This window comes from Eptesicus fuscus, chromosome 13, assembly GCF_027574615.1.
Source record: "Eptesicus fuscus isolate TK198812 chromosome 13, DD_ASM_mEF_20220401, whole genome shotgun sequence".
Taxonomy (NCBI): Eukaryota; Metazoa; Chordata; class Mammalia; order Chiroptera; family Vespertilionidae; genus Eptesicus; species Eptesicus fuscus.
Genome location: NC_072485.1, coordinates 41384428 through 41525210, shown reverse-complemented (window position 1 = coordinate 41525210; position 140783 = coordinate 41384428). Strand labels below are relative to the sequence as shown.

General features: G+C 54.8%; 3 protein-coding genes, 1 long non-coding RNA gene and 1 pseudogene across 5 annotated transcripts in view; 2 read left to right on the top strand and 3 right to left on the bottom strand.

Annotated features, from left to right (window-relative positions):
* PDE2A (phosphodiesterase 2A) overlaps positions 1 to 8113 on the bottom strand; it is a 61834-nt gene extending 53721 nt beyond the window's left edge. Inside the window, exon 1 of the mRNA XM_008149936.3 lies at positions 7999 to 8113. Within this exon, the coding sequence (XP_008148158.2) occupies positions 7999 to 8017 (19 nt within the window). The 5' untranslated portion in view covers positions 8018 to 8113. The remainder of the gene's footprint in view (positions 1 to 7998) is intronic.
* Positions 8114 to 45887: 37774 nt separating this feature from the next.
* ARAP1 (ArfGAP with RhoGAP domain, ankyrin repeat and PH domain 1) lies at positions 45888 to 108153 on the bottom strand. Its single transcript, XM_054725125.1, has 35 exons — positions 108065 to 108153; positions 90983 to 91062; positions 85169 to 85706; positions 73274 to 73437; positions 72601 to 72668; positions 71871 to 71998; positions 71603 to 71758; positions 71163 to 71232; positions 70750 to 70870; positions 70145 to 70347; positions 69560 to 69666; positions 66605 to 66804; positions 64752 to 64837; positions 63308 to 63490; positions 62013 to 62187; positions 60667 to 60801; positions 58822 to 58957; positions 58453 to 58555; positions 57445 to 57640; positions 57170 to 57221; positions 56917 to 57080; positions 56571 to 56783; positions 56124 to 56229; positions 55595 to 55742; positions 55412 to 55498; positions 55261 to 55329; positions 54843 to 54960; positions 53376 to 53489; positions 52995 to 53140; positions 52463 to 52495; positions 48917 to 48999; positions 48110 to 48160; positions 47848 to 47911; positions 46580 to 46729; positions 45888 to 46339 (listed from the first exon to the last, which is right to left on the bottom strand). Exons 3-35 carry the CDS (start codon positions 85675 to 85677, stop codon positions 46322 to 46324), a joined length of 4356 nt encoding a protein of 1451 aa, XP_054581100.1. The 5' UTR covers positions 85678 to 85706; positions 90983 to 91062; positions 108065 to 108153; the 3' UTR covers positions 45888 to 46321.
* LOC103293646 (40S ribosomal protein S12-like) lies at positions 67421 to 67886 on the top strand (annotated as a pseudogene).
* Positions 108154 to 110146: 1993 nt separating the features above from the next.
* STARD10 (StAR related lipid transfer domain containing 10) lies at positions 110147 to 139154 on the bottom strand. 2 transcript variants are annotated; one of them, XM_008149943.3, is made up of 7 exons: positions 139072 to 139154; positions 135299 to 135609; positions 114051 to 114198; positions 113329 to 113432; positions 112620 to 112737; positions 110809 to 110861; positions 110147 to 110553 (listed from the first exon to the last, which is right to left on the bottom strand). In XM_008149943.3, exons 2-7 carry the CDS (start codon positions 135503 to 135505, stop codon positions 110308 to 110310), a joined length of 876 nt encoding a protein of 291 aa, XP_008148165.1. In that variant the 5' UTR covers positions 135506 to 135609; positions 139072 to 139154; the 3' UTR covers positions 110147 to 110307. The 2 variants fall into 2 exon arrangements, with proteins under 2 accessions (XP_008148165.1, XP_054581017.1); XM_054725042.1 differs by lacking the exon at positions 139072 to 139154 and adding an exon at positions 135979 to 136171.
* On the top strand, positions 135547 to 140493 carry LOC129151142 (uncharacterized). Its single transcript, XR_008557915.1, has 3 exons — positions 135547 to 135634; positions 136466 to 136557; positions 140432 to 140493. It is a non-coding gene; the product is annotated as an uncharacterized LOC129151142 (long non-coding RNA).
* Positions 140494 to 140783: the final 290 nt, after the last annotated feature.

The window sequence follows — 140783 nt, the reverse complement described above, 5'->3', positions numbered from 1 at the left end:
CCTGATGATCTCCTAGGGCCCTCCCAAGTCTGTCTTTTGAGAGAGGCCGACACACAAGGACAGCCGGAGATGGAGACTCCACGGATGGGCCAGAGCCCGAGGGCAGCAGCGATGGGAGTGAGGAATGGGACGGCAGGAAGAGCAGAGGGGCTGAGGGAAGCGAGGACAACCCCAGGGAGGCCCACTGTGGGTTGGGCAGCTGGGGAGGGGCTCCCTGCTGGGGACCCTATCCTCAGGGCCAAGACAGGAGGTGGAAGACAAAGGGGCCTTGTGGATGATAGGGAGCAGCTGTCACCACCCCATCTGCCTTCTGGCCTGTGGGAGGGTGACAGACAAGGACTCGCCCCCCCCCAACCCAAGTCCTGCCTCCACTCCTGCTCTCCACGGGCTCCAAGGGAAAGGGGGAACACCCAGGACTGGGAATCAGGAGCCAGGTTTCAGGCCCTGCTGTGCTGCGTGACTTGGGGCTGCTCCCAGCCTCTGTCACATGATCTGCAAACCAGGCAGTGGTGCTGGGCTCCTGAGGACCCCCCACCCCAACCCCAGGCGGGCTCTCTGGAGGGCTGGAATCCTTCTCTCCAGCCTGACTGTGGTGTGGGGGCTGAGGCACGTGCACAACCCAAGAGGCAGCAAACCACTGGACAAATGGGCCAGCCTTGTGCTCGCCACAGGGGAGTACCCATCAGTCCTCCGCTCTCCAGCATCCTGGCCTGGGACGCCCCCTTCCGCAGGCCCTTCCACAGCCACCCCCAGGGCACGAGCAGGATTCTCCCTCCTCCGCCTGCACTCCAGGGGTGCCCATGCTTACACTGCCCCTCTGGCTGCTCTGGCCTCTACCCTAGTCGGAGGCCCTTGCACTTAGGGCCCTCAGGGGCAGGGGTTTGTGTGTTTCCGTGTCTGTGTCCAGGAAGCGTTCATGTCCTGTTTTCCCCCTCAGGCCAGGCTGCCGGGGGGAGGGAGGCGAGCAGGACTCTCCTTCCTCCTGTTGACATTTCTGCCCAGAGACTTTAGGGGCTGGGAGGCAAGGGCGCTCCTCTCTCCGCCATAATCTGAAATGTTGAGGAATGGAGGCAGGGCTGAAGGAAATGACCTCTTACCCTGCAAGCTTAGGGACTGGCCGGTCTCACACGTGCACACGCACCAGTTCTGTTAGGCCCAGAGAAAGCCTGTGTGACCCAGGTCAGGAGGGTCTCATTCCCCACCTAACCCAAGCTCAGCCCTCCCTGGGGGCGGGGGCACCTGCCACCCCAAGCTACCATCATCTCCATTGCCTCTTGTTCTGCTTTAATAACTGAACATCGGCATTAACAAGGCAGGTGGTTGCAGCTCTTCCCAGCAGCCCCATTTAGAATCATTGAATCATCACATCATCAAATCCTAGAATCTTGGATTCACAGAATGTCTGCATCTTCGGCTCCTGGAGCCTCAGACTCTTAAAGTCACAGAATGTCGGAACCGCACAGCCACGCCTCCACGCGGCCCTGACAGGGAGCTGAGAGTCGTGGACGGCTGGATCCCCAGAGACGGACAATGCTCGAGTCTGTCATCCATCCCTAGAGCTCATAAGCTCCCTGGAGATATTGACCCCCAACTTCCTCCTGTTACAGCTGAGAAAACGCAGCCCAGAAAACGGCCTAGCGCAAGATTATCCGAGTGGGAGCCAAGCAGGGCCCAACTCCGAGATTGCAATATTTTGGTGTTCTGGACACTGCAGAACTTGTCAGAGAGTTACCTTCGACGCCTGAAATTCCTTCGCTCTTCCCCTCTCCCTAACTCTGTGCCTAGGCCCCCCAAGTAAAGGCAACCATAGATGGGGGATGGGCGGGGGGCTCAAGGGGCCAACTCCCTCGGGGCGGGGGACAGGAAAACACCAGCCAGCGGGCAGGCTCCTCTGAGGAGGTGCTCCGAACACAAGACCAGAAGGTCCTGGGCCCCCAGGGTCCAGCCACACGAGAGGCACCAGATCCAAAGTGGAGGGAGCACTTGAGGCTTACGAGTGGTATTAGAGCCATCACGTCTGTTTAGCATTTTCATAAATTTACATTTTAACTCGTTTAGCAATGGATGCATGCACTTTTGGATTTGAATTTTATTAAGTACTGCATTTCACAGGTTGTTTTAGGTTTTGCATTCTGAACACACTTTGCCCAGGGCAGATCCGAGTCCCCACGCTACAGAGGAGGATGCAGCAGCCCGAGCATGGGCTGGGTCTCCTGGTCTCCATTTAGCCCCAACGCTGCTGACATGGGAGGCCCTCCTGAGACCGTCTGGTCCTTAGAGGGCCCTGACGCAGGCGCAGGCATCTGCCCTCAATCCCTGCCCTTCCTCATCCAAACACCAGGGGCGGCATTCTCTCTCTCCCTTCACCTCTACAGCTGACCAACTCCCTCTCCCACCCCTCACCCCCAGCCCCCTCCCCTCCATCCTTGACATTTCCCTGTCTCAGCCTCCTCATCCCTTGTCTGGACCACACTGCACCGTCTCCACACAGGCAGCCCCACCTCCCCCCTCACTCCTTCAATGCGGTCTCTCTCCAGCCAGGGCCCAAGGGGCTCCCCAACACACAGGGCTGAGCCATCCCTGCCCTGCTTTGAACTCTCCCCCCACTGCCCGGATCCTTCTGGGAAAAGTCCAAACTCCCTGACATGCCTTATAAGCCCTGCACAATCTGGTCCCTGCCAGCATCGCCAGCCTCGTCCTCTCTTGATGCTTCACCACCTCCTCGCACCCCCATCCCACCTACGCAGCCTCCCCGGTAGTCCAGGATCCTGCCTCACAGAACTGTGGAGCCACACTTTCCTTTCTCTGTCTGCCACCAGCAAGCCTTCACGTTTGCCATTCTCTCCTGCGCTCTGCCCAGAACTTTCTCCTGGCTCTCCCTTAGCTCCCAGTTTACATATGTTTCCTCCTGGAAAATCCCCAACTGGCCCCTCCCGCTCACTGGGCTGAATTAGGGGCCTGGCTCTGTCCCACCATGGCCCCCTAGTCTCTCTCCAGCAGTGCCCTCACCACACGATCCACCAGCATCAATATTTGTCTGCGCCCCCTCCTGCCTCCCATCAGCTGCCCACCATCAGCCAGGTGCCTGGGACCCAGGTATGGGGCAGATGCATTGTTACTCACACTTGGGGCCCACACTGTGCTCATCTCTACCTATCCTCTCTGTTGGGCACATAGTAGGTACTCACTTAACGTCCACCTATGAAGGCCTGGAAGTGCACAGCATGTCGCATGGACAGGCAGGGCTGGGGTGCTCAGAGGAAGAGCGAGTCCCTGGGCTGGGCTGGGGACTTCCTGGAGGAAACATCTGGGAGGATCCCTCCATGTCAGTTCGGTGACAGAAATTGAGGACAGGCCACAGGAAGTCCCCAGTCCAGCCCTCGGGGGAGCATCAGAGCAAACCACCAGAGAGGCACCAGGAGATCCCGTGGCCAGGACCCAGGATAAGACACTGGAGGGGCTGGCAGTGTATTCAAGGAAGGCTTCCTGGAGGAGGCGCTGCTTCTGGCTGTTTTGTGGCAGGGAAGAAAATGGAGATGCATCGGGTTGGAGAAAGACAGAGATGTGGAAGAGAAAGCTCTGTCCCTGTCTGTCCTTTATCCCTGAGAGAAGAGGGAGGCGGATGATCAGGAGGCGTGAAGGGTAAGGCGAATGGAGATAACATCAATACCAACACCATGGCCAGGGCGGGTATGGATGGCTGGGGCTGGCAGGGAGCAGGTCCCCAGCTGTGGCTGGGAAACATTTCCTGTCTCCTAGCCAGAGGGGTCATTAATAATCATTTACCCACCACAGGCATCACGGAGGCCAGCCAGGGAGCAGCATGGTGCTGGGGCCAGAGCCCAGCCTGACGGCCAGGAGAGCTCTATTCTGGGACTGGCCCTGCCACCTTGCTGTGAACCTGGGCAAGTTACCTGACTCCTCTTGGCCTCTGGTAATGCTGGTAAAAGGAGGGCCTCAAGAGGAGGCTGCCTAAAGCCCCCTGCCCCCCGTTTGGGCCTCAGTTTCCCTAGATGGCAATTGGGCTGCTGACCCTACAGAGGGTTACAACATCTGCTGACTGACATGAGCACCTGGACTATGGCAAGCCCAGCTCAGGATGCCTGGGATGGGCAGTCCGGACCCAGCATCTGAAGAGGGAGCCTCATGGAACCAGGTGCGCATCAGGTTGGGGGAAGCATGGACGGAAGGGCCATCTGCCCAGGGCCTGGGGGCTGACAGTGCGGCTGGGCCAGGAAGACCGGGTTTCTCAGACACAGAAGGTGGGAGCCCCATGAGGCCTACTTGGTCACTGCTATGACCTTAGCACTGAAAACTGTGCCTGCCTGGTGCCTAGCAGGTGCTTGAGAAATGCTTTTAGACAGCTGAACGAGTTAATCTGCTAAATGAGAAGTTGGTGAAAGGAGCCTGGAATTTGGAAAGAGCTACCTGAAACATGACGATGACGATGACTCAGGCAAAAGACAATGGGGTGGGCAAAAAGCTTGGATGTGAAAACTTGAAAAGGATGGAGGCCCAGGGATGGCCGCCCAAAGCCATACAGTATTGCTTGGGAAGGATCAGCGGCCTTTGAGATCCCTCTTTCTAGTTGGGCCAGAATCTTCCTCAGCCTCAACCACATTTCTCTGTTCACCCAACACCGTCTTCAAGGCCCAGCTCAAGCCTACTCACTTCAGAGAAACTTCTGGAATGTGAGGCTGAGGCATTGGCCCCCAGCCCCTTCCCCTGACTGGCAGTCTCTGTGCCTTCCGACCGTAAGTCCTGTCCTTCATGCCCTCCAATACCTGCTGGCAGGATGGCCAGCAATGTTTCCTCACAGTTTTCTCTGGAGGGTCTGACCTGCATCTTCCTACTGACAGGATCTCCCCCATTAGACTAGAGGGTCCCCAAAGGAATGGCCAGGCCTCCTTTTTCAGATAAGGGTCTCTGTGGGGACAGGGACTACTCCCCCCAGCAGAAGTAGGGTCAACAAAGGTGGAGACAGACCAAGGTCTGCCTGGTTGTCTCCCAGCCCAGGGGCCCTCGCTGGGGGCCACACAGAGAAGGGAAGGGAAGAGGATGGGCCAGCAGAAGGGGGCACTTGCTGCTCAGCTCCCTGGAGGTGACAGGAGCCAGAAGGGCACTGGGCCATCCCGGGGACGAAGACCTCATGGTTGGCAAACTCGCCCAACTCCCAGCCTGGCCCGAGGTGCTCTGGCACCAAGGACGTGTCATCCGGTTACCACCCAGGCGTCACGGCCCGGCCCGGTCTGCTCTCCGCGGAGACTGTGAGGTGGTAGTAAACACAGTGACCCTGCGACACGTGCATCCTCTCCCCACCCTCCTCCAAAGCCCGGCCCCAAACACGAGACAGGCTGAGAGGAAGAGAACAAAGGTTCCCGGACCACGACAGCGCCCGCCGCCTGCCTGTCCAGCGCCTGCTCAGCCGGAAACCCAAGACAAAGGCCTTGGTCAAAGCGAGGAGGATGAAGGGCAAAGGGTAGACGCAGCTTGGCCGGAGGGGGCCGTGAGAGAACGTCACTGGGCATCTCTGGGGACCTCATCGGGAGGGAAGCAAGGACAGGATGGCGGCCAAGCCCTCCCTGCGCACACGTCACTCCACAAACGTGACGGGACACCTGCTGGATTCTGCACACCCCGCACATTACATACCTCGTTCCTCGCCCCACATACCTCGTTCCTCACCCCACATATGCACACACTCCCTTACCCCCTGCAGGACATTCCATGGCCCACCACACCCCCACACACCCCTTTCCTTGATACCCCTCACATACGCCTCACCACGCACATAAACAGCTCACAGGGAGAAAAGATCACACAATCCACACGTCACACTGAGAAGTCACAGAGCTCACACACCCACACTTCACACCACACTCACACTCAGCCTCCCACCATGCGCCTCACACCCCCCACACTCACCTCAATAACCACAGACACACATCCAATTAAATTCAACACACACACAACCCAGACCTAGAGACACACCCTGCATAGATAATGTGCACACCTAACGTCACACTAAAATGTCACGTTTGTGGCCACACACAGCCCCTCAGCATAGACAATCCTGCCTGCACACTGTCCCCACCCCATGCACACAGGGGTGCGTGAGCATGTGTGCACATACACACACACACACAGCCTTGAACCCCTCAGCCCTAGATGCTGCATTCTTTCCCAGAGTTGCTCCAACAGCCACCACACAGACCCATGACCCTCAAACACCAACGCACAGGTCCTAATCTATTTCCCGAGCAAGCCTAGGCTGTACATAGTGACTCTCAGCCAGTCACCTCGGCTGCAAACACACTCAGACACACACACAGCTCCCCCACGCCCACCCCCTCTGCATTAATGACACCTTTCCTCAGGTCCCTACGGTGGCCCTTCCTGGCAACACACAGCAACCAACAACATAGACCATCACACATGCAGTGCCCCATGCAAGCTGCCCCTACAACTCCTCCCACATTGACAAACACACAGCCACATACACAGAAGTTCCCTATACACATAACAGTCATATATACAGCTGCCTGCCACTCCATACCCCCAATGCAGCCTCCTTCCTAGCCACACACAGAGTGCAATGCCGGACACTCACAATCCTCACACTCACCACAAGCCCCTGAGAACCCCTCCAAACAATCCCACTCACGATGACACACACAGCACTACATGACACAACACACATGATCAAACACAAGGCACACCCAACATATGCAACTCAGCCTGTCCTACACAAACACACACCCCCACTCACCCAGCCCTGGGTACCCCCCACCACAGGTGACTGACACCAGATGGCAGTCCATCCCACGCCCCCAGCTGTCCCCACTCAAGACCAGGACAGCAGGGATGAGGGGGGGGGGTTATAAGTTATAAACCCGGTGCCCCATCACACCACCCCCACCCACCTTAGATCCCTGGGCACCATCCAAGGACTACATATGCCATGTTTACCCCCTCCCACCAGTGCCCACACCACCTCATGCCTGACAGCATGGGAGAGGTGGAGGTCCTGGGAAACCAGCCCAGCACTCTGAGCCTGCCCCTCCTCACCCCAAAGCAGAGGCCGGTAGAAGGGGTGACCACAGGGAAAGACCCTAGGACAAAGAGAGAGACCTAGGGAAACTGGGGGAGGGTGGGTCGCGGACAGACCAAGAGAGGTGGGCACATGGGCGAAGAGGCCAAACGAGAGAGAAACAGAGAAGCAGAGAGAGAGGATGCCCAGATAGACCCGGAGAAGCCAGAGGAGGAAACAGAGAATAAAGCCGGACCACCACACTCAGAAATAAACAAGAGGAGGGGGGAGACAGCCGGGAAGAGACGCAAAGACCTTATTATATACGGGGGGGGGGGGCGGGGGAGGGGAACAGCAGGAGCAGGGGAGGAGGAGGAAGGAGCGTGCTGGGAGGAGGCCCTGGGACCCTGGGGTAGGGTCGCAGGTGAGGACTGAAGTCCGGATGTTTGATGGGAACCTGGGTGCGGGCACAGGTGAGGCTGTGGAGTAGAGGTCCAGGGCCTTGGAGTGAGGCCCCAGCCCTGAGCTGGGGTCCTGACGGAGGGCTGCGGGCTCAGGTGGGCTGGGTGTGCCCGGAGTCTGATACACACGGCAGCGGTTTAGGGGCTGGGGCAGGGTTCCTCCGCTCCTCCGGGAGGCAGGTGGCTCTAGACTTGAGCAGAGCCTTCGGGGTGGACCGGGGCCCCACCGTGTATGGGGAGTTCAGTGCTCGGATGGAGTCTGGATCCGAAAGGGGCTCGGAGTCTGGGCTGAGGTTTGGACGGTGAGCGGGGGCTTCAGGGGCTCCGGGGCTGGGCTGCAGGCAGCGCCGGAGTGGGATTCAGAACGAGGGGAGGGTCTCCGCCCCGAGGAGGGCTGGGGGCCAGGGTGGACCTCGGAGCCGGCGGCTGAACGCTCCGGGGCGGGGGGACCCGGGCGGGCGCGGACCGTCCCCGCTTCTCCTCGTGCCGGTGCGGAGGGCCCCCTACCTGCAGGCTGTCGGCGCATGGCGGCGGCGGCGGCTCGTCCGGCTTGAGGAAGACCTGCTGGCCCCGCCTGAGGAATTGGACAACAGCGATGAGGATGTGGTGCAGCACCAGGACCATGCTCGCAGCTGCCCGCCCGCCCGCCCGCCCGCCCGCCGGCCCGGCCGCTGCGCTCGGTCGGCGCGTCCGCGACAGCTTCGCCGGGTCCGCGCTCCGTGCTCCCGGCCCCTCCCCGGACCGCCCACTCCCCGCCCCCCGGTCTCCCGGGCCCGCCTACCCCCCCCCCCCCCCGCCACCCTGGACAGCACCTCTCGGCTCGTCCGACCTTCGGACACCAACCCGACCCCCCCACCGGCTCTCACCTCCCTGACCTCTCCGCTCTCAAGTCTTCCGGACTCGAGACCCCGCCAGGCAGCCGGCTCCCAGCCTTCGCTCCCGCCTCCCGCCCCTTTGCCACTCCTTTCTCGACCGCGCCGGGCTCGCCTCCCGGAGCCCCTCTCCTGTCCGGTCACATCCTCCTCCCTGCCGCTTAGGAAGTCCTGCAGCCCGACCAGCGCCACACGGCGGAGCGCAGTGAAGGGTAGTGCGGGGGGTAGGGGGGGAGGGGGTAGAAGAGAGGGGAAGGGGCCCTCGCTGACAAATTACAAGGAGCCCGAGCTTGCTCCTCTTCCAGGAAAAGAGAATGGTGAAGTCAGGGAGAATTTTGGAGGATGCTCAAAGACGCACAGACCCTGGGAGCAGGAGCAAATCTGTGAAGGAGACACGTGCGCACAGACACGAACGCACACACGGGCAGGCGCACCACTCCTGAGCGGGGGTAGGAGCACCGGAACCCCAGCACCGGGCAGGCCGGTCGGCGTCGGCGTCCGCGGCAGCCGGAGAGGCTGCAGGCCCCAGGGACACGCGGTCCGCAGTTCGGCGGTGGGACCCGCGCTCGCGGAGCGCACTTCTCCGCAGAGCCTCTGCACTCGGGCGCCTGCGACAGCCGCGACGCTCCTGCGCCCCCTGCTGTCCTATCGCGGCGGCGCAGCCGGGCCCTACTTGGCGGTCAGCCTGGCTGGGAGGATGGGGTACGGAGGTCACCGGGGCTAGCTCTCGGGCCTGGGCCCGCACCCACCCGGTTCCTATCCTTCGCTTGGCATGAGATCAGCTGCGGCGGTGAGACGTGTCTGGACTAGAGGATGCGTTTGGGTCTCTCCTGGCCTTTGCCAACAACTTGCTGCATGACCTTGGTGAGATTCCCCCCTCCCGGATTTCTGGGCCTCAGTTTTCTCATCTCCTTGACAAGACTGCCAGAAGAATCAACACCGATAATGGTGGGAAGACAGCCAGAGTCCTGACAGCCCTCGCTGTGGTCTGACCTGAATCTTTCCCACTGCACTGTGGGTCCCCCTCTCTGCACTGCTCCCCTCCTCGCTTGGCAGGTGACTCAGTGAGCCCCCAGCCTCCCAGCCTCCCCACCTCACTGGGCTGATTCATCTGGGCCCTTTCTCCCAGGGGAGTGATTTCATTAATGTTGAGTCACTGAGCCCAGTCCTCCAGGACTCGGTCCAGGCACCTGGCACACAGGCTGTGCCACCAGCCCAGGGGAAGGCCCTGCATGCCAGGATTCCCCCACCTCTCTTTCTGAGGCTCAGCTCTGGGCATGCTTCTTCCCCGGCTCAAACCCCTGAGTGACGCCCTTCCACCAGCACAGTAGAGCCCAGCCCCTCCGCCTGACGTGGCAGACCCTCTGTCACTTAGCCCTCGCTTGTTTCCCCAGCTTTGACCCTTTCCCCACCATTCCTTAAATTTATACTTCCTGTTCTTTTCGGATGGATGAATGACTCATTCTCACCTTCAAGCCTTTGCCCATGCCACCCCACCCCCAGTGCCCTCCAGATCCTGTTAATCTGCTTATCATTCAGGGGTGCTGCAGAGCCCCCACCCCCCCGCCCCCTCAGGAGGCTACCTTAGTCCTCCTGGTTCCCCTTTGTGTCTTTGCTGGGTGTCATGTCTGGGGGTGTGGGGAGGGGGAGGGAACATCTCTATCCCTGAGTGATCCAGGCCAAGTCAATGTATTTTACTGCATCTTCAAACTAGGGGCAATTTGTCCTACTTATTAACACTGCAAAAAAACATTACGTGGGCTAAGATGTGTAAAGGTTCTGGCTCAGAAAAGACCCTCCTTTTCCCTTTTTGGCCTCAGTTTCCTGCTCTGTTAAGAGAGTGACTGATGTAAGGCTATTGTAAGAAGTGAGTCTGAGCCCAGTGCACAAACCTGTTGGTAAATCCTGGGCACCTGTCACCAGGTCGGTGCGAGGCTCTGGATGCCCTCGGAGGGACACAGGTACCCAGAAAGTATCTGTTACGGCCACTGGCCAGAGCTTTTGTTCCTCAGGGGAGGCCGGCCATCTCAGATCCCACAGCCAAGAGCCAACCCTGGCCTGGCACAGCTACCCTCTGTTGGGCTCTCCGTCCTAGGCAGGACCTCCACACACTCACCTTTTTAAAAAATATATATTTTTTTTTATTGATTTCAGAGAGGAATGGAGAGGGAGAGAGAGATAGAAACATCAAGGATGAGGAGAACCATTGATCGGCTGCCTCCTGCACTCCCTCCCCCCGCCCAGGGATCGAGCCTGCTACCAGGGCCTGTGCCCCTACTGGGAACCGCACTGTGACCTCCTGGGTCATAGGTCGACGCTCAACCACTGAGCCCCGCCGGCTGAGCAGCACTCACCTTTTGAGAAGTTATTTCTGAAATCTTACTTGGTCTCTTATACCTCAGCTCAGTAGCTGGGGCCCCAGGAACACCTGTGTCTCTCTCAACTCGGAGAGCTTTGCATCGTGTCAATCCTTTAGATACAGGCATTCCTCAGAGGGTTCCAGTCCTAACTCTGCCATAGACTTGCTGTGTGACCCTGGGCAGGCCACTGCACTCCTGCGGGCCTCATTTTCCTCGAATGTGAAATGGTAGCACACTAGATTCAATAAACAAACTGTTTTCTTTTGATGCTTGGCAGGATACAGAGTCCTTTCGCAAAGATCTGCTCCATGTAATCCTTGAAATTCTCCAACCAGCTCCCTCCCAGAAGAGGCAACCGAGTCTCCTCCAGGTGGCAAGCCTTGCCCCGGCTCTCACAGCCAGAAAGCGACCCTTGCTCCAAGGCCAGGACTCCTCCACTCCCCGAGTCTACGTTCTGTGATTCTGGGCTGGGTTCTCACCCTGGCTCATGCCTGGGCCACCTCCCCGCCACCACCACCACCACCACCACCAATACCAGATATTCTCAGTACCATGGAATTCAGGGTCAGGGATGGCCTACCTGGGCTTGGGGCTCTGTGTCCGAGGGGCTTTAACATTTATTAAGCACGTACTGTGTGCCTCACATTTCATCTTCTCAACAACAGTATAAGGTAGGACCTATGATTAGCCATATCTTACAGGTAAGGAAAACTGAGGGGCAGGATGACTAAGGAACATGCCCATAGTCACACCGCTGAGAGTAGGAAGCCAAAATTCAAATCCAGGTGATCTGGCTTAAATGTGTGCCTTAAATCCACGCCCCACCCCATCAGGAAAGGCATGTGAGAAAAACAGATTTCTCCACCTCTCCTTTTGTCCCCAACAGTGCAGTCACTGAACCATGGAAGTAGCTGGCCCAGCCCCTCTAGCCCCCCCCCCTTTTCGTCTCCCCACTTTACGGGCCACTCTAAGGTACCCAGTGACCCAGCTACCTCAGGGTAGGTATTTTCGGAAAAGGTGACTCAGCCAAGAGTCTGGATAATGGGTCACTTGACCTCAGGCCCTGTCCAGAAGCCGACCCGCCCTTGTCCCTAGTCATGGCACCTCTGTGGGCACTTCCTCACCCAGGACTGGTGAGCAGACTTTCCCCCTTTACCATCGCTCCATCTGAGACCATTGAACCAGCAGACCCTCAATAGACCACAAATCTGCTCCCATCCCCATGACCATGTGTCCTGCTTCTACGCGCCTATCTGGTGTCTGACATGCATCTATCTTGTTGCTGCTAACCATGGTCAGACTTCCAGAACCCCCAGTTCAAACCTAGCCCTGCCCTGACATGCTGGGTGACCTCGGGCAAGGCTCTGGCCCTCTCTGGCCTCAGACTTCTCAGCAGCTGTGAAGGTTGGCCTGGTTCTCTTTGAGGGCTCAGGCAGCTCAGGGGGAGTGAGGCAGGATCCAGGTGGGCCTAGGTGGGCAGAAGACAGCTCTCCTGAGCAGGCAGGCACACCAGGCCCAGGGACTGAGGAAGGACCTGATCCCAATACAGGAAGCTCCTTAGGAGAGAGTGTGTGTGACTCAGTCTCTCCATGGCTTAGAGTGGAACCCATGGACTACAGAGGGCTCCACCCTCCGAGGGGGCCTGCAAGGGGGCAATCCAAGAAGCACCCTGAGGCTCTGACATCTCTGTGGGTTTGCGTCCATCCAGAGCCTTCCCTCAGCACTTCAGCTCTGAAGAGGCCATGGGTGCAAACCACCCCCTCTGTGTGGGGAGGGTGTGTGTGTGTGTGTGTGTGTGTGTGTGTGTGTGTGTTTAAGACCCTGCACCCAGGTCTGTGAGCATGATGTGGTGAAGGCTGGAGAGAATGAGTACAGGTTTGTAAAATTATCTGTGAGGATGTGTGAGTCTTCCATGGAATAGCTGAACTTGCGTGTGTGTACACAAATATGTGTGTCTATAGAATATGCAGATGTGTGTGTGCAAACAAGTATGTGTCTGTGTGCAGGTGTGAATGTGTATGCACACATGCAGGTATGTGTGTACAGTTGTGTGTGTTCACAGTGTCCAAGTATGGCACATATGGGCATTCATATATGAATGTGTGTGCAAATGTGTGAGTATGTGTGTACCCAAATGCACACCAAACAGAGGTGCTGCCACTAGCCCAGGTCGGCCCTGTGTGACTGCTGGCTGTGGCCCGGATGTGGGAGTGGCCCTCACAGAGAAAGAACCTGGCTGCAGACCAGGATTTGGTCTGGCTGGGGACAATGTGGATTTGGGCTCTGGGTGGGCAGGGCCTGCTCCCAGATGCCCTACAGCAGCTAGAGTTCAAAAGAGCACAGGCTGAGTGAAAGGGCCCCGTGAGTGGGGGATGGGTCAGCCATAGGTCTCATTCATCTCCATATCATTTCCATGTTATTTGCATATACATTTGTCTTGCCTACAGCAGATGGATGGCTCCATGACCCTAGAAGGGGAAGGGAACCTGTAGGATTCTAGTCAAGGACTAATCCAGGACCTGCTGGCTTACATGGAGGCTGAGGTCCAGGGATTTGGGCCTTGGTATCTACTTCTTACCATCCATGAACCCTGAGATCCTTCCACTACACAAGGCTCCCCCAGGACAGTCAGTCGTATACATGCTCACTGTCTTTCCAGCAATACACACCCGCTCACTCCTACACAGACACACTCCTACACACATCCCTATATGCATGATCACATGCTCCTACACAGAGAGGTAAGGTGGCACGTCTGCCCCAGTGTCTCCTTTGGGGACCCTGTGCCTTCTTCTCCTGATGCCCCTAGATGCTGGAATCATCTTTTCTTCACCCAAGCCTCAGCCTGCCTCACTCACACCCTCATGGCTCCCCATTGCCCACAGGATAAAGTTGGAGCCCTGGTCCTGGCCTTCATGGCCCTTAACCCTCACCTCCTCACCCCACTCCTCCCACCCCTGATACTGACTCCTCCCACACCACCATCCTGACAAACTATGATCGGTTCTGAGCCATAATTCCCATGGAAACCAGGAAGGAAAATGAGAAAAAGGAAAGACAGATCCCAGCTTTCTCAGAAGCTCTACCAACCTCCCCAGCTTTGGGCTCTCATCCTACCCCAGGGACAGGCAGTGGGCTCAGGTGCTCAGGCTCCCCAACCCCAACTGCCATCTTCAGGAGCCTGGGGCAACGCAGAGAGGGTGCAGTGTGAGAAACTCTCCTGCGACATCCACTGAGCCCCGTCCCCTCACTGAACCCACTCCTTCTCTCATGCCCCTGCCCTTACCCACCCCATCGTCTCCCCTCACTGGTGCCTCCTGACTTCCAGTCTGTAGGATTGGGTAGTGCTGCTTTGATTTCAGCCCTAGGATGTTTCCTGCTGAGCTTTGACTAGCAAGCTGGGTGGAGGAAGGCAGGCCTGATCCAGGCCCGGGGTTGCTGCCCAGAGTCCTGCCCAGCCTTGCCTGGACAGCTGCAGCCGACAAGCTGCCCAGCTTCCCTCCACTGAATATTCCTGGGCTGGCCCTGTCCCAAGGGGTGCCTCAGTCTGCAGTCAGCCACTGGCCCCAGCTCCCCCCCCCCACACACACACACATGCACACACATGCACAGATGTGTGCGCACGCGCGCGCGCACACACACACACACACACCAGGGCTGCTTGGAGCTGAGCCCATGAGAAAGGCTACCAAGGCACAAAATTCTAAGCAAAAAGAGAGAGAGAGAGAGAGAGAGAGAGAGAGAGAGAGAGAGAGAGAGAGAATCTAAGCAGCAGGGATCCAGGCCCCATGCTCTAAAACTCCCTGCCAATTCATTTAGGGAGGCCCCAGTGTGTGGCTTCGAGGTTCCAAGAACTCACAGAGTTTTTGTCTTCTAAGAAAATCAGAGCCTCTATTATAACACCCCATGTTTTGTTTTTTTCAGTTCTCACCAGAGGATAAGTAGAAGGGAGGGAGGAGGGGGAGAGAGAGAAAGAAATATCGAGGTAAGAGGGACACGTGGATTGGCTGCCTCCCACATGTGTCCCTACTGGGGCTGGGGAGCCTGCAACTCGGATCCTGTGCCTTCTTCTCTGAGGTGTGTGCCCTTGACCGGGAATCAAATCCTCAACACTTCAGTCTGAGGGCTGACGCTCTAACCACTCAGCAACCGGCCAGGGCTCTAATGCCCCATGATTTGAAGCGTCTGTACCTCTTACATGCTATGAAGGTAAGAGTTAGAGTCTGGAGGATGTAGGCGCCCAAGATCCTAATAGCCTATTATTCTAACTGCCTGGGACGACAGGACTCCCGGACTCCAACACCAGGGTTTCCCTCAGAACCTGGTGGTCTGTGGGCTTGAGCCTCCGTGGATACCAGGTCAGAGTGGGCCCCAGCGAACCCCTGCACACGGAGGTGCCTGCCAGCCTCCACCTTTCTGCACGCACCCGTGCCCATGCCTAGGGCTCCACCACCCGGTTCTCTGCTAATTAAATCCGAACTTGAAAGGGGAGGGAGGGCCAGGCCACTCGGTTGGTTTTCTCCTTTAATCCGACTTTACAATTGATAAGACGGAGGTCCTGGGACAGGCGGTCATTTGTCACTCAGCTGGCAATAGTGAAACAGCAACCCAAACCTGGCCCCCGCAAACCCGTGTCTCCCAGTAGCAGGCTAGCTCCCCAGAAAAGCCTGGGAGCCTCCTTCTCAGTCCCTCCTCCGAGTTGGGGCCACACTGGAGCAGCTCCTCTCACCCCCAGAGACACCACCACCACCCCCCGCCCCGCCCCGCTCCCCCACCAGCTCCAGAAGGCAGAGACCGTGGTCCCCTCTTCTCTCGCTTCCCCAAGCTACAAGCAGTTTAGAGACCCATTTCCTGTCCTGATTGATCCAAAGGCGCTCGATCCACAAAGACTCCTTAATGGGACCGGGAGATGTGGCGTTCAGTTTCTAAGCACCCGTCGCTATGGAAGCCAGGTGCTGCCAGCTCAAAGCCTAGCAACAAGGCTCCGGGTGGGGTGGGGTGGTGCGGGGCGGAGGGCATTGTCAGGGGCTCCTGAGGCAGCCAGCAGGAAGGGAGGGCTGGACCTGCCGCCCTGGCTGGGCTGCAAGGGGAGGAAGAAGGCAGAGGGAGCAGGGCCAGGCAGAGAGAGACTGGCAGAGACCGACAGAGGGAATCCAGAGAGAGCAAACGGCAGAGACACCGTCAGAAAGAGGGAGACGTGTGAGGTGGAAGAAGACAAGAGCTGGTCAGAGTCTGGGAGACCATTGAGACAGACAATTGGCAGGGAGGGACTGACTCCCAGACAGGCTGACTCCCGGGCAGGGAGGGAGTGTGCCCGGGAGCAGGAGGAAGCCACGGGGAATGACAGAGATGGATGGGCCCGCGACAGGAGGAGATAAGCCTGAGGCAGGAGGCAATATAGAGGCAGATAATAAAGAGAGGACTAGGAACAGAGGGGCAGGCGGGGCACGCAGATGGGGAGGCAGAGCAAGCAGCCGCCGGGCAAGACGGCGCGGCGGTCTGAGGACAAGGGCACAAGGTCCCAGGAGCCCTGAGCTGGCCCCAGTCCCGGGCCCCTACTCAGTGGTCTGCCCGTCTGTGGCATGGGCGTCACCAGCCTTGTACAACCACCCCACCACCCGGCTCTCCCCCAGAACACAGAACCATCCTGGCACTCACTCTTGGCCAAGGACCAGCCTTGTACAACCACCCCACCACCTGGCTCTCCCCCAGAACACAGAACCATCCTGGCACTCACTCTTGGCCAAGGGACTGGTCAGAGATCCCAAGTCTCCTTACCCCCTGGGGACAAGTCAGCAGCAGGCCTTGGGAATGCATCCAGAGCTTCCTCCCCACCCTCACCCAGGCTGACCACTCCCTGGCTACCACGGAGGCAGCTTCAGTACAGACAGCACACTCGTCCCCCTGCCAGAGGGAATGAGCCAAAATGCAACCCCTTCTTCCTCAACAACAAGCCCAGACCCAAGGGTGGAGCAGACGGCATCCCTGGAGAGACGGCCCGCAGCTGTCCCTCTCCGGCTGTGTCTAGGGAAGGCAGGCTTTGGGGAACCCAGAGCAGCCCGACCCCTCAGGGGCAGGGAAGTGGCAGGCACTTGACAGGTGACGAATCGAGAGGAATCGTTAATCCTCAGGGCAACCTGTTACGGATGGGAAGACTGAGGCCCCCAAGAGGACAGTGACTTGCCCTAAGGTGCCTGAAGCAGAACTTGAATCCAGGTCTCCAGGGGCCAGTGCAAGTTGGAGGTCCCCCGTGGAGGCCCCCTGCCAGGGTGGAGACAGCCGCTCCAGGAAGGGGGGCAATCCCAGCCTGCTCAGGGGCCCTTCCCAGAGAGAAGTGGGGTTGGGTCCTAGGCTACCATTCCTCCCAACACCAGACATCCCCCACCTCATGCCAGAATGGGTGACAGGGTTTGCCTAGACCAGGCGTCCTCAAACTACAGTCCAAGGGCCACATGCGGGTGTTTTTGCCGTTTTGTTTTTTTACTTCAAAATAAGATATGTGCAGTGTGCATAGGAATTTGTTTATAGGTGTTTTTTTAACTATAGTCCGGCCCTCCAACGGTCTGAGGGACAGTGAACTGGCCCCCTCTTTAAAAAGTTTGAAGGACCCCTGGCCTAGACTCTGTCAGGGGTCAGGTCTCTCTCCCTCTCCCTCTCCCTCTCACTTTTCCACTCCCACTCCTCTCATTTTTCTCCTAATTGTTAATACTGTCAGCAGCACCTGACAGACACTCTGACATGTGCCCTTAGAGGCACCCCATCTGCCCCCAGAGTCTTGCTCTCCCCAAACTCCTGAAGGAGGGACAAGACAAAGACTAAGTAAGCGCCTACTACGTGCCCCTGGTGATGTGAAGCACTTGACATTCATTATCTCATTAAATTGTCCGCAGGGAGCTCTGAGAGTTCACCCACCTTTTGCAGCTCCTGGCCCCTGGCCTCCCTGCCCACCCTCCCCCCACCTCACAGCTGCAGTCGGTGCACACAGGTGCCTGGGAACTGGTAGTTTGATTCTCAGCTGCAGTGCCCGTGGTGGGAGGCCGTGGGAGAAGAAGGGGGAAGGTGTAGGGTCAGCAGGTGGAAGGTGAGAGAAAGAGGGAAGGGAGAGCGGAGGGAGGGACAGGGGACAGCAGGCTGCTGCACACCAGCCTCACTCTATACACACACACACCCTGCACTCTGTGCCTGGGCCACAGCCCAGAAGATCGACCCACGGCGCCATCCTCCCCCGAGCCCCAGTTCCTGGAAGGCTGCGCTGCAGGAACTATCGATCTGCCTCCCAGCCTCCTCTTCCCGCTGCCTGGAGGATGCCTCCTCCGTGCAGCCCCCCAGCTGATTGGTGTCACTGACAATCCAGGAGCAGCCTGGGGACAATGAGCAGTGACCCCTCAGCTCTTCCTCCTCCTCAGGAACCTGGTCCAGGTGGATGGGAAGTGCAAGGGCCGACACCAAGGTTTGTGTTCATGCATGCACGTTTGTATGTGCACGTGTGTGTGCATGTGTGCATGCATAAATAGGTCAGTAGGGCAGATGAGTTGTAAATACAAAATGTGAACCATACAACCTGGGTTCAAATCCCAGCTCCTCCATTTCCTGGATATGGAACCTTGTGCAAATCACAAACCCTCTGAGCCTCAGTTTCCTTATCGGTACAGTGGGGTTACCAATAATTACCAACTAATAGGGAGAATGAGATTATAAACGCAGAGCTCTGGCACTGTGCTTGGCTTACAGTATTTTTTGATACATGAAAGCTTTTATTACTGTTACTGTGAGGGGTGTGTGTGTGTGTGTGTGTGTGTGTGTGTGTGTGTGTAAGTTGGAAGATCCAGGAGTGATTTCTGGCACTCCAGCAAGGGGGTGTAGGCTGCTGCCTAACCCTCAGCTGCCCTAGAATAGGGGCTGCAGCCTCACTCTCAGCTCGGCCTCAGAGAAGGGAGACTCACGGCACCTCCCTAAAAACACCACCGGTGCTGGGCAAGGCTGTGTGAGGGAGATGGATGGCTTGGTGGCCACAGGCAGGCCTGGTGATTAGGAGACTAACAGCCCAGCATCCGGAAAGGAATGGGAGGGGGGCTGAACTGTGGAGCCATCCATCAGAGCTGGCAGGCCCAGCAAAGCTATCCAGCGAGATGGACGAGAGGCGAGGGGGCAGCTGTGAGGCGGGGGAAGTGTGGGCCAGTTAAGGGACAGGCGGCCAGGCTCAGCCCAGCACTGACCCTTTCAGTAGCCCTGAGTGAGTCACTGTAACCTCGGGATCAGGTTCTTCCTCATGTCTCTCTCCACCCAGATAAATTCCAGCCACAGCAGATCCAATATCAGGCCCAGGGACAAGAGGAGCCCCGGGAGGGTGTGAGGGGTTCAGAGATGCTCTTCCCTCCTGTGGGTGCCCAATGCAGCCAAAGATCTCCGAGGGGGAGGAGTAGGGGACATGGCACAGTGTCTGGGCTGGGAGCCCAAAGACCCAAGTTTGAATCAATTTATGACCCCAATCCCTTGCTGACCTTAGCCAAGGCCCTGACTTCCCAGGTCCTTCCCTGAAAAAACCTCCCCCAATACCATTACCACACGCATGCCCAGTGTCAGAAGGAGTGAAGGGCCATTAGCAAATTTCATTCAAACTGAGGGCAAAGCCTGGCAGACGAGGCTCAATGGTTGAGCATTGACCTATGAACCAGGAGGTCACCGGTTTGATCGGTCGGGGCATATGCCTGGGTTGCAGGCTCCATCCCAAGTGTGGGGTGTACAGGAGGCAGCTGATCAATGATTCTCTCTCATCATTGAAGTTTCTATCTCTCTCTCTCTCCCTCTCCCTTCCTCTGTGAAATCAATAAAATATATATCCTATCTAATAATAGAGTAACATGTAAATTACCATCACTCCGCTACACCCACGATTGGGCGGCAGGAGGCTGGGGGGCGGGACTCGGGGTGGCCTATCCGGCCATTGAGAGGCACGGATCCGCTGCCACTGAGGGGGGCTACCCTGCTGTTGAGAGGCGCAGGGGGCGGGACTCCCGCCCCCTGTGCCTCTCAATGGCCAGATCCGCGGCCGCTGAGGGGGCCTGCCATGGACACCCAGCTGCGCCTCTCAACAGCAGGGTAGCCAGGTGTCCGCGGCAGCCCCCCTCAGTGGCTCCCTGCGCCTCTCAACAGCAGGGTAGCCCCCCTCAGCGGCCGCGGACCATCAAAAGTGGGGGAGCTGGGTGCCTGTCTGCTCCGGCACCAGGCCTTTCAGAAGCCTCTGCCGAGCTGGAGGCTTCTGAAAGGCCTGGTGCACCAGCGGACAGGCACCCAGCTCCACCTCGAAAAGCGAAAGCGTGTAGGGGACCCTACACATGCATGATTCAATCATGCACTGGGCCTCTAGTATATATATATTAAACCCACCTACAAACAAAAACTGAGGGCATGGGCCCTCCCCCCTGTTGGAGTAGCCGTTACCTGGAAAAATCCGGGCAGGAGGTCCTGTGTGGGTCTAGTGGGACCCAGGCGGGCCCACAGTCTCTAATGACCTCAGCGAGCTTGATCAAGTCACTTACCTCTCTGGGCCTCCGTTTCCCCATCCCAAAAATCAAACAAGCAACAACAACCATCTTCATTGGCTCCTCTTTCCTTGTGAGACAAACTGCAAACTCACTGCACCCACTCCCTCCCAGGAACCCCGCTTCCATCCTACACTGAGGCTGCTCTGGGTTTTGTCAACCCCCTGTCCCTCTTTATGTCTCGCCTGTGGACCTCTGTCTCTCCGCTGGAGAGTCTCCTCACTCGACAGGGCCAGAAGCACCACACACCTTCCCTGCAGTGTCTGGGTCCCCATCTCACTGAGCTCTCAAGGGTGAGGGCCAGGCTGGCCTGGTTCCCAGGGTGGGGGAAGAGGTGGGCAGTTCAGGGCCTCCAACGGGGATGGCACTTAGAGAAAATGAAAGGAAGGAGAAAGAAGGGAGGGAGAAATGAAAAGAAAGGGTAAGAAAGGAGGGAGGGAGAGAGACAATTGTCCCCCAAGGCCATTTGGATCTAACAATCTGAATGAACTCTAGTTCACTCTAGATGGAGCTCCCATCCCCCATGTCCCCGCTCATCTCACCCCCACTCCCCATTGGGCCCCAGCTCTTGTCACACACATTTATACAAAGGCCCAGAGCCAAAGGGGTCACTGGCCTCTGCCTGCACCCTGAATGGAGGCTAAGAACATGCCTGGTCGTCATAGCGATGCTGCGATGCTGTCATCACTAATTCATCACCCTAGCCCTGGGAGGCCAGCGAGGTGTGAAGAGAGCTGGTCAGAGCTGCTGAGAGCAGCCAGTGGGAGCCGGAGTCTTGGGGCTGTGGCCTGGGGGAGGGTCAGGGATTAAGTTCCATTTCTCCACCCAGCTGTGTCCTCCCTCAGTCTCCTAAAGCCCTAGGAGGAGAGACACAGACCTCTCCCCAGTCTGTCCTGTGCACCTACTGTGTGTCCAGCTCAGTCCAACCACAGAGATGGGGGTCGGTGAATGCCTGGATAGAAAGGCCCCCACCCCAGTGTCTGTGAGCACGTGTCCATGCCCTACTGTCCCCAGTGGGCAGGGGGATGCCCCTCTAATGTCACAGGCGCTGAGAAGGGGTGGAGGGAAGGTGGGGGAAGTAAGCCCATATTGTGCCCCTTCCAGGCAGCATGTGCCAGATATTCCTAAAAAGCAACCCATTCAGTCCTCCCAGAAAACCTCCAGGGTTGGAATTTTCACCCCATTTTACAGATGCCCGTATGTTCTTTCTGCCTAAATCCTCCCAGCCAATCCTGTCTGCTCCTCCTCCTCCAGGAAGACCTCCAGGCTTGCCCCATCCCATTCCCCCTCCTCTAAGCTCCCAGTGCTGGTGGGTGCGGGTCCTGGTCTCCCCAGACAGACTGACTGCTGTCTCTCCCTTCACCACCCGGGGCTGTGAAGGGCACAGTTGTGTGTTTTTCTGTTGGAAGTCACCTGTTCCTCAGGGGGCAGAAAGGCCAGACTCCACCTGCCAGGCACCCCATCCTCCTCTGACCCAGTTCCTTCATTCCCGGAACCTCAAAACAAGGAACCCACTTGGAGCAGGAGAATGGGGATGAAGCTAACAGGCATTCACTCAACACGTATTTACTGAACACTGAATGGTGAGTGGCCTGTGAATGGATCTCAAGACACAACAGTGAACAAAATGAAACATTCCTGCCCTTTTGGAGATTTGTCCTGTAAACTCAGCACCGGGGTTTGCCTCGCACACATCTACTTGATTCTGGTAATATGGATGAAGGTTGGTATTATTATGCCCATTTTACAGTGAAGAAAACTTAAGATTAGAGCGACAGGAACTTGCCCAAGGCCACACGGCTAGTAACCAGTAAAGGCAGGATTCAAACCCACATGTGTCTGACCCCCACCTCTCATTCTTGTTAAGTTCCTGGGTGGGGCATGGGGGTCACAGATCTAGTCCCTGCCCTCAAGCCTTCCGAATCTAGTTTACCCGCCCAGGTCTCCAATAAGCACCACTGGGAAGTCCTCCCGGAGTCTGATCTGAGTCCCTCCTGCTGCTCTAACTCGGGCCTCTCTTTGTTGGGGCCTCAGTGGGGCGGAGGATCAGCTGTCCTCTCCTTGCAGACACCTGGGGTGCTTCCCTGAGCTCCCAGACCTTCCTCCACCCCCACCCTGCACAGAGGCCTCCCCCACAGGAGCGAGTGAGGTGTATTCTAAAAATACCTTAATCCCTCCCTGCTTGTGCTCTCATTAAACTGAGTGAGTCACTACTTTAAGTAATTTATTGCTAGTTACATAATTGGTTTAATATTTGGTTCTAGAACTGGGGAACAAAAGTGCTCCCCTTCTTTTCGGGGACTTGCTAATCCCACAGAGGGGTGTATGGCCCCAAGTGGGGAGATAGGGAGGGAAGTGGAGTCATCTTGGACCGGTCCCTGCTCTAGTCTGGACCAACCCATGGCCATGCCCACCAGGTCCATGGGGTGTACCTGATCCTAGGAGAGGCAGGCTGTGGGAACCCCGACTCTCCACTCTGTCACCCACTCTGTGGGTTCCTGAGGCCACCACTCCCAGCTGCCCGAGCCCTCAGACCAAAAACCTACCCTCGGGAGCCCATGTCCTGAGCACCCCTCCCCTCCGTACCTCACCGCCTCTGCCTGCCCACAGGAACCAGGCCCAGAAAAGGTGAGCAGCTCCTTGGCATCCCCAGCTTGTCAGAGGCACCTCCTCTCTATGGGCCCAGCTCCTCGGCTCCAGGAAAATCCAGCACCTCACACAGCCCTGGGAGAAGTCACGCCCCAAAGGGGACTGACTGCAAAGGGCATCAGGGAAGTTGGGGGGAGGCAGGATGATAAAATATTCCTTTCTTGATGGAAAGGGTGGTTATATGACTGTATATATTTACCAAAACTCATTGAATCACACACTTTACATTGGGGATTTTATTGTATGTAAATTATACCTTAATAAAAATGGATACAAAAAATAAAATGTAAAAAAGAAGTCCCACCCCCACCTTCTGGGCTCCCATTGCTAACAGCTGTGCAGAATCAGCAGCCGTGCAGAAACCCAGGGGAGGTGCAAAGACCCAGCTGTGGAGGGCACGTAGTAGGTGCCACACAGAACATGTGGGTTTCACTCAGTTCCAATTAGCAAGAGCTCGCCACCGGGCACCTCCTGGGGCTACTTACACCTCCTTGATCTCATTAGCTCTCCCCGAGCTCTTTCTCACGCAGCCGAGAGGGGCCGAGCTGTGCACCAGGTGCGCTACAAACTTTGTCTCATTTAGTCCTCACTGCAGCCCTAATAAGGTGAGCTCTACTATCATCCCTCTTACAGGTGGGGGAACAAAGGTCCCGCAGCCAGGAAGTGGGGGAGCTGAGGTTTGAACCAGGAGACATTCCCCAAGGCTTGTGTTCATAATCACTCACCTCTACTACTACTACCTGGCGTGGCTCAGGGAGCCATGCACGGAGGAGGAGCCTCTGACCCCAGGCCTGAATAGTGAGGTTTTCACTAGGTTCCGAAGTAGAGGCAGGGTACCCCCAAGCAAAGAAGGCAAGTGAGCGTGTGTGAGCTCAGAGTGGTGGCAAGAGGCAGGGCAGCTTTGGGAAGGAGGGAATTGGGTCAGGCAGCAAGCCTGGAAGAAACACAAAATAAATGAGGCAGAGGGCACCCAGCTCTGCCAGCCTGTGGGTTAAATGCCTGCTCGGTCCCTGAACAGCCAGGGCTTCTTACTGCTATTCCTGACTCATCCCCCCCAAAATTTGTCTCTTCCCAGTTTCTTGGCCCTCATTGCCTACTCACAACCACAATCACCACTTCACCAAGCACAGGCAAAAGCCTTCACCCCAAAACTGGTCAAAGACCGGGGAGTGCCATGTGGCTGGGGCGTGCTCCAAGGTTGAGGAGTATGGAAGGGAAACCAAGACCTGAAGAACGATAGAAATCAGCCCGGTGAAGGGAGGGGGCATCAAGGAAGGGTGTTCCAGGCAAAGGGAACAGCATATGCAACGGCCCAGAGGTGAGAGAGGCTGCACAGGTGGGGAACAAAGCTAGCGGGCCTGGCTACCTGATGGGCCTCTGCTGAGTGTGAGTGTACTGCAGGTGTGCCCCATGCGTGTGCACACTGGGGCTGTGTGCACAGGTGCTGCAGTTCATTGTTGCTAGGTCAGTTTTTAGATTCATCATCGCCTGTTTCTCAGTGTGTATTGTATGTGTTGTGTGTGTGCTGTTGTCTGCTTCTTGGTGTGTGCATTCCTGTGTCTGTTGAGTTTTTCTGTTTGTGTGTATTTGTTTTCTCGTGCCTGGAGCTGTATGTTTGTGGCCAGGACACTTGATCCCTGAGCTCAGGTGGTGGTGGTGTTGTGGGGGTGGGGTGCAGAGGAGAAGCCTGGGGCAGGGGGTGATGGAGCTGGGATCCAGTTGCACACAATAGCACCTAATGACCGTCAAGCACTAAGTGGGGAGATGCTAATTAACTGATACTGAGTCAGAGGCCTGGGGCCCCGTGGAGGCGGAAAGTGGATTCCCACTGGCACATAACACTCGGATGAGCTGGCTGGGCCAAGGCCTCTAACCACCCAGCACCAGGAGGGGACATCTCACTGACTGTCTCCCAGGGAGGCCAAGGCCTAGGCTCTAAACAGCAAGAAGGATTGAGCTCCAACTCCAGGACGAAGGTCTTAAAAAGGAGGATTTCATTAGACTTGGCAGTGGACAGGTCATAAGGGATGAGGCAACAGGGACACGGCTCTGCTCTTGGGGCCGAGGTCTGAGGGGGTGACTTCTGGTGCCATGGGTGGTGCTCTGGGGTGTGGAAGCCCCAGGCCCAAAGGCAGGAAGGCTGCTCCTGGAGGGGGTCTAAGTGGCCACACCTCCCTGCACTGGTGGGTGGACACTGGGGAGCGAGGGCCACAGCTCAGGTGGGTGAGCTAGCGGGTGGGGCTGCCACTGATTCTCTGTCTACGTATCTCACCTGTCCTCAGCCACCCCCACGCAGCCCTCTTGCCTCTCACCTGAGTCTCCGCACCAGCCTCCCCGCTGGCTCCTCCAATCCTTCACTGAGAGCTTCCTAAACCCAAAGATCCCCACAGCCCGAATGGCCCTCTCCAGCAGCCCCAGTGCTGCCCAGACGGAGCAGGGCTGGCACGGCAGGAAGGAGCTCCAGGGCAACACCACCAGGACTCGGAGAACACGACAAAGTGGGTATTCAGAGGCAGGGCCTGGCTTCTGCTCCGAGACCCACCAGCTGTGTGAACCTTGGGCAGTTGGCACCGTCTCAGTTTCCCATCAACCGTTTGTCCCTCCGGATCTTCCAGATATCCGCCCTTGCGCTGTGCTCTGCCCGGAGGTGGGGGACATGCTTCATGCCCCCCACACCCTTGCCCTCTGGCCTCAGTTGGGTTCTGCCAATGGGGGCGGGAGAGCAGAGAGCATTCACACCTGGGGTACTCACCCCCTCACCCCCCACCTGCTCTGACCTGGAGCACTCTTCTTCCCCTCTGGCCTCTCGGATGCTAGTCCTAAGTACCGCGACATGCTCAGTCGGTTCCCTATCTTGCCCCACCTCCGGAATAGTTGCTTCATTAAACTGCTTTTAATTAAACCATGTGAGGGTGTCATCCATTTCCCCTCTACAAAGTAGGGCTAACTCCTTGGAGGGTAGTTGAGGTGATTAAACAAGGTGGTTTTAAAATATAAAGGGCATTCAGTAAGCCTTAGCGCTCTCTAGCCAGCCCCCAAACGCCACCCCACCTAAAGTTGTAAGCTAACTGAGTTCTCTGGTGTGGGAAGGATGCACTACCAAGCCACCTGCTTCTCTCCTCTCCCACCCAATTCCCGCCCAGCTGCCTGCACCAGGACGCTCCCACCCCTGCTCCATCCAGAGCCAACGTCTGTGCCCCCAGCCACGGGCCTCCCACCTTAGAGCCCCCCACAACTCAGCACAACTCAGACAGGAAGCTGTCCGCCTGCCTGTCTGCTCCTGCTGCACCAGCACTGAGCCACAGCGCTGCGGAGCTGCCCGGTCCTAGCTCTCACCGCCCCCACCATCTCCACCAGAGCGTCCTCACATCCAGCCCCTGCCTCCAGCTCCAAGCTTCCAGGAAGACACATTTCTCTTCAGCTTCCCAGGGAAGGGGCCTCCCTGTTTCCAGCTGGCCAGGCTAACCGTACACATTCCCACTGCCCAAGCTGTGTGTGTGTGTGTGCGGAGGGGGGGCGGGCGGGGGAGGAATGGGGGGGCACTCTGGGCTCAAACCTCCCCATGCTGAGTGGGCTGAGGCATGTCCCTCTCTGGCCCCTCCGTGGCAGCTACAGCTCCAATGGACCTCAGAGAGCTTGCACCCAACTTTCCTCCTAGGGCAGGAGTCTCGTCTGCAAGGCTCCCTAACCAGGCTGCCCAGTGCCCACTCACACCTCCCACCCCAGACAGGAAGTTCATCCCTTCCTCCCAAGGCAGCCCCTTCCCTAGGGGACTGCCTGCCACCCTTGCACTCAGCCACCTGAGCCTCCAGGACTCTCCCCCCCGCCCCAGTGCTGCCTCAGTACTGAGCTCCAGGAGAGGTTACAGGAAAAGCCTTAGGATAATAGAACCCTGAGAAAGCATCTCATGCAAAGATGAGGAAATTGAGGTTTCTAGAGGAGGCCCCTCGCCTGGTCCCACCCCACTACTGGCTCCTCTCCATGGAGTCTCCCTGCTCCACGAAATGACAGACTTCACAAGTTCCCAGGAGGAATCTCACAGCAGGCAGAAGCTCTGGTCCAAACTTCAAAGGCTGCATCTGAGGCCTGGGAGGAGTGGAAATGCCCAGGTATGGGAGGTGGACTCATGCCAAGACTTAGATCTCTACTCTGAGCTCCCCAATTGCTCAAGAGCCTGGAGGGAGAGAGGGAGAGAGAGGCGAGGAGAGAGGCAGGGAGGGATGCCAGACACACCCCTCTCTCTGCTCCAGGCCCTGCCATCTGGCCCTGGACCCGGCTGTGTGACATTGGGTTAATCATTACCCCTCTCTGGGCTTCAATATTTGCATCTATACAACAAAAAGACTGGGCTGGGAGTCCCTGAAACTCTAGTGGGGTGCTGGTAGGACCATGAAGCGTTCTTAGGAGAATGAAACCTAGACACCCCTCAGCCATGTCTAGCATCTCAACCTAACAGCCCCAGATCCCGGCTGACTCCACCTGAGCCTGAACACAAAGACCACCTGATCCTCTCGGGGTCCTCACTGACGGGAGGGTTCCCAGATTCCCCGGAGGAAATGCCAGCCCCACACATGACAACCCTTCAGCCCAAGTCCACACACATCTTATCTCTCCCTTCAGGCAGGTCGGACCCAGGAGAGAAAGTGTTGAGTCACCAGACCTGCGGCCTGGCCTTGCTGGGGCAGCGGAGCAGGTGCATGTGCCTTCACACACATTCACTCTCCCAGGCCCTCACACTCAAACATGGACACCATGTGCCCAGAGATCCACACCCACACACAGTTTTACTGGAACACATGCGCATAACACTACACATAGGTATACACACACAAGCCACATTTGCATGTACATAACCATTTACCAATAAATCAGGCATAAAAATGGACGCTCACATGTTCACACATATGAAGATGTCCACACTTTTATACAAACACTGATCTCACCCTCTCAGACCTATATACATACATGCACAACTGGAAGCTCACATTCAGGCGCACGCACACACACACACACACACACACACACACAAAGAAACACACAGAAACCAACCAATCTCACCCTCATCTCAGTAATTCACAATCTAATAGAAACCAGACCCCAGCTGCAATGTCATTCTAAGTCCATGTCCAAATCTAAGCCTGTTCCAGAACTGTGAGGAGAAACTTTCTTGTCTGCTGGTTTAATCCTTCCAGTGTGTCTGTCCCTGCTGTGTTGAGGCCCAGCCTTTCCTCAGCCTTCCTCCCCCCGCCCCCCCCCCCCAATCAATTTCAGCAAGGCCCTCCCACCCCTGGCCCAGTGGAAGTGAAGAAAAATGGGCTGCTCTCTCTCCTCCCTTCATCTCTGCTCCTTGTCCAGCTTCATCCCTCCCTCTCTCCGGCCTTTCACACAGAGGGAAGATCCAGGCTGGAAGGGATGGTATGTGACAGCAGCCCCTGCTGGAGACATGTGGCATTACAGAACAGCTCTATGGTACGCGCTCATCCCTCCCCAGGCTGGAGTGGAAGGGAGTAGGGTAAAAGGGAGAGGGAGAAGAGGAAGAGGAGGAAGAAGTGTGGAGGAGGAGAAGGAGCAAAATGCTGGGAGCACCAAGGATGGAGTTTAGAAGCTTCAGCCTGTCTTGCGTTTCTCCGCTCCAATCCATTCAGCCCAGGCTGCAAGATCAATCTTCCCAAAGCCCAGCTCTAATCAGGCCCTGCTGCTGCTCAAAACCCTTGGGCACATCCTAGTGGGCCACAGTGACGAGTCCAAACTCTGAGCCTGGAGTACAGTTCTCTGAACTGGCCAGTCCATCTCTTAGCCTCATATCCCAAGGAGCCCAGCCCTTGCCCTTTGTCCCTTGAGCTGGGCCTTAGCTCAGCTGCTCCTCTGCTGAGATATCTACTTGTCCATATCTTGCCTGTCCTTCAAGGCCTGGCCCTTGCCACCTGGAATGATAATTCACGGAAAGAGCGGGGGCTTTGGGGACAGGCAGACTGTGCCCCAGGCCTGGCTCCATCAGTCACTGGCTGACTACCTCTGGGCAAATGATTTCCCCTGTCAGATCCTCTGTTGTTCATCCGGAAAGCAGCAGTCTCTTGTGTTTGTGGTGAGGATTAAATGAGATCATGGATGTGAAAACAGTGCTCTGGAGGCTCTAAACTTATGTGTGAGTTGGTGAAGAGTCATAATTATGGCTTAATCCTTTTATCCCTGCCCCCACCTGCACTCCCAGCACAGAGCAGGCTGAGGGATTCCTGAGGGAAGGGATTGAGGCCGCTTCACCTTTGGGCCCCACATCCCCCAGCACTCCCCAGGGCCTGTCCCCAGCCAGACTCAGCAGTGGAGCTGGATCCAAGAAGGGGTGGGACTAAGTGGTCTTACTGCAAAGTCACACTGACTACCACTCCCAGCAGGACTCACAGAGTGTCATGGGCGTGGCCACAGGTTTAAAATCCTTTCTTTTTTCTTTTTTAAATATATTCTATTGATTTTTACAGAGAGGAAGGGAGAGGGATAGAGAGTCAGAAACATCCATGAGAGAGAAACATCGATCAGCTGCCTCCTACACACCCCCTACAGGGGATGTGCCCGCAACCAAGGTACATGCCCTTGACTGGAATCGAACCTGGGACCCTTCAGTCCGAAGGCCGACGCTCTATTCCCTCACCAAACCAGTTAGGGCTAAAATCCTTTCTAACAAACCCTTTCCTCATTGTATTCTCTGGGGATTAGTCTCAGACCGGACAGGGCAGCCTAGGGAGGTGGTCACATGACTCTAAGGCCCCTAGGCCCCTCCCACAGAGCATCCACACTTCTCACAATTCCCACCACCACGGCTCCATTTCAGACCTCCTGTCTCCCACACAACGACAGCTTCTGGGCTCTCAGCTCTTGCCTCTCCCCCTCTGGGCCCCCCTGAATCTTTCTAAAAGTGTAGGTGCATGTGGGTGGTTCATCGTGGCAGCAGCTAACCTTTATAAGCACCTGCTCCATTCTTGGCACTCTGCTCTCCTCTTCCAGATTCTTCAGGTAAGTCTTATTATTCCCATGCCACTGCTCATATGGGGTTCAGAGAAGTTAAATAAGTTACCCAAGACCATGCAACTACAAGGTAATGGTGCTGAAATTTGAACCTTTGCCTGTCTGCCACCTTCTCTATCCTATTTTCAAAGCCTCCTCTGAACCCAGGGTTGGCATCCAGAGTGAGACTCTAGAAGCTCCAGGGTCCACATATCTCATCAGCTACACTGTTGGGAAGTCCTCCCAAATGTCCGATTTAAATCTCTTCTGCTGCACTGAGCCCCAGTTGCCTCCTGTTTTCCAGGGCGGGCAGTGAGAAGGGTGACTTCAGGGACTTCAAAAACTGGGTCACGTCACTGGGGACCTGGCCTTTCCCAGGGAGTGGGCAGCTGAACAATGGTAGATAAATGTGTTGAAACATCCCTGTTACTAAATATATCAACTCCTGAGAGGATGGGGGTACTGAAATGGAGCCCATGGCCCAAACCCCGGAGGCCACAATCTTGAGGCTCAGGCCAGCCGGGTGCTCAGAGCAGCAAAGGCTGAAGCTGAGGGGGTGTGAGGCCAGGAGTAAAGGGGTGATGTCTCATCTTCCAGGTCAAAGCTGCCAAGCCCAAGCTGGCTGATTTACATATTACTTTGCATTCATTTGCATGGCCCTTTCTGGAAGGGGCCCACATTCTTCAGCCACTGCCCCTCCCCCATTTCCAGGGTCTTTTTCTTCTTTTTTTTTTTTTTTTCACTGAACACCCCATTCTCAAGCAAGGAGGAGCCCCTCAGCAGAACTGCTGGGGGCATTAGGAGAGACCAAGAAGTTGTAGACAGAAAATGCTTCCTATGGTCTACACTCAGTTCCTCACTCTCCTGCTGCCCTTCATGCCTAGGTCACTGAACTCCTACAGTTCTCACACAAGCACAGCTCTCCTCAAGGCCTTGCACGTGGCCTTCCTTCTTCCTGGAGCTAGCCCTCAATTCTGCCTAGAGCAGTGACCCTTCCTACTAAGGCCAGCCCCAAAGCCCCCCTCTTAAATGCCTGTCCCTGACATGGGCAGAGGTGGGAAAGGCCATGGCTTCCCTCTGCGTGGTCGCTGGCTCTGTGGGGCCGCCATGTTTGGTTGAGCAGCAACCCAGTGAATGGCTGCTAAGTGAACCAAGGAATGACTGAATCCCTACCCCACTGCCTCTCTGAATCCCTCTAGGCCCCTCCCGCTGGATGCCATCACTCACCTGCAAAGCCAGGAGATCCGACAGCCCATCCTGCTGGTAGGAAGGGCTTGGTGTTGTCTATGCTCACTCCCTTCTCTGGCCAAGCCGCCTTCGTTATCATTATTCTTAGAGAGGGTTCAGGGACTGTCCAATTTTAGTTTTACCATCTGTTCATCTCCCTCTGCCCAGGATGTATTCATTCTACTCTTCCTTCTACTCCTGGACAATTCTGCCTCCTCCTGGCCCTGGAGGAAGGACAGTGACCAGGACAGAGCAATGACATCAGGCCAGGCAGGTACCCTGGAGCAGCCAGGCCCTGTGGATGAGCCCAGGGCAGATATAACCACTACAAGGGAAGGGCTGCCCCAGAGGGAAGGGATGAGCATCCTGTCCCTAGGGGTATGTAAGCTGGGCTGGGCAGACCTGCGAGGGAGCTGCAGAGAGGAATGAAGCAACTTCTAGATGGTGGCCTGGATGCTCTTCGTGTCCTCTCCCACTCAGAGGCTGTTCTGAGCTTGGGGGCCCAGCCCTGTGCTGTGAGTAGGGGAGCACAGGGAGGTAGCTCCTGCCTTTGAGGAACTCCTTGGCTGGCTGGGTAAGGAGCTCACACATGGGGGCATCACGGGGGAAGTCTCAGTCTAGGCTGTAGTTTTGATCCGGTAGCATCAGAGAAAGAGACTTCAGGGTGGGTCACGGGGTCGGAGGGTGAGAGAACCAAGGAAGGCTTCCTAGGGGAGGCTCCCTATTCAAACGCCTTTCTCCAGCTCCCTAATCCCAGAAGGAAGTCCAAGCCCCTTGACCTGACACTTGCGATCCTACAGAGTCTGGCCCCTTCTGCCCTCTCTTCTTCTCAATGCCCTGCATGCTCCTGCCAACCCAAACTCTTACTGCCCCTTGAACATGCCACACTTCCCCACATCGACCCACCTTTGCATGCTGTTCCCTCTGCTCTTCCCTGCTTGGGCAATTCCTATCCATTCTTCAAGATTCAGCTCAAATGACTCTTCCTCTGAGCCCCATAGTTCTGGGGCTCACCTCTGCAAGCACTGCCCACATGGCAGGCTTCTAAGTTTCCCCTTCTGCCTCCCTCATCAGACTGGGCACTCCCTCAGGGCAGGGTCTGGGTTGGTGTCCTCTCTGTGTCCCTAGTGACCAGCCCAGTCAGCACCAAGCAGGCACTGGGGAGTCCCTGTTGGATAAATGACTGAATAAATGAAGGGATGTATGCAGGAATGGAAGCGCGCTGAGAGGGTAGACTGTATCGGCAAGCAGCAGAAGCCTGAGGCGTGCAGGCCAGGCCCCACGGCAGCACGCTGAGGGTGGGACTCCCAGTCCATTAAAACTGAAGAGGGTACCGCCAGGAGTTCTGCCTCCTCCATTTGGCCAGATCCCAGCCAAGCCATCAGTAGTCCCTGGGGACAGGAGGCTGGAGTGGGAAGCAGGAAGAGTGGCAGGAGTTTCTTGGTGGGCAGGGGGAGCTGGGGGTGTGGGGGGCCTGAAGGCGATTAACCCTCACTGAGCCAACCCAACTCAAGCCAACAAGAGGTCCCATGCGGGGCCTGAAGGAGGAGACTGAGGCTCAGAGTTCCAGCCCCAGCCTTGCAGCCAGAGGAGGATGACAAAGCCACAGCCTCAGTTTCCCTGTTTGGGAAAAGATGGCCCTGTGATCTCTGACCCTCTGCATCCTGGCTAGAAACCCTGCAGGCGTCTCTCCACTCCTTTACGTGTCTGAGGCTTCCAGCTATCCTGCACCTCCAAACCTGAGCTGCCTCATGCTCCTTCCCCATGCTCTTCCAAGCCCTCATCTCTCCCTTCAGGGAGGGAGCCTTGGTTTCATCTGCACCTTGGCCCACTCAGACCCAGACCTCACTGATGCCTGCATTGGCCTGGCCTCCACACTGGCCTCCTGGCCATCTCTCTCCCAATTCAACTCTGACCGCACCATTGAGGCAGCTTTTTAAAACCCAAATTTGATATGCCTCTCCACTGCATAATACCTTCCCGGACTCCCCAGGTCCCTCAGGATAAAACCCAAGAGGTCTGGAGCTCAAAGTGCTGCAGGATGTGGTTGCTGCCTACCCTCCAGTGTTCTGCTGCACATGCCCATCCCAACCCAGGGCCTTTGCTCATGCTGTACCCACTCCACTCTCCACCTGTTAGCTTGATCCTGGTCTTCACAGTGTAACTATTCTCAAGCTATTTGTCTAGGGAGCTTAGAAGGCCACAGAGGGGAGAGCCATTCTTACCTGTGTCTTCCTGCATCTCCCCACAGGGTGTAAAATGAACTGTCCTGGACTCATGGAGGTGGTCACGTGTTCGGCACCCCCACCCTGCCTCAGTGGCCCAGTGTCCCAGCTGTGTTCTCAACCACCCCAGAAAGAAAACAGCCATCCACGCACACTCAGTTAAACACACACATATAGTCACACACATGTACCAGCCACACAAGGACCAACATACATACTCATGCACACTAGCACCCTGATTATACACCCACATCAGGACATTTATGCTAACAGCCACACACACACACACACACACACACACACACACACACACACACAGTAATACTAATATTCACACACTAACAAATAAAGCCACAAACATGAATGCACATTGAATCAAACAACATGCTCAATATTGAGTCGTCTATTTTGTAGACACAGCACACATATTAACATGCATGCCAACATACAAATTCAAACTAACACACATGCACACACCTACACACACACACCAATCTGCACTCAATCTCTCACAATCACATTGGGATGCTCACACCCTGCTGCTCACAACCACCAAAGACCCCAGAACTCACAGGCCTCTTTATATCCCGCTTGTCCCCTTGCACCCCACACATGTCCCCTTGCACCCCACACATGTACAAACACACATATACCCTCAGGTAGCCTGGCATGGACCTGCCGCCTCAGCAACCCTCAGACGGTGGAGGGCACCTCCTCCACTCACCTGCACGTGCATCCCCCGCACGTGGACAAACACGAGGCTGTGCACAGGGGCCTCGTTCCAAAGAGCACTGTGTTCTGACGGAGACAGGTGATTTGGGGTAAATTTGCCTAAACTGGCGGCTTTGAATCCCAATCCCAGTTCCATGGAGGGCAGTTGCTCCAAACTCTCTCCTGCTCCAGAGCCACTCATTCATTTTTGTGTAACCACCCCCCCAAACACACACACACACACACACACACACACACACACACACACACACACACACGGTGTCCGGACAGTCCCTCTCCAAGGTCCTGAATTAATTTATCTGCCACCCGAGCTCCTTGGAACCCCTCACCCCACCCCCCACCCACTGCAGACCTTCCCCAACCCCAGCAACTGAAAGAATGATTCCATCCCCCAACCACCAGTTCTTCTGTGGGACCCCAACCACACCACCCCCTAGATTGACACCAGGCATCCCTGCCCTACACAAAGCACCCCTCCCTGCAATTCCATAGTCCAGCAACCAGGTGCCCAGGAGCCGGATCAATCATCCCACGTGGCTCAGCTCCATACCAAACCCAGCTCCTTGGAGGGACTCTCAGGACCCCGTCCATGGCACCTCTTGCAGCCACTCACACAGACCCCCAACCCCTCAATAGTACTCACGGCTCAGCCGGTCGCGCTGCCGGGTACTGCTGGCTCCTGCAGAGGATGGAGTGGCCGCATGCCTGCCCCATCACTCCTCATCATCTGCCTCCCCAGCCAGACTAAGGTGGCACTTTGCCCTTCCCACCCTGCCCAGGGCTCCAGGCAGGGCGCCTGGTCCAGCAGGCACGGGGACCAAGAGCAGCAGCCTGTCCCCGACTCCGCCTAGACTCAACACCCCAATCCAGCTCTGCTGCCCTGGCTTCTCCCGGCTGCTCTCGCCTCTCCTGCTGCCTCTGCCTCTGCCGCTAGGCTGGCTGGCTGGCTCTGGGAGGAGGTTGGAGTTCTGATAATGCAGAAGGGGGAGGGGAGAGGGAGGAGGCACAGAGAGGCTGAGAGAGAGAGAGAGAGAGAGAGAGAGAGAGAGAGAGAGAGAGAGAGAAAGGGGGGTAGAGAGAGACTCTGGCTGGAAGAGGACAAGAAATACTCACACATAGAGGAAGAGGCTGAGAGAGAAACAGGAAAGGGGACAGAAATATGTGAAGGAGAGGAGAGAGGGATCCGAGCCCAACAGAGATCAAGATGCTTGAGTATGAACTCCTACTAGGTGTTGTGGGCATCCTAGCCACAGCATCCCCACACAGCCTTCATCATCAATAGACTACAGCCAGGGAGGGCCTACCCCATCCCCAGAGAGGACTCCTCAGGAGGATGACCTAACCCAATGGAATGAGGCCATTTAGACAATGAAACAGGCAGGGAGTTGTCTCAGCAAGTCTCCTATTGGACACAGAAGGGAAAGCTCCACACTTTGAGGCAGGAGGTTGGGGTTTGAGTCCTGGCTCCACCACTTACACACTCATTCACTCATTCACTCATTCTCAAACACCTGTGACTGGCCAACGTCATCGGGTATGACTCAAACTGCTTCTTGCCCTGGAGAAGCACCCAGGCAAGGGGAGGGGGGACTTGCAGTGTGACAGAGGGAAGCATTAGGTCTGCTGTGCTCAAAGGGGGGCCCTGGCCCAGTCAGAGGTGGGCAAACACTTCTGGAAGAGAGGATCTTTAAAGGCAAGGAGGGGACCCCAGGAGAAGGGGGTGTATTGCAGGCGAGAGGAGCTACATGTAACCCTCCCCAGTAATCCCTCCTCCCTTTGCTGTGGGGGGAATAACCCCACTGCACACACCAGGCTGCAGACAGAGAAGCCCATGAGACCAGTGGAAACCTGACCCCTGCTCAAGGGCACGGGGGTGCACAGTTGTGGGGGGTGGACAGAAATACCAAGCTTGTTCAGGAGACCCGGCCAGGCTGAGTGCTACAGAAAGCAGCTGGCTTAGGAAGTGTCAAGAAAGAAAATGGGAGGGAGCTTTTGCTTCCCGCTGTGGCCCCAGAAGGTAGAATGTTTCATCTCTGAGAGCTCTGGGCAAACTGTTTTTCCAGCCTGACCCATCATGGGACCTCGCTGCTCCATGCCTGCTGGCGGGGAAGGCATTTTGCGGTCTCAGAAAGCCAAAGCCCTGGACTGCGTCCAGTCTTGGTGCTCACAGCTCCCCTTCACGCCCTGAGGCGCCTGGCGGTAAGAAGCTGAGTCAGAGGAGTTCAAAGGAGGGCTGCTCCTGGGCACGTGTGAGGGGGAGCAGGTGCGCCGAGGCATCACCTGGCTCTCAGCCCCTTCCTGCCCCACCCCCGCTCAGGAAACGATGGATAGTGGAGGCCTCAACTTCGGAAACCATCTGAAAATATACGCAAGCAAGTCAGGTGGGAGGGAGGGTCTCCTCCCCATCCCACTGTCACACCAAACCCCACAGCTGCCCCAGAAGTCAGGTGTCTGCAGGAACGAGGTGCGAGATCCAGGACTACTGGCTACTCCAGAACCTAAAGCCAGCAGGTGGAAGTTCACATCCCAGCTCTGCCATGTGTCCCGGGCAAGTCATTTAACCTCTCTGAGCTTTAACGTAGTTTTCTCATCTGAAAGAGGCCAAAATTTCAAGCTCAGGGGTTTGTGGAATGTCTGAAAGGTTCCTTGGACATAGTCTGTCCCGCTCCTCCCATCCCTCCCCTGAAGAGGTTGAATTGATGGGGCTGAGAGAGTAAAGCCCCAAAAGTTGGGTAGGAGCTCCTGTAGGGTAACGCTGGGAGGAGGAAGGCGCAGGAAGGGGAGAGAGCCTGAGACTATGCAGACCTGCTCCTCCCTCCTACCTCCAACTGCCTGCAAGACCAGCGGGTGCAGGAACCGGAGGCCCGCCCAGCCTCAGGTCCCGCCCAGGACGCTCTCCACGGTGCTGATCCGTACAGGTCCGGTCCACAGGTCCTGCGGCAGGTCGGCAGACACCGGTTTTTGGGTGTGGTGTGTGGTGGGGTGGGGTGGTGTGAGATGGGGTGGGATGGTGTGGTGTAGGGTGGTGTGGTGTGGGGTGGTGTGGGGTGGGGGTGGTGTGGTGTGGGGTAGGGTGGTGTGGTGTGATGTGGTGTGGGATGGGGTGGGATGGGGTGGGGTGGTGTGGTATGAGGTGGTGTGGGATGGGGTGGTGTGGTGTGGGGTGGTTTGGTGGGGTGGGGTGGGTGGTATGTTGTGGTGTGGGGTGGTGTGGGATGAGGTGGTGTGGGATGGGGTGGTGTGGTATGGGGTGGTTTGGTGTGGGGTGGGGTGGGATGGGGTGGGTGGTGTGTTGTGGTGTGATGTGATGTGGGATGGGGTGGGGTGGGGTAGGGTGGTGGGGATGGGGTGTGTGTATGTTTAAAATCTTTATTGTCGAAAATATTACATGTCACCTTTCTTTCCCCCATTGACTCCCTCCAGCACCCCCCCCCCCCCCCCGCTGCCCCAGGCCGTCACCACCCTATTGTCTGTGTCCATGGGTTATGCATATATGCATACAAGGTCTTTGGTTGATTACCTCTCACCCACTCACCCTCCCCCTCCTTCCCTTCAAGATTCTGCACTGGGTGTTTTTTGTTTTTTTCTCCTTTTTTTCCTGCTAGTTGGGGAAGTGGAGGGAGGTGGGAGGAAGCAGGATGCTCTGGGAGGCGGGTGGTTGCCCAGAGCGACTGGAGGATCCAGCCTCCACCCCGATCCACAGGCTTGTGCTACCTCCTCTTGACCAAAGGTGCTTCTCAGCGCCCTCCCCCACTCCCTCCCACCAGGCTGTCCCCCTCCCACCGTCCAGATGGCACTTACCGTCTTGCTCGCTGCCTCATCCTATCTTCACCCCCTCAATATGGATGGTGCTCCCCCCAGGAGCACCAGGCCTGTTCTCATTCTCCCTACCCCACGGGGCATGGAGCTTTCCACCAACATACCAGCAACTGTGGGTGCCCTCTGGCCCAGCCCTCTCTCTGGAGCGCCAGATGTCTGGACATTTCTTCTGGGGACATCCCACAGGCCCCTCGCGCTGAAATATTCAACATCCAACACTGCTTTGTCTCGAAAGACATCAGCAAACTTCTAGTCCCCAGTCTGGAAACGTCAAAGTCACTCTGCCTCTTCCCTTTCCACTTCTTGTATCAAATCTGTCACGAAGGCCTGTCAATTCTCCCTCTGCAATTCTCACAGCTACCCACTCCCTTCATCCCCGGAGCCCCAGCTTCCTTCTCCTCAACTGGTCATTCTCCAGCCCCAGTCCAGTTCAACCCCTCTTCCACCTCCACCCTGCACCTCTTGCCACCTTTCTAAGACATCTAGCTGGTCATGTAACTCCTCAAAACCCTTGCATGGCTCCCTGGGTCCCTGGGATAAAGCCCCAGCACCTCAGCTGGGCATTTGAGGTCTCTCGTGATCAACCCTGACTGACCCTCCCATCCTTGGCTCCACATGGAGCAGCCTCTGGCCCCTAAGCACACACCAGCGCTTTCCTCCTTCACTTGCACAGTCTGTTTCCCCTCCCAAGCTGACTTCCTTCGCCTCTGCCTTCTTTGCTCATCCCACATGCTGGCCCACTCTTCCCGGCCAGTTCAGCACACACCCTGCCCCCACCCACAAGGGACAGGGTAGGCAGCAGGGGTCACTGGATTCTGGACTGGGCAGCCCTGGCTACTCTCCCTTCCCTAGCTTGCCATCTGCCCACCACCCACCCCCCCTTGCTTAGGCCCATCTCTGCTACTGGATCACACTGTCCTCAAGGACAGGCCAAAGTCCTCTTCACCTCAGCCCCGGTCTTCAGCCTTTGAGCAGCCTCACCAGGTACAAGTGAGAAATGCTGATGGAGGAGAGGAGGAAGGAGACACGGCTGAGTGTGGAAATGACATGGCGTACTTCAGAGCTCAATCCAGGATCAGAAGGGAGCAAACCCTAAGAGGCTGCAGGTGGATGTGGGGGGACAGGTGATGTGGAGGGGGCCTCACGGGCCTGCTCTGTGGGGATCCACACACACACCCGGGGCAGACTGAGGTCATAAAGTGCGAAGCAGCCCTCAGCTCTCCAGGGGAGGCTGGTAATTGGCAGAACATGAATTTCACGGAGGGTTGGACTCAAAACCCTTGGGTGACTCCCTCTGGCTGGGGGCCAGAATGGGCCCACATCTGGGTCTTGGCAACGGGGTGTGTGTGTGTGTGGGGGGGCGGTGAGTGGGGCTCGAGGAGCCATCTCACAGTGCTTCTCCATCTCCTCCTTGGCTAGGAAGCGGCCACCTGTAGCTCCAAGGACAACGGCTGGAGGAGAACCATGTCCTTGGCAAGGGACTGGCATAGTTCCCTGCATTCCCACACTAAGCACCCCCATTACATCACGGGTGACAAAGCCTTTGCTAACAAAGAAACAAAAGGCCACCACGCCTCCAGAACAGCTCTAAGGCGGAGCAGCTTCTTCAACACCGCAGGAGGGTGGCTTTGGGGCCCCAGAGCCCAGGGCCCAGGCACGGTGTGCTTGAGGTTCCAGATCAGTCAGAGCCGCCCTGAGAGAAGGGATGCCCCCAGGTGGGGGTGGTGAGCTCCCGTTCCTGCTGGGCAGGCAGATGAAGTGGTAGAACAGATGGCAAATTTAGGGAGGGAAGAGACAGCAGAGGTCAGCTCCTCAGCCCAGAATCCAGGGACCCTTTCTGCCTACACTGCCCTGTGGGTGGGCGGGGGAGGCTGAAAGGGCCCAGCGAGGATGGGCAGAGAAAAGGAAGAGGAGAGGTAAGTCAACCAGACACTTGGAAATGCCTTCTGCGTAAGGGCAAGGTCTTCTCCAGGGATAGGAATCGGGCAGCAGAAGATGCAGCAGACTTCAATCCCTCATGCTCCAGATGGGGAAACTGAGGTGAGAGAGGGCAGAGTAAAGGGCAGGGCTGGGCTTAGGACCAGGGACTTTAGCCATTGCCCCACCAGACTACCTTCTCCTCTTCCTGATCCACCTCTCCCTCCTCCTACCCCCTCCTCCAGCTGGGCAAAGGCCCAGGAGAAAAGGCTGTGAACACAGCTTCTTCTTTTTTTTTTTTAAATATATTTTATTGATTTTTTACAGAGAGGAAGGGAGAGGGATAGAGAGCTAGAAACATTGATGAGAGAGAAACATCGATCAGCTGCCTCCTGCACACCCCCTACTGGGGATGTGCCCGCAACCAAGGTACATGCCCTTGACCGGAATCGAACCTGGGACCTTTGAGTCCACAGGCTGACGCTCTATCCACGAGCCGAACCGATCAGGGCTGAACACAGCTTCTGACCCTGGGAAGAAAGCCCCAGGAATGTGGGATTTCAGAAGGGATAGGTCAGGGCAAAAGTGGCCCCTGTGGCCGCATACTCTGGGGACGGATTTACTCTCCCTCGGCCCCCACCCCAGCCCCACCACCACCTCTCCAATCCAGAACAGCAGCATCCTCCTTGCCAGGAGACCCTGAGCCACCCACTCATCCATAATTACCTCCTCCCCCTTAACTCTCTGCACCTGGGGAGGGGGGGGTGTGACTCAGTGAAATAAAGGCAGCTACTATATTTGAATAATTACATAAGCCAGGAGCGAGGCAGCTGACGTGTGACTCCATCAAGGTCAGGTGGCAAGGAGAGGCTGGGCCCGGGAGGCAGGGTCTCCTTGCTCCATCCCCAGGCTCCAGCCTGGACTGACTCGATCCCAAAAGGTCCTGGAGGTTATGAGCTAGTTTCTGCCTTGCCAGACTGCAAGGGAGGTCTTCCTTATGTCTAACCACACTAGGAAGGCCTGTTCCCCCTCCATCTTCTTAGAAAAATAACCTCCTGGCTTCCAGAAACCCTAAGGCCAGACCTAGGCTGAGCCCCAGACCTCCCCTGTGAACTCCCCCCAGAAGGAATGACAGAGCTGAAAGACGATTTGCCACTAACATAGAAAAAGACTGCCTGCGGGGGCGGGCACTAGGCGTGAAGCCTTGGCTCACCTGTAGCATCTGGGAAGGACCTGTGTTCCTGTCCCAACTGCACCACCTATTAGTCAGCTGACACTGGTAAGTCCGTGCCTCAGTTTCCTTCACCTATAAAATGGAAACAAAGGAGTATCTCCCTCGTAGGGCTGGTTATAAGGATGAAACAATGACACATGCAAAGCCGTAGCCCCATAGTATGTGGTGGTGCTTCCATTGGCTGATCAGCATGATCATTTGCATCATTATTATTACGACACTAAGGACTGGCTAGAGACCTCCCAGGGAGCAGGGTCCCAGGTTGCACTGACCTCTCTGAGCCAGTGACTACTGACCCGGGAGCTAGGCCAGACTTGCTGTGTGCCCCTGACAAGCCTCTGCTCTCTCTGGCCCTTAGTCTATAAATGAGCCCTCAGGTGTTTGGAGAGGATTCGTCCCCTCCCCCCTTAGTGATTTAAGGCATTAGGAGCTGCAGTGCAAGTAGATGTGGTCAGGGTGGGGGTGTCCCGCCCGGGGGGGGGGTGGGGGGTCGATATGAGCTGGAGGCAGGCGTGGCAGCCAGTGCTGGGCAGCAGCACAAGGACCTCCTCAGGACCTCATGCAGCTCCTCCTAGGGGACTATGGGGCTCCTCGCAGGAGAAGGAAGGCTGTGCCCACCCAGGCTGTGTTACCATGACACTGGTCTCCATGGTGCCAGGCACATAGCCTTCCCTTTGCTCAGGAGGAGTAACAGAAAGTGACAGGACCCCTCTGCCTGTCCCTCTGTCTCCATCAGCTCCTGTGATGTCCCTGAGCCCCTGAGGAGGGAGAACAAGGAGGAAGGACAGGTTCCACTTCAGAGGGTCAAGAGAGTGGCAAAGAGAGGACTCAGAGTGACTAAGGTGGAGGAAGAGATATACAGAAAGTGGCACCGAGTGGGGAAGGGCAGAACGCTGGGGAGACAGGCTGGAGGGAAAAGGCAGGCGGGGAGGAAAGAGAACACACTATAGTCAAGGAGGGGGAAGTGCCTCCCAGGCTGACAGGTGGTGGGAGGCGCCGTCCAGCCCATGTATTTGGTCCCAGCGTTTGGAGGTGGGTGGTGGTGGGAGGACAGAGTGGAGGAGGAGCAGCAGGAAGGATGGGGACAATTTTCCTGGAGAGCTTTGTGTATGGGGGAGTTCATACACATGCAGAGTGTGTGTGCGTGTGTGTGTGAGTGCAGCTGAGGTGTGCAGGCACGTGTGTGCAGGGAAAGTGTGTGTGTGGCATGAGTGTGCCTGTGCCACTGTGTCTCCAGGGTGATAAATACAGTACCAGGAGCTGTAACCAGGGCAGAGAAAGTACGTAAATTCCCACAGGCTGAAAGTGGCATGGGGAGGGGACACACTAGGGCTGGAGCAGCTGGGGATGACCAGGAAACTGTCCCTGACAGATCGTTCCGGGGCCAGTTCCCAGCTGGGTGCAAGTGACCTGGGCGGACACACACACCTTAAGTGCACTCCGTATAGTAGGAACAAAGAACAATTCAGAAGGGCTTCCTGAAGGAGATGTCAATCGGAAGAGAGACTGGGAGGTTCATGCAAGATGTACTTACATGTATAAGAGACAGACAGACATTCTCAAGATCAGGGTTTGGGTCACTTAGGTCACAGAGCTGGCTAAAGGAATAGAAACTTCATTTTTCTGGTGGGGGGGAAGACTCCAAGGAGCCCATTTGACGGGGTTCAGGTCATATGTAAGAAACAGATAATACAGGTAAGAATCCCACACCAGAGGCCCGGGGGATAGGGCTGGAGGGCTCCCGGGCCAACTAAGCGCCAACTGCAACAGGCTGCTCACTGCAGTGACATCACTTTGCCTGTGGCTCATGCCATTCCCTCTCCTGGAGATGCCTCCCCCGCCCCCCCAACTCCATCTGCAGTAATACACTTGTTTTCCAGCCTCACCTCATCCATGGAGTCTTTCCTGATCAATACTCCCCAACAGAAGGGCTCCCTCCTTCCCCCACACCACTTACTCATCTGCTCCCACTCAGCGTTCAGTAAAGCTCTACACACAGTAGATGTTCAAGAAGTGCTCATTGAATGACAATATATGGATGATGTCCCCCAGACATATTTGGGAAGGGGATTATCGAGGGATAGTGCTAAGTACTTCCACTTTTTGGCTCATTTATCCTCCCATTAGTAGGTACAGGCATACCTCGGAGATATTGTGAATTTGGTTCCAAACCAATACAATAAAATATAATAAAGTAAATTGTAATCTTTTTGCTGGTGGAGGGTCTGTCTTTACTTTGTAAAAAAAACCAATATCTGTGAAGCACAATAAAGTGAGGCATGTCAGTACTATTAATATCTCCAAAGTACAGATGATGAGAATGTCGAGGACCAGAAACCTTGGGAATTCAGTCAAAGCTCCACAGCTTGTAGATGGGAGTGTCGGCTCCACCCAGACTTTTCCAAAAGAACCAGTTGTGGTCAGGGGGCCTGGGAGCCACCAGAGCATGGGCCCAGGACAGAAGACCTCAGCTCCAGGCCCTCCTTCCAATCCAGCTCAGGGGGAAGAGGGGAGGGGTTAGGGCCCATCTTCCCCTCCCCTACCCCATTGATTTCCTGCAGAGCCCAAGGGTCTCCTGAGGACCAGAGGCTCTTGATAGCTGCTGAATGCTTTGTAGAGTGGGTAGGTTGAGCAAGGAGATGGGAGACAGACATCCCACCCCACCACCCACTCCCAACCCTTCCCCATCTCTCTTCTCAGCCACCTTTCCATCCACAATACTTTTGGACTTGCCACAGCTCTCTCTCCCAGGGGTCCCTGTGGTCCCTTGAAATTAGGCCCAGACTTGGGTTGACTCTTGAAGGCTTGTCCTCCTCCCCCAAAAATTCAACCCATCCCCACTCCAAGTCCCACCTACCCCATGTGCACCAGTCTTCAAGGCCAGTTCAGGGGCACCTTCTTTTACAGGAGGCCCTCCCTCTCCAGAGCTGCTCCCATCCCCTCAGCAGGTCTAGCTCTGAGCTCCTCAGCCACCACCCCTAACCCAACCTCAAATAATATGTGGGCAAATCTCTCAAGACATCCCATTTCTAGGAATCCTTGTGACAAAGACCAACAGTTTCCTAATCCACCCAACACTGCTGTCATTGCCATAATTCATTAAGGTTGAGGCCCTAATGGCTCGTGATTCCAAGCAAAAATACATTAAACTCCTGACAGTTCAGATCCTCTTCCCCAGAGAACAAGTGGGGCCACTTATGAGAGAGTAGAGTTGGAATAAGGGGAGGAGTGCAGGAGGGAAACCACTCCAAAGCAGGGCAGTGGAAATGGACTTCAGCCCAGACCCAGGAGAGCTGTGTGACCTTGGGCCAGTTGCCTCCCCTCTCTGAGCCTTACTTTCTTCCTCTGCCAGGAAATAGTGCATAGAGCACAGGCGCTGAAACACGATAGGTGCTTGGTAAAGGGCTGCTCCCTCCTCCTCCTCCGGGCTTCTAGATCCCAGGAATCGAAGCACATCCCTGCACTGTGCTGCCTCCCAGAATATCACCAGTCTGGGAGTCAAAGTTAGAGACAGGTCCCACCCCCGACTCCAAAAGAGCAAGGCCTGGGCCAGGATGGTCACACTAGAGAACTACCAAGCCCGTTCTGAGACCCAATGTTGAGCTGTGTCTGCTCCCTGGTGGCCCCATGCAGTCACTGCAGCCAGGCCCTTGGCCAGGGCAGTGACATTGGCAACTTAGAAGAGGGCAGACTCCAGTCTCATCCATCCTCTCTCTGAGCCTCAGTCCAAGGTCAGATTCAGGGAAGATTCCAGCCCCTGAGCACCTGGACAAGGGTCTGTCCTGGCTGTAGATGGAATGGTCAGCCTGGCCTGGAGAAGCCCACCTGGGGCAAGATAAGAGTCCAAGACTCAAGGGGCTTAGCCCCAGCCTTGGACCCATTCCAGTCGCCTGGCATCCACCTCCCATTCGCAAGGAACAAGGGACCTGGAGTCCAGGTTCCCAAGGTTCCTACCCAAACCCAGGCCTCCCCATGGAGCTGAATCACTTGAGTCAGAGGTCATGTGACCCACCTTCCACCTCTCTGCCTAGCCCGAATGGTTGAGACTGAGGCTGAGAGGTCAGCCTGTCTGCCCGCTGGGCCCCTGGAGAGAGGCCGGTAATGAGACTAGGCAGAGGCGGGAATGTGGTGTCTGGCATCTTCCCAGGGAGTCCCAAATCCATCTCTGAGCAGCTCATTATCTCCTCCACTTGCCAGGGCCTTGTCTTCTTGGGAGGAAATGACCCAGCAGTGCCTAGTGAGGGCAGCTTCCCTGTGCAAGGCAGGGCCTACCTCTGGAGGGGTATGCACAGGGGCCAAGAGTACCCTGAGGCCCTTCTTCCTAATTTAATAAAACTCCTGTGACCCTGTGACCTTGTGTCTCAGAGGAGCTGGTGGAAGTCTTCCCTGAGTCACACACAGGCTCCTGCTCAGGAATAGGGGCCAGTCTGGATGGGGGTATGTCCTGGCTAGGATCGGGACCAGCACTGCCCACCCTGGCTGCACAGAAGTACAGTCGGATGGCATGGAGTCAGGCTGGGGTTCTGCCCGGGGGAGGGGAGAGTGGCTGCAGGGCCTAGAGAGAGCAGAGCCCAGGCCCCGGCTTCAGGGCTCCAGCACTCACCTCGGGGCTCCTATCTCCTCCTACACCGGAACGCCAGAAACCCCCAACCAATCACAGGCTTCAGCACCACAGAATAAAATACACAGATATATTTATAGTATCAAAAGGTCCCCAAAGTGGGGAAGAGGCACCTCCCAGGCAGCCCAGACCAGAAGAGGGGCTGAAGACCCCCAAGTCCACCTCTTGGCCCTGTAGAAACTTACCCAAGAGCTCCCCGCCCCCGCCCCCGCCCCCAGATGAGTGTTCCTTTAGAGTATCAGCTTTCTGTTGTTTGTGCAAGGCGGCAGGCTCCCTTCCAGCGGGGGCCCCAGAGCCTCGAGCCTCTGGGAGGATGGTGTCCCTCCAGAGTTCCTGATCGATGCCCATCTCTCCAACCTCTCAAACTCAGGGTGGGTGACCCTGGGGGAGAGCAGACCAGGCCAGGAGGGCTGTGCACCTGGACAGAGCAGGTGCGGCGTTCCTCCTCAGACAGGCCCTGCTGCCCCACCCCAGCCAGGGATCCCCATGCTGCAGTCGGGATGTGGAATGTGGGGGTGCAGCTTCCTCATGCGCCCTCTGCTGGCTCACGGCAGGCACGCAGGGCATGAGGGTGTCTGAACAGGAAGGCTTCCAGGCAGCAAGAATCCCAGAGCCAGGGACTGGCTCCTGCACTCACATGTTTCTCAGGAGCTGCGGGAAGACACAGAAGCCCAGATTTCATAAGCACCTTGTGAAGGCTCCCAGGGGCCGAGGTGGAGAGGGGGGTCCCATGAACCCAGTGGACCGAAGGGGCCTATCAGGACTCCTACTGAGGACAGAGGGACAGAGCCCCAGGGCACTCAGAAAGGAGAAGCAAAGAGGTTAAGTCAGGTGGAAGGCAGCATCCAGCCAAGACCCCAGCCCTGCCCACAGGGACGGAGAGCCACTCACAGAGAGGGGGTCCGCGGCAAAGGCAGCCACGCTCCGGCGCATTTCGTTCTCACTGCCACGCAGGGGGATCAGCGATACGCTGCCCAGCCGGACCTCAGGGACCACCCGGGACACGCGTGAGGGCTCTGAGGGCCACACCAGGCCATCGTGCTGGGGAGCAGGGGAGAGGAGGGATGCGGAGACCCAGGCTCAGCTTTGGCCCAGACACTCAGCTCCAGATCCGCCCACCCTTCCCAGAAATGACTCCAGCTATGAACCGAGGTGACACCCTCAGCTTTGATCCCAGCCGATATGAGAAGCAGCTGTTAGGAGAACATGACTGTATTCCTGGCAAAACCCAGCCAATTATGTTACCCAACAACTCTCATCTCCCGGTCCACAAACAAGCTGCTCCGGGAATGCAGCACCAATAAAACAGTTTGCCTCCTCTCACCAGGAACCAAGAAGACTACAGCATCTACCGTTCCCCTTTAGACCTTGACTACTAAAGAACTCAGCCCAGGCCCTGGTACAGCTTTGTCTCTCTTCTTCCTGAACAATTCTGAGCTCTCAGCTAAAACCTGTTTAAGTCCAACCCCTCGGCCCTGCTCCAAGTCCCCAGCCTGCTCCCACCTGGCCCCCTGCAGCAGCCACCTCCCTGGCCTCCTCACCTCCAGGCCGGCCTGGTAGTCCATCCTCCCCTGTATGCCACGTCCAGAATGAGCCCCCTCAAACTCAAACCCACACCACTCTTTCTTGCTTAATACTCTCCCTAAAACTGCCGACTAGGTCAACTTCAGCTTCCGTGGCCTTCAAGGGTCTTTGAGGCTTTGCTCCCGACTCCCTCTCCAGTGCGTGTCTGGCACGCCTAGCTTCTCCCTCTACGCCCAGCTGGACAGTCTGTAGCTCTTTTGCCGTGCCTTTGCGTAAACTGTTCCCTTTGCCTAGAAGCCACCCCCCACCCCCTACCTTTGTTTGAATGTGCCCTCATCCACAAAGACTCAGCTCCCGTGACCCCCTCTCCCTGCTGCCTTCCCCACACACCCACCCAAGGACAGGTGTCTGCACCCTTTGTCTCTAGCATGCCCGGCTCCAGGAGGGACCAGAGCAGGCACTGGGAAGGGTTTAATGAGTAAAGGAACAAACAAAATGAATGAAAAACAACTCGAAATTTCCTTGAACAATGGGTAGCCTGAACAGTGAAGAAGCAAACATCCCATTCACCACAATGAATGCCTCCCCGGACCCCCTTCCCCCCAACACCCAGCCCTGCCCTCTGCACCTGGTACCTGCACAAAGAGAAAGGTGGCGAACCACTCCCGGAGCTCCATCTGCGTCTCACAGCAGAGGTACCTGCGGGGGGCAGGGGGGGCACAGGTCTGGATGCTGCCAAGGGCTGGGCTAAGCAGGGAACACCCTGCCCATCTCCCCAGCCTAGGGTCTCGGGGGAGGGTACAGATCTGGACAGTGAGCAGTGAGGGGGACCCACTCAAGGGGGACAGGCTACCATCTCTCCTCGGCCTGGGGTCTCAAGACAGGGCCCTCGCTCACCACTGCTGCTTCTCGTGTTTCTCTGTCTCGTGCACCACAGTGAAGCCCCAGCTGCAGAGGGGTGAGTGGGGTCAGTTGACAGCCCCCAGCGGCCTCACAGCCCAGGTGCCCAGGATAGAGCCCAGAAGCATGGGCCAGAGCTGGGAGCAGAGTTCAGGGCCTTCTTGCAAGGGTAGCAGGTCCTAGCTACTGCCTCTCCTCTCACAGCCCCTACCTTCCTCACAGCCTCCCAGGCCCTGGCTACCCCATCCTCAGCCCTACCCCACTCTAGTCCTGCCCTAGTGCCTCAGATAAAACCAGGCACAGCCAGCAGAAGAGTCAAGAAAGTCAGAATACCGAGCCTGGTGGCTTCTTAAATTATTAACAACACTAATGGCTATGCATCACTTTTCAATTTTTGAAAACATACAGCCACCCTTTGAAACAACTGTCGTATCATTTTCCCCATTCTACAGATATACAAAGTGAGGCACAGAAAGGTCCCAGAGATAGTCAGTAAAAGGGTTTCAATCCAGGCCTGCAGTTCTCAAATATGAGCAAGGATCAGAGTTCCCTGAACGCTTGTTACAGCACAGACTGCTGGCCCCACCCCCAGGATCCACCCGCCCGCAGGTCTGGGTGGTACCCCAGAAGTGGAGTTACTAATGTGTTTCCAGGTGACGCTGATGCTGCTGGTCTGGGAGACCACACCTTCAGAACCACCGAAGCCACCCGTCAAGTTCAAAGCCCCCAGATGTACCTTCCCCCCATCTGTTCTGAGCCCCCACAGGCCCCAGCTATAGACCCATCTCCCCAGGTCCAGCTCACCAGGTGGGTGGCCGGAGTTTCTTCTTCACTCCCAAGTAGACTTTGAGGCTCTTCACGGGCCACTCCTTCTCAGGCCTGTGACTCTGGGGGTGGGGGAGGGTAGAGGGAGGGGTACTTCAGTCAGTCGGGTGGACACTGGGGCACTTCTCCCCACTTGGTACCTCCCTCCTCCCTCACCCAGCCCCCTCTGCATCCCAGCACCAGGAAGCTTTCCTGACAAAACCCCCCAGGCCTCTCTCCCTGCAGTGGCATCAGACAGTCAACCCTCAGTCCCCTAGGCAGCCGTTCCAGTGGGATCCAGAGCAGTGAGTCCCAGTCCCAGAGAGAGACGTCTGCACATCACCCTCTGGCACCAAACTGAACAAGCGTGGGTGATCTGGTTGGTTGCTCATGTTTGTCTCAGGTTATTTATCCCTCACCCCTCCCTGCCCCATGGAGGCTCCAGGGTTGACGGTGTGAACAGAAGGCCGTGGGGCCAGCAGCTATCGCTCACTGGCTCCACGAGGGGAAGGCTGATGACTCAAGCTGAAGCAGAACAGCCGTTCGGTAGACCAAAGGAAGAACGTCCCAATGGTCTAGGTCAGGAAGCGAGAGACCGATGTACTGGGGAGGGACACCAGGACGTCGACAGGCTCACCTCTGGCCCCCACCTCTGCATATCGGTCAGGACGTGGAAGGAGCAGGCTGGCTCAGAGGCAGGCAGATGGGAGCAATAACCCCCCAAGGAAGAGGTTGGTTGGAGGTCAAGCTAATGAGTCTTCCTCCTGCTCTGGGAGCCACTTGCTCGAAGCCCTGTCCCCACCAGGCACCCCTGGAGCCAGCAGTGGCACCAGGGTGAATGGCAGGGGAGATGGACTCACTTACAACCAAAACTGGGGGTCAGAGATTGAGCCATCCCCACCATGTTTCCCACCATTGCTCCTAGGCACCCCCAGGCATGGTTCCTCTGCAAGAACAAAAAGAGGGAACTAGGGGATGGCCAGGGGAGAGAGACAATTTCAGGAATTGGCGGGTTCCCTGTGCGGTCACTAAAGGATGGATTGCCTAGGGATTAGTGGAGACTTCAGTGCTGTCATAAGTCGTGGCTTAAGAGCGGCTCACTAGGACCCTTTATCCTGCTTTCACCCAATCCCCCGATGACCGAGGTCTTGATGGAGAAGCCCTGTCTCCTACACACAGCACCTGCCCAAGACAGCCTGGGACAAACTGGGCCGTGGGCACAGGATGATCCAAGCTGCAGGCAGGGAGGAACCTGGGCAGTGGAAGGGAAATTAGGCTGTGGATATGGGAGAAACAAGGTGTGGGAAGAATACAAGGAGGAAACCTACATGCATGAGCTGAGAGAATTGAAAAAATCAGACTGCAGGTTGAAAGAAAGCAGGTGGCAGGACTGGAGAGACTGACACAGGCTGTAAAAGAAACTGGGCTGCAGTCGCAGCCTGCGCCGTGGGCTCTGGGCCTCACAGTGGAAAGGATGTGGGGAAACTGGGGCTGCAGGTATGGAAGGCATCAGGTTGAGGGAATGGAAAGCAGGCTTCGGGCTCAGAAGTCAGGCTGTGGGCATGAGAGGAAGTGAAGTGAAAGCAAAGAGGGAAAGGAACAGGGCTGTGGGTATGATGGGAATGGTGGTTCCAGTCAGGGCGTGGAGAGAATTATAGGAATTGAGGAATTCAACCCAGGCTGTGGCTCCATGAGAATCTGAAAAACCACCCCAGGCCTTGGCTGCCTCGAGCTCCGGTGTGCATGGTGCATGGGTGGCATGTGCATGGCTGAGACAGGAAGGTGGAGGAGCGTTGGGGGCAGGCAAGGGGAGTCACAGTCAATGTAATCATTGGTACCCAAGGAGTTCATTTCTAATCAACCAGCTCAAGTTTCCAGCATCTCTGAGTCTGAGGTCACTAGCACAGAAGGAAGTTTACCCCTTGATGCTCAAAGACCTCTTTGGAACCAAGATCTTTCTAGAATGTGCCTTTCCCAGGTGCCTCGGGGTCTTTAACAATGAAAGGTTTCCTAGGACAAGGAGAGGGTTCACATATCCTAAATGCCAGGGATTGTCCCAAATATTCTGTTCTGTTGCTCAATAAACCAGCAAATACCAAAATTACCAGCACCTCGGTAGCCAAAACACACCTCCCTGGGGCTTCTGTCAGGCCGAGGCGCTGGTGGCCACTGGGGAGAGCACCACTCACCCGGCACTCATCCGCCCCGGCACTCATCATAGGAGTCCTTGATTCCTATGATACTTCAAGGAATAAAAAGCTCAAGCTTTGATGCTAACAAATCTGGGTGTGAATCTACCTATCTACCACCTAGAGATGGCCTGAGGCAAGTCACTCGAAACCTGTTTCTCACCTGTGGAATGGGGACAGGACCCTCCTCCCCAGGCAGCATGAGATTACATGTCCCAGTATGTGAAGGGCTTGACAAACATTGCATCTGTTTCCTCTTCCTAGCTCTGTCTTCTCCCCTCCATGCCAACGGATCAGCCATTGCTTTTCCAGGTGCCCCAGCCACACTGTCCACACTGATGGCCTTGGTCTGCTCCACGGGGCTACTGCCCTCAGAGGGAGGGGGCCAGGGAAATAACATCCCAGAACCAAGGGGGACTGACTGAAGGGGTGGACAGGCCCAGAAGTTAAGGATGAGATCATAGAAGGAGGTAAAGGATAGAAGAGGAGGCATTCCCCAAAAGGCTGCATTAATAGAAGGATAATGTGCAAAGAAAGGGAGGTGAGGGTCCTGCTCCATCTACTCTGCTTCCTCATGGCAGCCAGGCCTGTCCAGATGTTCTCAGGAGATGAAGCGGCAGGAAGGGCTGGAGACACTGGTGGGGGTGGTGTGGGAGCTCAGGTTAGTCCCCGCGGCTGGGAACACGTTTCTGCTGCCTGTCTCTGCAGGGCATCTATGTTCTGTGGCCCCCGAGGCACAGCTGGCACCCTCAGAGGTGTCACAAGACATATTCTCGCTGAATCTGGGCAAGAGCCTTCTGCCAGGCAGAAGTACCCCGTTAGGTCTAGGGCAGCCCTGTGGGAGGACTAGATGAGCTCTCCTCTCCCAGGGGTGTGCGAACAAGGGCTGGCAACTGGGCCAGCCTCTACCAGGCCACAAGCCTCTGTAGGCCCTCCCCTCCCTGGTGTTTTAGGATCAGGATGGTAGCAAGGCCATTCTGATAGCCCCGGAACCCTCTCTAGGGTTAAAAAGAGCGTGGCTCCAGCGGAGGCAGGAGATGAGGACCAGTACTCTAATTCAAATCTAGGGGCCTCTGTTATTGGCTCCTCCACCTCCACACGGAGTCCTCTGGAAAATTCTAGAGCATCACATGGATGGGGGACTCCTACTTTAGGAAAAGGACTCTGAGAGAGGTTTGGGGATGAAGGGCAGGAACCTAGGCCACAAGCCCAGTGTAGGGCCGATGCTGACAGGCGGAGGGGCAGGGAACCATGCCTGGAGATGGCCAGGAGCTCTGGCTTGTCCTCATGCTCCCCCCAGGCTCACTTGGCCCCCAGGTGGTGTAAGGCAGCTGGCAGCTGGCCCACAGCTACTCACGGTCTCAGGGGCCCCGCTCCACGGCCTCTGGCTCTGTTTGATAGAGGATCAGGGTTACAGAAGAAGGAGGCCCAGGTCCAGAGCCAGGACGGTGTGCGTTGTGGTGTGTGGTGGGATGTGGCATGTACGTGCAAAAGATGTTGGGGAAAAGGTTGTCAGGATAGGGTCTGGTCTGGGAGACACCCAGCAAGTGGACAGAGTGGGCCCACAGGGGATGTGACCTGTGCAGCAACAAGACATGCCTGGGCCACAAGTTGGGCTGTCACCATGTAGCATGTTCCTGTGTGTGTCATAACAAGGCATGGGCACAGGTGGGAAAGCACAGGCCTGATGTGATGGCATCCAGGTACCAGGGCCTAGTGGGGCTAAAGAACAGAGCAGAGTAGCCACCGAGGGCCACTGCTGTGTTGGCCCAAGACCCCTCAATAGAGACGCTCCCACTGGCAAACCCAAGGGAACACCTGTGCATGCGTGTCTGTGCACACTCAGGTGCAGGGCCCTTCGCAAGGGAGGACCCAGCAGGGCCACCTACCCGGATCTCCTTGTAGAGCCGCAGGCAGCTGCTGTTGAGGATGAAGTAGCGATCGTGGAAGCCACCTGAGGGCAGGCCCAGGCCCAGGAGGCTGCGGTCCTCACGGAACTTCATCATGCCATGCTTGGTGTCACCCACATGGCTGGCTGGGGAAGGACTGGAGTGGGCATAGACTGCACAAAGCTCCTACCCGTGGGTCCAGACACCCAGGGTAGGGTCCCGAGATGAAGGAAAGTGCCCCATCCTACCCCAGCCTCTGAAGAGGCCTGCCCGTCTGGTGCCCACTGCCTGAGCACCACCACACATCACACCGCCAGGTCCTGCCCGGCCCTGTAGCCACCACCCACCGAGGTACACCACCCACCCAGGTACACCACCTACCCAGGTACAGCAGCATGGCCTCCATGGACTGGTACTTCTTCACCACCAGGTAGCTGTCTATGCCCAGCCCGTGCAGGATGGGCAGCACTTTCTCCGAAAAGTGCAGGGGGCGCTCTGGGGAGAGGACACGCCCACCGTCACCAGGGTCACGTGGCGTGACAGCACTGAGGGCTGGCACATGGACACACAACACCTACATGCACTCTCACCGCCACCCAGCACCACCACAATCACCATGACCCCCTCCCACACCCGAGCTTCAGGCATGACACATCCTGCTGGCGCCACAGCTGCTCGACCCAACGTGTCCAAACCCAAGCGGTGAGCTTTCCTATTGTCCTGGTGAGGAAACACAGCCCCACCCGCCAGGCCGCCCAGCCAAAACCACCCCTCCTCCCTCCACCACAGGTCAAGTCTCCCTGCTTTTGTCCAGCTCCATTGCTTCTCCTTGGCCATGTTACCATCTTCTCCTCAGACTCATACTGTGGCCTTCGAAGTGGTCCCTGCATGAGCTCTCACTCCCATCTCCCCCAGTTCTCTCCACCCAGCAGCAAGGAGACAGCTTTTCAAACTCCCAGTCACCAACCCTTCGCTGGCCTCGCGCTGTCGTCAGGCCCTGAGTGGCCACCTCTCCCTCTGCAGCACAGCGCACCCCCGTGCCACAACCCCTCACGGCCCTTATCTCAAGCTCACTGAAAGGGCGCTGTCTCTGGCCATCCCAGGCCTTTGCCCATGCTGTTCCCCCTCTTCACCAAGTTACCCCTTTTCTTCACATCGTAGTTCAGGGACCCCAAAGCCAGTGACCCTGTTGTAAGTTCTGGGGGTGTGGTGGCCCTTTCCTGAACAGCAGCCGACACAGCTGTAGTTGTACATTTACTGTCATGCTCACAGGATTAATATCTCTGTTCCATACCAGACTAACCCCTAGGAGGTAGGGACTGCATGTTGGCCTAGAACTCCACAAATAACAGTAAAAATGCAGAGATACCTCACTATCCACTGCCATCAAGGTCACCCTTCACCCTAAAATGCCTTTATCACCCCCGCTTCACTATCATAGCCTCTTCAAAACACCAACACAACCATCCTTACCTATACCACCACCCACCCGCCCTATGGTCATCACCACCCACTGTCCCCTTCACCACCACCAAGGTCACATGATCCATCCCATGATCAAATTCAGCACCATTACCACTGCAAGCAACACTATTCTCATTGACACCTGAGAAAACATTGTCTTCGCTGACACCATACACCCCTTTACTGTCCTCCCAGCAGCACTAAAACCGTGACCTCAAGCCCCACCAGCACCGTTACCACCATTACTGAGTTCCTAGTGTGACAACAACCTGTCATTCCAAACCCCCTTCACCACCACTGCCCCCATACTTCAGGGTAAAGGAAGACACACGAGCTGCAGCCCAGACAAGGACACGCTGGCACCATATCCTGGTGGTCACCCACCTGTCTCCTCTCTCTCATTGACCTCAAAGCAGGTCCAATAGTCCTTCTCCCTGATGCTCACATTCCTGCGATCCAGGATCTCCAGGGTGAGCTCCTCAGCTGTCATGGATGCTGGGATCTGTGATGACCGAAAGGAGATCAACCTAACCTATCCCCTGCCCCGCCACAACCCTGTTGTGCGATCCAACCCTCCCCTCTCAGGGTCCTCTGGAGGCCTGGGATGCAGGGGGGTGTCTCTGAGTCATCCCGATGAGCTGGGTGGGGAGGCAAGGAAGAGACAGGCCAAGCACCACCCAGATGCAGGTCCCAAACCAGGGTTCCCTTTGGGATAGAAGCCCTGCTCCCACAGCCATCTGAGCCTGTGTCTGGCCCAGCCTGACTCTTCTGGCCACTTGGCTTCTAGGTCCCGGGCCCCCACCTTGATATGCTGCTCAGCCTCTGCCTTCTTCTCCTCCAGGTACACAGTGCAGATGAAGTCACCGGCGTGCTGTAAGGAGACAGGGCTGGATGCCTGGGGTGTGGGTGCAGGTGGATGGCCTGGGCCCCCCACCCCAGGTCCTGTCCTTCACCTGTGTCCCACTGGCAGTGCCAGCCACACGCATCTTTACAATGGCAGTGATCTCTTCCCGCTGCTTCCTCAGCTCCTCCTCGTCCACCTGGGAAGGGGGCAGGGGCAGAGACAGATGGTCACCGCTGTGCAGGTGACAGATGGTCTCAGCCGTGCCCTCCACCCCCACAGACTAGGGACGTACACTAAACACCACCACGTAGTGGTTGATGAGGTCTTCCACCACATGGCCAGCCTTGTAGTCCTGCCCATCTGTCTGGAAGAGCGTGGGCCCAAACACGATAGCCAGGTTGTGTGTGTTCATCTGGTTCGTGTCGGAGAAGCACTGGACGCTGGACAGGGAAGGACATAGGCTTTGAGTGAGGAGTGCGGCCCACCTCACCTTCCCAATTCCTGACCGGTCTATGACTGGAGGAGCCCAGGAAAGATCCTGGTCAGAGCAGGGTTAATTAAGGGGAAGTGGGGACACTTTTTGGCCATGTCTTAGGTCCTTGGGAAGAGTAGGGCTGGGAAGCTGGAGACCTGGCCAAGGTCTCTATTCTCCCAACTGCAGGAAGTTGGGAGACAAAGTGTCCAAGATTAGGGCACCTCATAAGTCAACACTCAGTTCCCAGGCCTACCTGGTTCCCAGAGGAGGGCAGTCAGCAGGGCTGGGATAGAAGAATCTTCTCTACCTCATCCCCCCAGAGCCTCCCAATAGGAGCGCTCCTCACCAGTACAGGTGGCTTATCAGAGCCTTCACCGTGGCCCGGTTGACTGGCGGCAGACGTGCCAGGAGCCCCCGGTACCTGGAGATCTTCTCCTCCTCATCCTCAATCTCTGGGTTGGGGGAGATAGATCAGATCAGGACCCTCCCTGCCCCCTCCACCCGTAACCACACCTCCCCCCCATCCCAACCCTCTGGCTGCTCTGCCTGCCTCTCACCCCAGGGAAGAGTACTCCCTGCCCCCTCCAGGGCAAATCCTACCAGGCACTCAGGAGTTGCCAGCAACGTATAAAATGACAATAGGAATGAGAAACAGGAGCGAGGGGGAGGGAGGCTGCCTGCTGGGGCATGTATAGCCCAAGTGCATACTGGGGAGGGGCTGGAATCCTGAGACAGGAATGGACAAGTCAGCAGCACTGGCCTGGATCTCACTAGGCACGGATGTAGGGCCCACCTGAAGCCTCCAGCCAGAACAGGCGCTGGGCTCGAGTGAAGAGCCCATCAGGCAGGTCTCGCAGGAAGCGTTTGAGCGCCGAGGAGACGTTGTCCACGTGTTGCTCGCCCTCCTTGAGGTGCACAGAGCGAGCATCCTGCCGCAGGCTCTCCAGCAGCTGCTGTGTCTTCGAAGTCTGCCCACACTTGCGGTAGATTCCCTCAGAGGTCAGGCCTGGAGAGGGGTGGAGCTGAGCTGGGGGTGGACAAAACTGAGGGCCTAAGGCATTGGTCATGGGGTGGGGCCTCCCAGCTACTTTCACAGGGACTCTGGGAAGGTGAGGCTTGGCCTCCGGAACAGGGCTCACCACACTGCGTGATGTAGTCCACGCAGCGGTACACTATCACTGGGATGTCCGAGTCTCCCAGCTGCTGCTCCGACAGCGTATCCCCCGAGCTGGCCGCTGCTTTCTGGATGGACCCCAGCCAGCCCACAAAGTCCAGTCGCCGTTCTCCCTGGATATACAGTGTCCTGGGCCCGGGACAGTCAGTCACTTGGGGTCCAACCCTGCCCCACCCCTCCCAGGCTTCTCAGAGCCCCTCAGGGAGACCAGGGCTCACCTCCTTCTCTCCACCAGCACCAACACCTGGTTCTCGCTGTCCCCTTGGACGGCTGTGGAGGAGCCAGTAGAAGTGAGGCCTGGGCCTTGTTTATGGTCCCCAACTTGCTCCCTCCTGAGGCTCTCTGAACACACACACACCCCTGGGACCCACCCGCCAGCATATGGGGTCACAGGGTAGCATTCAGACTTCCAGGGAGGGGCTGGGAGCCTGGGAGCCTGGGAGCCCAGGATCCGGTGCCCTGCAGGTTGGGGCCCCAGGGCTGGATCACGCACAAAGCTCCTGCAGTTTCCGCAGTTGCAAAGGCTCCTCGCAAGGCCCCTCTGGGAAGATGGCATGGAGCTCGGAGCCGGTGAGAGAGAACCAGCCCTCCTGGGCCCGCTGTAGGCTCAGGCCAGCTTTGTAGGGTAGGCGCCCAAGTCGCTCAAAATCCCGGGCCAGCAGATCCTCAGCCAGGGGAGGCACGAACGCCTGTTGGGGAAGACCAGAGACTGCTTCGGCCACCAGCACTACCTGCCCAGACACCTTGGCTTGGGGGTGCATGCCCACTGCCCACCCATCTGCCTCCTCTCTCTTCCCCAGGGCAGAACCCAGCAGAGTGAATGAACTCAGGTGTATGATGCCCCATATCATACCCACTCAGATGTGCCCTTCTCTGGAAAACCTTCTGACACCAGAGAAGGATGTCCTTCTCTGCGCCCCCGGGGTGCCAAAGCTTCCCTGTCCTCTGCTGTGGCACTGATTATACTGTCATTGCTACCTGGACCCCATCGGTCTTCCCCATCAGCATGGAGCACCTCATGAGCCAGGACCAAGACATTCTTCTGGGTCCCCAGGGCTCTGAGAAATGACCACCAGGAGCCCCACAGACGACTGAGCAATGACTAAGGGAATGATAAAAGTCACAGGCCCTCATTGCACGGGGACCCCAGAGGGAGCCGGGCTGGAGTCCCCAGGGCAGAGCTCTCCTCTGCAGGCTCCCTGCCTCCTTTCTCTAGGACAAAGAGACCGCTGGAGGCAGCACTGTCCATCCTAAGACGGCTCTGCCTGCCATTCATTGTTACACATCTATTGAGCACCTACGGAGTACAAGGCCCACATAGTTGAGACAGGTTTCCTGACCACCCCCAGAGTGCTGCAGATTATGGTAGGCCCTGGCCTGAGAGACTGCCCTATGTCGGCTGCCCTCCATCCTGGGGGAGCTGGCATATATGGGATCTGACAGGAGGTCCCACCATACACCCTGTAGGACTCCCTTCCACCCTCCTGCTAACCAGACCCACCTTAGCAATGCACTTGACCCACTCACGAGCCAGGTCCGCACTCTCCAGTCCAAACAGATATAGTCGCTCTCCCTCCGTGTACACCTCGAAGGTGTGCTCAAAGCTGTAGATACACAGGCCAGGATTCAGCCCCACCCACAGCCCTGCCCCCACATCACTGCTATTCTCTGCCCCACCCCATTGACTGCCCTTGTGAGTGCCCTTCACCTGGCCCCCTAAGAGTTGGTGGGAAAGCCCTAGGTGGGGCCTCAGGGGACTGTGTGACTCTGAGGAGGTCCTGCCCCTCTCTGGGCTTCTTCCCAATGGGGTGGTGGTGGGGGTTAGACCTTATAAGATTAACAGTCTGTGATTCTGCCCAGGGGTGCTCACCCATGGGTGTCAGGAGGGGACACTGCCAGGCACACAATCTCGCTGGCCCGAATCTCCCCGTTGGGGGTCACTGCCCGCTCATTCTCATAGTAGCTCAGGACCCCGTCACTAAGGACACACCAGCGTCGGCTGAACTCTGGGGAGAAATTGGTCAGGGGAACCATGAGAGAGCCACCCACCCTCACCAGAAAACCACCTCTGCATCCTCCCTGGGGTCCCACACCTACCTGGTCCATGTCCTCTTCATTCTAACTCACAAGCTTCCCCCAATTTCACCTTCCTTTCTGCAGCCCTGTGACCCAGCCAGCCCAGCCTCTCCCCTGGACCACTGCAGTGACCTCTTCACTGCTCTTCCAGCCTTGCTTCTTCCAAGAGTCAAAAGTGATCTAGCACTGGCCAGTGTTTTCAGTGGTTCGAGTGCCGCCCTGCACACCAAAGGGTCTCGGGTTCAATTCCTGATCAAGGGCATGTACCTGAGTTGCAGGTTCAATCCCCAGCCCTAGTCGAGGCACATGCAGGAGGCAACCAATCGATGTGTCTCTCACATCAATGACTCTCTCTCTCCCTCTCTTTCTCTCTTCCCCACCTCCTTCTTCCACTCTCTAAAAATTAATGGGAAAAAAATCCTTGGGTGAGGATTAATAATAAAAAACAAAAAGTGCTCTAGCAAAACCAGATTCTGTCCTTCCTCAGCTCAAAACTTCCATTACCCACCCCACCGCCCTTGTCCTCAGAACAAAGTCTGTGGCCCTCGGCCTGGTATTCAAGGCCCTGCTGGGTCTGCCTGTTCGCACCTCTCCAGCCCCCTTTCTGGGCACATACCCCACCTCCCTTCTCTTCTCATCCTGTTCCTTCCCTACACCCATCATCCTTCAAAGCCAGTCCAAATGCCATAAGAAGCCTTCCCTGGGCCCCGCCCTCTCCTGTGCCCCACCTTCCTTTGCCAGCAGTACCTATTACTCTCTACTCTGCCTCCTCTTAAAATTGCTCCAAGGAGTCTGACAAGATTCCATAAAGGAAGAGAAATAGGAATCTGGGCCAGGAAAAGTAGGAGAAAGAACAGAATGTCAAGGTCATTCAGACTCATGAAGCATTGAGCTTCACACTGGCTCAGGGCTTCCTGGAACCCAGAACAAAAAAGGATGACTCAGGCAGCTACATAAATGACACCATCAGGCAGAGAGGTAGAATGGACAGTGCCTCAGGGGGAGTGAGGTGATGTACAGCACAGAGCTCCAAAGAAATCTCTCTGGGAGTTGGAGGACCTCAACCGGGGATGTTGAGGGATGCGGTGAGCAATGGTCGTGACAGTGTTCCCACAGTGGACTTTGTCTCTCATCCTATCTACAAGAACATGGCATTGCCTCTGAGGGTGACATGTCCCAGAACCTGCCCCCCAAGGCTGAGCTCCCTCTAAGAGGACCAGCCTTGTCTCAGTCACCCTTCAGCCTGTAAGGACCGTGTATATACTCAGAATTGGTGAGCAAATGGAAGACTGAGATAAGAGAGGGACGGTGCTTTAAGCTTAGTCCTCAAACTTCCTAATATCCACCCACTCCAAATGCCAGATGCCCAGCACAGGGCCCATACCAATAGGTGTTCAATAAAGGCTACTTTAGTCCAAAGGAAACAGGCAGTGCTGTGCTCTACAGTGTTGTGCCCTACTTACATCCTGATCATGCCATTTATTAAGCACCTACTATGTACCAGACACCACATCTGGGAAGCCCTCCAGGTTGACTCTGCCAGGGTGCACATGGTACCCTCATGGGCCCATCAACCTGGCCAGCACTGGCTTTTCTGGCCTTGCCACCATGCCAGAATGGCACCTTCCCAGGCACCCACCTTCCCGGGCACGGCGGTCCTGCAGCGGCTTGACAGCGGAAGCGGTCTTGTAGAGGAAGCCACTGTGGCTCACAGTTGGCAGGACAATTGAGTAGTGCTTTTCCAGGGGCTTCATCAAATCCAGCCGAGGTACCTCTTTGGGGAAGGGGGAGGGGGTGTAGAAAGGCTGGTCATACTTGCCATCCAAGGGGCAGCCCATCACCCATACCTGGGTTGGGCATCCAAGCTTGCCTTTAAGTCACCAGACCCGGATCCCCTGACTAGCACCCTCAGGACCTCACTGCCACATCCAGGATTTTGCCCCAGCCGTTCTCCAATTCTCCCCCTCAGGTGCAAATTCCACCCTGCTCCCAAGGCCCAGCTCCAGGACCAGGAAGTCTCCCTGACTCCCCAGCCCGGCCCACCCCACCCTCCCTGTTGCCTGTCGAGGCAAAGGGCCAGCACACTAGAATGAGGGGGGCCTTAGGCAAACTCGATAACAATCCCCAAAGGGAGGTTTATCCCTGATGATGCAAAGCCTAAGGAAGCAGCCTGGCTGCTTCAGTCCCAAAGCCCAAGCCAGCTGGGTGGTCTCCTGTGTCTCCCTGGACACCTGGGCTCTCTCCAGCCCAGCACACCCCACCCACCCGTGGCCCTGAGCCCAGAGCCTTGGCCGAGGAGCTCCACCCTCAGTCCTAGGATGTGGCCCCAGAGGCCAGTCCTGGGCCATGACCAGCAGCCCTCAACCCCACTGTCTCCTCCTCATCCACCCCAAGAGTGGGAGCCAAATGGGACCCAACACGTCTGTGACAGAGACCCAGACAGAGAAGTGGACAGGGCTGCTATTGTAGGTCACCTGCACATGGAGAAATGCAATACCACATCACCGCACCACCCCCCCACACACACATACACACAGCAAAACCGACATAGCAAAACAGACACAGTCTGCACAAACCCCAAAGCCCTCAACACTCCCAAGTGCACAGAAACAGATCCACAGCAACTCAGAGACGCACAGGCGCGGGCACACAGATGCAGCACTGAAAGCCCACACTATAGGTCAGGGAGAGACCCACAAAGACAAAAAGATGCAGATGCAGAGACAGAGACACAAAGGGACACATGTATAAAGAAGCAGCCAGATGCACAAATAGACACTACATGCAAATCCAAACACACCCCAAATCACACACGCTGTTGTACCAGGACCCTCAAGGAGCTGCAATTACAGCTGGAGTGGTATGTAATCAAACCTCACAAGGAGATACACAGCCCCCAGACCCCCACTGGCATCCCGTCCAAAGGCCCAGAACCCAGCAGCAGGGAGGCCCCATGCCTCAAGGACCCCCCCATCAGTTGCTCACCCGTGGTCCGGTTGTTCCGAAGGAATTCCATCTGCAGTGTCTGCCCCGCCTGCTCGGCAAGAGCCAGGGGTGTGGGAGCCTCTGGGTCCCCCGAGAAGCAATTGACCCCAGCTCCGCAGCCCAGGAGTGCCTGGGTCTCGGCCAGGTCTGTGGTAGTGACTGCGGCACACAGGGCCTGGGAGGGGCGAGGAGGGAAGGGTCAGTTTCAGCAGGAGTGTGGGGCCCGTGGGAAAGAGAGTATGGAGCAGAGGGGGGGTGGGGGGGTTGCGGGGGGGAGAGAGGATGGATGAGGAAGGAGGCACCCAGGTCTAGGGGGACCCAGCCTCAAGGTGGAAGAGAGAAGACGGAGGAAGAAAAACAGAAGAGAGGAGGAGGAAGAGGAAAGCCCAGGGAGAGAGGGTGGACAGGGGCTGCCCAGCAGAGACCAGGATCCCAGCACCCAGGGCTCACCCAGGACCCTGTCAGCTGCCAAGCCTGCTCTCAGGAGGATCCCAAGCTCCCTCTGCCTTGTGGAAGGGCAGAAGGGGTTGCTTTGTAGCTAATTCCTCCCACATTTGAATTCCTCACCGCCTGCCCAGCCCTCTGGACCAATGGGAGTTGCCGCCCCTCCTAGCTGGCAAGTCAGACTGGGCTGGACTGGGGGCTGGACGCCTGGGTTCCTGGGAGGGGGAGGCCTGGCTCCCACTGGGCTTCTAGCTGGACTGAGCCTCCGGGGTGGGGCTTTTGGGGGAGGGGCTGAAGGCCGACAAGAGGTCACAAGTGGCATGCCCCTGCCTTGAAGCAGGCTACCTCCCACTCAGGCAGAGCCAGCAGGACCCAGAGATTGGCTCCCAGCCTGTCAGGGCCTGGGGCCTATACGGGGCCTCATCTGAGTGGGGTGTGGATGGGGGTGGTCAGAGCGACCAGCTGTTTTTCATGAGCCTGACAGGAAATAGCATCCCCATCAAGTTCACTCCTTTTGGCAGGATACAGAAGGAACAGGACAGGGTGCGGGAGACAGAGGAATCAGCAGGGGAGGGAGGCAGACAGATGCTGGGGATGTGGTCTTAGTCCAAGGGTCAGGCCTGGCTCCTCCTTTCTTTGCCTCAACTCTCCCTGTAGCTTAGATACAGCCTATCTGCCCTCTGGGCCTTAGTTTCTCCATAGGCCAGCTCATCACTCAGAGCTGGTGGAAAAGATGGACTATGGGGGTGAGAAATGTGGGGACAAGAAGAAAGGGGGTGGTCTCAAGGGGCCCTGACAGTGTAGGGAAAGGGGGTTGCTCTTAAGGGGCCCCAGAAGCCCAGTGAACTGACCTTGTCCAGCTCCTCCTGGTTGCCAAAGAGTGGATGGTAACGGCGGTACTTGCCCTTGAGGTATTTGGCCTCCAGATGCTGCCGTCGGGCACTGGGGCTGCTGTGGGGATGCAGGGCCTCACTGGGAGGCACGCTGGCTGCCCAGAAGCAGTTCCCGGCGCCATTGCCCAGCTGTAAGAAGAGCTACAGGTGTGGACAAGAGGTTAGAGACAGCCTATGACCAGGGGCCCCGTGACCTGCGAAATCTTGGTTTTGAGGTTGTCAGGCTTATGGCTGGGAGAGCCAGGCCACCCACCCACTTTCCCATCAGGGAAGCTGAGGGGCAGGCTGCTTGTTGGTGGCCTAGGGTGCTCCCTCACCAACCCTGGGCCTGAGCCCAGATCCTCAGCTCAGTGACAGGACAAGAGGCAGACAGTCTGAAGGTAAACATCCCAGGCCTGGCTTCTGGTTGGGGGCCTTGCTACTTCCACACCCAGTCCCACATCTGGAACACTGCATTCCTGAGGCTATCACAGCTGGGGGAGGGCTGGCTAAGATGACAGCCAATGGGGTGAACAGGGATTCTGAAACCATATCCTGTCCAATATTCTTCTAAGACATTCCCTAGGGGCTGGGTCTGCAGCTCCACCCCACATAGCTCCAGAATCCAGACACACCCCTGTTCCTGGGACAGAGCCCTACAATCACCACCTGGGCTCCTATCGGGAAAGAGGGGCAGGGGCAGATTCTGGAGGATTGCAGGGGTCTAGCATTCAGGATACTAGTTTTTCATTCTTTCACTCTGCTGATTATCTGTTCCACTGCCATTTCCTGCCCACCTCCCCTTGCCTCTTTGTCAGGTCTTGTGTGGGGTGCTAGAATGCAGAAACAGTCCCTGCTGCTGCTGACTCACTCAGTGACTTTAGGCAAGTCATTTTCTCCCCTGGGCTTCTATCTCTGCATCTATAAACTGCGGACTCTAACCCTAACTCACAAGGGATGTGACACCCAAATTGCTCTGGAGTCTGCAGCTGAGCTGGGCTGTCGGTCCAGCCTTCTGTTGCAGGTTCTCCCCTGTAACTACCACAATCAGTACCTGGGAACCCCAAGTACACAGGCACAAATGTACATGTGAGTGTGTGCCCCTAAACACATATCTCATATCCACTGGCACATGTGAGTAGAGATGAAATGAAGTATTTTAGATTTTGCAGGACACAGTGTCGGTTGTATAGTCTTTTTTTTTTTTTTAACAACCCTTTAAAACTGTAAAAACATTCTTAGCTCAGTGGCCAGTTTGCTGACTGCCAAGAATCAGCTTTTCCCAAATCCACACCCACTAGATGGTCCCAAAGGTCTCTGCTAGCTCTAGAGTGCGAGGGTCTGGGAGATGGAGGAGGTGGGATTGGGAGACCCAGGCAGCAGCTAGATCCCCAATACAGGTGAAAAGCAGGGGCCTCCCCACCTCGATGAGTGTTTCTGTCCACACCTTCCTGTCCATCTTCAGGCTCCGTACCTTGGAGACGCCAGCACCCATGCCACGGTGCTCCCCTGTAGACAGAGGGCCAGACTTGGGTCCTCTGGGCCGTTTCCTGCATAGAGCACTCACCTCCTTCCCCACCCCAACCCCCAGTGCTCATCCAGGGGCAGACTGGGAGAGGCCACAGGCAGGACCCAGGGGCTAGCCCTGCAGCTCCACGCCACACAGCTCCAGAATCGAGCTACAGAACACTGCTCCATGCACCGCAGGACTGAGTCCAGCAGTCATCACCTGGGCTCCTGCAGCAGCCCCCCAGCTGGCTTCCTATGGCCAGTCTTGGCTCCCTGCAGGCCACTCTGAGCGAGCGCCATCTCTTTAAAATGCAAATTCCCTCACAAATCCCTTCAAACCCCTCCAATGGCTCCCAGAATTAGATCTAAATTCCTTACCTGATTCTCCTCCAACTTCATCTCATGCTTCCCCCTATCCCACTCAGCCACATTTTCTTCCCTCTTCTAATCTTCCAGCTCATTCCTGCCTCAGGGCCTTTGCACTCACTGTTCTGGATTCTCTTCCCCCAAATCCTCAGGGCCTGTTCCTGACATTTAAATCTCAGCTGACATGGGGAGAGGGCTTACCACATATTTTCTGCCTAGCACTTCTGTTGGTTTGTGTATGTATTTTCGGTCTCTCCCCTCTAGAAAGTAAGCTGCCTGAGAGCAAGAACCTCGATTGTCTGCTTTAGGGTCTAACCTAAGAGCCCAGGACAAAGTGGCACATAGTGAGCACTTCATAAATCTCTGTGGAGTGAAAGGGGAGGGGGAGTCGGGATTGAACGGAATACAACCTTGCTCCCTACAGCACCCACAAAGGACCCTTGTAGAAGAGAGGGGGCTGGGGGCACTAGGAGTGCCTGGAACTGCCTGGCTCAGGCTTCAGCCCCCAGGCACCCTCAACCTCCATGACCGATGCCTTCCTAAGCTGGTCTCCAACCCAGTCGTTCCTTTTCTGCACCCAGATCTCCTGGACGTCTGCCCTAGATGTTCCACAGGCTTCAGGGCTTTTCACTGAGCTCGGAAACTTCCCCAAACTGTTCCTCCCCCAGATCCCCACCTGAGCATTGTCAGCTCCTAAGGGGGCCAAATCCCCAGCACCTGACACAGTGCCTGGACATCATAGACCCTCAGTAAATGCTGATTGAGTAGATTAATGAATCTTGAGTTCCAACCTCTTTCTTTCCCATCCTCCTCATCTAATCTGCCACTGGAAATTTTACACCACAGATCCTAAACATCTCTGGAATACTCTCCATCGCTCCCCCAGACCAGGCCTCCTCCTCCTCTCTCTCAGCTCCAGCAGCCGCCTCCTTATTAGCCTCCAGTGTCACTCCCTCTAACTCAGCTTCCAACTTGCCAGAGTCTATTGCAAAAATCTGACCAAGTCCTCCCCACCGCTGCCTGCCATCCCCCTCTGGATAAAACATCAGCTCCTCCCTCCACCTGGCCCCTACCAGCTGCTCCTACATGGCCTCCTTCCACTCTTCTGATGGGGCAGGGGTGCTGGCCCCCAAGAGGCCTGGGCTAAAATGCAGACTCACTTACTTGCCAGATGACCCCAAACGAGCTATTTTCCCTGTCTATGCCTCAGTGCCCCACCTATGATGTGAGAAGTTAAATGCCTGCCTTGCAATCCCAGTGGGAGAGGCTTGGCACACAGGTGCATCTTAAACAATCTCTGACTGCTATCCTCACTCCAGTCCCTCCAGCCAGACAGACCACCTGCCACCAGACACACCAGCTCTGTCATGCCTTGGCCCAGTGCTCCACCCCCAGACACACCTGCACAGCGCTTGCAGATGACGACACAGAGGTTGATGGAGGCCCAGTCAGGCTGTGCAGCCCCGCAGTCAGCACAGAATCTGTTGGGGGCCGCGGCCCAGATGCGCTCGGCCACCTCTGAGGTAGACAGGGCCTCGGCAATGGCTCCCTGCATGGCCTCCAGCCACTGCTCCTTTTCTAGTTCTGTTTCGGCTGAGAAGCTGGAGACACAGGAATGGGAGGAGGGAGGTCGGTGGAAAAGGGCTCAGAAGGATTTGGGGGCAGCATAAAGGGGCACAGCATGAAGTTGGAGAAGCAAGGTGTTGAGAGCTCATCGTCAGAAGAGGGAGTCATCCTGGGTCAGTGAGGAAGACGGGTGTGACAAAGGCAAGGGCACACTGAACCTGAGAGATGTGTGAGGGTTGGGGGAGTCCCGAGGGGCTCTGTCCCACCCAGGGAGTAGAGCAGGCTGCTGGGAAGAAATGATACCTGGGCTAAGACTTGACAGATGACAAGGGCTTAGCCAGGTAAAGCGGTGGAAGGGCACTCTAGACAGAGGGAACACCATGTGCAAAGGGGCAGGATGGCACATGGGAGATTCTAGGACCTGTGGGCAGGATGGGCAGACTGGCAGAGAGGAGGCAGGGAGACAGATAGGGACAGGCCTGTGCCAGGCAGAAGTCAAAATGCACCCAGAGGACAATGGAAAAGCACTGGAGGGTTTCAGTGGGGAGGAGTGTGGGAAAGAGATGTCTTCTCCTCGGGCTCTTTCTTTCCCTTTTGTCCCCAAGTCGAGTGTGCACATTCAAGATTTGGCTCTACCCGTAATCCACCGCCATGGCCCAAGAAGGTGTTGCCGCTGCAGATGTAATGGGTTGCTAATGCTGCTTTATGAGAGGCGCTGAAGACCAGCCACCCTCATCCACGAAGGCCTAGCAGTGGAATCTGCGAAGCTGCCAAGGCCTTAGCCAGGTGCTAAGCCCGACTTCGTGTGCTTGCATCCAACTGTGTGAGCCTACGTATGTCAGGTTGGTGGCCACCCTTGGTGCTGAACACCAGATCAACTGAACTAAGGCTGAGACAAGGAACTCAGTGAATGGGCAGGCCCTGTAACACCGACAGAGAAGGAAAACTCCGGAAAGTGGTTGGTTGCAGTTGTGTGGTAATTAAGGATGATGGTAAAGAATCTCAGGCCAAGGGTGTCATCAAAAATTACCTCAAATGCAAGAAATGGATAAATAAAACCTTAAGAAAAAGGAAAAAAGACCCCTCTGGTAGTCAGAGACAGGTAGCCAAAGGGTGAGGATGTGTGGAGCCAGAGGGCTCATAGGCCCAGAGCAAGATGGTGAGGGGCAGAAGGGAGGGACCAGATGGAGGTGAGAGCAATGGAGGCAAGACAGGGGTGATGATGGGTATACACAGGGGTGAGTAGGAGAGACGGGGGTCCTCGTGGGTAAGAGAGGGGGCCCAGGAAGGACCATGAGTTCAGGAGGATGTTAAAGGCGGAAGATGTCTATAAAACTATTACACATGCAGACCTAGACCTCATGAGAAAAACCCTGCTAGAAACAGAGATTTGAGCTAAGAACAAAGGCAATGACGACAGGGAAGGTGAAGGGGATTGGAGGTGCGGGGGGAGGGTGTTGGTGAGGCTAATGTTGACTGAGCAGTTACTGCACATCATGTCAGATAACAGCTTTACAAAGATCACCAGGATCCTACACACAGAGGAGGCAACTGAGGCAGAGAGAAGCCAAGTGATCTGCCCCGTCATATAGTGGTACAGTGGTGTATATCACCTTAGATGTTACAGACTGAATTGTGTTCTAAAACCCATAGGTTGAAGCCCTAACCCCAATGTGACTGCATCTGGAAAGGGGGCCTTTAGGGAGATAATCAAGGTTAAACAATGTCATAAGCGTGAGGCTCTACATCAAACAGACTGTCCAACCTATGAGGGAAGGCGGGGGGTGAGTGGGTAAGAGAGCAACCAAAGGACTTGTGTGCATGCATAGAGCATAACCAATGGACACAGACAGTAGGGGAGTGAGAGCATGTGCTAGGGGGTGGGGGCGGCTGGGGTGAGGTCAATGGGGGAAAAAGGAGACTTATGTAATACTTTAAACAATATAAAGAATTTTTTAAAAAAATGAAATTTAACAAAAAAAAAAAAAAAAGAGTGGGGCTCTAATCTGATAAGACTGAAAGGAAAACCAGACAGCTTTCTGTCTCCACATGCGCACAGAGGAGAGACTGTGTGAGGACGCAGAGAGGAGGCAGCCATCTGCAAACAAGGAGGAGAGACCAACACTGACAACACCTTGACCTTGGACTGCCAGCCTCCAGAGCTGTGAGGACATAAACTTCTGCTGTGGAAGCCCCCAGTCTGTGGTATTCTGTCATGGCAGCAGAGCTGACTAATACAAGGATTTGAACCAGAAATTACACAGTGCCTCAGAGGTGGCGACTAAAGGCCTGGGAGTGGGCAAGCCTGCTCAGGGAGGGGACAGAGGACAGACATAGACCACAGAGACACAGCTGAGGCCCAGGAAACCAAGATGGTAGAGCCTTGGAGGTTCAGGAAGTTGTCCCCAGGACAGGTCCCAGGAGACAGGAGGGAAGAGCGGCCTTTTATCTCAAGCAAGTGCAGACGTCAGACAAACACTTTCGAGGGTCAGGGCAGACCAGAGGGACAGCAGGGTGGGTGAGTGGGTGGTGCACAAAGCCAGTATGGGCAACTCTGGGAGCAGGTGGCAGGGAAGGGGGACAGTGATAGCCAGAGGTGGGTAGGGCAAAAGTGAGATTTCTTAAAAGGGAGGGGTCAGAGCAGGTTAGCAAGCGAAGGTCAAGGACCAGCAGGGTGGGCAGGGCAGGGCAGGGCAGGGAGGAGAAATCCACCCCACAAGAAGGGGCAGCTTCCCACAAGATGAAAACAGTGAGAGGGAGTGAGGACGCAGGTGAGCAATGGAGGCTCACCTGAAGATGCGGTAGGGGGTAGTGAGATCGAAGCTACGCCGGTCCACTTCCTTCACATTGCCCACGCTCATGTCGATGAAGGTGATGCCGATGCCCAGGTGGTACTCCTGGCAGGCAGGTGGGAAGGAGTGAGGGCAAGGCCTGGAGGGTGGAGCTCAAGGCCCAGGAAGGGGTAGAAAGGAGGGGGAGGTGGTACCTTAGGAATTAGAAAGTGGCTAGAAAGGAGATAAGAGTGAGATCAGGGATCTGGGCCTGGGTAAAAGTACCCAGGCTCGGAGGCCATGTAGCAATAGGATGGGAGGGTAATACTCAGGGACCAGGCAGGGGATGGAATCAGAACTTAAGGTAAAAAGGAAGACAGGGCTGGCTTGGACAACGGAAGAGAAAAAGGGGCAAAAAAAAACAGGACTAAATGGCCAGGTGGGCAAGAAAGAGGCTGAAGTACCAGGTGGACATGGGACATGGCAAACGGACCAAGTAGACAAGGGAGAGGCTGAGGAACCAGGTGGGCATGGGGTGGGGTTAAAGGACCAGAGTGGGCATGGAGCAGGGGAGAGATTTAGCAGCCTGGCCCACCCTTCATACCTCCAGATTCTTGTAAAGCTGCACTTTGTCCCCAACCACAGCCACATACAGTTTATTCTTGATGCCGCGCAGCTCCAGGCTGCCAGCACGGTCCGGCGGCTCTGAGCCTTGAACACCCAACAGAGAAGCACTAGACAGCCGGGCCCGGGCACGCTGCTCGGCCACTGCCTGCTGCAGGGCCTGCATCCACTCCTTCCGCTCCGCTGTGGGCAAAGGGGAAGGAGTAAGCCAGAGCTCAGCTTGGCAGGGGGCCCTTTAAGAACAAGAAAGCCTGCCCAGACTGGCTCACCTATCTCTGACTATACTGAGTTCTCTGACTTGGACCAATCCCGGGGAGCCAACCTCAGGCTCCAATCCCTGCTGACGGCTTAAACTGGGCAAGCCTGCTTTGCCTATTTGAGCCCATTTCCCCCGTAAGTGGAATTTGATTCTGAGGACTTGGTGGGTATCTTAAGCACAGAGCCTCAGAGGGTACCCCCTTTTGTCCCCCTCCTCACAGAGAGTTGACTCCTCTCTGGGTTTTAGGTGGGAGAAGCAGATTTTCCCTGGTCCTCCCCGCCCTTATCAAGCCAAACTGCTAGTCTTCTGCCGGTCCCACTCCCCACCATCACTCTCTGCCCGGAAGGCAAAGGTCCGGTTGTTCGTGATCACTTCAAACTTCTGGTCCCCAATGGCAGCCACCCGGGAGATGCAGGCCACAGAGATAAAGCGCTTAGAGTAGGCATCCTGGGAAGAGAGAGGAGCTGTACTGTGGAGGGTCCCCAGAGGCCCAGCACCCCCTGACTCCCTCAACCTTAGTTGAAAGGAAGGCTACAGCTCTGTTTCCCATAGGAGGTCAGCAACAACCCCTACCTTGGCCCTGACCACAGCCCACAGCTGGCTGATGGGTCAGAAGAACATGGTTTAAGGAGTCAGACTGGAGCTCTGGTGAGGACTCATCTGGGGAGGGACTCTGCCTGGGTCCCATGTCGGGCCAGGCTGGAACAGGGGGTCGCATCAGGACCAACAGGGGCCTTACCTTGTTACTATCAAAGTATTGCAGGTAATCGACATCCAGTCTCACCCATCGCTTCTGATATATATAAGACCTGGAATGGCAGAGGGACAACAGAGCAAAGGATCGGGGATTAGGGGAGGGGCTCTAGGGTTACCCTAGCCCCCTCAGCCAGCCGTGTACAAAGTTAGGAACAGCCAGGTCCAAGAGAGGAAGAATCCCAAATGGTCACTGAGAACATGGACTTTACAGCTAGAGTGACTGAAGTTGGACTCAAAGTAGGACTTCCCAATATTAAGGGTAATAAAACATAGGTCTCGTGGGGATCATCAGTGGTTAGTCTGCATGGAGGGAGTCCTGCTTGAATACCCTTGATCCCTCTGATTTTCAGATCCATGACACCAGTGTAGAACAGTATGCAGTCCATGCAAGGCACCAGCAGGACCCAATAAGGCCTCACTCACCCCTGCGGTGGGTTCTTGTCCAACCAGCCAGACTTGATGACCTGTGAGATGGGGGTGGGACCCCCGGGCAGCCGATCCATGGGTTGGGGTGGGAGCTGGGGGGTCAGGAGGCTGCTGGACAAGGATGAGCTCAGGTGGCTGGTGTGCCATCCACCACTGGAGGAAGAGGAAAGGGAATGAAGGGGCCGAGGTGGGGGCTCCAGTGGGGTAGGGGCTGAAAGATGGGGAAGCTGGATGGGAGAGCCACCCAAAAGAGGTGGACACTCACTTGGGGATGCCCTCGTAGGCCTGGTCATCCTCTTCTTCATCCCCCTGGTCGTCCGACAGTTCCTCTCCCTCGCTCAGCAGACTGGCCACACGTACAGCACGTGGGACTTGGCTCACTGGAAGCTCCTCCTGCCCCCCGCCCCAGATCCACTCAGTGTCATGTTTCCTTCAAGCCCCAGATAACACCTACTCAGGGGCTGCCACACTCCCTTCTGTCCACTCCATTCTGGACCCACACAACTTAGCACACCTCCTCATTTCCTCACACTCCCCTCTTCCCACTGGCAGACTGCACAGGGGCCGAGGGAGACAGGGCCACACCAGGCAGATCAAAGACAAAACAAAACAAAACTAGAAAGACTCAGGGGTGGAGAGTTAAGACACTCAGAGAGGGTGACACTGGAACATAGAAAGTGAAACAAAGACAGAGGGACCGATCTCTATAACAGCCATGCTCAAACACCAAGGAGAGAAGAGGCCATCCACATGCACCTGAAGATTGGAGCTGGAGCCACAAACCAAACCCCCCCAGATTTCTGGCCCAGCAATGGAATTTGGGATCCTGTGCCTGACCCCTGACCGTGCATGGCAAGACAATGAAGGGGGAAGGGAACTCTCCTGGAACGGTTGCCCATTCTCTATCTGGTGGTCCCCAGGGCCTGCAGGCAGCTGAGCAGCCTGGCCTCACACTAACAGCAGACAGCCCAAACCCTAACCACCGCCTGCCCCACCTTCTTGGTCATCACGCCAGCTGGGGCTCCTGGCCCCTCCTCTGGGGTCTCATCGTAGTCAGGGTCATCTGGGGAGAGAAATGCAGGGGGGTAAAAGGGGAAGACTTAGAAGGAGCCTGGTCTCCCCTCCTGTGCCCTTGGGCCTGGCTTCACAAAGGCCATCCCCAGCCAGAGACCCCCCACTCCCAACCTGGCCTGGCTTTCAAAAAAAGGCACAGGAGACAGGAAGTGCTATTTATATTCCTGGGGCCTCACAGGACGTCACTAGAGGGTGCCTGGCCACCACAGGGAGGTCTGAAGAGGTGGCAAGCTTGGGGATCAGGGGTGGGAACTATTCACAAAAGCAACATGAATTGAGAATCAAGAGAAGTGGACAATCATCAGGGGCAAACCAACCATGATCATGGAAAACAAGCCCCCTCCTCCCCGAACCATGGGCAACTCAGGAAGTTTGCCATGTGCCCGCACCTGGTCAGAGAAGTAGGTCAGATAAGTGGGTGCTGCCCCTATTTTGAGAATGAAGGGAATGATGCTTACCTGTCCAGGGCCACACTGGGGGTCAGTGGCAGGGCCCAACCAAACAGGGGATGCAAACCTTGCATCCTTTCAGACTCCTTGAGGGCCAGAGCCCAGGCCACCCCCTCGGAGCCCCAGGCCTGGCTATGGCACTCACCGAACTCTGGGAACAGGTGAAGCGGCTTTTGGGGAATCTCTGGGAGGCTGGGAGATGGGGGCTGGGGAGGCTCCCGGGGGAGGGTGGCCGGGGACTCCTCAGGTTCTGGCTGAGGAGAGGATGACAGTGGTGATGACAGTAACTCCTCTTCTTTGTAGGGAAGGCTAGAAACAGACCAAAACTGGGCAGTAAGAGATTAGCTCAGTGCCACTGAGCACTGAGCCAGCATCACTACGCGACAGAGCCAGGACTCAACCCACTGGGCCCCAGCTCACCTGAGCTCAGCAAAACGCATTCATTCCAAAAACTCAGACAGGAGCCTTCCTCCACACAGACCTCCTTGCCCCACTCCCCTGCCCCACACCCTGAAAGCTCCCCAAAGCCTAAAGGAAGCAGGCACCTCCCTTGGCTGCAACGCTGTGACATGGTCACCTGTCCCAGAGCTCTAGCTTTTAGCCACATGCACCACTCTACGAGAGGAATGAAGACGAGAATGGCGTGCCCTAGCCGGTTTGGCTCAGTGGATAGAGAGTAGGCCTGCGGACCGAAGAGTCCTGGGTTCGATCCCGGTCAAGGGCACATAGTTCTGTTGTAGGCTCCTACCTGGCCTGGGTCTTGGTCAGGCCTCGTGCAGGAGGCAACCAATAGATGTGTTTCTCTCACATCAATATTTCTCTCTGTCTTTCTCTCTCTCTTCCACTCTCTCTAAGTCAACGGAAAAATATCCTTGGGTGAGGATTAAAAACACCAACAAAAACAGAATGGCATGTGGGTGGTTTACTAGTACATCCTAGCCTGGGGAGTCAGAGAAGGCTGGAGGAGGTGAGGCTTAAGCTGAGTTTCTAAGGATAAGAAGTCATATGTTGGCAAATGGTTGAGGGAGAAATGAAATGGACGTTGAGGCCAAGGGAGCAGATCAGAGCTTCAGAAACCAGGTCCGGAGGTCCCGAGTCGTGGGTCTCTGGCTCAAGACCACCTTCTCTCTTGTCCCGGACAGATATTCACCAACCTTAGATGCCCCAGACCGCGCAAACTCACCTGATACCACCACAATCCTCTTAGAGCACCCCAGTTCCCCACCTCTGTTATCGCTCCCCCAGGAACCCTTCCCCGACTCTCCTTCGCAGACCCCTGGGCTCCCAGAGCCACAGTGCTCCTGTCTGTCTCAGCACAGACCAGACTGCTCCCTGCAGGCTGACAGTCCCTCAAAGGGCTCTGGCACCAGAGATGTGGATTAGAACCTTGCCTCAGTCTTAGGTCCTGTGTCCCAGGGTAAGCAAGTAGCCTCTGTGAACCTCAGTTTCCTCTTCTGTAGAGTGGGGACTCTATTTCCAACCTGGCAGGGTGGTTGGAGGATTAACCAAGACAAGGAGTGTCGGATGCCAACATACAGGATGTACAGGGACCACCAGTTGGAACAAGGTGCCTGAGCCTTACAGCCCTGGCCCCACCCACTGTCTCTGCTCGTGTCCAGCAGGGGCTGAGGAGGAGCACCAGAGTGTGTGGGCAACGTTCCCCACGGGTTATTTTCAGCCTGGTCTATTGCCCAACGTTCCTGGCAGTGACTGACAGTGTGTGACTGACTTACAAAAGCAAGGAAGGGCTGGGGTGTGACCATGATGTCAGCCTTTGCTCCTGCTGTTGCCTCCTCCAAGAATATCCTTCTCCCTGGTCTCTGCCTGGGGAACATCTACTTATCCTTTAACTCCAAACTCTGAAAGACTTCCTGACGCCTCCTTCATGCTCCGCGCCTGCCCATGTTTCCTTCCGTATGAGCTTTAGACAACTGTGCTGGCACCTCAGCCGGGAACTGACCCCTGAATCTACAGTCCACGTGCTTCTTAGGACACATGGCTACTGCCGTATCACCGTGTACTCTAACCGTCTCTTCTCCATGTGTGGGCAAAGAATGAATGAAACTCTTCCTTTCTGTGTGAGAACCTGACCTTCAGCTAGCTTCCTTCCTCACTCTGTTCCCCTAGAAACCTGCCAAAGGCGGCATGGCAGCCATGTTCTGAGGTGACACTGCTGTTGGCGAAGGTGGCCTGAGGGAACCGCACTGGATGGGGAGAAACTGTACGTGTTCACCACAGTGAAGAAGCGGGAGCTCTGGGCTCCTCTGAATGTGGTGGTTTGTACTGGGCACATCCCATGCAGAGACCTAAACCCGCACCAGTGGGGTTTTTAGAAGATATACTGGCCCCTTGGGGCAAGACTTCCTAAGCCAGAGTGGCTCCCACACCTGCCCACTGTGAGTCTCTGTGCCCCTTGAGCTGTCTCTTAGAAGGTCCTAGAGAATGGCTCCTAGACAGCTGTGTGAACAGTGGCATTGACTGCCATGAGGACCCCACAGCGAAGGAAAACCTGCCACTGCCCTGGTGGCCAGCTGTTCTCTCCCTATATGCTTCTCAGGGAATCTGATGCCACAGGGGCTTATGTTAGTCTTATGGGCATGAATGTTCAGTTGGACCTGAGAAGATGCCCTGTGGGTATGCACCAGGCTGTCTCCCCAACTTGACCCTGAGTCTCTTTAGGGCAGGGGCAGCATTGGACTTCTTTATCCTCACAGCCCAGTATAGGGCGTGGCTGAGTCAGCAACAAGAGCATGTTGAATGGGTGGGTGGGTGGGCAGAAGACAGAATAAGTGGGTGAATGGATGGATGGGTGAGTAGGTAGGATGGATGGGTGAGGGCTGGGAGGAAAACAAATGAAAGGGTGAATGATGACCAAGAGACTGAGTGAGTCCTTAAAGGCCCAAGGGTGTTGGCACAGCTAGTCAGGTGCAATGCTCTTGACCTCTTGACAGGCAAAGCAATCTATCACACACAGCCTCCCAGATTCTAAGAAGAGGCCCTTGAGGGTCTGGCCTGATCAGCTGAGAGCAGAACTCCAAGTTGTCGGGCCGGGACCAGTCAGACTGGCCCAGAGGAGGTGGGGACAGGTTCCACCCCTTCCAGCCAAGCAGGGCTGAGTGGGCCTGGTTTCCAAGCCTCCCCCAGGACTGCGAGCCAGCACTGAAGGGAAGGTGGTGGCAACACAGCAACCTCGGAGCCCAAGCAGCCTCAGTCCTACCACCTCCGGCCCTCAGTCCTCCCCCATCACCATCCTGACCATCTGCCCAGCCTGAGGCCTCCCCAGCATGTGGGCTCCCTGAGGCAAATGCCATACTACCCTATGCACCATGGTGAGCCCAGCACCCAGCAGGCATTAGGAAATGAGTGAACACCTGGATTAATTAATTCTTATTGTGTGTGTATGTGTATTCCCAACGGTCTTCAAAGTACTTTATATGAGTTAATTCAGCTACTCATCACAAGGGCTCTATAAGGTATGGCTTACTGTTCTCTCCACTTTACAGCTGAGGAAACTGAGGCAAGAGAAACAAAATAATTCGACCTCCATCCCACAGCTGGGATTTACACCCAGGTAGTCTAGCATCACCGCCTGCAAGTTCAATCACCAGTGTGAGGCAAATGAGGCCACAGCCAGGATCTGAGGGCTTCTCTGAGGCTGACCTCCTCACGCCCCACCCCAACTCAGAATCTAGGCAGCTCTGGAGCTGACGTTAGGTCCAAGAGGGAATGTGATCACAGCTCTGATACCTGTTGTGACCATGGCAAGAAGGGAGAGGTAACACGTGCAAAGGGCTCTTCTTCCAGCAGAGCCTTCACAGGAAAAGGACTATGTGCCAAGAAGGCAGGAGCAAGGGGCCCCTCATGGACCTCCAGACTTCATTCTAGCCACCTCCTCCAGGAAGCTTCTGGCTCACCCCTGCCTGCCTACCACAGGAACCAGGCTGTGCTGAGTCAGGGCCAAGCCCAGAAAAGGAGAAGTGGTGTCAGGAAAGCACAGCATGTGGGAAAACCCCCGGGGAAGGGACAGAGTCCGTAGAGTGCTCCAGCCCCAGCTGGAATCCTAGCCACTCAGTGCCTGCATGCCCAAGAACAGCCCCAGCTCCAATCTGCAGCTGAGGCCCAGCTGGGATGTTGCCCACTGACCTCTGACCCATAGACCAGAAGATCAGCCCCAACCCTAAGCATGTGCTTGCTCAGTGTCCTACTGCCACGTCTTTGCTCAAATGGCTCCCTCTTCCTCACTGCCCTCTCCCTACCATCTGTCCATGGAAAGCCCATCTGTACACAAAACACAAACACAGCTCAACAGGCCTGAGATATCGATACAGAGCTGCTTTCCCCGGCCTCCACCCGTGGCTCCCCTGCTCTGCCAGCCCCTTTCTCCTCTATCCAAGTGACATGTGGACCCATCTGCTCTCCCCACTATGCCCATAGCAAGACTGGGCACTCATGGGCAGGGGCTGATCCACCCCAGCCTGGGCCCTCAGTCTATGTTTAAGGTTTGTCTCACTGGATTAGGGCCAATACACACAGCCTACTTTACACGAAGGGGTTGGGACACATGTGAGCGTCCCAAGCCAGAATGGGTAAGAGTAGGGGGACCATATAATTGCATACACCAGAATATTGCTGAGAGGCACTATTCACAACTATGTCATGCCAACAGGTGTAAACAGGGGCTGTGCCAGAAAATGAGGTGTGTGTGGTCGCTCTGGCTAACAAAGCTTTGACGCAAGCAGACCTGGGCTGGACTCCCAGCTTGACCACTCACCAGTTTGTGACCTCGCAAAGCAGGTCACTTCATCTCTGAGCTTCAGTTTCCTCTCTGATCTGCTTCCGGGGTTATTGATCATTCAGTAAGGAGAGCCACCCCCACATGTCATCAGCACAACTTTCTCACCCTGGTTATGGCTGAAGGAGGCTCAGGCCCTACAGGTTGGGCCAGAAACCTACTGCTTCATAGTCTCCTTCTCCTCCAGAGTGGCCCTTGACTCTCCTTTCATATCTTTCTGTCTACATCAATCTCTGGCAAAAGGAACTAAGTCTCACCATAGGGGCAGGTGGGCCGCAAAGTGGGGCAGTCTAAATATCTCAGGCTGGCCTTGAATTCATCCCCCACTCACATTCCAGCCACCCTTGAGTGAGCTGCATTCCATAAATGCATACTTCCAGGTCTCTACATATGCTGTTCCTTCCACCTGGAATACCTTTCCTGTCCAGCCACCTCCTACTCCTCCTTCAAGAAACCCAAATCATACATCCTCCTCCTCCACTTTGTGCCTCCTCTTATGTCCCAGGCTGGGATGAGGCCCCTTGGGGCTCCTCCAGCCTCCACACTTCTAATCATTCAGTGTAGTTGTGTCTGTCAATGTTTGCTTCACTGAACTGACAGAGAACCAAGGACCCAGGCCTACCCCAGCCTGGTTCCTGTGGTAGGCAGGCAGGGGTGAGCCAGAAGCTTCCCGGAGGAGGTGGCTAGAATGAAGTCTGGAGGTTCATGAGGGGCCCCTTGCTCCTGCCTTCTTGGCACATAGTCCTTTTCCTGTGAAGGCTCTGCTGGAAGAAGAGCCCCAGTCTTACAGTCAGGACCTTCCCCTAGTGGTCGGCAAACTCATTAGTCAACAGAGCCAAATATCAACAGTACAACGATTGAAATTTCTTTTGAGAGCCGAAAACCGACTTCTGCGCACGGGCCATGAAGTTTCAATCGCGCTGTACGTGCGCGCCCGCATGTGGTATTTTGTGGAAGAGCCACACTCAAGGGGCCAAAGAGCCGCATGTGGCTCGCGAGCCGTGGTTTGCTGACCACGGGTCTAGAGTGTCACACAGGCCATGGAGGGACCCAGGTCAATCCCAGCTCCTGCACTCTCACCAGCAGGGCCAAGGAGTGGCGTCAGGCCCAGCAATCTGAACACATCTGTCTCCTCTCCTGTCCCCCCTTCCCACAAGGAGGCCTTCCCAGCTGCCCGCTTCCTCATTCGTTGGCTACACAAGGCCAAGGCCTCAGTCTTATGCTTCTTGCTTCCTCCACAGCTGCTCCTGTCCTTCCTTCTCCATTATGAGACCCAAAGGTCACCCCCTCCAGCATGTATTGTTCTGTTTACTTCTGCTCGGGCCATAGCACAGAAAGGCCTTCCTGGCGTTTCACTTGCTTAGATGTAATATCTGTAGCTTTTGCACATGCTGTGAGTCCCCTCAGGCCAATCTCTCTCCATGCCACGGCCTCACCCAACACAGAGGGGGACCTCAGTGAGTGTGCCGGATGACTGAATAACCACCACCTCTCACTTCCAGGTCACTGGAGAAGGTCGGCAGCTCCCTCACTCCTCCACAGAGCAGTGCCCAATTAACCTGGCATCCACCCTCAAAACTAAGGCTTCACCGAGCCCTTAACACTTCTCTGGAACAAGAGCTACCCTTGCTAAGTACGGACTATGTGCCAGGCGTTCTGCTGGGGGCCTTTTTTCATTTAATCCCACAATGACCCAGATCATCAACTCCACTGTGCTCAGGACACACCTCCTCCTCCAGGAAGTCCACCCAACTGCTCACCTCTCTAAGCTCACACAGCCTATTGTGCCTTCATGGCTCATCTACCACCAGGTCAACACAGAGCTTCCTCCTAGGCCAGTCCTGCTGTATGGGCAGGAGGAGACACAGGCCTGGGTCCCATGGCAGCTATACACGCTTCCCAGGCTGGGCCCTGTGCTGGCTCTAGAGGGGAGCAGAGGGAGGAAATTTAGCCCTCAGGGAGCTCACACTGTACTGAGCCTTTCCCCTCACCCCAACTGCCCAACCCAGGGCTGGCCTGGCAGGATAAGATGCAGATGTCTGCTAAGCCCTATGGAAGATGAGCAGAGGACACAGGGCAGGACTGGATGCACGGACAAGACCTCGTTAGAAGCATCTTCACATCCCCAGTGACCCAAGCACAGAGTTGTTGAGTTCATAAGAAAAGCACAATTGGGGGGAGGGGAGGCCAGCCCTGCCCCCAACAACATAGGCCACCAACCACACTACCAGCCCTAGAGGGAGGGATAAGAACCAGGCCAAATAAATGCCAGTCCTTGGCAGGTCTCCCTATCACCCTGGACTCGGGGCGGGGGGGGGGGGGGGGGGGGGGGGGGAGGGGAGAGGAAGGGTGCGGGGAGGGGAGGAAAGGGTATTCAGGTAGGAGCTGTCCAGAGTCACTGCACCCTTGAACTAGAACTTGAGAGAAGCCCACCTACGCCTGCTGAGAGTCTTCAGTGGGGTGCGGGGAGCCAGAACTAAGGAGATCAGCACCAGGTACCTAAGGGGCAGAAACCCCATAGGGAAGCAGTCTGTGTGGCCCAGCAAACAGGTGCCATGGGCTCCCAGTGGACCCCGGAGAGAGGCCATGGGGAGATGGAAAACTGGAAATCTCAAGGCAGAGGGAGGAAAGAGAAAAAAGGAGAAAAGGGAAGTATAAAAGAAAACAAACAAACAAACAGAAAATGTGGGAAAAGTGAAAGAATAATTTGAGCAAAAAAAAGGGGGGATTGGGAAGAGAACACAACAGAAAACACAGCCCAGAGGAGACAGGCAGACGAACAGGGATTCCTGCCTGCCCAGGCCCTCAGGAGGAGCCTAACCACCTCCCTCGCCCCCCAGAAGCCCAGCCCAAGGCTGCCCCTTGCTCACCCTCAGATGCCTGCCGGTCCCCGAGCCTGAGGACTCCCACAGCTCTGACCAGGCGGGACCAGCGTATGCTCAAGTGTGCTGTGTGCCTGCCCAGCCAGTCCGTGTCCAACCTGGGCTGGTCTCGCAGAGATCTTGGCACCTGATTCCTGGGTATGTCTGAATCTAAATCTGGGTCCAGGTGGCGCCTGTGATTTGTATCTCTGATCACTTGTCTGTGTGTTGTGTTTCTGTGTATAACTGGAGTGAGTGCCTGTGTGTGTGTGTGTGTGTGTGTCTGCATCCAGCCCTGGCTTCCCTTGGCTTCCTACTCTCTGCCTCCCCCACCCCTGCAGCCCTGGCCAAAACACACACTTCCTGAAAACACTGAGAAAGAAAAGTCACCCAGAATCCCCCGGGGCAGACACTTCCTCCCCGCCACAGTGCCCCCCTCCCGCCCCCGTCGCCACTCCCCCCATCCCAAGCTGGAATGAGGCAAACCGCCCCAGTGCCATCTAGCAGGGACTCACTGCATGGACACCCAGGAAGCCCTGCCCCTGGCTGGCCCCTCCCCACCGCCACAAAGAAGCCCAGAGAGACTGGGAAAGAGGCTCTTTAAAGGGAGCAAATTCTGCCACGGCAACAAGTGATCAGCCTTCAGAAGGATGTGGATTGGCTGAGCTGCAGGGTAGTCAAGGGCACAGGGAGAGGGCCTTGCAGTGTAACTCCAGCTGGCAGCTGCCCTCTCTAGGCAAATATTCCATTTTCCAAGGTATCTCCAGGCATACAAGTATCAGAGGAGGAAACTGAGGCCCAGATCAGCCCAGGAGAGACTCTGTGCAGTGACTCTGGAACCCTGATCAGAAATGACCCCTCTGACATTCTCAGAGGGTTCACATCTATGAGACCTGGAGCTGGGTAGACTGGGCCCTAGGCCAGGAGCAGAGTCTGAACATCGGCTTCCATCTGCTGGGCTATGTGACTCTGAGCAAATCTCTCAGCATCTCTGGACTCATCAGCAAGTTCCCTATTACAGTTTTAAATAAGGTTAGGAGTGCAGACCCTTTGGGGTAAAGTGGCGTCCTCCCAGGCCAAACAGAATACTGAGCCTGGTTCTAAGAGTCCTGACCCAGCTGGGGCGAGGCAGAAGGGACCCTATCCCTGCTGGTTTTCTGCCTATCTCCTCTGAAGGCCTCTCCCTTTCCAAGACATCTGGGGTGGCATGGGTTGGGCGGTGGGAAGGGATCTAGGGTGGTGAGCTCAGGGCCTTAACCCTATTATTGTTCAGTGTCCAGTGGGCACTGAGGGCAACAGTATAGAGCAGTGGTTCTCAACCTTTCTAATGCCGCGACCCTTTAATACAGTTCCTCATGTTGTGGTGACCTCCAACCATAAAACTAATTTCATTGCTACTTCATAACTGTAATTTTGCTACTGTTATGAATCGTAATGTAAATATCTGTGTTTTCCGATGGTCTTAGGTGACCTTGATAGCGGTTCTCAGAGAACCGCTGCTGTAGAGCCTAAGACCATTGGAAAACACAGATATTTACATTACATTCTATTCACTCACAACAGACACTTTCAGGGCCGATTAGGCGCCTGGCACTGTTCCAGATGATAGGGATTCAGCGATAAACAAAACCACATGGCTCTCAGCCCTACAGGTGACATTCTAGTGGACTCCTCTTGACATCACCTGCACACACATGTACACACACCTAACAGTACAATAATACTACACTTGCCAACTCACCACCCACTGCATGAGCACTCAAAAACGGATTCGAGTTGTTGGAGTCCCCACCACACCAGCACGCACAGGCACATGTATGTGCACAGGGCTCTGGGGAACTTGCAAGTCACCACTGAAATGGCATATTAAGATCACACATCACCCCCCTTAGAACCTGTGCGGATGTGTAAATACAGACACACTACTGCCCTGACATCTTGCACAAAGGAGTCACTATCTCAAGAATACACACATGCAGGCACAGCAGAAAATCCCAAGTCCCGCTAGGGAGCCTGGTAATGGGCTGGAACCAGGCCAGTAATGTTCACAGGATCTGATGTAAGAGACCCTAAGACTGAGAGAGTGAGATACCCATCACTGGAGGGTGCAAGCAAGAACAGGAAGGCCAGATCAGGAAGCGGGGACTCCTGCAAGGGAGACAGGACAGGACAATCGAGAAATCTCCCACCATGCCTCTCACAGGAGCTGTGAGGGGATGGGGTAGCCAATCAGGGCCCATCCTGGCTCCTACCCTGCCCGGCCTTCGCCTGGCACACATATTTGAGGCTCAGCTGCCATGAATTTTTCTACTAATGGGCTTTAATGACTTTGCACATCCTGGGAGCACTAGGACTACAGATGCCCACAATTCGGATCTGCTCACTACAAGGGGCCAGATTCCTAACCAAGGAAGCTTGGCCTCCCCCAGAGGTTGGCTAAGGGGTTAAGTTCAGACAGGCTCTGAGAGCAGAGGCTGGTACCCTGGGGAGTGCACAGACTTTAGCTCTACCCAGCAAATCTCCTGAACTCAGCTGTCAGCACCAGAAGGACCGTGAAAGGCCAAGGAGGGTACCGGAGGGGGAAACAAACAAAGAGAGCAGCTCCTAATGGGAGTCACAAAGCTAGCTAGGCCTGCCTCCCAAGCAAAAATCCTGACCTCCACTCTCCCACGGTGGGTTTTGCCTCCTCAGCCTTTGTGAGCTCCTTGTAAACAGGGATTTATCTTCTGTCCTTGGGGAGGGGGAAGAGGGAGAGGGAGGAAGGGAGAAGGAGAGGGAGAGGGAGAGGAAGAGGGAGAGGGAGAGGGAGAGGGAGAGGGAGAGGGAGAGGGAGAGGGAGAGGGAGAAGGAGAGGGAGAGGGAGAGGAAGAGGGAGAGGGAGAGGGAGAGGGAGAGGGAGAGGGAGAGGGAGAGAGAGAGAGAGAGAGAGAGAGAGAGAGAGAGAGAGAGAGAGAGAGACACCCATGATGGCATTAAAGGAAATTGAAATTACTCCTGCATGGAGGACAATGGGCACTAGAGGGCGCAATGACACCAGGAAACGCCTATCTAAAAGGCAAGCCAGGCTCCTGGGGGACCCTAGTACTGTCCCCAGCTGTATGAACCCAGGAAAGGCACAAACCCTTTTTATGCTTCTACCAATCAGACTTCACAACAGCACAGTCCTAGCTTGCCTTCAAGGCCCCTCATTCAGTGCCTCTCTCTGGATAGGGGAAACCTCCCAGATCCTCCTCACAGGGACTCCCTGAGTATGCACTTGGCATGTCAGTGTTCCCCTCCCTTCTCGGAGGCTGTTTCTCTGCTTGAAAACGGGACACAAATTCCCCAGAAGGCTTGCTGCAGAGATCAAATGAGATAATGTCAGCAAAACACCCAGCACAGAGCCCAACCATAATAGGGACCAGGAGACCTTTCTCTGTACATCTCTTCCTCCTCCAAGAAGCCTTCCCAGATTAGGCTGCTAGATCTGAGAGCTACAATAAATCTCCATTACACCGCTGGACAAACATGTGAAGAATATTTAAATGGAATGTCCACAAAAATAGGAGGAAATTCAAGAAAACAAGAGTACCAGGAGCCAGGGGAGAAAACAGTTCTGAGGAGGAGGAAGGGCAAGTAGGATGAGGCCTAGGAAGCATCCCTCAGTGTAAAGGGGAGAGACAGGGCACGAGCACCAGACCCTGGGCAGTCCCTGCTCCCCCACAAGCTCGTCACCCAAGGCTCCCCGTTTCCTACACACGCTACTTCCTGACTCCAGAACATAGCCTGACCCGCCCCCCCAGTATCTCCTACTTACTAGGCCCCACCCTGAACTCTAGACTTCCTCCCACACCAACTGCTATCCCTGTATCCCTGGGTCCCCAGATCAGTGATGGCACCACTGTCCACCCAAGATGGAAACCTGGACGCTGTTGTGGCTCCCCATGTCCTCTCCACTCACACCCTGGCTGTCCGTAAGTCCTGTCCATTCCAGAAACAACATCTTGCTGCAATCTGCCTATTTCACTCACACTGCCTGAGTCGGGGGGGCAGGAGGGGGGCCTCACCTGGCCCTGTGCCTCCTCCCCCATCAACCCCATCAGCAGCCAGACCCTTTTAGCACTCAGCTTTCATCAGATCATTCTGCATAAAACCTTCCTGGCTGTCCACCTGGCCTTCACAGCACATCCCACCAGCACCATCCACAAGCCTCACCCTCACGCACCCAACAGTTAAGTACAGTGTCTGCCCAGAGTAAACTAGAAGGTGCTTCCCACCTCTGAGCTTTGCACATGCTGTTCCTCCATTAAAGTGCCTTTCTTACTGCAGTGCCAAAAGCCACAAACCCCCCTCCACCCTCTAGGATCCTCTGCCCATGTACCTCCTTCCATGGACAGCATCTACTCACCTCACGGGTGGACGGGGAGACGCAGTGCGAGGGGGCACGGGTGGAACACTTAGCTCTGCCAAATGCCGCTTGGCCGGCAGCGGGGGCAGCGCAGGGTCTGGGACAGCGGAGGAAGGGGTAGAGAAGCAGGCAGGAGGAAGGCAGCTCCTCCGGGGTGGGATGGGTGGGACAGTGGGTAGTCCCTCATCCTCTCTGGTCGTGGGCAGTGGCTCAGGTGGAGTGGTGGGTGCGGGCAGTGGGCGGAAGACATTACGCTTCCTGGGCACGGGACGTGGGGTAGGGCGGGGTGCTGGGGCTGGAGGTGCATGGGCACGGAGCAGGCCAGCCAGGATGCGGCGGCGGTGGCCAGGGAGTTGTACACCCATGTCCACCAGGCGGGCATCGCTGAGGCCTTGGCAGTCTGTGGCCCGCACCAGTCCATAATGCTCAAAGAGCACGGTGTACTGCTCCAGGTGCAGTGCCTGCAGCCACTCGGCCACTGACAGTGCTGCATCCCCAGCCTCTGTCATGGTTCCTGCCAGCAGGGCTCTGTCCAGACCTGGAATAGATAGACGGGCACGGGTCAGAGGCAGCAGCATGGCTGCCCAGGTGTGGCTCCCCAACCAGCCTCCTTCTGTGGCTCTCCCATGCCATGGGGTCAAGCTCTATCTTTGAGCTTTCTCCCCTATGCCGCATGTGCCAGACAAGGCCCAGTACTGCCAGGTCTCTGAACACATAGGCTTTTCCCTCTACCTGAAACCAGGCACCCCACCCCTGTGGCTGCCTAACACCAAGTTCATGGCTCCTCTAAGGGGCCTTCCAGGACCTCCAGGGATGGTACCACCCTTTACCCCTATCCACAGCCTCAGCCACAGCTGCGAGGCTGGCCAATGGGGTGCGTGCGCACACACACAGACACACACACACGGACACACGGACACACACACACACTTCCTCCCTCTGCAAGACCTAGGTAAAGGCCCAATTCCTTCTGAGGCACCAGTTCCCAGCTGAGGGCTAGGCCCAGGGGCTTAGCAAGTGTGGATAGGATTGAGGGGTATGAAAGGCTGGTCCCCCAGGAGGCCTAGTCTAGGGGTTGAGCCTCACCCCACTTGCATGCCCCAGGAGGAAGTAGAATGCCCAGGAGGTGAGTAACCCAGCATCACACAGCCTGTGGGGTCCTCCCACTACCAAAGGGGGAAGGAGTAATGTATAGGAAAGGCCATTCATTCATTTGTTCATTCAAAATAGCCTTGCACTGAGCAATGGGGACTCAGGTCCCATCCCTGAACTCAAGAGCTCCTGGCCTGGCAAGAGCAAGAAATAGATGACGCGAAGAGATGATTAACAGATCAAAGAGGAAAAGTCATTGATCATCTCCACAGACACAAAAGAGGCATATGATAAAACTCAATACTCAGGGTACTTAAACAAATAAAAATCGTACTAAAATAAAAGTAGATTGATACTTAACTAAACCAAACACCAGCATCTTGCTTAATGAAAAAAACAATAGAAAAACTTCCATTAAAGTCAGAAATGAGACAATGATATCCATTTCACTACTATTATTATTGTTATTCACATTGCTCTGCAAGTTCTAGAGACCAAAAAAATAAAAATTGGGAAGAAGGCCCAGGCCAGGTAGCTCTGTTAGCTAGAGTGTTGTCCCGATACGCCAAGGTCGCAGGCTCAGATCCCTGGTCAGGGCACACACGAGAAGCAACCAATGAATGCATAAGTGGAACAACAAATCGATGTTTCTCTCTCTCCCTTCCTCTCTAAGATCAATAAATAAATTTTTAAATAAATAAATAAAAATTGGGAAGATATAAACAATATATTAGTTACCAATAATATGAATTCTGAGTTGGAAAATCTAATAAGCTCAACTGAGAAACTATTACAAAAAATAAAAGAATTCAGTAAAATGATTGGGTTCAAAAGTGATATAACAGAATCAATATTGATAAGCAATAACCAGGTTAAAACCAGGATGAAAGACCCCATTTACAATAGCATCACAAAATATAAAACACCAATAAACTTCATGAGAAATGGGCATGATCTGTAGGAGGGGAAATTTGGAGGGTTACTGAGAAGCGAAAAGAAGACCTGGACAAATGGAAAAACACAGTATGCTCCCAGACAGAAGACAGCATAAAGATAGTAATAACTCTCTCTCATTTATAAATATGCACAACCCTATTAAGTACACACAGGATCTTTTATTTAGCTAGACAAGCTGACTTGAAAGTCAATGTGGAAAAATAAGCAATCAGGAAGATCCAGAAAAATTTTGGAAGCAGAGAGTGAGGGAAAGGAAGGGTAAAGAGTAAGAATCAGTCTCACCACATATTAAAACATATAAAGCCATGGTAATTAAAACAGTACAGTCAGCCCTCCGTATTTTCAATCCACTGTTGCAGAGAGCTGACTGCATGCATTAATCTCTGCCGCTTTAAATAAGAGACTAGTGCATCCGTGGATTTTGGTATCCACGGGACCCATTCCTCATGGATACCGAGGGATGACTGTACATGTTACCAGCATCTTGACAGATCGATTAAACAGAACAGAACATTTAAAAATAGACCCAACTACATATAAAAATTAAGTATACAATAAAAGGAATTCAAACTAGATGGATTATTAAGTTGTTGGGAGCAATCTAGAAACAAACTAAGTTGGACTCCTACCTCACTGTTTACAACAGGATCAATTACAGAAGGATCAAAGTTTTGATTATAAAAATATAGAAACATAAAAGGATTTTAAAAATCATCTCAGAGAGCAAAAGCCTTTTGGAAATGATACAGACCTACAAGAATAAAAAAAAAAGTGAAATATTCTACTATATAAAAACCAAACATTCCTGCGTGATAAAAAAAAAAAAAAACACACCATAAGCAAAGCCGAAAGAGAAATGACAAACTAGGCGATATCTGCCATTCACATTCCAAACACAGGACTAACTTTCCTAAAAACTAAAAAGCGCCTAAAATTAAGAAACAGGCCCAGATGCCGCGGCTCAGTGGTTGAGGTCAACCTATGAACCATGAGATCATGGTTCAATTCCTGACAGGGCACATGCCCGGGTTTTGGCCTCTATCCCCAGTAGGAGTGTGCAGGAAACGGCCAATCAATGATTCTCTCTCATCATTGATGTTACTATCTCTCTTTCCCTTCCTCCCTGAAATCAATAAAAATGTTTTTAAAAAATAAAGAAACAGGTCAATAACCTAAAAAAAAAAAAAAATGGGCAAAGGATATGAACAGAGAAATTCACAGAAAGGGAAATATAAATGGTTCTTACACAGGTGAAAAGAACGACACCTCCCCATACTAGGTGGTGACGGGTGAGGCATTCCTCTCCTGGCAGGCTAGCATGCCTCTGGAAGGGCAAGGCCACAGCAGGTGTGAAAACCCCAAGTGCTCCTGCCCTTGATCCAGCCATCCTTAGACACTTATCCTGCAGTCTTACTGGTGCATATCCAAAGACATACATAGACGGTTATGACTATACACTGTGTGAAAGAACAAAAGATTAGAAATAACCAAAACATCCACAAACCAGAGAATGGTTAACTAAATTATGCTGTAGTCATACAGTAGAATACTGAGCAACTGTACAAAATGAGGAAACTCCTTCTTATTGATATGAGACCTCCAAGATATGTTGTTAAGTGACTAAAGAACACTATAAAACAGTATATATAACATTCTGCCTTTCATGTGAAAGAAAAACGAGGAATAGATCAGTATGCATCTACTAGTAAATGCAGAAAACATCTCTGAAAAGATACAGAGGAGACAAGGTTGCTTAGACCCTCTCCGCTAAGCCTGGTTGTCTCTGAGAAAGAAAAATGAAGGCTGAAAGGCCAAGGAGGGAGGAGATCCAAAGCCAGACTTCTCGGGACCTAAAGCTTATCCAATTTAGATGTTTTCTTTAAGAATACAAAATATCTTATTTATTATTTCACAATATATATAAATACTGAAACACTGTTATATGCCTGAACCTAATATAATGTGGTGTGCCAATTATATCCCATGTAAAATTTTCTTTTAATTAAAAAAAAAAAAAAAGAATACCTTACTTATGTGAAAATATACAAGAACACATGACCCCGGGCACACACTGCCGGGGCCCCTCCCTGGGTCTTGGAAGAACCTGAAGATCAAGTTCCATCAGCTCCCTGAGACCTACCTCTAGCTGATGGGGAGCCTTTCCACTCCACAACTTTTCTCTCACCTACATTTTTAACTATGCAAATATCTTTTTTAAAGGTTACTGAGGGACCAAAGAAAGACACAAACAGAAACACGTTCGATGTCTTAGATAAGCCAGCTTTCAACATTATAAAGACATCGGTTCTTCCAGAATTAATTAAGCTATGACTTGCACAATCCCAACTAAAATTACCCAGTCTAAAGTTAATATAAAATGATACCAACGACATATTGTTAAGTGAAAAAGCAAGGTGCAAAAAAGTATTTTATAATGTAAAACTGTCTTATAGGAAAATGTATATGAAAAAATGCTCAACATCACTAGTTATGAGGGAAATGCAAATCAAAACCGTAATGAGGTAATCACCTCACACTTGTTAGAATGGCTATTATTAAAAAGGCAAGAAATAACAAGTGTTGGAGGAAAAGGGAACCCTCGTACACTACTGTTGGGAATGTAAATTGGTGCAGCCACTATGGAAAAAAGTATGGAGGTTCCTCAAAAAATTAAAAATAAGAATACCACATGACCCAGCAATTCCTCTTCTGGGTATTTACCCAAAAATATGGAAACGCTTATTCGTGAAGGCATATGTACCCCTATGTTCACTGCAGCATTGTTTACAATAGCCAAGACATGGAAACAACCTATATGTCCATCATGGATGAATGGATAAAGATGTGGTAGATATGTACAATGGAATAGCACTCAATCATAAAAAACAGGAAGTATGCCATTTGTGACAACATGGAGGAAACTTGAGAGTATTATGCTAAGTGCAGAAAGTCAGAAGAAAAAGGACAAAAACGGTTCAATTTCACTCATGTGAAATATAAAAAATGTAACACATGAACTAACAAAGCAGAGTCACTGATACAGACAACAGAATGGTGGTTACCAGAGAAGGGGGTGTGGGGAAGGTGAATTGGGTAAAGGGGGTCAAATATACGGCAATGGAAAGAAACCAGACTTTGGGTGGTGAGCATACAATGGAGTATATAGATATAAAAATATAATGCTGTACACCTGAAATTTATGTAATTATAAATTAATTATACAGTTAACCAATGTTACCTCAATAAACTTAAGAAAAAGGAAACGCATATATATAGCACACATATACACAAAAATACCTCTGGATGGTTTTGTAAGAAACTGCCTTTTCGGAGGAGTACTGGCAGCTTGGAGGACAAGAGAGGGAAAGTTACCTTTCACTAAATCCTCTGTATCTTTTTAATTTTGTGCTATTTTTCAAAAATATGAATACAGTTTAAAAGATAACGTGATCATGTGGGAATGAGAAAGAGGGTAGCTCGCCAGGCACAGAAGGGAATCAAATAAGCATATACAGATACACACACCCACACACTCACAAACACCCCCCCACCCGATGGTCCCCGTCCCTCCCACCTTTCACAGCCCTCCCAGGAGGCTCTTCTCAAGGTCTCTGGGCCTCACCCTCTCTCTGCCTCTCAACCTCAGTTTTCAAAATGGACAATGGGACCTCAGGTCTTGCCTCCATGAAGCCTACTCCCCGACCTCAATGTTGGGGCTCGGCCTGCCACACCCAGGCCCCTTCCCCTTCCCATTTTCCGACTCACCTGCTGGGCTGCCCAGGACACGGGTCCTCCCGTTACTCTGAACAGCTGCTCATCTTGGCCTGAGGTGGGAGCTGCAAGGACTGGAACAGAAGAGAAAGTCCATGAGGCAAGGCCACTTGGAACAGAGGGATGCCAGAAGGAGGAGGGGGAGATGAGAGATAAGGGAAAGGAGGATGGAGGGAAGAAGGCTGAGGAAGAAGGGGGAAAGGGATGGGGAAAAGGAAAGAGAAGGTGAGTTGGATTCAAAAGTAATATAACAGAAATCGATACTTATAAGCAATAACCAGGTAAAAACCAGAATGAAAGACTCCATTTACAATAGTATCACAAAATATAAAACGCCAATAAACTTCATGAGAAATGTGCAAGATCTGTAGGAGGGAAAGCCTGGAGTGTTCCCGAGAAGCGAAAGGAGACCTGGACAAATGGAAAGACATAGAAGAGGGTAGAGGAAGAGAAAGGAGAGGAGGGAAGGGTTAGGGAGCCTAATGGAAGCCAGGCCCTCCAGCGGGGGTGAGGAGGCAGACACAGGCCTGCCCAGGGGTACAGGCCACACAGGTAGTAAAGGGGAGCCAGACTCCTCATTCTCTGGCCCTCCACAAGGACCCGTGGCTGGGATGTGTGGGGGACGGGCTGTGATAGAAACTACTGCCTGGCCAGGAGCTGACTGTCCCCAGGGATGACACGGGGAGGGTGTAATGCAGCTCCATGACTGACCCAGTTCCTCCCCACAACACAGAGCCTGTCAGAGAGAGGTGGGGACCCCGGGGAGACCCAGGGAGGCAGGGCCCGCTCCACTAAGCCTGGGAGCCATCAGTGGGGTGGGAACAAAGCGCCTGCAACTAAGGCAGGGGCAAGAGAGCCCAGGGGCCTGTTCCTAACCATGGGTGGGGCCAAAAGAGGTGTTTCCAGCCAAGAGGCGAGAACAAGCCATCCCTGAGGACAGGCACCAGCAAGCTCAGGCCGGCCTCTGTTCAGGAAGGGGGTGGAATGGGCAGGTCCTGGGCAGAAACACCTTTCCTGCCGCGAGGGCAGGGTCAATGGCAAACTGCTGGGCTCTGCACGGTGGATTTTTAATGTACTAGGCAGGTATTTATCTCATGTAGACTCCACAATTATTTCTTAGGATGAAGCTAAAATAGGGATATATTTTAAAAGTGAGTATTTTAAAAATAAATTTTAAGTAATTAGTACTTCAAATACTGAGTTGGCAAAATAATGGCAATGCTACTCAAATGATGATTTTAAAAAAGAATAATAGACAACATAAATAGTCCTTACTGTATGCCTGGTACCTAATCCCCCCTCCTTTTTTTTTTTTTAATCCTCACCTGAGGATATTTTTTCCATTGACTTTTTTTTAGAGAGTGGAAGGGAGGGAGTGAGAGAGAGAGAGAGAGAGATGAGAAACATTGATGTGAGAGAGACACATCAATTGGTTGCCTCCCACACACGCCTGGCCGGGGATCGAACCTGCAACCCAGGTATGTGCCCTTGACTAGAACCGAACCTGCAATCCTTCAGTCCCCGGGCCAATGCTCTAACCACTTAGCAACACCAGCCAGAGCCCTAATCACTTTTTATTAACTTATTTAATCCTCACAGCAACCTTATGAAGTACACACTTCATACTTTAAGATGAAGAAGCTGAGGCACCGAGAAATTAAATAACTTGCCCAACGTCACACAGCTAGGAAAGGGGCAGCCTGAATACAGTCTAGACAAGACAGCAGCAGCCACATCTGGCTACTGGACACTCGAGATGTGGCTGCGTAATGAAGTGTGCTGCATTAAATACACACTGGGTTTTGAAGACTTAGTACAAAAAACAAGAATATAAATATATCATGGGGGAGAAAGGGGAACCCATGTAATATTTTAACAATAAAGTTTTTTTTTAAGAATATAAATATCTCAATTTCTATTTATTACATAACAGAATCACTATACTATTTTGGCTATTTGAATAAAGTATATTATTAACTTCATGTTATTTGAATAAAGTATATTGTTAACTTCATGTTTCTTTTTAATGTGCACCAGAAAAAGTTAAATTGCATTTATAGCTCGAATGATATTTCTGTTGGATAGTGCAGCTCTAGACTCTCAACCTCACGGCTCACTGCCTCTCACAAAGTGATGATAAACATTAACTGAGCCCCTGCTCTATAGGTTGGGCCCTATTCTAAGGGTTCAACAGGGATTGATTGATGATGACCCCAACCACCCTAAGGGAATGGCCAGGGCTGGAAAAGAGGAAACCACTGCTGTCCCTGCAAAGGGCCCAACCCCATCTTGGGCCTCTCTCAAGTTCCTATTCCCACACTAAAGGCTTCAGATCAAGGTCAGGCTCCAGGACTTCACACTCACAACCTTCTAGGACAGCTCCATTCAAGGCACTGGAAGCGTGAGCCAGACCTCAGACCTGCCCCATAGGAACCTTAGGCTGGAGGGGGCCAGATAACACCCAGCCAGCGGAAACAGCTTACATGTCCCTCACCAGGCCAGGGGTCAGGGAAGGCTTTCCAGAGGAGGCAGCTCCTTAAAAAAAAAAAGTTTAGAGCAATATCCTACTGAGCCACGCTAGAGCCTGAGGCAAAGAAAGAATTGCCAGTACTGAAGCTCTTTGTTTAAAATTTGCATATTTTGCCCAGCCAGTGTGGCTCAGTGGTTGAGCGTTGACTTATGAACCAGGAGGTCACAATTTGATTTCCAGTCAGAGCAGGTCAGGGCAGGTTAGGATACATGTCCGGGTTGCAGGCTCGATCCCCAGTATGGGGCTTGCAGGAGGCAGCCAATCAATGCTTCTCTCATCATGATGTTTCTATCTCTCCCTCCCTCTTCCTTCCTCTCTGAAATCAATAAAAAAATATATATTTTTAAAAAATAATAAAACTTGGATATTTGGTTTATCTTGAACTTTTTCATTAATATTTCTCTTTAAAAATATATTATTTATCTTGATTACTAAGATTTTTGCGCACACCCCTCCCCCCCCTCGTTTTGCACTGGAGGCAAGTGCCTCACTTGCTCCACTCTAATCCTGAAACATCCCTCACCCCAAGTTTAAGCCCTCCAGCTGCGATGACATATGACACATCACTGAGTTTCCACCCCCAGGGAAGCAGGGACCGGGGCAGAGGGGAGCGTCATCCTGTTGCGACAACATAGCCAAAAGCTGGGGGGTTCCCCTCCTTTCCCACCCAGAGACCAAACTCAGGTTTCAACACCCCACCATTCTACCTTGCCCCTGGTCTCCCTCCATCACCTCTTGCTGTGCCAACCCCTGTCCCACCCCTGCTCAAAGCCCTTTGGTGTTCCCAGTGCCCTCAAGTTCAGCTGCTCGGCCTGTCATTCGACCTACTCCAGCCCTGACGTTTACAGATGAAGAAACAAACACCCACAGGGAGGAAGTGACTTGCCCAAGTTGCCCGTGACATGCACCGAGCCCCAGCCAGCTGGGCTGGCCCACTTCACTTTTTTGCATCAGGCACCAGCTTGGCACTTGGGAGACCCCCAAATTTTTCCCGCCTTCAGGCACTGATTCCAGACTGCCTCCTCCAGAAAGCTCTCCTAGACTAGCCTCAGGCTCTTAGCCCTTGGAAACTGGGCCATGCAGCTCAGAACTGCTTCTGCTCTATCTTTGGTTGTTCCATTGGTGGGGGTCCATCTCCACCCAACCTCCAACCTGGCCTGGGGTACCCTTGTGAGTCTACACCCCTTCTTGTGCCCCTTGCCCTCCACCATAGAGCTCAGGACCTGACTGGGTCCACAGGGCATTCAGTCCAGAGGTAAGTAAGGGTCATCTGGAATCTCTAATCCTTGGCAGCCACTCCTTTTTCAGGTCTGGCCTGAGTCCCTCTTACTGGAGCAAAAGCTGTGACCCTTCTGTCCTCTACCATTTCAACCCCCGAGGGCAGAGTTAAAATCTCATTGCTCCTTCTCTGACCCAGCCCAGCATCTCCCCCGCACCATCCCTGCCCACTACTGACTAGGGACACCAGTTCCGACAGTCTAGCAGGAAGGTGGCCCAGAGCTCAAGGACATGTACACTCCCGTCTCCTTCATTTTCTAAGTGCCCACTTCATGCCCAGCCCCTGCCAGTGATCCACCTTCATCTCAGTTTCCTCAAAACAATCCCAAGGCCTGGCATTTTTACCCCATTTCATGGAGGCTGTGTGAGGTGGAAACTTGCCCAGGTCACTTGCTAGGGCCAACAGGGCCTTCAGGAGACGTGACCACTTCTATCTGGTGGAGTCGGCAAGGCTTCCAGAAGGCACTCCTGAACTGGGCCTTGCAGGATACATAGGAGGTTGCCCTGCCAAGCAAAGGAAACTGAGTGTGCAAGGCCAAGGGATGGGACTGGACCTGACAGATGCAGAGACGGGAGATTTCAATGGGGCAGGAACGGGAAATGTGAAAACAGTAGTGACACCCAGAGAGGTTTGGGGACCCTCCCTTGGGTGGTCACAGAGTCTGCTGACCATGCGGATGTGAGCATCCACTGCACTCTGATTTGCATGAGTTAGTCAGGCCTAGGGCAGGGCAGCCTTAAAAGTCCTACCCCTCCTGCACTCAGCATTCAAGTCCCCTCAGCCAAGACCCTTCCTCGATTGCATCTTCAGATCCCCCTCTACACAGAGCCGTAGAGGGAGGCCCAACGGTGTGGGAGAGCGGAAGAGGGAAAAGGCAGGCCCAGGGTCCAGAGCTGAGGCCTGAGCTTACCTACCCCTCCTCCTCTCCTGCACAGCCCCCCCACACACACACACACCAGGCAGGTTGGGCAGGGACCCCAGTGTCCAGACCTCAGGCCTGAGCTTACCCACCCCACTTCCTCCTCCCCTGCACAGCCCCCCCACACCAGACAGGTTAGGCAGGGACTCCAGTGCCCAGACCTCAGGAAACCCCTCAGAGCTCCCGACACAGGAACCAAGAACCCCACCCATCCAGCTCTGGACAGGCCCTGTCTACAAACCACCCCACCCATACCACAAAGGCACACCTCACACCACCTCCAGGGATACATACCTCCCACCGGACCTAGCAGCCACACACAGATCTGCCCCACCACACACTCAGCCTTCAGTCTCCACACTCCCCACCAACAACTCGGCTATGTACAAGTGCCTCAGAGCCCCCCAGTGCCCAATACCCCTCACCCTCTAAGCCCACCCCACCCCCCAGCCCAGTCACCAGGGGATACCTATGGGCAGGGCCACCCTCGGTCTGCAGGGCGTTCTCAGGACTCCACTAATGGAGGCAAGAGGCCTTGGAGACACTTCCCTTAGATATGAGGAACTGGGCGGTGGTTGGGTTCGCAGCCCAGAGGGTGCAGAAGTGGCTCCCGCCCCCCTGCAGAAGCCAGCTCCCTCCAGCCCAGACAAGGCAGCAGGTGCACAGCTCACTCGCCCTAGGCCCAGGGGCCTATTTTCTGTCTCTCAGGGACTGGTGGCCACTGCATAGTGGTACCAAGGAGGCACCCTGGAGTCTCCTGCCTAACCCCCAGTCCTGAATCTCTGCCCTGTCACTCACCCTGGCACCAATGTTCTGCCCCATCCCGTGTGTGGTGTGGTCTGTGCTCTGGTGTCCCAGGAGTGGTGGGGGCTGCCAAGGAGCAGCCCTCAGGCCAGTGAGCACTGAGTGGGGGGGCCCAGGGCCCAGGTGCCTAAAGAGCCACTTCAGCCACCTAGTGGGGAGCTGGGGCCACAGGCCAGAGCCCCTCCCTGCAGGAAACAAGGCAAGTCCAGGTTCCAGTCCTGGCTCCACCACTTCTCGCCTAAAGCCCTGGACAAGTCATGTCACATTCTGATCCTCAGTTTCTCCCTCCACAAAGCATGGCTGTCATCCAGATGACTGTGACACGTCACCGTGTGCGTACTAGAGGCCACATGGGTCATCTGCTCACTCCTGGGCTATTAAAAGAGACACCTCCAGTCCTTAGCACCAAGGCCTTGCTGCTCCTGATAAAAGGGGCCCTTGCACCTTGGAGTTCGGATACCAATGACTACCACACCCAGCCTCCAGCCATGTCCCTCTGCAGGGCTCTAGACTAGACACCCCACTACCCCCTGGACCTCTTTGGGGTGGCCCTGGGCACCACACATTCCCCATCCCACAATGAATTCACCAGCTCCTCTCTTGGATAAAGCAAGCCTGCCTCCAACCTACATGGGGCCTTTGAGCAAATAAAAAATGCCACTTCCCACCCTGGGAAGGGACATCTAAATGCCTCTTCCCTCAGGAGCCCCACACCAGGGCTTGCAGCTAAGCAAAGAGGACAGCTGGGTTTCAGTCCTCCTCTCCCAGCTCTCCACTTGTCCCCACCTACCAGGTGCCCTTAGGCAGCACGCAATGTGCACACCCACACACAGCGGATATTTTGGTGACAGGCAGGATAGTTTAACAACCTCCTTGGAGCAGTAAATCCCACTTTATTAATGACCAAGGGGCATTAAAGACTAAGTGACCCTGGACATCCCTGACCTCAATTTCAGGCCTAGCCTTAACTCCCACCCCAATCTTGAAAGACTATCACTTTCTACAACCTTCATGTCTATACTTTTTAAAGTTTTTACAGTGTATCACTTGTATAATTAGAAGGAAAAATATATAAAAGTATTTAAGTCTATTAGAACTGAGTTTGTTCCAGCTTGTTCCTCAATCTGTCAATTATAAAGTAGCTTTTATGATTTTAAATATAACACGGATAGACTACTAAGAGAATTTACTTTACAAAACTGCTCGTTTCCTGGGCCATCTGGACTAGAGAATAAGAAACTGAGACCCAAAGCTTGCTCCCTCCCCCCACTGGCTTATCCTCCCGAAGATCTAAGACACAGTTATCAAATGAGGGCCCCTCGCCAGGGACAGAGGGCAGCAGCAGAGTGCAGCCCACGGGCTTTCAAAGGGGAACTAGACTGAGGTCCATTAGTAAACACGAGACTCCAAGGCCTATGGGCTGTCCTCTAAGAGCACCTGTCCCCACCCTTGCCCTGACCTTCATTCCACATTCCCCTAAACCTCACCCAGAGGTGCCTGAAGCCCAAGCCTCACCCTGCAGAGGGTCTGATAGGGAGTAAGGTGTGAGTGAGGATGCAGTGTGGATGTCTGAAGTCCGTCACTTGCAAATAAATGAAGCTGGAAGTCAAATGGTTTGGTTTATAGCCTTGTCAAAAAGTCTATGACATAAGAATCCCCCTCCCCTCTACTATGTATCCCCACCTCCAAATGGATCACACTGGACCACTCCCTCCCCTTCCCCCTAACTGCCTCCTCATTATCATGTTTTTGACACATCACCCTCTTCTCCAACCCCATTACCCCCATCCACCCCAGGCCTCCCCAGCCTGCCTGAACCCCTGGGCTTTCCTCCCTGCCTCCTGCCCCTCCCTCACCTGTGGCCAGGGCACTCTCTAGCCTATTCCTCTAACCTGCCACAAGGCAGAGCTCCTAACCGGAACCCGAAACCTACAGCCCTGACCCACATCCATGTTCCCTACTCTCCCATTCACTCTTCAGGCCTCACGCAGGCCCTCCCATTTTAATGTGTGACCCCACCAGCCCCACAACACCTGTGGAGACCTGGGGCACTCGCACCAGGTCTCTGGACTGGTCCCCTGCCCCTCAGTCACAGACACATCCTACTGGGCTGGGGACTTCCCAGGCAGAGCAGCGAGTGTCTCCCCCATCAAATGTGCTGGCCAAGCCCAGCTGGCGTGGCTCAGTGGTTGAACATTGACCCAGGAACTAGGAGGTCACAGTTTGACTCCTGCTCAGGGCATATGCCTGGGTTTCGGGCTCAATCCCCAGTAGGGGGCATACAGAAAGCAGTCAATAGATGATGTTTCTCTCTCATCAATGTTTCTGTCTCTCTAACCCCCACCCCTCCTCTCTCTCTACAAATCAGTAAAGTAAAATAAAATTAAGATTGTAAGGTGTTGGCCATGGGGGGGCCTGAGATGCTATAGGTAACTGCAGGAAGATCTTCTGTGACCACTGACTGCCATGGGAAGATGGGTGGGGGGCTCTTAACACTGTAAATGAGGCAAAAAACAGGAAGAAACAGGCTAACCACAAAGGGGATAGGAGTACACAGGGCTGACAACAGACTCCCGGGCAGCAGGAGTGGACAGAACCAGTCACATGCTGGGACCCTCACCACACACACCACTCCTGGCCCTGAGCCCTGACGGAGGAGGGGAAGAGAAGGCTGCTGGACTCCATCCTTTCTGAGTTAACCAGGAACCTGACATGTGCTCACCCAGGATAGATTTGGAGGGTTCATCTGTACCCCAGAACTAGAAGCCTAAGAGAACAGGGCCCCAAACCTGCCCCCTTACTAGTGCCCCCTGAAATGGAGAAACCAGAAGATAAGCGGCCCAATGCTGCTGGCATCTGAAAGGGGAAGCTGCCTTTGTTGCTGGGGTGAAGGTGACCAGATGGGCGTGGCAGGAGCCAGAAGGGAGGAGGAGATGAGGGACCAGCCCCACAGGCTCAGGCCTGCAATTGATGTGTCACCTCTGCGTCCTCCACTATATTATCAGGTAACAGACAGGAGAGATTCCTTACTAGGCCTCTCCTCTCCAGCTCACAGGAAACATTCTAACCCACTTACCTGATCCAGCCATCCCTGCTTAAAGGTCATGATTATGGAGGACTTAACATCTACCAGCCATTGTGCTAAACATGTTGCATGGCCTATGTGCACTAATAAAAGAGAAAGATGCAAATTGACCGTACCTTTGCGACACCCACCAGCCAATCAGGAGTGAGTATGCAAATTAACCCAACAAAGATGGTGGGTTAATTTGCATATGCAGGCACCAAGTGGCTGGGGCCAGGACGCTTGCATCGTCACCATGGCGATGATGCAGGCGTTCTGCACCGCCCCAGCTGCTCTGGGCCTCTGGGCAGTGTGGGAAGGCGGAAAAGCGGCTCCGGGCCAGAGCGAGGGTGGTGCCGGCAGCCAGGGGAAGGAAGGTCCATTCTTGCACAAATCTTCATGCATCAGGCCCCTAGTTTCATATAATTCTCTAGACAATCTAGAAAGTGGATAGCTTTAGCCCACTTTACAGATGAGGAAGAAACGGAGCCTCAGAGAGGTTAAGTAACTTGCCCAAAATGACGCAGGAGCCAGAATCTGAACCAAGAGCTACCTGGGCCCCCCCCTTCCACTCAATCTTCTCAGAGGGGACAGTGTAGAAACAGGCAGGGAGCAGAGAGGTCAGGCAGGAGAGGGAGGATGAGTGCAGGCTGAGAAGAGCCTTGAAGGCCATGCTAAGACATTCGCCCTTACTGTTCAGACAACAGGAAGCCATGAACGGCACCAGGGTCCTCTGGGGACCGAGCATAGGGCAACAGGCAGGCAGGCAGGCAGGCAGGCAGGGGTTTCTAGTGCTGTGAGATAGAAAATTCACATAACTTTTCTGAGTCTGTTTCATCATCTGTATAATGGGGATTACAACAGCTCCACCTTGCAAGCCTGGGAGGAATAAATGTATGCCTTCAACATAGATGCCAAGTCTGACCAGTTTCACTCCCCAGTGACTTCCCACCTCCCTCAGACAGAAAGCCAAAGACAGTGCACGCATGGCCCACTAGGTCTCTCCCTGCCACCTCCCACCTCCCACCTCCCTGCTGTTCCTCCACCCTCTCCTTGTGCTCCACCTCAGGGCTGCACACTGGAGCTCCTCTGCCTGGAAGCTCTTCCAGACATCTACACGACTCACTGCCATACTTTCCCAGCACCTGCTCAAATGCAAGGCCTTCCTTCCATGACCATTCTACCTAAAAAGTACCCCCATCAGACTCCTGACCCTGTATCGTTTTCCAGCATCCCATGTATCACTATTGGACACTGTTCACTGTCAGTCTCAACTGGAGGACCGGGATATTGTCTCATTCACAGCTCTATCCCCAGTGGCTAGACGTGTCCGGCCACTGGTGGAATGGATGGATGGACATCTACAAAGGCCTGGCTCACCCGGGTCAGGAGCTTGGGATAGGGGCCTGTGACATGGGTAGGGAGAGAAATGGCTGGCTGAGGCAACAGGAGTCAAAGATTCAACTCAGAGACTCCTTGGCACCCTCCATGGCTGGGCCTGACAGTTCTTTCCACCTCTGTAGCCGCCGCAGCCACTTCCTGCTGTGCTGGCCGATAAACACTGCTGGGTGGTGGGGGCTCACCCACACAGGAAAGTGCTGACTCTCAGACCCCCTTGAGCTGCCCACCCCTCAACTGTTCCCCAGAGAAGGTCAGAACCACCCAGACTTCCAGGTGGTTCTGACCTTCTGAAACCAACACCCCCACCCCGATTCGAGGCAGGTGCCTCTCCCCTGCTTGTCTACCCCTTCCATGGCTCCCCATTATCCAATGGGGTTCAAAGGCTCCACCCTCTGGTTCCTGAAGCTTACTCCTCCTCTCCAGTCTCATTCCCCCTAACCCCACTGTCTGATACTTTGCCTCCAGGACTTTGCTTATGATACTGTGCCCTCTGCCTGGAACCCCCAACCTCTTGCTCCTTAGGCATATAGGAATCACCTCATCCAACCATTCCTACTTCCAGAAGGGGAAAGTGAGCCCCAGAGAGATTCAACAACCTAAGCAGGGTCACACAACAAGTCAAGACAAGGGCCCAGGCACCCCCAGCCTGAGCCCCTACCCCTGAGAGGAGGAGTTCCTTTCAGGTGACCTCAGAGATGCTGGAGCAACTCCCCTCCTCCAGGTGAGCTGACTAGGGCAGCCCTGCACTGAGAAATGTGGGTTTTCAGGCCACAAGCAGTAGAGGCAGATGAGTGTCCTGGTTCACGTCCTGGAACAGAACCACTAGACACTCCCTGCATCTTCAGCCTCCCTAGGCTTAGCAGGTTCATCTTCTAGGAAGACAGAAAGAGCAGAACAGGCTTAGTCTGAGGGGAGAGGTAGGCCTTTAGCTGGAGCTCTGGCACCCCTTCACCGAGCAAGAGAGACCCCACTCCAGAGCTGTTCTATTGTCATCTGGTAAGGCTCAGTCCCCAACCTTGTCCTCACGGAGGCCCCTTTCTCCCCACCAGGCTAGGGAGGCTCTGGGGAACAAATTGTTGAATTTTAGCTGCAGACCCACAAAGCGGCCCATCTGGAAGAAGGACCCCACTCAAGTGGGTCACATTTCAAGGGGTGCAGAGCCAAGCACCTCCTACCCCAACCCAGTGAGACATCGAATGCTGATCACCCCACACGTAGGCAAAAGCACAGGACCTTCAAGGATGCATCTGGGTCCAAGTGCACACGGGCACACACATAGCGCCCCCAGAGGAATGCAGAGCTGGAAGGGGCTCACCCAGCCAGGAAGTCTTCCAGGAGGGGGCGAATTTCCTTCATGGGAAGGAAATTCCCACGGGGCAGGTCCTGCTCTATGCCCAGGGCCCTTTCAGGGCAGCTATTGTGCCCACAGGCCCAGGTGGGTACCAGAAGGAGGTGGGGGAGGCATTGTGACACACTCCACGGCTCCATCCAAGGCCCAGCTTCCCTGCCCCTTGAGGAAGGGCAATGTCTCCCCTTCAGACTCCTGGGCTCAGGTCTGTTAGCTACACTAACCCTCCAAGGCTGGCCCCGGGCCTGCTGAACCACATCCTGTCCCAGGAGTACCTGGTTTGCCCAGCAGTGTGGCCCAGACCTTGCTCCGTGACCCAGCCAGCCACCAGCCCTCCTGGGGCCTCCCATCAATCCTGTTCTGGTATCAGGACAGCCCCGCCACCATCAAATAAATGAAAAGGAGGCCTGGCCGCTGTCTATCCTCTCCCCACTCCCCAAGAGGGCTGTCTCTTCTGCTACTTCCTAGTCCCTTGCAGGGCCTCTCAGACTTCTTGAAAGGGGGCAGTTGGGTGTGTATGCTGGGGTGGTGGGTGCAGAGAGCACACACAGCCTGGCAGCCACGTGGGCCACTCACCCCCAAGCAGTTCTGAGAAACTCTCCCGTCCTCATCTGTCTGGCACCAACAGCCAAGGTGTGGCACAGAGTCTCCGTTTCTCTAAACTCAGGATCCACTTTTGGAAATTTGGAAGCTGGGAATTGCTTGAATCCCTAATGCCTAGGACCTCAGATTCAGAATCCTAAAATTGCAGCTGCTCAACATGGGGAGAGGGAGGGCAGAAGTGGAGAGGGATGGAGAAGCCCCCACCTCAACCTGCCTCACCTCTCACCTGCCCGGTTGGTTGGTTGCTGTTCACACCTGGGGCTGATAAACCTGGGAGGTTCCAGAAGCTGCTGCTTCCTGCTTCCTCCCTGAAGCTCTGGGGAAGCTGAGTCCATTGAAAATAAGTGACAGCCCAAGGCCTCTCACTGACATACCAGGGGCTCCTGACTCCAGGCCTGACTGAGCCAGCCCTGGCTCCAAATTATGGTAGGCAGGAAGGGGAGAGGGGACACCCAGGCGCAGGGCAATGTCCTCTGGAGTGGTAGGGAAGGTGCCAGAGGAGACCCCGGCACCTGTAGGGAAAATATGCTATGGCTCCCTGTCCTGCGGGCTGACCCACCCCAGCACTGCATGGCCAGAAGGGGGTAGGCCAGGCTCCCCCAGAGGCTTGGGCAGGTGAGATTTCAGGTGTCCTCTGGCTCCCTGCCCTGAGAATGGGAACAAGAAGTAGCTGTGAGAGGTCCCAATCCTCCTCTCCCTCCCCACCTTTGGCTCACAATCTTTACCCTCACAACAGTGAAGATAATGAGAAGCTGGAAGATTTGGCCACATCCCTCCCTCCTTGGGTGGGCTCTCTGACCCTGAATCCTCCCCTGGACCCCTCTCACCTTGAGCACCACACTCTTAATCACTGCTGGTCTATGCTTCTTGCCCTCTTAGCTCTGGAACCATCGTTTCCAGGTTTGTTCAATTAGTCACCGACACCCAGCTGTACCTGATCTCAGTCCTCTTGAGAGGAATCAGGGAGAAAGACTTGGGCCCTATGATAAGGCAGGTGGGCAATGTCTGAAGGAACCTTAGGGTATCAAAGTCCCAGGAGGCCCTGGCCAGACATCAGGCAGGGAGGTGGAACACAGACCTCAGAGCCCCTGCCTGGGTGCTAGTCCCAGCTCTCCCTTTCCTTGGCTGAAAGACCACAGGCAAGTCACTTTACGTCTACTGATGTTGGTTTCCTCATCAGCAAAAGGGGGTCTGGGAGAACTATATTCAGCAAAGCCGAGCAGACAGGATGAGAACAGGGAGTAGACCTCAGGAGGTGCTCATCCCAGGGCTGAGCCCTTGGGAGCTCAGCACTTGACAGCAACCAGTCCAGACTGCAAGCAGGATGCCCTTGCAGGCATCCCATCCCCACAGCTGGCCCCAGCAATGTCACCTGACCAGGTGGCCCTCCAGTTCCAGCCTGTCACTCCGACTGGGAGTTCCCGGGGTAGGACAGGGTTTGGATCTCCTCTGGCGGCTGTGTCACCCCGTGTTCAGGGTTCTTACTGTGAAACAATAGAAATTCGGACCGCAGCTCTACTATAGAATGGGTAATCTTGGGCAAATCAGTTAACCTCTCTGGGCCTCGATTTCTTCATCTGTAAAATAGTCTAGCCCATAAGACTATTGTTGAGGATTAAATGAAATAATTATATAAAATGTTTAGCACAGTGCCTAAACATTTAGGCACATAGTAAGCTCCTTAGAAACAGTAGCTACCCCTACTATCATTACTACTATTAAATAATAATTTGGTTATTAAATTGGTCACTTAACTCCACATCCCGTCCCAGCTACTCTGATTATTCCAATGGTTTAGAACAGACGTCCTGATTATAGAACAAACTTCTCCCTTCTGAACCATATTCCAAAGGATGAGCCAGAGAGAAATCCCACAGAAAAGTCATGCAGAAGACCAACCATGTACTGCCCCCCGCCCCCAGACCGTCCCTGACACCTGGGGTCATCTGTGTCTCTGGCATAGGACTGTTCTCCCCAGAGCCTTGGTTGGAATGTACAGGTCTGGTGGCCTCTCTGATCGGGCCTGGGGGCACTCAGGAGTCAGCAGCAAGCCCTATGTTTTATGGGGAGTGCACTTATAGGGGATCTCTGAGGGCCCCCATATCCTCCTATTCAGACCCTTGGAGCCACCCTTAGTGCAGAGCCCCTTCCTGAAACATCAAACGCTCTTCTGTACAGGGCTGTGGAAGGGATGAGTCCAGCCTGCCTGAGACCAGAGGAGGGGGTGAGAGTGGCCACCCCGGGGACTGGACTCTGCTCCTGAGGGAGGGGGACCGGGTCTGCTTGGCTGAGGTCACACCCTGCTGCCTTGGCCACCAACCAGGGGAAAGCCCCTTCCTGAGTGGGACCCTGGACTGAGCTCAAGGGGTGAGGTCAGGCTATGGGAAGGGAAATCAGGGCAAGGAGGGGGACAGGGGGTGGGGGGAAAGCCTGGATCCTGATCCTGCTTCTGCCACTAATTTGCTGTATGTAACCTTGGGAAAGTGACTTTGCCTCTCTGTGCCTCATCTGCAGACTGGAACCTATCTCCTAAGGTTGGTTGGCTGGTTAACACATAAAATTGCCTGCATCGGTGCTTTGTCATCCTTGCTGATGTCCTTACTCAGCTCTCTCTGAGTTTCTTCCCCTCTTACTTGAGAGTGAGCCTTGTCTCATGGAATGATGTAAAGTTAGTAAAGTAACAAATGCGCAGTGTCAGGCACACTGTAGTACTTAAATCAAGGAGGGCACCCTTCCTTTCTCTCTCCTTTCCCAGAGAGGAGCCAGACTATGAGTCCGAGTCAAGACTGACCCCCACCAGCGCTCTTTGTGTCCAGTCTCTGGCCCTTGGCCTCAGTCTCCCCATCTGTTAAAAAAAGCTTCTGGGCCAAGTGGTCTCTGTCCATGGCCATATGTGCTCTAGCCTCCTTCTCCCCTCCATTCTCTCCTTCCTTCTCCATTTCCAACGCACGTCCACTACATCCCCTCCTACTGCAAAGAGAACCCTTGGAACCCTAAAGGGCCTGCTGGTGGGCAAGGGGTACCAGTCCTCAAGTAGCCCAGGGCCCATCCAAGGCCTCCAAGGGTTAAGATCCAGAGTGAAGGGGGGTGTGGGGAAGAGGCAGGGTGAGGCCTGGAGCCCAGGGCCTGCCTCCCCTCCCCCTACCCTGGGAACAGAAGCTACTTGTTTGGGCATCAGCCGGCTGGCTTTGAGCTTGGCCAAAGGGAGAATGGGGTGGGGAGGGGAGAGGGCCCTGGAGAGCAGAGGGGACTCCCTCCTTCCAGCCAATGGGCAAGTCCATCACTAGCCCCTAGGACTCTCAGAGGTCCCTTACCCCTATGAACTGACCCCTTCCCCCAGGTTCTGCCTTTTCTTCATTCAAACACTCACTGCTGGGGGCAGGATTTAGACTCAGGCCCAGCTGATGCCCACAACCAGGCTCTTTTTGGAGTATGGGACCAGGGCTAACACCCCATCCTACAGATGGGGAAATGAAGGCTCTGAGAAGTCTGGGGATTTGTTACTTTATTAACATAGGGTTTAAGTGGCAGCACAGGGACTACCCCACATCCCTGACATTCCCATACCTCTGCAAACCCCTTCCCCACAGAGCTCCAAGGAGGCCCTTGCTAAGCTGAGCCACTACACAGGCCTGAAAGGCTGGGCAGCAATAAGCAACCCACATCTGAAGTCCCAAAGGATGTAGGAGATTTGGAGGGGCGAAAACTTAGGGGGTGGGGGACAAGCAACCTGAACAAAAGGCTGAGGCTTGATGTATAGGAAAGCATGACTGGAACCCGACAGGTGGTGGAGGTGAGGCTGGGGTCAAGTGGGGAATGACCCAATGAAGTTTGGGTACAATCTGGGCCTCTGGTGGCCTCTGCCAATTTCCACCTCCCTAGTTGTCAGGACTCTGCCTAGATCACCCCCCTCTTGCCCTAAATGGCAAATGGGGAGGCAGGCAGAGTTCCCAGGCCAGAGTCTGGACAATCCCAAACCCATGGGACAGGGGGATGAGTTCTCTCTACACCCTGCCCTTGCTACCCCTTCGTGCCATACCCATCTCTCACCATTCCTCAAATATGACATGCAAGTTCCTGCCCCTCCTCTGGAGGGTCCTTATCCTTGTGAATTGACACTTAACTGCTGAGGCCCATTTCAGTCATCTCCCCTTGGGCCTCCAAGAGTTCCAGTCCCTCATTCCATCTCAGTGCCTGTCTAGACCTGTCTTTGTGACTCTGCTGGTATCCTTCTACCCTGTAATGAGCTTACTGGGAGGTCTCCCCTAGCCCAGCACACTCTGCTCTCTGAGACAGGCATCCTGGGTGCCTGTCTGGACCTTGGTGCTCAGTCAAATCCTTCCCTGAGTACCTCTACACACCCCCAAGCCTGGGGATCTGGGAAGGATCTTAGGACAGGAGTTTTGGGGGAGGGGGTGCATATGCCAGAAGTCATGTTGTTTGTGATGGCTTTTGACCTAAGTTCCCCAGCAACAAAAACACCCCTGGCGATCTGAGACCAAACACCCACCCCATGCCCTCCAGGCTGCACTCCGAGTCTGCTCTCTCCAGGCCCCATTACCCACTCCAGGCTTGACCCCATTCAATGTGAACACAAACCTCCTTTTTTTTCCCCAACAACTAGGCCAGGTAGGGGCTCTTGGGAGGCCATGCCACCATTTACTGTTGGGGAGTTGGGGCAGAGACCGGAAGTAGCCTTCCCAAGGTCACTGCCCAGGTCCTGGGCATAGGGTCGTAGCAATGTGCAGAGCTGTGGGGGGGTCTCCGCGGTCAACGAGGTGCGAGCCTTCCTTTCACTGATGAGAAAAGCAAGGCGTCCGAGAAGGGCTGCTAGCTCCGGATACCGAGAGCCTTCATGCCGAAGGGCTGAGGGCTGGAAGCCCCCTGTCCCGCCGGCTCGCCCTCCTCCCTCCGGTCTCTGGCCCAACGGCGCGCCGTCGGAAAGCCACCCGCATCCCCACCGCGAGACGGGAGGACAGACAACACAACCTGGACAAACACCCGCGGAAGTAGGCGTCAGGCACAGCATCGCCGCGGGGCCTCGGCGTTCCCTCCTGCGGAATGGGAAAACTCGGGGCCACACCTGGGGAAGGAGCGGGAACGGGGATGCCCCGGCAGCCTCACTCACCTGCTCTGGGCAAAGACCACGAGGAGACCCCGGTTCCGGCGCCGCCACACTCCACTCTCTCGAGCCGCAGCAGCGAACTCGCGGCCTCAGGCCGGGCGCGCCCACCCCGCCGGGCGCTTCCGCCCGCCCACGTGACGCCCTGGGAGGGGAGGGCGGGGCCTGCGCGTGACCACGCCCGAGGGCGGGGTGTGGCGCGGCCACGCCCCCTCAGTGGCCGGGCCCCGCCCAGTCAGAGTCTCCGAGTTCGCCTCGCCGAAGGGTGGGTGGGTCTGTGTGCCTCCGGTTTGGGGTCTCCCGTTTCTCTCCCTGCTCCAAGGCCCGTTTCTGTCTCCTGAGCCTACCACCCCCATCCGCTGCGTCTCCCTGCCTCTTGCTCCTCTTCTTCTGGTGACTGTGCCCACAGAGATGAGCCACACACCCCCAGGAGCCCAGACCGCCCAGGGCCATTAAGAGGGTGTAAAACACAGGACGACCAAGGTCTCTGACCTCCTCCTCTAGGAAGTCCTTCCCCACCCCATTCTCTGAGTTTATCCCACTTCCCCCCAGGGGCCACCTCCCCCAGAGGCTGGGTGGTTGGGAGGAGTCCGGCCCAGTTAGAGCGCTTCAAGATCCCTGGCTGAAGGCTGCAGCCTAAGGTTCTGGCTCCCAGGCACCTCTGGTGGCCTGAAGAACGAGATTCACTACCATCCTGCAAGCACACACACAGATGAAGGCCCAAGAGTTTGGCAAGCATTCCTGGTTCCTATGTCCAGGGCACTTTCGGGGCCAGCCAAGCCAGAAACCTTAGCTTTTCTCTGCTTCCATTTCTCCAAATTCCCCTGTGGAGTCATTTGGAAAAACAGCTCTCACCAGGGTGGGGCATAGGGTTTACTCTGAGATTGGGAGTCATTAATATGAGCACCTACTACAGGCCAGGCCCTCCTTTTATCTCAATCCTCATACCTCTGCTTGAAGGCAAAGCTCATCACTGCGGTTATGGATTAGGAATTGAACTATTGCCCAAAATTAGCAAAGCCCGTATTGGGCAAACCTGGGATTGGAACCCAAGTCGTGGTTGAGTTATGAAATCTCCTGCCTACCCACTACTGGACCTTTACTCTGCCCCTCTAGGGAAGTCTACTGTGTCTTCCTGACAACGCTAAGGTAAGTCACTTCCTGGGAGTGGAGGACGGGGCCAGACCTTGGGGAGAACTTCCTGGTCCCAAATTCCTATCGGGTGCAAAAACACTGGAGAGGGAAGAACACAGCGCCCTTCTCCCAACCTGACAGAAGGGATGTCCCTAAGGGAACAGAGGGCAGCTGGGGCCACAGAGAACAGGGAAGGCCCAGGCATCCTTCCAGACCTCAGAGCACTGAGGTAGAACACAGGAACAAGGGGCTGGCACCCGACCACTGGCAAGGGGCTAGGGACCCCATCCTTTTCGTTAACACAGGCTGGAGGTCTTCAAAATGACCTAGGGAGGGCTCAAATCACAGGGCCTATTCCCCCCAATGCACTGGAGTCTGATGACACTCACCTCAACCCCAACCTCCCTCCTCCAGAACATGATGCCCCAACCTCAGTTCTGAGGCCCACAGCCCTGGGGCCTGACACCCAGGGACCTCTCCACCTCCCTTCCCTGAGGACTACAGAGTATCAGTCCCCCAAGCCATAGATTGGATGCCATGAGGCTGAAAGTCACAAAATAGAAACCCGCTTCCCCATGGAGCTGAAGGTCACACAAAAGAACCCCACCCTCTGACCCCTGACCCAGGGCCTCTAGCCAGAACTACTCCTTCTCTCGGAGCAGTGAACGGTAGTCTGGAGAGAATGGCAGAAGGACCACCAACAAGGACACGTGGGTGGATGAAGCGTGAACTAATGAATAGACCCAAAGGGAATGGAACATACTTATAAATGGAGAAAAAGGTAACAGCCCGACCCCCCAGCTACACATGGGGAGGAAAGAGGATGCCTAAAGCAGCAAAGGTCAGGCAAGCAATAAAATTAACAAAATGAACTGTAGAGCAAGGGCACCAAGAGTGGCAGTTGTGCCCCGGACAGGTGGGAAGCAGGTACAGCGAGGAGTCGAGGAGCCGGCGGAGGCTGTGGGATGGTTTATTAGGGCTATTTCCAGCAAGGCCACAGTGCCAACCTGGGTCTGAGCCCAACGTCCTCAGGAGGCACAGGGGGTGCGGGAGGGGAGAAAGCCACCCCCAGGCTCTGCCCTGTCTTGTCTCAGTCCCTGTTAATGGTTCCACGCTCAGGTGAGCGAGGTATCATCGTCACTGCCCTCGCCGCCAGCACCGCCCATTCGCTCCTCGCGGCTCTCTGTCACCGCACTCTCGTCGATGTTCTCCAGCGAGTCCGCGTGCTGCACAGACAGCTCCGACAGCGCCAGGCTTGGCAGCGGGCTCTGCTCTGGGTGTAGCCACGGTTTGAAGTGGGGCTGATGCTTCTGCTTCCACTCGGGGTACTTGACGCACGCCTTGTACATCTTCTTCATGGCCTGTGGAGCCGCAGCACCAGAGTCAGGAGTGAACAGGCACAGGACCGGATCGCCTCTCCACATCCCCTCGCATGCTCTCCAGCCACTCAGCCCCTCCCCTGACCCCCACCCTGGCTCCCAGCATCCTGAGTTCTTGCCCCAAGTTCATAACTCTGCCCCTCAGCCCTGTCTCCCAGTCTCTATCCCCACTCCACCCGTTCAGCCCGGAACCCTCTCCACCAGCCTCCATACCCCCAAAGTCCCAAGGCCACTCACCTTGGGAGCCAGGAACTGAGAAGATTTATTCACCACCCACTTGGGTAAGGAGCCTGTGAGAGCAGGGAAGGGGAGTGAGGAGAGAAGGGAAGCAGCAGCCTCAGGCACCCAGTCCCCTGCCTCCAACCTGAGGTTTCCAGGGAGGCCACCCTCTTCTCCATGGGAGGGGTGGGGTGTGATACAAGTCCCATAAGACTTTATCATTCTCACCCTCCCTTTCCATTTCAGAACAAGGTCCTTAGGCTCAACTCTGTGTCCCTGCCCCCCTCCTGCTGAGCCCCAGAGGGCTGCAGGCAAGAAAACTGCAGGGTTCTAGGTGACTACAGGCTACAGAGGGACTGAATTCCTGACCCAGTAAGCTCCTGCCGGCTGCCTGCCCTCCACTCACACTAACATCCCTTCTCATACCCAGTCCCTCTATGGGGAATAGTCCTGATGCTTAGCCCCTCCTCTGCCTGTACCCCAGAAAGCCTCCTACCCCAGAAAGCCTAGCTGCTACAACAGGCCTCTTAGCTGGGCACCCCAGCCTGGCCTGACTTGGAATCCACAGCCCAGCTCTCCACCCCGTCTCATTCATTCCCAAGTGTCTGCTCTGCCTTTGACACTCAATACACTCATTCAATGAGATGCTGGGGAGCCAGGGCCTTGACCACTGGGCCCTCAGTGGGGTTCAGGGAATTCCCAGGTAAAGGTGCTTGGGGCTTACCCATCCTTGAGTCATCCATCCATTCATTCACTCACTCCACATTCGCTCAGTGATACCCTCTGACCCCTGGGCCAGCCCTGGGGACCCAGAGAGGAACTCACTGTCTGGGGGGCCCAACAGTGTGCCAAATGCTCTGCTAGAGGGGAATGGGCCCACGGAGCAGGGAGCCAGCGACTCCTCTGGGTATTAGGGATAGAGGAGGTGACATCTGAAGCCGTCCTGGAGGGACGAGTACGGGAGAAGAGGTGTGTCTAGGCTGCCTAGACAGGGAGGTGGGAATGTGTAAAGAAGTATGAGGAGGGGCCAGGAAACCTGGGCAGGGGGCTTAGCCTCCACTCCTCAAAAGAATCTGAAGCAGAAGAGAGTCACGAGGAAATAAGTGTTTTGGAAAAATTCTTCTGGGTGGCTATCTGGACAGACAAGGTGGATTAGTATGGAGAAGAATGACAGATTCAGGAGCTATTTGGGAAGTAAAATCAGTAAGAATTGGTTACTAGGTTTGGGAGCTGAGAAGAGGGAGCCTCACATGACCCCATTTTCTTGGCCCAGGTAACTGAGGGAAGACTTAGGAGAAGGGGCAAGTTAGGAGGGGAGTTGGTGAGTTCAGCATTGGACACAGTGAGTCTCAGGTCCTACAAGACGTCCTGGGGGACATGTCTAGGAGGTCGTGGCCACAGGGATCTGGATCTCAGCAGAGAGCCATGTGGTCAGCTGGCCACAGACGCCTTGGAGTGGCTGAGCCTTCCCAAGGGAAAGAGAGCTGAGGCCTGGAAAATCCAGGCCTCTGGGATGGACAGAGGATGGCCGCTCTCTATATCAGCAAGATAGAGAGCGGCCAGGGAGCAAGTCAGAGTATAGGAATGTGAGCACTAGGAAGGGAGCTCTAAGCTTCATCGTGGGACACTGGCTACCACCTTGGCCCTTGCTTTTCAAACAGCTGTGAAGTCTCAAACCGTGGGTCAAATGATGAGTATGTTTTGGATGAATATGCCCCAAAATACAAAACAACTCCTAACAAAAACCCTTCTGGGTTCTGAGTAAATCAAGCCCCATCCCCTGGGAAATAGGAGAGGCTCCCATGGTAGGCTCCAGGGCCAAGCCTCACCTTTGGGGTCCACCTGGGCCAGGTAGGTGATGACGCAGCTCTTGGGCCCCGTGCTCTGGATGAGGTAGCCCGTCTGGATGGATACAGCTCGGACCAAGTCTTTCCGAGGCGGGTATTTCTGGGGACAGAAGGCACAGGGAGGTCAGACTTAGGGTGGGGGCAACGGAGGTGTCTCTGTGAGTATACACATACACACACACACACACACACACACACACACACACACACACACACACAGTTAGTTAGTTCATATCTCCTGGTGTCCACTCCAGGCGAGGCCTGCTGCTGGGGTAAGGAGAAAAGGAGGAGTCAGACTAGGCCATCCTTACCCTTTTTAGGGTCAGGGTTCAGGAGCACACACAGGCATGCACACGCATACCTACACACACACACACACACACACACACACACACACACACACACGCTTGTCCTTGCCCAGGCCAGCTATACCTGCTTGCCCTACCTGTCATGGAGATCAAAGTGGCCCAGTGAGGGAACCCTGACCTCACTCTCCCCTTTCCTAGTGAGACCATGCAGAGCCCAACCAATGGAATTCAGCCCATCTGAGGGCCAACAGATTTCATGTCTGGCTTGAAGTCACAGGGAAGTCATGGTAGCAACCAGGGTCCTCTCCCTAGGCTAGGCCTGCCAGCCCAGCCCTACCTGGCACCTTCCCTGCCCACCCAGCCGGGAAGGCAGGTCAACTCACGGGATGTTTGACTGAGTAGTTCATAATGATGTAATCAGTGCCCATGGGGAGCCAGGAGCGAAGGGTGATGACATCACGGTTCTTCAGGGGCTTTGGACACCTCCCTGTGGAGGGCAAGGGACAGTTCAGCCAGACCACTGGCCTGCCCGACTGACTGCAAGGGAGGGCATGGCAGAGGCTAGCGACACAGGGATGCCTAATTAACTGCCAACTCCCCCTGAACCAAAGAGGTACCCCCAACACCACAGTCCAAGAACTGGAACTAGGGAAGAGACAGAGCACAACCCTCTCCCCTCCTGTCTCCAGCCACCCATGCTCCTCACAACCTCACACAGCCCTTACCTTGCTGGCCTGGCTTGTTTGTATATGTGAGTATATGGGAAAATAACGGTATTATTTGATGTACGTACATGAAAACATGTGACTGTGAATACGCGGCATATGGCTGTGGGTTGTATACATGTGTACACGTGTTTGTGCGGAATGTGTATACATGAACATGGGAGTGCATAATGTGTTTGAGTGTACGTGTGTGCATGTTCACAACTGTCTGGGAGTGGACAGGGATGTCAGGAAGGGCAGCCCAACATCTCAGCACTCAGGTCTCTGAGCACCTTGGCCGTGGGAGCGACCACAGGGAGGGAAGACGGGAGGAGGAGCCTCAGCTGGAAGCCTGGGAGAGGCCTGCAGGAGGCTAGGGGAGTGTGCTTGGGCCTGCTCACAAGAATAATAGCCCACGTCAGCATTGACTGTCAAGCGAGCGATGTCGAAAGTCTCAATGACGTTGCTGTCCCACTTCTTTCGGTATTCAATGTCATGTAGGACATCGTAGAGTGTCTCGGCTGGCACATCGCGGCACTCCATCCGGCACTGTAGATAAACACATGGGTTGTCAGGGTCACACAGGGTTCAAAGCCTTGGTACCAGGGGTCCAGAGGGCAGACGGGCAAAGTGGGGAGGAGAAGGAGGAGGACAGGAAGGAACAGCGACCTCTAAAGCCAACATGGACTCGCCACTTGCCACGAGTCCTGTCCAGCCCTCCCAGAAGCCACCTGTGCCAGGAGACAGCAGCCCCTGTATCCACAGACTGTTCCCCCACCTTAGCTCCCAGCAAACCTCCCCATTTGTCCCTGTTTCCTTCTCAAGGAAGCCTTCCTGCATTATCCAGCCATACACTGAGTCCCTATACCTGTGCCCTCTCAGACCCTTGAAGTGCATGGTCGCAGGCTCACAACTGATTCAACACAGAACCTGGTATGGATACATGTTGAAGTGAAAGCATGAATGAACAAACAAATGCCTCAGTGGATGATTTCTTTCCTCCTTCGTACCTTATCACCTGGCCATACCACTTGTCCTCCTTTTTTTTTTTTTTTTAATCCAACAAGCATCTTTGGATTTCTTATTATTTATTAGCCTTGCCTTCAAAGACCTTTCTGTCCAGCGGAGAAAAGAGCCAAAGATACCTTTTTAAAAATTTTAACCCTTACAATAACTCTGCCACACAAGAAATCCAAGGAGGAAATCGAGGTTCAGAAAGATTAAGTAAAGTAACTTGCCCAAGGTCACCCAGCTGGAAAGTAGCAGAGATATGGGATTTAACCCAGATCACACGTCTGGAAAGCCAGTAAAAACAGAATGAGGTTTCGCCAGATTTGCACTCAGCAAGATGAAACTTAGTCCATAGCCTTGTTCTGTGATTTTTTTCACCCAAGAGCCCAAACCCCAGGATCCAAGTTCCTCTCAGCAAGTGAACAAATTTTCTTGCATGTTTAAAAAGATCTCCCAGGCCGAGGCCGGTTTGGCTCAGTGGATAGAGCGTCGGCCTGCGGACTCAGGGGTCCCAGGTTCGATTCCGGTCAAGGGCATGTACCTTGGTTGCGGGCACATCCCCAGTAGGGGGTGTGCAAGAGGCAGCTGATCGATGTTTCTCTCTCATCGATGTTTCCGACTCTCTGTCCCTCTCTCTTCCTCTCTGTGAAAAATCAATAAAATATTTTTAAAAAAATAAAAAATAAAAAGATCTCCCAGAACTGATGTTCAGACAGTGCCAAGGGAAGCACACACATTGCTTTCTACTAAAAAGGGGAATACACACAACCATATGAGGGCGGTGCCACATTGCCTTCCCCCTAATTTTGGGTTAGGCCGTGGGGCTCCTAACCATATGAGAGGCCACAGGAAGGACACATCACTACCTATTGGGTATTTTAGGAACCAGTGAAGTCATCAAGCCCTAGATACACTTCACTTTTCAGAAAATAAAGAGGACAGAGGAACAAGCTAAGTGTTACCATGAGAAGCTAAGTGTTACCATGGGAATACAACCAGACAAAGCCAGAGGGTGAGATATTCTGCAGAGTTACTGGTCCAGTCTCTTCTACAGATTAATGTCATGAGGAACTAGGCTAGACTGACAGACTTCTAGGGCACAACAACCAGATGGAAAGTGTGTTCCTGGATTGCGTTCTGATTTGGACACAACAGCTATAAAAGGACATTTAGGACAACTGGAGAAATATGAACATGATCTGAGTGTTAGATGTGCCAAAAAATGTGCTGAATCAAAATGGCGAAGATTGCTCCCTGAAAACAAAAAAGCAGATTACAAAATAGAATGCATGGTAAGCTCTCATTTGGGGTGGGGGAAATATATGCACAGAAAAAGCTCAGGAAGCACAATCACTAAAGTGTTAGCAGTGGTGACCTCTGAATGATGAGAATATGGTGGGCTTTGGTTGTTATTGGTTGGGGTTTTTTTGTTGTTGTTTTTTTTGGGGGGGGGCGTTGCTGTTTGTATTTCTAATTTTCTAAAATGTATAGTACTGCTTCTATAATAATGAAAAAATTTTAAATAAAAAGTTCCCCACATGCCTGGCCAGTGTGGCTCAGTGGCTGAGCATTGATCCATGAACCAGGAAGTCAGGATCCCAATTCTTCATCAGGTCATATGCGCCAGTTACCTGCCAATCCCCAGTGTGGGGGCATGCATGCAGGAGGCAGCCGATCGAAGATTCTCTTTCATCATTGATGTTTTTCTCTCTCCCTCTCCCTTCCTCTCTCTGAAATCAATTATATATATTATATATTTTAAACTTCCCCCAGAGATATTGAGAGGTGCACGTACCACATGCCAGGTACTATCCTAAGTGCTTTATACATATTACAGCATTTTATTCTTATAGCCACAGTCTGAGGTATTAGCCCCATTTTAGAATTAAGAAAACCGAAGTTCAAGGACAGACTCCAGCCTGCAGATTCATGTGACCCTGAACATGTCACTCTCCCTCTGTTTGCTTTCCTGCTTCAGGAGGGGGTATGACTAGATCCAATCATTTAACAACCCCCAGTTCCAGCCCCGTGTGGAGCTCACAAGAGTCAGAGATGAACCTGGGACCTGTCCTTGAAAAGCTTCCAGCTGAGAAAGGAGACCTACTTGAAAATGAGAAGGTGCCCTAGACTGCCTGGTGGGGGAGCTGAGGAGGTCAGCTCTGTGATGTGGGTGAGGAGTCAGGCTCCATGCAGAAGCTCAGTCTGGAGGGTAGGTGTCTGCCAAGTGGCCTTGGGGGAAAGAACGGCCAGGGAACAGGCACAGAGGAGACGAGAGTGTGGCCTGTAGGAGCTGAATGAGTTCCATTTGCTCCAGTTCCCAGGGTGTGGTATAGCCTAACTCTTAAAAGGTCCTGGTTCCAGATCTCCCTGGAGAAATATGTAATTCTGGGACTAGGTCAGAGTAAGTATAGGTGAGCCTGGAACATCTTATTGTGCAAAAAAAGGACTACCCACAGAATGCTAGGGAACTTGCCCAGAGGACACAGGAGCCAGTGCGACGAGCTTCCACTGGTTTGGTTGACCAACTCATCAGTGTTTACCTGAAGCGTTCCCAGTTTTAGCACTGAAATCCACATCCCAGAAAACCCCTCTGACCTGGGCAAACTAGGACAGCCAGCCACCCACCATGGGCTAAACCTGGGACATCCTGTGTATTAACATGAATAATGAAAGTAACAAGTTCTATTCCACTGAGTAAAATAGAGATATACAGATATGAATAAATAAATAAATTGAATGTTTAATAAGGGTATTTACATAGTTTCAAAGTACCTTCCCATCAAATAGTTATTACAAAGGGGAAATGAGTAACTCCATAGTAGAGAAACCTGACAGGTCCCACCTTAATCAATCAATCAAAGTGAACATCATTAGTAACGGGACAAGTTAAACTGGGTGCTACCTGATAGGACAAAATGTAAAAAATACAGGCATGCCCTGGCCAGTGTGCTCAGTTGGTTGAATGTCTTCCTGTGCACCAAAAGGTTGCTGGTTCGATTGCTGGTAGAGATACATGCCTGGGTTGTGGACTTGATCCCCAGTAGAGGGGAGGGAGAGCAAGAGGCAGCCGATCCATGTTTCTGTCTACTCCTCTCCCTCCCCCCTTCTTTCTAAAATCAATAAAAACCTATTTAAAAACAAAAGAATACAGGAACCACTTATGTGGTATCTCTGCCAAAGATGTGTAACCTAAACCTAATCATCAGGAAAATCAGACAAACCCAAAATGAGGAACTTTGACAAAAGAATTGGCCTTTAAGTGTCAGGGTCATGAAAGTCAAGAAAACTCAAGAACTATATCAGACTGAAAAGGAGACTAATGAAACATCCTATATAATAAAAGAGTAATATGCAAATTAACCATCACTTCGCTAAACCCACAAGCCACACCCACCAGCCAATCAGGAGCGAGTATGCAAATTAACCCAACCAAGATGGCTGCGGCCACGAAGTGAGCAGGAGGCTTGGGTTTCCCTGGCAATGGAGGAAGCCAAGCTTTCTGCACAACCTGGCAGGCCCAGGCCTCCACTCGAGGCTACAAAGTTTCAATTATAGAAGATAAATAAATTCCAACAAAAATGTCTGCAGCCATGGAACAAGGAGGAGGCTTGGCTCCACTCAAGGCTACAAAGTTTCAATTGTAGGAGATAAATAAATCCCAGATACCAGGGCCTCCGCTTGGGTCGCCGGAGGGCATGGCTGGCCTGCAAACCACTACAGGCCCCTCGCCCAGGCCTCCCCATGCCCCAAGGGAACCCCCACCCTGATCTGGGACACCCTTCAGGGCAAACCAGCTGGCCCCCACCTATGCACCAGGCCTCTATCCTATCTAATAAAAGAGTAATATGCAAATTGACCATCACTCCAACACACAAGATGGCTGCCCCCATGTGGACACAAGATTGCCTGCAAGGGAGGGCAGTTGTGGGTGATCAGGCCAGCAGGGGAGGGCTGTTGGGAGGGACCAGGCCTGCAAGGGAGGGCAATTGGGGGTGATCAAGCCTGCAGGGGAGGGCAGTTAGGGGTGACCAGGCTGGCAGAGGAAGTTGGGGGTGACCGGGCCTGCAGGGAAGGGCAGCTGGGGGGGACCCAGGCCTGCAGGGGAGAGCAGTTGGGGGGAACCAGGCCAGGCCTGCAGGGGAGGGCAGTTAGGGGTGACCAGGCCGGCAGGGGAGGGCAGTTAGGGGCAAACAGGCTGGCAGGAGAGCAGTTAGGCATCAATCAGGCTGGCAGGGGAGTGGTTAGGGGGTCATCAGGCTGGCAGGCAGAAGCGGTTAGGGGTAATCAGGAAGGCAGGCAGGCAGGCAAGCAGTTGGGAGCCAGCAGTCCTGGATTGTGAGAGGGATGTCTGACTGCCCGTTTAGGCCCAATCCCAGTAGGACATTCCTCGAGGAGTTCCAGATTGGAGAGGGTGCAGGCTGGGCTGAGGGACACACACCCCTGTGCACGAATTTCATGCAGCAGGCCTCTAGTGAGTGAATGAATGAGTGAGTGAACAACATGATGGGAGGGATGTGATGGTGGGAGGAGATGGCAGACATGAGATCTGGCATCACCAGGAGCATCCAAACAACCTTCTATTAAGTAGCCATGGGGAGATCCAGGTGCTGCATCAGACATTCAACACACACTCTTCAAACCAGATTTAGAGCTGGTGTCATGTCTGTGCTGCAAAATAGAAAACTGAGCTCAGGAGAGTAAGCAACCTGCCCAAATCAGGCAGCCAGAAAGCAGCCTGGCAGGGATTCAAAACAAAACCCGGTCTTGCTGTAGTCCTCACCATCAAGGAGCACTCAAGGTGGCTTCTGAAGAAACCAGAGTGTCTCTAAATCCAAGTGTGGAAGCTGGTTTGGCTTCGCAAGTCCTCAAACGTGTGTATAGACAGTGAGTGTATGGAGGGGCCGTGATAACAGGATGATGGTCTGTAGGTTAGAGTCCATCCTGGGAATGCCTCTTCCCTTGGGCCAGCTTCGGCGCCCCAGGGCCTGGCTGCACCCACTGCTGGGTACACACTGAAAGGGGTTCACCTTGCCCAGACATTGCCCATTCTCCGTCAGCCTTTTGGATCAGGATTGTTGTGGCTTCAGAACCAAAGGCCTCCCTCCAGACAGCAGACAGTGGGCGGGCACACCGAGCCCCAACACAGTGTAAACTCTGCATACCATTTTATCTTCAAGATACAGATGGAAACTTCAAAGGCTTCCCAGCTTGTGGCAGACTCGCAGGGAAGAAGGCTAGTAGCAGGGCCCGGTTGGAAGGAGGGCACTGGGAAGGTAAGAACCCTGGCTGTGGTGACCCTCCAGGTGAGAAAACTGAGGTCTGGGTGGGTCTGAGCTCCTAGCCCAGCTCTTTCCACCGCCCCCAGGAGGCAGTGTGGCTACATCTAGCAATGTTCTTGCCTGCAGGGCCAGGAGCCACATCAGCAAGGTGTAATACTAAGAGGCTTTGGGAGGCACAAGTGGGGCAGGGGTGAGTCAATGGAGAATACCTAGTGGGCGGGTCTATGACTAGAACCCATATTCATTGGACCCTGGGCAAGTCAGTCCCTTCAGTGAATACCTGGGAGCTCCCAGAACTGAAGGGAAGGAGCTAAACTGGACTACAATGCCCTTAAATCCTGGTTACAACAGGGAGCCTGACATGCAGCCATTTCACAGCTGAGAAAACTGAGGCTCAGGGTAAATACAGACAATGACCCCTCCAGACCCTGTGACAGGGAGAACTGGGATTGCCCAAAACTCCTGGGCCCAACGCCACCCTCCAGCACCCTGAGTTCCACAGAGCCATGGTCAGAAAGGACTGGACAATCAAGGAAGGCCATCAGGGAAGACTCCTGCAGTCTTTGGGTCCGGCAATCCCAGATTCCAACCCTCTCCTTGGGCACAAGATTTAAGTCTCCTGAGTTTCAGTTTCCTCATATGAAAAGTGGGGATACTGCCCTGGCCAGGTAGCTCAGTTGGTTAGAGCATCATCTAGATATGCTAAGGATATGGATTTGATCCCTGGTCAGGGCACATACAAGAATCAATGCATAAATAACTGGAACAAGAAATCAATGTTTTTTTTCTCTCTTTCTCTCTCAAATCAATAAATTTTAAAAAGAAAAAATGCGGATACTAATAGAGATGGAGATGCTGTGATTACATTAAATGAGGTAATGTATATAACATGCCTGGCACATAGAAAATACTCAAAAAACAGTAGCTGTTATTACTCCCGCAGGCTTTCTCCAGCTGCCATTCATCTGTCCACATGCCAGAACTAGGTCCATTTGCAAGTGCTTCCTTAGATTTTGTGCCCTAGGCACCTCTCTTACCTCACCCTGGCCCTGCCCTTTTGTCCATCCATTCGCCACTTTCTGGAGTCTGCTATGTTCCAAGCCTGCAACTGGGCAGCAGGGACCCAGAGGTGAATCAGACCGGGGCCCTGCCCCAAAAGAGCCCCATCAAGTGGATGGTAGGAAAGACAGGGACACAAAATCCCAGTAGAGAATGAGCAGTGTTGGGGGATGGGGAGTGAAAGTAAGGGAACTGTGGGAGCAGAGGGTGATGAAGCCTAAAAGGAAAGGAAGCTCAACTGCCACAAGGGGAGATCGGGCATTTCAGGCAGCGAGACTGGTGGGGTTCAAAGGCCTGGAGGCTTAACGAAATATGCACAGAGCAAGGCCCAGTGTCCAAACTGTGTCTCTCTCCCCTTCTCCTCTCTCCCACCCCTTGCCTGTGCTTCTCAGTCCTTCCCATTGCTCAGCAATTAGAGGAGGAATCTCCATGGAAGGAGGGAAGTGTTGGGGAGAGGGCAGGCGAGGTGGGGGGGGCAGCAGTATCTCCCAGGACCCTTTTCCCTGAGACAAGAGAAAAGAAGTCAGGTCACCTGCATAGAGCTGTGATATGGCCTTGATGGCCAAAGGCCAGGGCAGTAACAAACAAACTGAGACACAGACAGGTGAACCCAAGTTTGGCCCTCACCCCAAGACCTCACACAGTAGGTCTCCAATATCCTTGCCCACAGGATCTGTGGGGCCCGGAGATGATCTCTTCCACCACTAGTCTACAGGTTACTTCTGGGGAAACTGAGGCCCACTTGCATTCAATCCCTCAGGCTGTGCCGCCTTGTCACCATGTTGCATTTTAATAGTTCCGTAAAAGGAATAACTGTTAAGCAAATGGCCCTTTCTCAATAGAACCACATTCAAATCAGAGGAATTACTCCCAGGCACTAAGTATCAAATCAGTCACAGTCCCAAACAATAGCCACCACCTCAATAACCATTGTCATGTGCTCAAATCACTAATTTATTATCCCACCAAGGAGATAGCAGCACCTGGACCATGGACCCCCTGGGCTAAAATATAGGTCAAACCGACTCTGCCAATAGTCAAGGACCGTGGTCGGCAAACTCCGGCTCGCGAGCCACCTGCGGCTCTTTGGCCCCTTGAGTGTGGCTCTTCCACACAATACCACGGCCTGGGCGAGTCTATTTTGAAGAAGTGGCGTTAGAAGAAGTTTAAAAAATTTGGCTCTCCAAAGAAATTTCAATCGTTGTACTGTTGATATTTGGCTCTGTTGACTAATGAGTTTGCCGACCACTGGTCAAGGACACCAAACTGCATCCTGTGCAGAAATGGACTCTTACCCTCCCAACACCCCGATGGGTATCATCATCCCCACTTCTAGGTGCAGAAAGTGAGGCCTAGAGAGTTACAATGATTGACCCAGGCCACACAGCTAACCAGTGGTGAAGCAGAGAACCAGAGCCTGGGTGTGCCTGACCCCAAAGTGTCAGGACATTCTGCTCCTTTCATCAAGGAAGCAGACTGACTGGCCCAGCTAAAACAAACATGCTGGCAACTGGAGACGGTCTTAGTTAATTGATGGCTAGTATGCAGCGCTCATTGGATTCAGAGGGCTTGCTGACCAGAGAGGCAAAGCTCAGAGGTTCTTCCTCTGAATGAGGTCACTGTCTCCATCCTCAGATCTCAATGGACTCAAAGGCAGGGTCACACTTGCCCAAAACCCAGCACTGGGGCTCTGCAACTAGAAGCCCCCTCGGAGAACCTTCCGGTCATGCATTGCCCCACCAGACCCAGCCAGGCCCCCCAGGCTTACACTTCACTCAGCAGTTCCAGGGGCTGTCTGGGTCAGACAGGCCTCTGCCCTAGCCACATCCTACCTGTGTGGCCTTGGCTTGGGCAAAGGACTTCAGCTCTGAGTCCCAGTATCTTCATCTGTCAAACAGGATATTCCTCTCCTCAGAGTGCAACTGTGAGGATTATATGAGACTCGGACATAAAGCCCAGCAGCTTTCCCTGACTTCTCAGGACCAGCCCAGGGGAGCACCTTCCTGCTAGTCCCCAAAGGTCAAGCAAGATATACAGGGACAAGGAACAACATTTAGAGCAACAGAAATGCCCCATGTCTCTCCTCAGGGTAGATGGACGGGAGGGGCAGGTGGCCCTCTTACACCAGGACCCTACACGAATGCCCCCAGACACACACACCACCCTCACAGCCACAGCCAGATGCTGCCCTCATGTCAGACCAGGCCCTCCTCCCAGGGCCTGCTCACGCCCCAGCTTGCTGGCTTCAAGGCCCTCCACTCTGCCCCTCCCAAAGCCCACAGGGCCAGTGTTGAGACAAGCTGGTAGAGCCCCTCTGCCCTTGCCTCTGGGTTTCTGGGGCCCCCAGCAGGGAGACCCCTAAGACCTTCCTCCATGTTCCCCCAAATCTCAACAGCAGCACAAGTGTCAGGACATTCTGACACAGGGGTCCAGGAAAGCAGGGAGGGGGTGGTGCAGGAGGAGAGAGATCTGATTGGTCCTCCCAGGACCTCCCTTGGCCGGCTCCTTTTCTATTTTGTCTTCAAACTTCAGCCTGGCTGACCCCTGTCCCTAAATTCTTCAGGTTGGGCTGGGGCCTACCCTTCAGCCCCCAGTGCCTCCCTCCATCGGCACGCACTGCAGTGCATCCACTTGTCGGCAATGCTGTGGCCCCTCGTCCACCTTGGCATCCCTAGGGCCTGGCACAGCTCAGTAAAGGCCTGTTGCCTGAACAGCAGGATGGACAGGTGAGCCAACAAAGGAGCTGTGGGAGCTTCTCCTGGCTGGCAAATACTTTCAAAATCATAAAAATGTATCTTTCAACTTAGTTCCTGTTACTCAGGACCAGAAATTTATACTCAGGGGGAAAAAATACAAAGTAAGAAAAAAGTCCTGTTACAATATTCATGACTGTATTATTGCATTAGTCATTAGCAAAATATATTGGAGAACAACCTGGACCACCACCAACAGCAGGACCTGGCTGGGTTAAGAATGACATCTCACCTTGATAATTACTGCCAGTTACAGAGGTCTGTGGGCTCCCCCGGGCCAGGGGCAGGGGCTGAACTGGCTCTGAACCCTCAAAACCCAGAACAGGCTTCAAAACCCAGAACAGGCCTGGCAGGGAGCAGCTGCCGGAAATGTTTGTGAATTAATAATCCTGTAGCAATATGAGATACTTCCACAGACGCAATGTTAAATGAACAAAGGAGGATATTAACTTCTCCCAGTGCCATAGTCTAAACCAGCCATTTTCAACCTTTTTCATCTCATAGCACACATAACTAATTACTAAAACTCTGCAACAAATGTGTATTTTTTGCTGATCTGACACACACACAAAAAAAGGTATAATTTTTAAGTCATTCACACCAGAGGGCTGTTGTTGTATTGGCTGTTGTCATATTTTTTATTTGGCAATCTAAGGGAAAAGAGGTCAGTGCCCCTGACTAAATAGTCATGTGTTGCATGTTTTAAACATTCTTGCAGCACACCGGTTGAAAATTGCTGGTCTAAATGTAGTATAAATGATCTATACCTTCGAATGAGAGCTGGAAGGAACAAAAAAAAAAAAGTTTTACTCAGGAATTGAGGCTCTGGGTGATTGATTCTTCATTTTTGGATTCTTGTGACTGTTGATATAATACAGTTTCTATAAGATATAGAAACTATATCTTTTTTTTTTTTCTAAGTTAAGAGTGTTGTCCAGAATCCCAAGGTTCTAGTCCCCTGGACAAGGAAGCCGGGACTCAGCTGAGATGGTGTCTGAGGTTGCCCATGCTGGTGCTGAGTTACCTTGGAAATGCTCCAGTCGTGTGGCAGTGCTGGGAGTGGAGCCAGAGGGGACTCAGGGCCCTTCCACCCTCGGGCTGCGGCATAGGCATGACAACCCTGGGCAGTCAAGGCAGGGACAGAGGGGAAGCTGGGGACGAAGGTACAGGGAGGGGCGCCTAAGTGGAGTCCTAATGGATGAACAGAAAGTAGATGGCACCCAGATGTAAGGATGGGGAAGAGGCTCCTGGCAGAGGTGCTGGTATGAGCCTGGGGATTGGAAACGGCCTGGAAGGGCTGGGGGAAGGAGAGGGCTCGTGCAATTCCACGAGGTAACCTGAGTGAGAAGGATGGAGGCGGAGGAAATGGAGCTGTCCCTTGGGTACCTCAGACTGTTCATCCATTCATCCATTCAACAAATGTGAATGGTGTGCCAGCTCTGTGCCACGCTCTGTGCTAGGGGTATAGCAAATTCATCTAATCCTATCCTCTCAATTACCTAGGAGGGAAGATTATGTCCATTTGTAAATGGTGACTCAGAAAGGTGAAGTGGAGGAACTAACCTGGAACCCACTGTGACCCAAAGTCCACCCCCAAGGATGTTCCCCAAGAACACGGCTCTGCTCTGTGGGGGACCCACGGGATGCCAGGTGGGCCAGCACCTGGCCAGGGGAGGACTGTCCCTGGGGGGCCACACTAGGAGCTGTGGCTGTGGCTCTGTCTGCAGCGAGGGGAGCTGGAGGGACACCGAGAGCACGTGTGGGGTGGTGCACCCAACACAGGGTCTCCTTCCCCCACCTTCGGGCTCAGTATTCCCACCTGCAAAATGACAGACGAGTCCTGTGCCCTCTCTTCTGAAGAGGAGATCTAAAACCAGATATGCCCAACCCATCTTCTCCCCAAAAAAGGGGCCCTTCTGAGATTGTGGTGGAGAGTGGAGGTGCTGCTACGCCTCCCCTAGACAGAGCTCCATGAGTCTGCTCAGGCAGACCACGCTGGGCCCTCTGCTGCTCTCCATCCAGGGCTAAATGACTCATGGCTGCTCGCCTCCTCCCTCCCCCGTCTCCAGCAGCCTCCCTGGACCCCCACCCCCAGGCTCATGAGCAGCAAGCCCCAGCTCTGCAGCAGTAGGAACATCCTGCTGACATCTCAGAAGCTGACCTCCTGGTCTGGAGCTCCCGCCACTCTGTTCCAGCCCTGGGGGAGATGGAGGAGCCAGACAGAGGAGGGAGAGCTGAGAAGAAGCAGAGTGTGAGTGGGCCTGGAAGAAAAGGGAGGGGGTGATGGGAGACCAGTGAGACCAAACAGGGGCAGGCCTGACACACAGACATCAAGACAAAGGCAAACTGGATAAACACCCCCCTGGGCTTCAGGGACCACAGTGGCCTCCAATAAACTCCACACTGCATCTTCACCAGCCGCCTGGGCATCACCCCTGGACAGCCCACACACCTTCATACGCACCATGTCCACCATTGTTGTATTGTCTACCCCAATGCCCACCCCGCTCTGCTCCGCTCCTGTGCCCGGAACCCAGGCAAGGTCTGGACTCATCCCTCACTGCCATCCCTGGGGCTCCGCTCAGTCAGGACCTTCTCAACAGCTCCTCTTCACCAAACCCAGACAGGCCTCACCATCCTTGCTTCGAGTACTGCAGCCACATCCTCATCTCACGGCTCCCAGGACAAGCTGTCCCCTGCAGCCAGGGAGCTTTCTGAAACCCAGAGCTAATGACGGCCCTGACCAGCTTGAGAGACGCTGCTACCTCTCTCTCTGCCTTCGGCAAATCCTAACTCCAACGTCCTCCTCACTCCGGCTCTGCCTCCACTCCTTTCTCACTCTCAGCCCATCCCTCTGCTTCCCTGAGGGACTCACCAAGACCTTCTCAGCTTGGTGCCTGACTCTTGCTGCCAGCCCCTGGGCTCCCTCAGTCTGGGTTTTCACAGAGGACTGTCACTGTCTCCATCAGTCTCCCACTAGGACTTGAGAGCAGGGCCTGAGTCTGATCCATCTCTGGTCCCCAGCAGCAGCATCGTGGTTGACAGAGTAAGTGGGAGGCATGAGAAGTTTGTTGAATGAAATAAATAATTGGGACAGGAAAAAAAAAAATGAGGAAAAGAGACAAGTAGCAACAGTAAGGCAGGCTCAGTAACCATCTGAGACAGGAATAGGAAACACACCCTAAGGGGAGACTCTAAGACCTAGAGTTAGGCCCAGAGGCCAGGCCAGGAGGCTGGATGGAGGCAGGGAAGGAAAACCATGGCAGAGTCGGAGCTGAGCAGGGGGCAGGAGGCGCCAGGAGACAGCTGAGGAGACATAATTGGATCAGAGACAACTCTGCTGCAGTGAGGGGGAGTGACTCACACACACAGAGTAACACCAGACACAGAAACATGCATACAGTTTCACACTCAGAGGCACACACACACCCTTAAAGGCGCATCCACATGCATTCAATAAGGACGTGCAGTCACCCACAATCCAGCTCCATGCAGAAGGCGCACGCATAGAAGGCCAGACAACCCCCAACAGATTATGCTGTCCTCAAAACACACAACCACCACCCGGTATCCTATTTACTTATTTGCTTGCTTCTATTTTGCTTATCTCCCCCTCAAGATATAAACCCAAGACAGCAGGGCCTAATCTGTCTGGTTTACCACTAAATTCCTGGATATAGCCCTAACTGGTTTGGCCCAGTGTATAGAGCATCGGCCTGTGGACTGAAGGGTCCCAGGTTCGATTCTGGTCAAGGGCATGTACCTTGGTTGCGGACACATCCCCTGTAGGGGATGTGCAGGAGGCAGCTGATCGATGTTTCTAACTCTCTATCCCTCTCCCTTCCTCTCTGTAAAAAATCAATAAAATATATATTTAAAAAAAATTCCTGGATATAACACAAAACTTGGCATATAGGATGTGCTCAATAAACATGTGTTGAATGACTGAATATCAGAGACACACAAAGGAACACCATCCCCTCTGGCTGCCTAGCCTCTGCCTTAAGAGTCATCACCTCCCTGGCCTAGTACCAGGTCCCAGGCAATCTGAAACGGTCCAAAGACAGAGAGGGGACTCCAGGAGATGGTAGAGGGGAACCTCTGGGAACCAGGGGAAGATGCAGGATGAGATGAAATGGCCTGGACACTGCATGGGTATTCACTCCCCCTAATTCCCCGGTATGGGGGCAGGGCTGGGGGTGCACACTGTGCAGGCATTGTTCACCTGCCCCAGAACATAAGGGCTCTAAAGACATCAGAGGTAGCAAGTACCTGCCTCCAGGGGAGAGGCAGGGAGGCAACAGGCTATAGCCACAGAGAACTGCTCCAGCTGCCCTGTGTCACCTGCCCCAGGCTCTCTTTAATGACAAGTAAGAGGAGCCTGCATTTGGCGTGGGACCTACCACTAACTTCTGGGCTTGCTACTTTCTTCCACTGCCTGTGTTTCTGAAACTCCAGGGGCCAGCCCAAGCACGCCGAGGAGGTAAGGGGAGGCACCTGGTCTGAGCATTCTTCCTCCCACCTGTTGCTGGAGCATTCTAATCTTCCCAGGTCAGAGGTCATGGCTCAATAGGGTTTCTATCCCTGTCTATCTCGGTGGCACCTGGCGCACAGGCCTGTGGCCACGGGTCCCTCGGGAACTGGCTAGTGCGACCCAGGGAGGTCCCCGATCCCTGAAGAGTGCCAGGTGTGTGGGGTCATGGTGCCTGGGGCCTGGCTCCAGGTGGCCTAGCCAGGCGTGGGGACGCAGGGGAAGAAATAAAACCCATCTGTCTCCAGGACTCCCTCCTTTCTCTCATCTCCTGAAACTTTAAAGACTCTCGACTGGAAACTGAGCTGGGGCTCGGACTCGTTAAAGTTTAAAAGCCAGAGCCTGGGGAGCTGGGCGTGGAGGGCAGAGAGCCAGCTTGGGAGCTGGGGACTCTTTTAATCCCAGGGACACACTAACTGGAGGCACCCACTCCACCCTACCCTACCCCACTCCCACTCACAGGTTCCTTATCCTCAGGGCAGGCACCAAGGGGGCTGCACATCCACACCCCAACCTGAACAACACTCCACAATTGGCACATTGCAAAGGGTTATTCTGTAATCACCATGTCCCATTCACTATCCATACAACCCCTTGCTCCATTCCTCACAGTCCCTCCTTTACTGCAGGCCTCAGCACTTCAGTCCAGACAATATAGCAAAAGCCTCCTCCTACCATCCGCATTATCTAAAACCCTCCCCTGGCACCTCAAGACCTCCAGGACCCAAGTCCTAGGGCCTTTAGTCTAGCTCCCTAAACACCTCCAGCCCCCTGAGCTCCAAGCCCCACACTGAACACCTACAGTTCTAACGCACTGCCCTGCCCCCAGGCCTTTGCACAGCGGTTCCTCCACAAGGACAGCTCCCAACACTATCAAACTTATATGCCTCATGCTCTACCCAGTTCAAAAGGGATCGCCTAAGCCAGTGGTCGGCTAGCTCATTAGTCAACAGAGCCAAGTATCAACAGTACAACGATTGAAATTTCTTTTGAGAGCCAAATTTTTTTAAAATTAAACATCTTCTGCCCTGACCGGTTTGGCTCACTGAATAGAGCGTCGGCCTGCGGACTAAAGGGTCCCAGGTTCGATTCCGGTCAAGAGCATGTACCTTGGTTGCGGGCGCATCCCCAGTTGGGGTGTGCAGGAGGCAGCTGATCGATGTTTCTCTCTCATCGATGTTTCTGGCTCTCTGTCCCTCTCCCTTCCTCTCTGTGAAAAAGCAATAAAATATATATTTTAAAAAACAAAACAAAACAAAACAAAAAAAACTTCTTCTAATGCCACTTTTTCAAAATAGACTCGCCCACGCTGTGGTATTTTGTGGAAGAGCCACACTCAAGGGGCTAAAGAGCCGCATGTGGCTCGCGAGCCGCAGGTTGCCGACCACGGACCTAAGCATTCCTCCTCTGTGAAGCCTTCCCTGGCCTCCAAGGCTGGTTCAGAGTCTCCCTCCAGGTCTCCACAGCTCCTGTAACAAGTGTCTGTCTCAGCATCCAGCTGGGAGCTCCTTGAGTGCAGGGTTCAAGTTTAATTCCCCTCTCTGTCCCCAGCCTCAGCACAGGGCCAGGCAGAGAGGCTATCAGGGAACGACCACTAAACGTGTGGGTGAATGAATCAAGTGCCTGAGACAGGCAGGGCAGCACTACCATCCACATTTGACAGATGCGGAAGCTAAAGCCCAGGCAGGGACAGCAATCCACCTATGGCCACTCTGGACTATACTCTCTCACCTACAGCCTCAGGCCAGCCCCGGCACCTCCTCCAGGAAGCCTTCCCTAAAGCCTCCAGCCACTTCTGACCATTCCCTTCTCTGAGCTCCCCCACCGGCAGGTTGACAAGGCCTTAGTTATCTGCCCTTACTCCATGTCCAGACCCCTACCACCATGGCCTAAGACCAGCACAGCCTCTACAAACCACCTTCCCAGCAACTTCCTGTAGAAATGGGGAAACGGAGCCCCAGAGGGGACAAAGGCCCACCCTGCACCTGAACTCACCCAATCCAAAGCCCTAAAACCAGATTAACTTCCACCCCTGCCTCCACAGATAAGAAAACTGACTCTAGCCCTGACCGGTTTGGCTCAGTGGATAGAGCGTCGGCCTGCGGACTGAAAGGTCCCAGGTTCGATTCCGGTCAAGGGCATGTACCTTGGTTGCAGGCACATCCCCGGTAGGAGGTGTGCAGGAGGCGGCTGATCAATGTTTCTCTCTCATTGATGTTTCTAACTCTCTTATCCCTCTCCCTTCCTATCTGTAAAAAAAATCAATAAAATATATTTAAAAAGAAAAGAAAACTGACTCTAAAAGGTGAAATGACCCCAAGGTCACATAGCAAGGACTGGCCTCTTGCCCAACTGGACCCCCTCCAGGGTGCCCTCCCACAATGAGACAGCACAGCGAGACCCAAGTCAGCAGAGAGAGGTAAGTTGTAAGTAGCCATGGAGTCCTGGAGACACTCGGGCCCAAGGGAGCAGGAAGATCTCAGCCTTAGAGGTCTCAGCCTTGAGCCCAAGGACCTGTGTTCTAATCCTGCTTCCACCACTTCCCGTTGGGCCTTACACAAGTAAGTTCCTGCTCTGAGCCTCAGTTTCTACATCTGCTCGGATAGGCTTAGTAAGACTCATGCCACAGGACAGTTGCGAAGACACAGTGGAAAGACAAAACACCTGGCCCTGCCCTGCCCCACCTTCCCCGTGACCTTCTGAGTCCCTCAGACTGTCGAGAGTGAAAAGAGCCCTTGGAGATCCCTGAGATGACCCCCTGAGCCCTCGTTTCAAAGGCGGGGAGAATGAGGTGCTGAGAGGGGACGGGCCTGAGCACTGGCTGGAGAGCTTGGAACCCAGGGAGGGGAGGCGGAGGGCTGCGGTGTGGAAGCAGGTGGACAGTGAGATAGGGCAGTGAGGGGCCACTGGAGCTTTCCCCAAAGGGAAAGGGGAGGAGCCATAGGGCAGGAAGTCAGAGAAGACAGGTCCCCACTGCCACCGCCCAGCTTCCTGTGGCAACAGGAACCTCAGGTTCTCAGCAACACTCCCCGCAAGAGATCTCCCTGCCTTGCTCCAGCCACCAAGCCCCTCAAGGCCCCTTCCCATCCAGCCCACCCCTGCCTCAGTGGTCTGCCTGTGAACATCTGTCCCATGAGTAGACAGGGGTCACCTGGAATTGTCAATCCTCTCTCCACCTGGGTCTGGAAACCTCTGCGGACATGGGCCAGGTCTCTTCCTCTGCCTCTCACATGGCTAGCCAAGCACCAGGCTGGGCACACAGCAGCACTGGAGAACCTAAGCACATGAGCATGCAGGGCAGGGCTGCGCAGGCCGTGCCATCTCCTGCTTTCTGTCCCCCGTTCCTTATTCTGTCCCCATGGGCCCAGCACAAGCACTGAGTTCAGAGGCTCTTGGAGCCAAGACAGCTCCATGGCACAGATAGAGAAACAGCCCGGAGAGGGCCAGGACTGTGTTCACATCACACACACCGAGGAGGGCACCACGGCCAAGAGCACCCAGCCTCTTGCCCAGCTGGCACTGCCTGCACGACTGACAGACCTCCTGGGTTCCCGTTTCTCACATCACTATAGCAGCCACAGGGGAGCCTGGCCTGGACACTGAGAGCCCTGGGTTCAGGTTCCAAGCTGCCCTCTGCCTTGGACCAGAAATGCATGTTCAGTATCTGCCTCTGGGACGGGACATCTCCTCTCAGGAGGCAGTGTCTGCCTCCTCTCCAGTACCCAGGGCATAATGCAGGCCTGGGGCCAGGCTGGGCTGGAGGCCAGGAGGGAGGGAAAGGGTGGAGGTGGCCTCCAGCAGCCCCTTCCCTTTGTCCTGGCACCAAATGCTGGGCCCAGTGCCACAGTGGCTATCAGGGACCTCTGGACACAGAGGCGGGAGAAGATAAGTCAGGGGGAAGGGAGACGAGGCGGAGAAAATCAATCAGGTAGACAGATAGGCGGATCCGGATCCACACCCCCACCCTGTGATCACAAGCACAGGGCATGTCCAGGGGGCAGCAGCTCTTTCCTAAAGGGGGCAGGCCCAGAAGGCTAGGGCAGGAGTGGGGGAGGGGGAAGTTCAACAAACACCTGTGATTGAGTTCCAGCCTCCAGGAGTGATCCAATCATCCCTGGGACTGTGGCTTCAGACCTGCTGTGTGACCTTAATACGCCACACCCCTTTCTGGCCTCAGCTTTTCTTGCATCAAAGGAGAATGGGATGATGAGAACACTGTGTCCTTCAAAGAGTTGTTTTTTTTTTTTTTTTTCATCTTTACCTGAGGATATGTGTTTATCGATTTTTAGAGAGGGAGAAACATCGATGTGAGAAACATCCATCGGTTGCCTCCCATTCACATCCTTACCGGGGATTGAACTCGAAATCTAGGTATGTACCCTGACCAGGAATCGAACCCGCAACCTTTTGGTGTACAGAACAATGCTCCAACCAACTGAGCCACCAAGGCATCAAAGAGTTGTTGATGGGGTCAAAAGCCATAACACTGACTAAGATGTGAGCCCAAGTGGAGAGGGGCAGAGACTCTAGAGCCAGGCTGGCCTGGGTTTCACTCAGCTGCCCTCTGACCTTAGGCAAGTAATAGCACTGTTCTCAGCCTCAGTTTCTTTGTTTGTAGCATGGAGATAAGCCTACTACTGCCCAAGGCTAGCCTGAGGGTAAATCAGATGATGGAGAAATATGCTTGGTTCAAAGCAGGGGCTCTTAGAAATGGCATTCCTGAAATTTTGGGAGTGGGCAGCTCAGAGGCCTCCACCCATCCATCTCCCAGAGCTCCACCTGACTGTGCTGAAGGGACCAGGAGTGGGGTACAGGATGCCTATAATCAAGACCCCAGACTGCTCCCTGGGCCCCAGCTCTGCTCACCTACTATCCCCAACCTTCACTCCACTGGAGGGAGCAGACCTAGAGGGCAGCAATAAGGAGAAAAATCAGACAGAGAGGGCGAGGCTGGGAGGCTAGAAATCTAGGTTCCAAGCTCCACTCTGTTGGCACTTGGCTGGGTGACCCCGGGCTGGCCCCTGTCCCTCTCTGGGCCTCAGTGTCCTCGTTAGCATCTCAGTGAGGGGGGCGGGGGGGAGTATGAACTAGGGATTGCCAGGAGCCCTCTGGCACTTCCAATATCTGCTTAGTCTGAGAGGGAAGAAGGGACAGGGTCCTGGCTGCCAGGGAGAGTGTATGCCTTAACCACAGCCCACAAGCCCAGTTTTTCCAAGTCCCTTCCACTCCCAAGGAAGACTACCAGACCAGACAAGTCTGATGTGGCCACAAGAGGTCTGTTGTAGCAGTCTGGCCCCCAGACCCACCACCCCCAGTCCTGGACGGGACTGGTTTATCCATTAACCAAGCCAGATGGAGGAGGCAGCTCCACCCTGTTGACAGAGGATGGGCGTACTAGCCTCCGTTCAGATCTTTCCCTTCCTTCCCTCTGGAGAGCCAGCCTAGTGGGGGAGCTACACTTCCCCACCCCACTGTGCAGCCATCCTTCAGCCTCTCCCAGGTCACTGTCAGGAGAACAAACTTGTTCTCAAAACAACCTTGTTCACCTTTCATTCAGTGTGTTCCTCCCTTTCTTCCTTCCATCCTTCATTCAGCCAACCTCCCTGCTCTGCCTGTGCTGGGTGCAGGGGACACAAACTGGGTTGGGACCTATCCCCTGTCTTCAGTGAACACCAAGCTTGGACATACCAGCGGCCCTCCCCTTCCCTGCACCCCAGGCTCAGACACAGGTCAGGCCCCCAGGGAAGCCCCCTAGCCCACCGTCCTCAGGTCTGGGCAGAGTCCCAGAGGGGGAGACACACGGGAACTCCGAGAGAAAACGAAAGTCAGATAAGGCAGGATGCAGAGAGTGATAGAGGGCAGAGAGGGTGAGCCAGAAGGCCACACGGGAACAGATGGGCAACGCTGTACATGACTAAGACAAAGGGAAGCAGAAAGGTTCAGGGCCAGAGACGGAATGTCAGACATCTCTGGCTCTGGTGTGAGGCCACGGTGCCTGAGCTAAGTCTGAGAGCAGGGCCCAGGCAAGGGGGTGGGGGCAGAGTGGGGGGAGGGCAGGAGGCCCTCTGAGTCCAGTGCCCTGATCCACCAACCCTTGCAACAGGAATCCACATCTTCACAGTTCCAGAAGGACAGCAGAAGGAGAAGGCAAGAGAGAAGGAAGGGAGGGGAGAGGGCACAGCCTACTGCCAGGAGCCCACTGAAGGGAGCCCTACCCCCCTGGAAATGCGGCACTCACACAATGCCAGATGTGCTAGGGGTAGCGACTGATGCCTCTAGACCAGAGTCTTCACCAGCCTAGGCCCCCAAGGGAGATGAGCTCATGGGGTCCCACACCCTTAGCCTGCCCTGACAAGGCAAAGAAAGAAGAATCATGGGGCTATAATGAATGGGGTTGATGGCTGTCAAGGGGTTGATGTGCCCTGCCTCTTCTTGCCTCCCTCGGCCCCCTCCTCTCCCAACCCACCAACCAGCTTGGCCCTGCGTAAGGCAGGGACATCCACGCCCTGCCTCTGAGATCTGCCAGCCACAACCCCGAGTCCCTGCAGCAGACTCAGGGAGCAGCCAGGGACAGAAGGGGGAAGAGCAGGGCACCAGGCAGGAAGGGATCAGATCCCTGGCACCCAAGTGTGCAGAGAGCGGGAAAGAGACCCAGCTCAGGCTGAGAGGACCAGGAATTAGGAAGAGAAGGACTCCGTCTCCCACCTTGAATGAGTCACATCAGTTAGGAGGGGAAGGCTTGTGGGGGCAGAAGGGTCCCTGAGGGAGATCACCTCCCTGGGGCAGGCAGGGGCATGCAGAAGAAGCCTGGGTTCTGGCAGAGTGAGCCAGACTCACACACCTTCTCCAGGCCTCAGTTGGCCCATCTGTGTAATGGGGCTTGCAGAACAAACTGTGCCTCTACCTAGTTCCTGGCAAGAGACTGGCATGCCCAACCAGGTGTCTGTGGCTGTGCGGGAGCCCCAGGAGACCCCTGTCCCAGGTAGTGAGGCTGCAGGTGCGGTACCCAACCCTACCTTGATCTTGTGCAGGGTCCGATCCATCTCCACAGCCTGCACCCACACAGACACACCGGCCTTGCTGTAGGTCAGGTTCCAGCCCGCCTCGGCCTCACACTCTGACCGGAAGCTGCGGAAGTCCTGGTCGTCGGGCACCTGGACGCTGTCGCGGCCCAGGACTGGCCGCGGCCCCTGGGGCTCTGTCGAGGCCGCAGACTTCTCCATGGAGAGGCCCAGGGCCCTGGTCCTCGTCTGGCTCTCCTGGGTCCTCCGCGGAGGCTCCGACAACGTCGACGCGGCTGCAGATGCTGACGCCACCTTCCTGGGACCTGCAAGACCGGTTTGGGGACCGGAGTCAGTGCGCTGGGGGCGCGGGTGGGGCTGTCCGGGGTCCTGGGCGGGTGCAGAGTTCGAGGGAGGCAGGGGCCGGCCCCTGGGGAGGTCCATCGGCCTGGGGCAGTCACGGGGCATACCCAAGGGGCGCCCCAGACCTCCCTGAGGCGGGGAGTGGGGGCTGCGTGTCCGGGGTGGGGGGCGCGCGAGAGCCCGAGGGGTCCCCGGGAGGCCGGGACCCGAAGTGCGGAGAGTCGGGCGGTGTCCGCGCAGAGCTGGCCGGACCCGCTCAACTCACTCGGGCAGCGGCGCCGGCACGGGGAGAGCGCGGGGCGCGGGGCGGGCGCCGCCGGGCCGCCGCTCACCTGTGCCCACTGCTCCGCCGGGGCCGCCGGGCCGGGGTGCGAGCGCCGCCGCCGCCGCCGCCGCCGCGCTGCCGCTGCCCCTGCCCCGGCGACCGGGCCGCGCGGGGGCTCTGAGGGGAAGGGCAGTGGGTCCCACGGCTGGGCCGCCCCGCGCCCCCGCCCCGCGCGCCCTGCCGCCCTCCCTCCGGGCTAGACTGGGGGCTCGGGGGCACCGCTCGCCTGGGCTCGGTATTTTCCAGGCTGCGGAGGGACCGCGGACCGGCTCCCGGCCCCGCCCCGCCCCGCCCGCAGGGTCCTAGCGCCCGCCCCGCCCGGCCGGGAAGGGACCTGGCCCGGGAGGGACCAGTCTCCAGGCAGCGCTTGGGGACCAGGCGGGGAGAGGCCAAGATAGAGTGGGCTCTGATAGGAGGGGCGAGCGATTGCTAGAATAGTAATTCTGGAAGTTAACTGTGAACCCCTTCTCTCCACCCCCCTCCCGCACTCACAGGTACACCCCTCTGCAACAACCTACTCACACACACAGGCACGCTGACCCCAGAGCCCAGAGACACCTCCAAACGACACCCCAAGGACCCAAAGGTGGGCACGCACACCCTACCACAATCAAGAGCAACTCAGAGTTGCCCGCCGCTTGCATCCCTGACCAACCACCAGCCGCAGGGTTCACAGGCTGGCAGGACTTGGGCAAAATCTCCACTCCCAGCTGGGAGCTGTAACACGGCTCCCCCGCCCCAGCCCCAGACTCCGGCTCTTATCCATCACCACCCGCTCTGAGCACCCCTGTGTGTGTCCACCCATCTCCCGTGGACTAGACTTGGCTCTCAAAAGCATCTGGCTCCAGAGCACTGGGGCTCCCTGTCCCTTCCTAAGCAGAGCTGGCCATGCTGCAGAGCCGCGGGGAGATACATCCACCAGCACTCCAACCACCCCTTCCAGCCACCTTCCCTCTGGGTCCTGGTGCAGCTCTGCCTCCGGTTGCTCTGTGTGCACTGAGGCCAATAGTTCAACTTCCCTGAGGCCAGGCCAGCATGTGTGGCAGAGGGCCCAAGGCTGAACATTCTCTGACCCCGGGGACTGGCCCTTGACCACAGAGTAGGAGGGAGGGCCCGTGGTGAGTTCCCCTGGTGGGCAGCTAACAGGGTCCACAAGTGCCCACTACGTGCCCAGTGTTGCACAGTGAGTACATGGGCATCTTGTCCAAAACCCAGGTCTCAACCTCCTCCCATCCCAGGGTTCCTTCCTCTGCTCTGGCTTCCCTATCCTCCCTGGGCCTTCGTTTCCTATCTGTAAAATGCGGGAATCAGAATGCATAACCTCCTAGCCTCAGCAGCCTAGAGCTCTGGGATGGAACAGCTTCTCCTAAAGTCAATAGAGAAAGATGAGGAATTGTCACTGTGGGTTCACAAATGTAGTCCTGACATGCTTAGGACTTTGAGATTTTTAAAAAAGTATTATTATTATTATTGTTGTTGTTGTTATTTAATCCTCACCTGAGGATATTCATATGCTGTCTCAAGCATCCCCACGCAGCAGAGAAAAGGGTCCTGTCTGCTCAAGGGCAGAGAGTGAGCCCAGAAAGGCTGGGAGGGGGCACCCGGGGGAGGAGCCTGAAAAGAAGTCCCAGGACTCAGCCACCCCTGCTTCCCATAGCCTGGCAGTGAGGAATGATTACCCAGAGTGCTCTGGGTCTCACATGTGCCCCTCACACAGAGAGAAACTGAGGCCCCTAGAGGCACAGGGACGTTCCTGAATCACTCAGCAAGTCAGAGCCCATATGGGGACCAGGTCTGTGAATGGGGCCCGGGGGGTCATTTGGAGAAAGTCACACCAGACTCTGCTTACTGCTCCCTGAAAGGCAGTGGAGCAGGGGCGGGGCCCTTGCCTGGAGTCACCCAAGATCTGGTCCCTAACATTCCCTTCAACTCCCCCACTGGGTTGAACTAATACCTTAGACCAGTGGTGGGCAAACTGCGGCTCGCGAGCCACATGCGGCTCTTTGGCCCCTTGAGTGTTCTAATGCCACTTCTTCAAATTAGACTCACCCAGGCCGAAAACCGACTTCTGCGCATGGGCCACGAAGTTTCAATCGCACGGTACGTGCGCGCCCGCACGTGGTATTTTGTGGAAGAGCCACACTCAATGGGCCAAAGAGCCACATGTGGCTCGCGAGGCGCAGTTTGCCAACCACTGCCTTAGACTACTGTCATTTGGCCCCAGCTCCTCGCTGTACAGATAGAGAAACAAAGGCCCAGCCCAGCCAGAAGGGACAAAGTAGAGATAAGAATCTTGGTCTCTAGCCCTAACTGGTTTGGCTCAGTGGATAGAGCGTTGGCCTGTGGACTGAAGGGTCCCAGGTTCGATTCCAGTCAAGGGCATGTACCTTGGTTGTGGACACATCCCCAGTAGGGGTGTGCAGGAGGCAGCTGATCGATGTTTCTCTCTCATCGATGTTTCTAACTCTCTAGCCCTCTCCCTTCCTCTCTGTAAAAATCAATTATATATATATATGAATCTTGGTCTCTACTATCCTATATAATAAAACCCTAATATGTAAATCAGCTGAACTGCAGAACAACCAGTTGCTATGATGCACACTGACCACCAGGGGGCAGATCCTCAACACAGGAGCTGCCCCTGGTGTTCAGTGCGCTCCCACAGGGAGAGCGCCGCTCAGCCAGAAGAAGCCAGCTCGGCTGGCAAGCGCAGCATGGTGCGGTGGCAGCAGCCTCTCCCGCTTCTGTGGCAGCACTAAGGACCCCTCGGGGAATGTCCGCCTGCCGGCTTAGGCCCACTCCATGCTGCAGGTGGACAACCCCCGAGGGGTCCCAGACTGTGAGAGGGTGCAGGCCGGGCTGAGGGACTGCCCCACAGGGCCTCTAGTCAACAATAAAAAGATATATTAAAAAAAATAATCTTGGTCTACCAGCTCTTAACCCAAGACTCTGTTCCTGTTCCCCATTATATGACACCCCTTTTACTACCCTGGGGGTAACCTTGGCACAGTCACCACCCCCCTCTCTGCCTCAAGATTCAGCCCCCACCCTGCCCAGGTCCCAAGTCTTGACTTGCTCCTGGGTACCCCCTCCTACTCACCATCTAGTCAGACATATGGATGGCTGCCTGGATCTCCCTCTGGGACATGAGGAGAAGGCCCCCCCCCCCTGACTCCTCCCCACCCCCACCACCTCCTCAGGGGTAACTGGGCCTGCCAGTTTGGGTGGAGAAATTTTCCAGGTTGCCTAGGGCAACGAGGCAGCATTCTGGGGGCACTGTTCTAGAAGATTGTGCAATGACCTGTGTGATGTCACCAGGAAGTAGCAGAGTAGAGAGGTGGTTCCAGAGGCCCCTCTGAAAGGCCCAGAGCAGAGCACTCTAAGGCCCCCAGGGCTGGCTTGTCCTTGAGGACGACATGTCCTTTACAGTCTGGTGGCCACAGGCTCTGCATCCCAGTCCCTTCTGGAGCCGGATCTAAGTGTTTGCCCAGGGCGGGCCTCCTACCCCTGCTGGGCCTCCCTCAGCAAACAGCCCAAACCCTGCCTTGAGGGAGCACTGCTAGAGCCTGAGAGAGTCACAGAGAGAGATACACAGTCAGTTACCCACATCCTCACTCCTCCTGGTGACGCTGTCACAGCCACAGATCATCACTGATGTCCTGTCACAGTCCCACACAACCACACACCATCTCAGGCTCTTTCTTGTCCGGCCAGCCAAAGGTAGGCTTGCTTAGGCATGCTAGGTTACCCAGAGCACTGAAGTAGAGTCATTAGATAAAGCATCGGACACCTAGTGAATTTTGATTTTCAGATAAGCAAAGAATCCATTTTTAATATACGTATGTCCCAAATATTTGCTAAATCATGCAACCTGATGCCTGAGGCACTGCCACACCCACATCACAAAGCCTTGAAGTGCTGCACAGTTGCTCACCAGTCCCCTCATAGACCTCAGTCCCTTGTGGATAGAAAAAAAAAAAGGGGGGGGGGGTGCCCTAGCCTGTTTGGCTCAGTGGATAGAGTGACCTGTGGACTGAAGGGTCCCGGTTTGATTCCAGTCAAGAGCACATGCCCAGGTTGCGGGCTTGATTGGCAGTAGTGGGCGTGCAGGAGGCAGCCAATCAATAATTCTCTCTCGTTATTGATGTTTCTATCTCTCTCTCCCTCCCCTCTCACTTCCTCTTGAAAAAAAAAAAAAAGGTAGGGAGGGGAGTGCTATGGAAAGTAACCTCACAGGGTGATCTGATCATAAATTCCTAACTGGGCAGGTCATGGTGGGTAGTCATGCCCAGGCCTATAACTTCTTTAGTGAAAGGTGTTAAGCAAGCCCTGTCCATTGTTCTTGTGCATCTAGGTTAACACACCGCTGAAATGCCAGAAGTAATCCCCCTCTGAGGAGGATTACCTTGCTTTCTCTCATCTTCATGTAATCTTCCTTACTTCCCTCCTTAATTTCAAAGGCACAAAAGAAACTGCAAAGCTGTCCCTCTCTAGATCTCAGATCTTGCTTTCCGGCAATTGTCATCATTTTGGGCTCAAATAAACTCATAAAAATTCTCTATAGGCTTGGACATTTCTTATATTGACACTTGGGAAGGCCCCAACTCCTTCAGCACGGCTCTCAGAGGAACTTCTCCTTCAGGAACAATAATGGCCTACGGGCTTTGCAGGTGGACCCCCACCCCTCCTACTATCCAAAGGGTGACCCTAAATGCTCCTCCAAGACCCTTCTACCCCCTTAGGGTGGAAACTGTTCTGAGTCAGGGTGCTGAGGGCCCAGCCTTGAGATTAAAAAAATAAGAAACCATAAGA

Excerpts from the sequence above, each read along its gene's own strand:
- STARD10 (XM_008149943.3), bottom strand. The coding sequence starts at position 135,505 with ATGGAGAAGTCTGCGGCCTCGACAGAGCCCCAGGGGCCGCGGCCAGTC. Across the intron at positions 114,199-135,298 it reads GGACCCTGCACAAGATCAAG|TGCCGGATGGAGTGCCGCGA; the intron begins GTAGGGTTGGGT and ends GTTTATCTACAG. Across the intron at positions 112,738-113,328 it reads ACTACTCAGTCAAACATCCC|AAATACCCGCCTCGGAAAGA; the intron begins GTGAGTTGACCT and ends TTCTGTCCCCAG.
- ARAP1 (XM_054725125.1), bottom strand. The coding sequence starts at position 85,677 with ATGACAGAGGCTGGGGATGCAGCACTGTCAGTGGCCGAGTGGCTGCAG. Across the intron at positions 58,958-60,666 it reads GGACCGCCGTGCCCGGGAAG|AGTTCAGCCGACGCTGGTGT; the intron begins GTGGGTGCCTGG and ends ATTTCTCCCCAG. Across the intron at positions 49,000-52,462 it reads GGAGCGGGGCCCCTGAGACC|AGTCACAGGCCTGAGAAGGA; the intron begins GTGAGTAGCTGT and ends CCCCACCCCCAG.